The sequence below is a fragment of the Myotis daubentonii genome, chromosome 3 (genome assembly GCF_963259705.1).
Source record: "Myotis daubentonii chromosome 3, mMyoDau2.1, whole genome shotgun sequence".
NCBI classification, from domain to species: domain Eukaryota; kingdom Metazoa; phylum Chordata; class Mammalia; order Chiroptera; family Vespertilionidae; genus Myotis; species Myotis daubentonii.
The window spans coordinates 149809050-149953228 of NC_081842.1; the positions used below are offsets into that span (position 1 = coordinate 149809050).

The window sequence follows — 144179 nt, forward strand, 5'->3', positions numbered from 1 at the left end:
GCTTTGGTCTGGGTCTAATTGGAACACCCTGTCTGGCAGTCCCATTAGAATCAACATTCTTGGCTTTGGAAAACTGAAGATATTTTAAATTCATGTGGGCTGGAGCGGTCAATTTCTGCCTGAAAAACAAACAGGTTTTCTGAAATATAGATAACAAGTCTCTTCTGCCTCATCATTAAACATATTCCCACAACTGGAACTCAAGGAATTACTTTCTAACCAACTTATGTCATCAATTTTCTTGGTTACATAGAGAATTGCTACGCATTTCCCTAAAGAAAAATGTATCCTTTGATTTTCATTCAATCATCCATTTGCTATTTAAGCATCTACTAAATACATTGGACTCTTCCACACAGAATTGTGCATAACTCGTTAAATTTTTCTTTCCTCCCAAGAATCCCACAATACCAGATTTAGATTTCTTTTTCCCCCTCTTCTTTCCTTTCCTTCCCTCAGACATTAATTCTACAATTTTCAGAATTGATCTTACCTTTCTTTTTCTTTTTTTAAATTTTATCTTTCCCCCAAGTCTGACAGCAATTACACAACACATTTCTGGCTGTCACATAGAGAGAAATTGTTCTGAAACTTCAACATTTCCTGGTCCCTGCTTATCTGGGGTCATCAGCACTAATTTTTCCATATTTATTCTTCCTGATCAGAGTTTAAAAGAAGGAGATTAGGAAGCAGAAAACATTGTGGCTATGTTGAAGTTATGAGCCAGAATCCGTGGCGTCAGTTGTATTAGCAGAAGCCTATCTTGCTCCTGTGTCATGAATACCTATTATACGTCTTGCAAGCTCGTCCGGTCTTTCTAGGAAGTACACACACACACACACACACACACACACACACACACACACACCCTTGACTTGAAATAAACACACCTTATTGGTCCACAAGGTACCCCAAATGGATCATAGATCTAAACTTAAGAGCTAAAACGGCAAAACTCTTAGAATAAAACATTGGAGAAAATCTTCACGATATTCAATTTGGCAATGATTCCATGGCTGTGACACCAAAAGCACAGGTGACAAAAGCAAAATAGGTCAATTAGACTTAATGAAAATTAAGAACTTTTGTGCCTCAAAGGATATACTATCAAGAAAGCAAAAAGGCCCTGGCTGGTGTGGCTCAGTTGGTTGAAGCATCATCCTGTATACAGAAAGGTTGTGTTACCCTTGTAATTAGCTAGCTAATATTACTAATAGAAAAGGAGCAACGTGGGGGGCAGGCACGGTAATCATGGTCATCGGGGCACTTCACCAGGAAGGGCAGCTTTACACTTCCCAGGGAGCCATCAGTCCCTTCCCTGTAAACCACTAGGCAGTGGTCGGCAAACTCATTAGTCAGCAGAGCCAAATATCAACAGGACAACGATTGAAATTTCTTTTGAGAGCCAATTTTTTAAACTTAAACTCTGTAGGTAGGTACATTGTTATTAACTTAATTAGGGTACTCCTAAGGCTTAGGAAGAGTCACACTCAAGGGGCCAAAGAGCCGCATGTGGCTCGCGAGCCGCAGTTTGCCGACCACGGCACTAGGGGAAGGGGCCCAATAAAGGGGAAGATGGGCTCATGCACAGTGAAGTTGGGGTGATGCAGGAAGGTGCTTGTCTGTCAGTCTAACCTGGGAACAAAACCATTGGCTAGAGGGGGTAGAGCCAGTGCAAGCATGGAAAATCCTGAAGGATTCATTGGATAAGCTTCCAGCTAAACTCCCCAGAGACAAAGAATTCTCCCTTCGCCCCCCTCTTGCTACCTGTGCTCCTGTTTGTCACTTGCTCCATGACCCGCACACACCGTGCCATGTGGCCCTAGAAGCCGCATGGCCCAGGGTCATCCAGGCCCTACACCCATGGACTGCAGCTAGGAACCCAGCCTAGGCTAGCCAGACACTGGACTGGCTTGTGCTTCAACACGGAATGGAAACTCTGGGCAGTGGCTTTAGTCCTACCTCTGCTGAGGACCAAAATAGGGCTTTTTCCACGGTGGAACAGAAGGAGATGGGACCTTGAAGGGGAACTCCTTTTATGTTATCTCATCAATAAAGCTTTCCGTGATACCTCATCCTCCTGTGGGAGGCCTTCAGGAAATTCTTGTTCCCATGGCATCCCAAGAGCTCCACTTTCACCAGCAATAGGCGGGGACACGGAGGACACCCCACTGATAAGAGTTGCGGGCTCAATTCCCAGTCAGGGCACATACCTATGTTGTGTGCTTGCTTTCCCAGTTGGGGCACATATGGAAGGCAATCACTTGATATTCTTTCTCACATCAATGCTTCTCTCTCTCTCCCCTTTCCACTCTCTCAAAAATAAATAAGCAAGTCCTTGGGTGAGGATTAAAAAAAAAAATAAAGAAAGCAAAAAGATAACATATCGAATAGCAGAAAATATTTTCAAATGATATATCTGACAAGTGATTAATATTGGAAATATTGAAAAACTACAGTTCAATAATAAAAAGATAAATAACACAAAATAATTGCAAAGGACTTGAACAGAGGAGATATTCAAATAGCCATTAAGAACATGAAAAGATGCTCAACATAATTAGTCACTCACTGTAAATTCCCTTCAGTCAAAATATGCTCAAATCAAAACCACAATGAGATACCACTTCACATCTACGAGGATGGCTATAATTTGTTTAAAAAAAAAGGAAGATAATAAGTGTTGACAAAAATGTAAAGAAATTGGAACCTCTCTGCTCTACTAGTGAGAATATAAAGTCATACAGTAGCTGTGGAAAACAAGTTCAGTGGTTTTTTTTCAGAAAATTAAACTTAGAGTTAACCATATGACTCAGCAATTCTCTTAGGTATATAAGCACAGAATTGAAAGCAAGGCCTCCAGCAGAGCAGATGTTTGTGCACCAATGTTTATAGCAGCATTAGTCACAATAGCCAAAAGACTGGAAACAACACTAATGTCCATCCATAGGTGACTGGGCAAACAAAATGTGGTATATACATATATTGGTATATTCAGCTTTAAAAAAGGTATTCTGACACATGCTACAATATGGATGAACTTTGAAAACATTATGAAGCATCCATCTTATATAAAAACTGCTGTTTGAAATTTTAACCCTGCTATTTTGGGCTTCTGTAAATGCTTGCTTGCTTAAATAGCAAGGAAAATACGACTACTCCCATGTCAGAGAGGCCATTAAACCTTCCCCAGACGAAGTTATCAGTGCTGGCGCCAGGCCAAGCCTTTGGTTGAGGTCTCAAAGCCCCAGCACATAGGGCTCTTTAGGAACGTGCAAAGGGAACCGGGAAAACCCCATATTTGGGAGACAAAGAGGGCAAAACGGTATAAAGACAGGAAAGTTCCTGAGTGACTTTGCCCAGAATTCTAGAGACATTTTTCTCTGGGCTCGCGCATAAGAATAATAATAAATGTAACTCCATCTCTCTAAGCGTTGCTTGGTTCTTCTCTGGTTTTCTGTACCAATTAAACTAACTGAAATTAGCCAGGCACTGAGGGACAAAGGTACGACCCCCCCTAGTAGGTACCTAGGATCGGCAAACTGGTGGAGAGGGAAAGCAGGATAGAGGCATTACAGAACCCCAGGGGTTCGCCCTTGGGGTGCTCCGCTGGGGAGCCAGATGTGGTTGTCTGCAGCCGCAGTCGTCAGCTGGTGTGCTGCACGCATTGTTAAAACAGGCAATCCTTGACTGCTTAGTCAGGGGCACGGACCTCTTTTCCCTCGTAGATTGTCAAATAAAAATTAAAAAATGATGACAACACAATAGCTGTCCAGTGTGAATGAGTCAAAACTATACTTTTCTTTTTGTCAGATTGGCAAAAAATCACGTGCTGCAGATTTTTAGGAACTAGTTTGTGTGTCAAGAGATGAAAAAGGTTGAAAGTCCTGATAGTTTTATTTACTTGCAGCAAGTAAAAAAGAAGGGGGGTTCGCCTACAAAGCTCTATCTCCCGGGAGAGAGGCTTAGCCATTGCCTTTACACTACTTGGTTAATTACACGTTTATTTCTTCTTTGCAGTTGGCTACAGCGACCCTCCTGGGTGCAGGCTCTGGCCAAGCTCATCCCGTTACAGCTGCTCCACAAAATGCTGTGCTACATTTCAACGTTTAGCAAAAATGACATTTAATAAGAACCGTCCAGACCTTGAGACCCTTGTCCTAACAGAGGTTACCAGGGTTAAAAGCTTTATTTAATTTATACTGTAGCCTTATTTAACAGGCTGCCCTTATACTGCCAGCGCCATATTCAAGACTAATTATAAACTTCTGGAGTAAAAAAGAAGCGGTGGGAAGGGAGGGCTTGGGGAATCCCCAGGATCCACTGTTTGGAACTGGGTTTAGCCCGGCTGCGGGTCCTCATGGGCCGGGAACAGGGGCTCCTCTAGGAGCCCGGATGTCCCTGGAGTGGGGAACTGAGGGAGGGAGGAACTGAGGGAGGGGGGACTGAGGGAGGGGGTACCTGAGGGAGGGGGGACTGTGGGAGGGGGGACTGTGGGAGGGGGGAACTGAGGGAGGGGGGACTGAGGGAGGGGAGAACTGAGGGAGGGGGGACTTTGGGAGGGGGGACCTGAGGGAGGGGGGACTGAGGGAGGGGGGACCTGAGGGAGGGGGGACTGTGGGAGGGGGGAACTGAGGGAGGGGGGAACTGAGGGAGGGGGGAACTGAGGGAGGGAGAACTGAGGGAGGGGGGAACTGAGGGAGGGAGGAACTGAGGGAGGGGGGACTGTGGGAGGGGGGACTGTGGGAGGGGGGAACTGAGGGAGGGGGGACTGAGGGAGGGGAGAACTGAGGGAGGGGGGACTGTGGGAGGGGAGAACTGAGGGAGGGGGGACTGAGGGAGGGGGGACTGTGGGAGGGGGGAACTGAGAGAGAGGGGAACTGAGGGACGGGAGAACTGAGGGACGGGAGAACTGGGGCCCGGACATCTGGTGGGCAGGTCAGAACTGGACAACCGGACTCTTTGAAGCGGGCTCCTGGGCTGCAGCGGACGCGGAGGGGCGTTGTAGACGGCAGACTTCCGGCCCCTGGCCCCGCACTCCTGAGCCACGGTCCAGTCAGCAGGCCGCGACGTCTGGGCTTCAGTTCGCTTTCGCGTGGACTCTGGCCTCGCGCGCCCAGGAGCCGGCTGGGTGGCGGTTTTGGTGGCTCTCGGAGCCCCTCGTGTTTACCTTCAGGTGTGTTGCCCCAGAGCGAGAGCTGGTGGGGCCTGCGGGTGTGGGGTAGCCATTTTGTTTGACGCAGTGGGAACCGCGGCCCAGGGCGGAGGGCTCGCGCCATGCGCGTGTGTTGGACCGGGCCCAGAAGGCGCCCGCCGTGCGGCCGCGAGTCTGCAGGGGGCGTGCTCGGGAATGAGGTGTCCGCAGGCGTCCACAGGGCGGGGGTCGGCGTCAGGCCCTGACCCGGCTCCTGTGGGGCCCGGGGGAGGTGCTGGGCCCCGGGCCGGCTGTGTGGGTCTGTCCCTGCCCGCGACGTAGAGACCGTGGAAATGTGTTCCCAGGTTTCTTCTCTTCCTTTGCCACATTCCCAGCCATGAAATTCCCTTGTGATGGTTGGTTCTCCCGCGAATGTTGGTCTTGGCTTCTTCGGTGACTAACCGATTCCTGCAGATCGATATTTTATAAGAGGATGGTTGCACTCTTGAAATAAGGAGTATATTTCTGAGGGTAAAAACTGTGAAAGATAACTAATAGATCTGAACATTTTATTCAGTGAGGATTCTAAACTGGAAGAAAATTCCGAATTGTCACGAAGATAGCTAGGTAGGGTGCGGGTCCTCTCACCAGCCAACAAATGGTGTCGTCACAGGAAGAGTTTCAGTATTTTAAGAGCGACTAGAGGCAAAGCACACACAAAACCGTAAAATAATTGTTACCGTATAATTTTACACCACATGCCTGAATGAAAACTTTGTAAAAAATAATCCAAATGGAAACTTTCTCAGAAAATCTGACTCTAAACCGAACATTTTAATGAATTCAGAATCGAGGGTCTCCTACAATTACAAACTCTTAGAAATGTGCTAAGGTCCCTTGTAGGGCCCGTGTTTTCAAAAAATATTTATTTACATAACGAAAGTTTCAAATTCATGGTCTTTTATCATTTGATTACATAAATACTGAACTAGAAAAAAATTTAACCTTTTAAAACGGAACATTAAAGGTTTGGGGGTAGAATTTTTTAAGTTTCAGAGTTGATGGAAATTCTTTTTATTTAAAATTATTTTTATAAACCGATCGTTGCTAATGCACTTATTCCACACTAAATTCTTACGGACCACTTGCCTTGTGCCAGGCACTGTTCTGGGTTATTGAAATACACTGAGCAAAAAGTCCCTGCTCATTCTAGAGAAAGCAGAATAAACAATTGAACATGTAAGATCATCCCAGTGATCAGTGAGTGCCATGAAGAGAAGTAATGCACATCGTGGGGATGCAGAATTGTAGGTCAGGGGTGTTTTCTTCAATAGGGATCCATCGGAACTAAAATCATGCATCATGTTTTTATTCTGAACTCAAGCAAGTTCTCTTTTATGCCAGAACTAGAAATCAAATCAGAAGGTGGTGGTGGTTGTTGTTTTTAATATTTGCTGTGCATTTACGGGGGGGGGGGGGCAATTAGTTTATGAAGTAATTTTTTCCGAAACAAATATTTTTAATCTGTTGTTTCATCATTGTTCTGCACTTCCTTTTAGAATAATAAATTCAAACAGATATGGTAGGCTTAAGATTTCTTCTTAAATTCTGAGGTAGCAAAGCCTTATAAAAGTGGTCTGGTGAGTTTTAATTTTGCAACTTTTTTTGGTTATTTAATATTCTATGGTTCTCCTAAGACTAGAAAGGGAACATTTTTTAGGTTACTTTTTGGATAAAAAAGAAACATGATTAGCATTTTCATTTATACTTTATCAGGTAATTGTTTGCAAGTTCTGAAATTGTTTACTTAAATGAGGATGCTGACGACACTGTTAGCATATTTCTGCCTCCCTTCTGCCTCCCACTTTGTTATCCTAGGCTTCTGTTGTTCATCCAGTCAAAAATTGTTTTAGACACTTAACGGACCATACTAATTTGTTTCTCTTTTACTATTTGTTTTTGTTGGTGACTACCTGATGAATACACTGAGAAAAATGAAGAAGGCAATTAAGTTAAACAGATGGAAGGGCGAAAAACACAACAACTAAAACAGTGAAAAACCTCACAACATACACTGTACACAAATGTAGCCCTCTGTGTAGTGTGTTGTCACAAGGTGCATGTGTCTGCGTACTCCCACATGTGTCTCATCCCACATGAGGGAGGACTGAAAATTGGAGGGACGTGGTTTGGTAATAAGGATTTCTCCATGAGATGGCACTCATATAGTTTCTTTGATTTTAGCTTCTATCCTAAGCAAAGATTTGCAGTGTACATATTAATTATCACAGAATAAATAGAATTGTGATTTATGTTTTACGATTAGTGCCTCTGATTCATGTTTTGTTATATAGAATTTTCTATCATATTTAGAATTTAGAAAAATGGGATGTAGTGTTCATGTGCAGGGGTAAGAATGGCAATGTAAAGGAAGCAACATATGTGTGTAGAAATGGTTCTACTATTTCCTATCAAATTTGAGGCTTCTTTGTGCCCTATATTTTTATTCTATTCCCAGGAGCCAATGCTGAATGTTTTTAGCCTTTAGATAACATCTCTGAGTGTAAAAATTATATTTTAAAAAGGAATGTAAACATTTATATATGTTATGTAATAAGAATGTAAACTTAAATCTATATGTTAAACTTGTAATTTTTTTTATATTGGAAAAGTTCAAACGTACATACATAGGCAGAACAGAGCATTATAATGAACTCCACATACCTATTACATAGCTTTAGCAATTATCAAATAATTGCCAATCTTGTTTCATTAACACTGCTCTACCACTCCACCTATATTTTGAAGCAAGTCCCTGAATATGTACATAGTATTATTGTTAGAGACATACACATTCACAATAAAATGCACTATCCTAACTAAAAATAATGGTATAAACAAAGTATTATAAAAGCCCTAAAGGCGTGATTAATTCTGTTTTGGGTAAGTGGACAAATTTAGAGAAGCTGTTGAAGGATAAATGACATTTGACCTACACTGTGCCAGGTCGAGAATGAAAGAAAACACATTCTAAGCATTGGTACAGTATGAAGAGAGGCACAGTGTGAAATGCATGAAAGAGTGGAGAACAGAGAATGTATTTGAATATTGAAGCGCTTTGGAGGAAGTTGCAGGAGATGCAGCTGGGAAAGGTAGTCTGTGGTTTTTCTGAGAAATTTATGATTATAGTTTATGTAGCTAGGAATATTTTTCTACATTTTTGTAAGTAAAATATAAACTTCTTTTTCTGTATTTTTTAGATTTATGACAGAATCCAGTTTTTAACATGTCGAAATCAAATGACTCCTTGTTTTCTTTGGATAATTTGTTTTTTGGAAGACCAGATGAAGCTGAAAAGTAAGTCTGCCTTTAAGAATGATAGCACAGTATATTGCTTTAGGCTTTTTTGAGGAATTATCACACCTTAGGAATTCAAATGCAAATACAATGAAAAGAAAGTTTCATCTCATTTCTCTATCAGGGTAGATGTCTGTCAATAGAAGGTGGACGTCAATAAAAGGAGGGGCTTGCACAATCAATCTAGAAAGTCAGCAATCTATGAATAATCCAGAACCGAGTATTTATTTCCTCTGCCACACACCCTCCCACCCAGCCAGTGAGCAAGATAATTACTCTCAAGTCCAGCTGAGTGCCCCCCAGTCACAGTGGCCCAATGCTGACATACAAAGCATACAAATAATTCTCACTCTGGCATAAAAGTGACAACTTTCTTGGAAGAAAAGCAGATACTGTAAATTTCTCAAAGTCTTCCTGAAACATTTTTTAAAGTAATTTTTACTTCTTTAGAAAAAAATGCCATGGGAAACCATCTGTAATAAAATGCCCATTCTATAAAATAATTCATCTATACTAATAAAAGGGTAATATGCTAATTAGACTGGGAGACCTTCCAGACGTTCTTCTGGACAAAGCCATGGTGGCGGGGCCGAGGTAGAGGCGGTTAGAGGCCAAGAGGGGAGGGCAGTTGTGGGTGATCAGGCTGGTGGGGGGCAGGGCCATTGGGGGTAAGCAGACCAGCAGGGGGGCCAGTTGGGGACAAGCAGGCCATCAGTGGGGGTCAGTTGGAGGTGATCAGGACAGCAGGGGGGGGCAGTGTGGAGTGAGCAGGCCAGCAGGGGGACAGTTGGGGATGAGCAGGCCAGTGGGGAGGGAAGGTAGGAGCGAGCTGGCCAGCAGGGGGCGCAATTTGGGGTGATCAGGCTGGCGGGGGGCATTTGGGGGCAAGTAGGCCGGCAGCAGGGCGGGGGGGGGCAGTTGGGAGCAAGCAGACCAGCAGGCAGAGTGGTTAGAGGCAATCAGGCAGGCAGGCAGGTAGGTGAGTGGTTAGGAGCCAGCAGTCCTGGATTGTGAGAGGGATGTCCGACTGCCGGTTTAGGCCCGATCCCTGTAAACTGGCAGTAGGACATCCTTCGAGGGGTCCCAAATTGGAGAGGGTGCAGGCCAGGCTGAGGAACATACCCTCCCCCGTGCATGAATTTCGTGCACCGGGCCACTAGTCTATATGTATAAAAACCTAAACGATGGTTACGACCGAATGACTGGAACAACTAGTCTATATATATAAAAGCCTAAACGACGGTTATGACTGAATGACTGGAACGACTAGTCACTATGACATGCACTGACCACCAGGGGGCAGACGCTCAATGCAGGAGCTTCCCGCTGGTGGTCACTGTGCTCCCACAGCCAACCTCCTGTGGCTGATGGCCGGCCAGCCAACCTCCCGCAGTCACTCACCCACCTCCCCCCCCCCCCGGGCTGGCCAACCTCCTGCAGCACACCTGGCCCGGCCCCGATGGGCCCAAATCACGGGCAGGGTCGGCCGGCCAACCTCCCGTGGTCCCTCCCCCTGGCTGGCCCCGCCGGGCTGGCCAGGCTGAGGGACCCCACCCATGCACAAATTCATGCACTGGACCTCTGATTAACTGATAAGAGTGGCTCACAGTGCATAAACTGTTTATACATTAAAAGAAAACATTAAAGCATTATCTGTTAATAGGATCACAGTTGAAAGATAAGGAGATTGTTAGTTATCAATGCTAACAGGGTGGCAATAATCTGGTCAATTGCTGTAGGTTTACAAAATGATTATTACTTTCAGCTGGCTTGGATTTTCTGTGTTTTTTGATGGTTCTGGACCAAGAATATTTGGGTTAGGACATTAATTTGTAATAATGCTTTAGGAATACTCTAGAATATCAGTAATTGTGTCATTTACACTGATGACCCATGATTAGTTATGAGGTGTGTCAAAAGTAATTTGTCACTTGTAACAGTTAAGGTACTAAAGTTTCAGAATGATTTACTACTTTTTAAAAAATATTGGAACATATTTAAGATTCCTGTCACAAGCATTGAATTGGAGAAAAGGAGATGGAGATATAGCTATCATTCAGGTAGCATATCTCACATAGCAATGTCATTAATGTTATGACATAAGGAAAAAAATATTGAGAACATTGCTATATAGGGATAAATCAAAGTTACTACAGACAGTTAATTTACAGGATGTATAAGAGTCTCTGATAGAGTAATGTTTATTGATAAATGCATAGTTTCTGATGTTATGTTCTATTAACATGTATATTTACATTTTTGTATTTTATATAGCTATCCAGGTAGTGGAAAATCATTGGATTGTTTTCTCCCACCTGCTCCATTGGTTTCAGAAATTCCAGATACTCAGGCATTGGAAGAAGAAATAGAAAGTCATAAACTGTTAGGTAAATTATCACATATCCTATCTAATAAAAGAGAAAAATGGTAATTGGCGTACGACGATACCCTTTTCATTGGCTAATCAGGGCTATATGCAAATTAACTGCCAACTAAGATTGACAGTTAACTGCCAACAAGATGGCGGTTAATTTGCATATGTAGGCACAATGCAGGGAGGCGAAAGGGAAAGCAGGAAGAAGCCCCCTGCCACTGACAGTGATCGGAAACCCAGGGGGGAGCTAAGAGCTGGGGGGCAGGGCAAAGGCGGCCCTGGGGCGGACCTGGCCCCCAGCCATGATCGGAGAATCAGGCGCCTTTGCCGCCCTGGCCAGTTATAGCAGGAAGTAGGGGTGGAGCCAGCAATGGGAGCTGGGCACGGTCGAAGCTGGCAGCCCCTCCCGGGAGCTAGGGGTCCCTTGCCTGGGCCTAAAGCGGAGCCCACGATCGCGAGGCCGCTGCAGCTGCGGGTCCCCGCTGCCCGAGCCGGATGCCTCAGCCAGAGGCGTTAGGCCTGGGCAGGGGCGGAGCCTGCAACCGCGGTGAGCTGGGGGTCCCCTGCCCAGGCCTGACACCTCTGCCGGAGGCCTCAGGCCTGGTCAAGGGGCCGATCTGGTGATTGGTGATCGGAGGGTGATGAGGGTCAACTCCTCTGGCCGAGGCATCAGGCCTGGGTGGGGGGCGGAGCCAGGGATTGGGGGGATATGATGGTCTCCTTGCCCAGGCCTGAAGCCTGGGTCAGAGGCATCAGGCTTGGGTGGGGGGTGGAGCAAGCAATCAGAGGGAGATGGGGGGTCCACTGCCCAGGCATGATTCCTGGGCCAGAGGCCTCAGGCCTGGGCGGGGGCCAGAGCCAGTGATCAGGGGGAGGTGGGAGTCCCCTGTCCAAGCCTGACACCTCTGGCGGAGGCGTCAGGCCTGGGCAAGGGGCCGATCCTGCGATTGGAGGGTGATGGGGGTCAACGCCTGAGGGCCCCCAGTATGTGAGAGGGGGCAGACTGGGCTGAGGGACACTCCCCCCCCCCCCACACACACCCAGTGCACGAATTTCGTGCACCGGGCCCCTAGTCTGTTATAAAGCCAAACCCATGCAGCTCATGTCAATGTAAGAACAATTTAGTAACACTTTAATTCCTTTTATTTTTAATGGAATAAAATGAAAGTTAGAGGCTTCTCTTATTCAGATCAGTGTTCTTATTCAAATCTAAAAATCTAAAATAGTGGTTCTCAACCTTCCTATTGCCGCGACCCTTTAATACAGCTCCTCATGTTGTGGTGACCCCCAACCATAAAATTATTTTCATTGCTACTTCATAACTGTAATTTTGCTACTGTTATGAATTGTAATATAAATATCTGGTATGCAAGATGTATTTTCATTGTTACAAATTGAACACAATTAAAGCATAGTGATTAATCACAAAAACAGTATGTAATTATATATGTGTTTTCCGATGGTCTTAGGCAACCCCTGTGAAAGGGTCGTTCGACCCCAAAGGGGTCGCGACCCACAGGTTGAGAACCGCTGATCTAAAACATTTTCCTTCTCTCTATATACTTATACTTACATATACATATCACATGCACACAATATACTATCACATATACGCATTCTGTTGTTCTGTGAATTTTGTTTCCTCTTACCATTGAAACTATCATGGCTATTTAGTTTTCACCTTGCCCTTTACTAAAAGTAGGATCCTCTGGCTTAAGGAAACAGATTTATTGAGTGAAAACAACAAGAGGCAGATGATCATATGTAGTTTGATACTATCATTTTGTAAAGCTAAAAACCAAGCACACTCAAATAGTGTATGTGATCTAATGTAATATTGTTGGCAAAATTTTCATTTTTAAATTGGGCGGTAGGTTCATGCATTTATATTTTATATATATTTATAAATGCAAACATATATGTACTATTGCATGTACCAAATAATATACAGACTATACAATATATATACCATAGTGCATATATATGTGGACATATATATTTGTGTGTGCGTATGTATGTATGTGTGTGTGTGTGTGTGTGTGTATATATATGTATATATATATATATATATATATATATATATATATAAATTCAAACCCTACTAAAGCCTCCAAACTCCTCCCAAACCTCCCAAAGATGCTTGTAAAGTCTCTGTAAAGAAACCTACAATTTTGTAACCCTAATGAAAGTATTCCTTTATCTTAATTTTTAGAGGCAACATTATAAACTTAAAAGCATTGTATCATGTATTTTATTACTGAATCATAGTAACATTTTATATGGTTGGTCATTATATTTCTGTGTGTAAATTGTTTATGTAAGTTTTAAATCTTTATAATTATATCATTTGAAGTAGATAAAATACTTAAATATTACAAATATGGTTATTTCTATGGGTCAGGGATTAAACCTATTTTATAATATTCTATAGATTTTGTATAAATTTCAAATTTAATTTATAGAATTCTTAATTTCTGTGGGCCCTTCAGTGATATGATATACCGTTAAGTGACAGTCACCTATATTTCAAAACCTCACATAATATTTCAGATTATCTTATTATTGTACTAATACTTCTTTTTGCTTTCATATTTACCTAGTAAACCCTTTTGAAAATTTTTATTAAATTTTTCATCATGCTTTTGAAATTTTATTTTCATGGAGAACATGTAATAATCAATACATTCCATTTTTGTAGGTGTGGAAAAGAGGCAAAAAATGTCAACATTAAATTTAAAGAAAACTAATGAAAACACAAATTATATTTCACCAATGCAAAAATTCCAATTTGCCTTTTTCTCTAATAAGTCTGAAGAAGATGATCTAAATTTAGGAGGGACAGGCAACAATGGCTTATTGCATGTTTCTGGCAAGCTGACATATGGTTCTCAGAAATTCAGAAATCACATTGGCACTGACATAGCACCTGAGAAAAATATTCCAGATGATACAAAATTAGTTAATTTTGCAGAAGAAAAAGGAGAGAGCACATCAGCCTTCAGAAAAAGGTAATTAAATGAAATAAATAATATTCAGTGATAAAGTTGAATAGTTATGTATATGTCCAAAAGTATGAAATATGGTAGAATTTGAATGAGAAAAACATCAACAACAATAGAGTCTATTATGTACCACACACTCCATTAACTGTGGGATTCTAGTGATAGGTTCTTGTCTTAGGAGAACTTACAACTTAATAGGGGAAAAGACTGATAGTAAATAACTAAATACATTAGTATGACAGCTATTTTTGCTGAAGTATATGGTTAAATTAGAGGTTCTCAAACTTTTTGTTCTTAGAACTCCTTTACACTTAAAAATTATTGAGGATTTTCAAAGAACTTTTGTTTATGTGGGTTATTTTTAATATTTAAGTATTAGTGTTTAACCATATTAGAAATTAAAACAAAAATTTGAAAAATATTTATTTACTAATACATTTAAAAATAATAAATATACTTGTTAAATTAAACAGTATATTTTTATTAAAAATAATATTTTCTGAAACAAAAAATAATTCCGTGAAGAAGAGTGATATTATTTTATGATTTTGCAAATGTTTTACATTTCTAACTCATAAAAGATACTTGGGTTCTCATATATGATTTTGCATTCAGTCTGTTGTAATATCACATGACTTGGAGCCCCTGGAAAACTCCATGTTAACTAGCAAGAATAAGAGAGAAAAAGGCAAATAATGCCTTAGTAGTATTATGAAAATAGTTTTGATTTTATGAACTCCTTGAAATAGTCTCCACCATCCTTTGAGAACTGCTGTTAGAGCATATAGAATGGGTCCTAATCTGCTCTGGACTGTCAGGGAAGGCTTTCCTGAAGAAATGGTATTTAAGTTTAACTTTAAGGAGGAATAGAATAAAACTAAGTGCAAATAAAGGAGAGTGTCCCACGCAGAAGGAATAGTATGTACAAAAGATCTAAGGTGGCATAGAGCTTGGCCTATTCTTAAAAAATTTCCTTAGTTTGCAGAGGTGGGAACATCTGGCCTGAAGGCCTTATAAGGTCCGGAAATCATTTGGTCTGGCCTGACCAAGGCATTAGGGGTGAGTTAATTAAATGTGTGACCAAATAGAGCAGGCTAGTTTTTAAATTGATAATTTTGTATGGCCCTCGAATGATGTTTTATTTATTTATTTAAAATATATTTTATTGATTTTTTTACAGAGAGGAAGGGAGAGGGATAGAGAGTTAGAAACATCGATGAGAGAGAAACATCAATCAGCCGCCTCCTGCACATCTCCCACTGGGGATGTGCCCGCAACCCAGGTACATGCCCTTGACCGGAATCGAACCTGGGACCCTTCAATCCGCAGGCTGATGCTCTATCCACTGATCCAAACCGGTCAGGGCCGAATGATGTTTTAAATATCCAAAAGGCGGAGCTCCAGTGGCGCAATCGGTTAGCGCACGGTACTTATAAATATCCAAAAGGCCTTGGCAGGAAAGGTTCCCCTCCCCTATTATAAAGAGAGAAAGCTGAGAGGTTAGATACAGAGAGGCCAAGTCATTCAGAGTCTTATAGGCCAGGGTAACATTTAATTCTTTTCCTTAAGGCAGTGTTTCTTAAATTGTGGCCTGTGGATCTATTGCATCAGAATCACCTGGAGTGCTCATTACAATTTGGATTCCTGGGTCGTAACTTGGACTTTCTGAATCACAGTCTATATGAACATGGGGATGACACCAACAAACCATTATTTTCAACTCATTTTCTAAATCATTGTTACACACAGTAAAATTTGAGAACCATTGTTCAAGATCCTGGGTTTTCAGCTGAGGAGTAAAGTTAGATTTCTCTTTTTATTTAAAGTCCATTTTGGCCCCAGTATGATGAATTAGAAGGGAGCTGGAATACATTCAGAAGGGCCATTTAGAAGGTTATTTTATCAGTCTAGGTAAGAGAATGGTAACCTGACCTAGGATTGTGGTAGCAGGAATGAGAGAGTTGACAGTTATTTAGAAGATAGAATCCCATAGGACTTAAATAATTATTGGACATGAGACCGAACTTCTAGGTTTCTGGCTTGAGCCAGAATGATTAAGGATGGTAGTGCCCTTTCGTGATATAGAAAACTATCAAGTAGGAACAGGTTTGGGGAAAGATGATGAGTGCAGATTTGGACATTTCATTTTAGGTACTTAAAAAATTGTCCAGATAGGATATGCGCATTTATGATTCAGAAGAGATCTAGTTGGGAGTTTTTGTTTTCTCTATGACATAAGTGATGAGGTCATCTGTAGAGTTTAAGGGGGAAAAGTAGAGGTATTGAACAAGTATGAGAAGGATGGAAAAATTATGGAGAATGGGAAAGCTCTAATTCGAATAATGGTAGCATTTTTGGACACTGTAAGTGGCCCAGTTGAGATTGGTGTCTATGAATATTTTGGAACAGCTCTATTAAGATCTAATTAACTTGAAGTGTACAACTCATGGTTTTTAGAATATTCAGAGTTGTGGACCATCACTACTATCTAATTTTAATACATTGTTTTTCCCCCAGGGGAAATCTATACTCATTAACAGTTACTCCCCATTCTTCTCCCTGACCCAGCCCCTGCAACCACTAATATACGTGTGTGTGGTTTATTTTCAAAGATGTTTTTATTGATTTCAAAGAGAAAGAGAGAGGGAGAGAGAGAGAGAAACATCAATGATGAGAGAGAATTATTGATTGGCTGCCTTCTGCATGCCCCCTACTGGGGATCAGGACAGCAACCCAAGTATATACCCTGGCCAGGAATCGAACCATGACCTCCTGGTTCATGGGTCGATGCGCAACCACTGAGCCAATATATGAGGGTTTCAGTTTCTCCACATCCTTGCTAGCCCTTGTTATTGTCTGTCTTTTTTATTATAGTGGGTGTGAAGAAGTGGTATCTCATTGTGGTTTTGATTTGTATTTCCCTAATGACTAATGATGTTGGGCATCTTTTTATGTGATTATTGGCTCTTGGTGTATCTTCTTGGGGCAATGTCTACTCAAATCCTTTGCCTGTTTTTTAATTGGGTTATTTGTCTTTTTATTTTTATATATTTATCTTTTTATCCTCACCTGAGGATGTGTGTGTGTGTGTTACTGATTTGTAAAAAGAGAGGGAGGGAGGGAGAGAGAAACATCAATGTGAGAGAGAAACATCGATCTTTTGCCTTCTGTACATACTCTAACTGGGGATTGAACCTGCAACCTAGGTATGTGCCCTGATCAGAAATCGAACCCACAGCCTTTTGGTGTATGGGATGACGCTCCAACCAACTGAGCCACCTGGCCAGGGTTATTTGTCTTTTTATTGTGTTTTCAGAGTTCTTTATATATTATGGATAAAAGTCCCTTATCAACTATATGATTTGCAAATATTTTCTCCCATTGTGAATGTTGTTTTTCACTTTTTTGATGGTGTCCTTAGCAGTACAAAAGTTTTAATTTTGATGAAACCCAATTTTTGTTGTTATTGCTTGGGCTTTTGGTGTCATATCTAAGAAACCATTGCCTAATCTAGGGTTGGGAAGAATTACTCCTACTTTTCTTCTCAGCATTTTATCTCTTACATTGAGGTTTCTGATCCAGTTTGAGTTAATTTTTTTAAAAGTATGGTGCAAGGTAAGAGTCCAACTTCATTTTTTTTTTTTTGCATGTAGATGTCCAGTTGTTCCAGCACCATTTGTTGAAAACAAACAAATAAACAAACAAACAAACACACACTAATTTTTCTCCTTTGAATGTAATGGCACCCTCATTGACAATCAATTGACTATGAATGTAAGATATGGAGGTTTCCTGACACCAGCGAATTCTCTGATTTGAATGGATAACCAATTATTCAGTTTTTACACTAACTCCCAGAGTCAGTGTCAGATTGCACAGGTTAATGGCTTAGTCCTACAAGACTGCCCCACTGCAGATCCCTGCCACAAATAGGGTGCCAGGTTACCCACAATTCTGCCTTGCAGACTACAAATTTGGTAGTTCCTATGACTGTACATTATGTTTGATAATTTGCTAGAATGATTCACAGAATTCAGGAAAACATTTTACTTACATTTATCAGTTCATTATAAAGGATCCAACTTAGGAACGGCCAAATGAAAGAGATGCAAGGTATGGAGAGGGAGGGCACACTCAGCCTCCATGCCCTTTCTAAGTGTGTTACCCTTTCAGTACCTAGATGTGTTCATCAATCCAGAAGCTCTCAGAACCCCCTGTTATTTAGGGGTATTTCAAATCATGGCAATTTCATTATTAAATCATTGGCCATTGGTGATCGAACTCAGTCTCCAGCCCCTTTCCCCTCCTTGAATGTCAGCAGTGGGGCTAAAAGTTTCAAACCTGTAATCAAGATTTTGTCTTTCTGGCATCATCCCCATCCTGAAACCATCTAGGGGCCCTAGAAGAGTCACTTCATTAGCATAAACTCAGATATGATTGAAAGGGCCTTCTTATAAATAATGAAAGATGCTTCTATCACTTCTACCACACAGGAAATTCCTCTGTGCCAGGAGCTAGGAAAAAAAAGACCAAATTTATATTTCCTATTATACCACAAAAAGGTTTATTTCTGAACTCTCAATTCTGTACCATTGATTAATATTTCTGTACTTATGCCTGACATAAGGATATATCTCATACTGGCATATCCCACATGTTTTAATTGCTGTAGCTTTGTAGTAAGGTTTTAAATTAGTAAGTGGTGAGTCCTCCAACTTTATTCCTTTTTTCAAGATTGTTTTTTGGCTATTCTTGGTTCTTTGCATTTTCATATGAATTTTAGGATAAATTTCTGCAAAGAAGCCCGCTGGGATTTTGATAGGTATTGTATTGAATCTGAAGATCAACTTGAGTAGTATTGCTATCTTAATAACAGTAAGTCTTCCAATCTATCAACATGGGATATCTTTCCATTTATTTAAATTTTTAAAATTTTTTCAATGATGTTTTATGGACAAGTCTTATACTTATTTTGTTAAATTTATTCCCAAGTATTTATTGTTTTTTATGCTTTTATAAATTTGGATTCCGTAGTACTCTACTAGTCCCATAGCTAGTCCTGATTTGAAATAGGAAACTACAGAAAGATGTGAATACCAGGAGACAAGGATCATTGGGGCTATCTCGGAGACTGGCTACCACAAATAGATTTATCTGAGTTTTAGGAAAGTGAAAATACATAATTCAGAGGTAAACTTAACAAATTATGTTTTAGGAGAATGATTAATTTTTGTCTTTGAATAAACCATAATTTACAGGTATTTTTAAAGGAACCAATTTTATGATAGTTTTTCACATGCACACGTTTTTTTCTTTTTTTGTTTTTTTGCAGATTATTTAAAATATCTGACAATATACATGGGAGTGCTTATTCTAGTGACAGTGGAAACTTGGATTCTCATGTTGGCTCAGGGAAAATTGCCCAAACAGAAATGAACAAAGGGAAACCCTGGAAATGTAGCAATAGTAAGCAGAAACCTCAATATTCAGATGTTAACATGTTTACAGCAAGTGATGCTTTTTCTGCTTCTGAAATCAGAGAAGTCATAATGAAAGCACCATCTTTTTCAGTTGCATCCCAGCCTCATGAAGCTCAAGGTAATTCCTTGCTTTTTCACTTGGTTTATAAAAGTACAAACTAGTCTGTATTTCTTAGCATAGGGAAGAATACAAAAATATAGTAAATTTGAATAGGGTAACACTCTTTGTGCAATTGCTGCATTTTCTAATTATATTGCATTATATTCTAAACTGTGATATAGTATTTTTAGCTGTGCTGTCAATAAAAGGTTATGCACATTTTATTGAAACAGTTTTTATGAGAAAGGTTAAAAAATATCTATATACACATGTAGGATTTTCTTTTTAGGGGTAACAGGAAATGATTTAGATTCCTTGAAGGCTGTCACAGAAATTCGTATCCTTTAACTTATTTTAGTACGGTAGCTTTTATTTGAAATCATAATTTTTAAACACTGTGTTTCATTGTGTCTCTGTTTATTTTGGTTGACAAAGAAAAAGAGGGAAAAGTGAATATTTTGGGTCATGTAAGAGACCCAGTGTGCGTGATAGTGCTATTCAAAGTGTGGTCTGCATTCTGATGCCAGTTTGTAAACTGCTTGTTACCAGTCTGGGACAAGATAAGTACAGAAATGAGTTTGTATTATTGGATGAACTCTGAGCATATTTACTTACAAATTGATATAATTTCTTATATTTTAGGAAGGAAAACATATTGGGATCAATATGGGAAGGAGAAAAATGAATGAGAATGGGGCATACAGTGGATTGGGCACATTTTTACAAATCTAGCATTTTTTGAAAGAACCTAATTAATGGTTTACACTTATAATCTGGTTTACATATTTAGAGTGTATATGTATGTTCTGGAGATAACATCTTTTTTTTTTTTTTTTTTTGCTTCTTTGATACCCTGTGTTATGTCTGTAAGAGTGTACTTACTCTATTTTATTATAATTTATTAGCTGTTTTTATGACTACTTCCCTATGATCTATGGACTCTATGAAGGCAAGGACCTTATTTATCTTCCTATCTCCAAATGTATACATACTTTGAGTAAATGTATACATACTTTGAATAAATATAAAGGCAGTGTTTATTAAAATACATTTCATTTTCAAAATTGAGTTATCAGCTGTTAAAGTATGTATACATTTTTTGGGGGCGGGGGGGGGGACACCCTATACTTGAAAGGCCGATTAAGTAACAAAGATGTTCTTGCAAAAGTGTATCCACAAGCAAGGATGGGTGAGGGTAAAAGTGTGGAATGTGTTTGGAAAGAACAAGCATTCCAGTTTGGCTGAAATGAAAGTTATGATTAAGTCAGTAGTAGGAAATAATGTTGGATAAGTATCTTTTAGGATCAGAACATTTACTGCCATGAATACCAAGGTCAAAAGTTTTTGTTTTTATTTTTAATAAATTTATTAAGCAATGAGGAGAAACCATGCAGAATTTTTGAGCAAGTTAAGCTATATATCATCAAAATTGTGCTTTAGGAGTACAGAATTAGTGACTCAAAAGCTGGGGAAAGGCACTTAAAATCCACAAAAAGTTATGATCTAATTGTCAAAACAGAAAGTAAATTCCAGATATTGGGAGGTTGAGCTAGAGAAATCTAGGGGAGAGTGATTCTAATCCTGGGTACTCTGAACATTGAGATAATTCTGAATTGTGGTTAGAAAATACTTGCCTGGCCCTACCCAGTTTTGCTCAGTGGATAGAGCATAGGCCCATGGACTGAAGATTCTCAGTTTGATTCCTGTCAAGAGCATACCTTGGTTATAGGCTCCATCCCTACTCTGTCAGGGCGCATACGGGAGGCAACCAGTCCATATGTCTCTCTCACAGTGATGTTTCTCTCTCTCTGTCTCTCCCTGTCCCTTCCATTCTCTAAAAATCAGTAGAAAAAAATATCCTCTGGTGAGGATTAACCAAAATTAAAAAATAAAATACTTGCCTAATCCCTTGTGAAAAGTTTCGTCCAATGCAGATAACTGAACTGTGTTAGAATGGAGGAGGGAACAATAAGAGGGTTACATATGATGATGTAATAACTTCAGACATAGCCAGCTTTTAGTGCTTCTGTTCAGCGTGTGGTCTCATTCCTGTTGTGCTTCCTTCTCTAAGGTGATCTAAATAGGGTGGGAACGTAGGAAAACAGGTTAGCATTAAACACTTGAAGTTGGTTTTATTGTCTGTATGATGGAAAATTCTTCCTATCCCTTACTGGAACTTGCCATAATATGACAATAACTTTTGGAGAATTTTAGAGATTTTTTTTTTGGGGAGAACTAATTTAATATTAATAGTCAGTGTTAAAATTTTGACATTTAATTGTTTTGTTGCCCTTATTTTTTCTAATAAATACAGTATTCTTTTTCTTCTTCTTTTTCATGTTATATTAGTACTAGAGGCCTGGTGCATGAAATTCATGCAGGGGGTGTCCCTCAGCCCAACCTGCACCCTCTCCAATCTGGGAGCCCTCAGGGGATGTCCTACTGATTGCTTAGGCCTGTTCCCTGTGGTTCTCTGCTGTCTGCGGGGCCCGCTTGGATGCTCCTGGGTCGCCGCAGGCAATGGCCAAGCAGGCCCTGATGTGCATTGTCTGCGGGGCCCGCTTGGCCGCTCCTGGGTCACCATGGCGATGGCCAAGCAGGCCCTGCTCTCAGCGGCTGCCTCTGGGACTGGAGGACTCCAGCAAGGCTGAGAGGACTGGGTGCCACCATCTTTGTGTTGGAGTGATGGTTAATTTACATATTACTCTTTTATTAGATAGTACTAGAGGCCCGGTGCACAAAAATTTGTGCACTCGGGGGGGGGGGGTCCCTCAGCCCGGCCTGTGCACTCTCACAGTCTGGGACCCCTCAGGAGATAAGGACCTGCTGGTTTAGGCCTGCTCCCGGGTGGCAGAGGGCAGGCCCAATCCCTAGGTGCAGTCCCTGGTCGGGCTCAGAGCAGGGCTGATTGGGGAGTTGGGGCGCCACCCCTGTCATGCACAGAGCAGGGCAGATCGGGAGGTTGCAATGCCACCCTCAGTCACGCTCAGGGTAGGGCCGATTGGGGGGTTGGGTCACCGCCCCCTGTCACACTCAAGGCAGGGTTGATGGGGAGGTTGCGGTGCCACCACCTGTCTTGCACAGAGCAGGGCCAATCAGGGGGTTGGGGCTCTGTACCCTGTCACGCACAGAGCAGGGCCCATCAGGGGGTTGGGGAGCTCCCCCCTGTCACACACAGAGCAGGGCCGATCAGGGGGTAGAGGAGCTCCCCCCGTCACTCACAGAGTAGGGCCGATAGGGGAGTTGGGGCACCGCCTCCTGTCACACACAGAGCAGGGCCAATCAGGGGGTTGGGGCGCCACACCCTGTCACACTCAGGGCAGGGCCTATGGGGAAGTTATGGCTCTACCCCGTCACACACAGAGCAGGGCCCGTGGCGGGTGGTTGGTGCGCCGCCCTCTATCACCCACAGAGCAGGGCCAATCAGGGGGTTGGGGCGCTGCCACTGTCACACTCAGGGCAGGGCCAATGAGGAGGTTATGGCTCTACCCCGTCACACACAGAGCAAGGCCCGTGGGGGGCGGGGGGGTTGTGGCGCCGCACCCTGTCACACACAGCCGCAGGGCGATCAGGGGGTTGGGGAGCTCCCTCCTATCAGGCACAGAGCAGGGCTGATCAGGGGGTTGAGGTGCCTTCCCCTGTCATGAACAGAGCCGGGCAGATAGGGACATTGTGGCGCTGCCCCCTGTCACACACAGAGCCGCAGGACGATCAGGGGGTTTGGGCGCTGCCCCCTATCACGCTGATCCCGGTGCGGGGAGGCCTTGTGGCTCCGCTGATCCCGGTGCTGGGAGGCATATTACCCTTTTACTATATAGGGTAGAGGCCTGGTGCACGGGCGGGGGCCAGCTGGTTTGCCCTGAAGGGTGTCCTGGATCAGGGTTGGGGTCCCCACTGGGGTGCCTGGCCAGCCTGGATGAGGGGATGATGGCTGTTTACAGCTGGTCACACATCCTTCAGTGTGGGGGTCCCCACTGGGGTACCTGGCCAGTCTGGTTGAGGGGCTGAGGGCTGTTTTCAGGCTGGCGGGTGACTGCAGCTCCAACCGCTCCCTTTTTTCTTTTTCTTTTTCTCTTTTATTATGGGCCAGCTTTAGCTCTGAGGCTTGGCTCCAGCTCTTAGGCCTCGGCTGCTGAAAACAGGTATCTGGTTTGTTTGGGTTCTATAATCGAAACACTGTTTCAACTCTAGCTCTGAGATGCCGGCTGGCTGAAAGCAGGTTTCTGGGGTTTTATTTAGCTTTTATATTTGTAAGAATGTTTCAAACTGCAAGCTCAGAGGCTGGCAGTGGCAGGCTGGGAACGTTGGAGTCCTCCGTCACTGAAGCAAGCAAGCCTCATGTTCGCTTCAAGCTGCCTGGCTGCTGGCCACCATCTTGGCTCACAGTTAATTTGCATATCACCCTGATTAGCCAATGGGAAGGGTAGCGGAGGTATGGCCAATTACCATGTTTCTCTTTTATTAGATAGGATAGCTGAAGTGATTCTATTGTTTAGGTCTCTGTTGATTAAGACTACTAACTACTATTGTGTCCATTGTATTGTTCAAAAAGTTCTTTTGCTGTCAAGCTCACTGAGTTGCTACACTTTATTGTTTCCAAGCATATCTATATATATAAAAGCCTAAGAGATAATATGACCTAATGACTGGAGCAACCAGAACGACCGCTTGACCAATCGCTAGACGCGCACTGACCAAATACTATAGGCGCACCAGGTCTATAGCATTTAAATTACAGTTGAGTCCAGCTGGTGTGGCTCAGTGGTTGAGTGTGGACCCATGAACCAGGAGGTCACAGTTCAATTCCCAGTCATGGCATACGCCCAGGTTGTAGGGGCATTCCCCAGTTGGGCAGAGGGGAGAGGGCATGCAGGAGGCAGACAATTGATGATTCTTTCTCATCATTAATGTTTCTATCTCTAGCTCTCCCTTCTCTCTGAAATCAATAACAAAAACATACTTTAAAAAATAAAGTTGAATACTGAATACTATTGATGATAATTTTAGAGTTTGGGAATACAACTTATGTTCTGCTTCTTTTCCAATATTTTACTGTATTTGAATTCTCAGAACAATAGAAGTTTGGTCAGATTGATGTTGCCACAGTAATCTTTTTTTTTTTTTAAATATATTTTTTTTTTATTGATTTTTTTACAGAGAGGAAGGGAGAGAGATAGAGAGTTAGAAACATCGATGAGAGAGAAACATCGATCAGCTGCCTCCTGCACATCTCCTACTGGGGATGTGCCCGCAACCCAGGTACATGCCCTTGACCGGAATCGAACCTGGGACCTTTCAGTCCGCAGGCCGACGCTCTATCCACTGAGCCAAACCGGTTTCGGCTGCCACAGTAATCTTGTCATTTTCAGTTCTGCAGACATTTTCCTACATGTAATGACATATAATGGCAGTGACACTGCTGAGAGTTTGTTGAATGAAAGGAAAAATTTGATACCAAGTGTTGATAATGATGATAAACAATGTTAGTAGCTGAGTTTTCCCATGAATAGAAAACTGATTCTATATCTACTTGGAATTAGAGATTCATTTTTGTGAACGTGGAACCACCTAATGAGAGAAAAACCAGCATGATGGCCCACATGTGGGCTTGTTACAAATAAATATTTTATAGGAAGAGACATCTTTTGAGGAAAAATGAGATTCCTTCAAAAGCTGATGGATTAACAAATTCAAAATTACATTTTGTTTTGGCACAAATATTCTGACACTCTGCAAAACTGAAAGTAAAATGAAAATTTGTAAATTATTTGCTTGACCTAATAAATGCAAATCGATATTAATTGGCTGCTTACTATGTGCCAGGCACCGTTCAGGTATTTGGGATATGTCAGTTAAGAAAACCAACAATGAATCATTGTCCTTAAGGACTTAACTTTCTTTGGAGAGAGGATAGATTTGAACAATTGTAAGTGTATAAATAAGTCATATAGTATTTTAGAAGGTGATGAGTAATAGGGAGAAAGGAAAAAGTGGAACAGAGTAAAGATGATTAACTTGGGAATGCTGGGATCAGGGATTCAGGATTATAATTAGACTAGAAGCCCAGTGCACAGATTCGTGCACCAGTGGAGCCCCTCAGCCTGGCCTGTGAGGATTGGCTGAAACTGGCAGTCCTACATCCCCCAAGGGATGTAGTAGTGCCCAAAGTGGCAGGCAGCCAGGGAGGAGCCCAAGCCTGGGCCAGGTGTGCCACTCCCGCTCACCCCAGCCTCCCTGCTCCAGCCTCTGCCACTGCTTGGTAGGCTCTCTGCCACTCCGCTGCGGTCTTCATGCGCCCGTCCTGGGTGATACCGGCACACCCATGATCAAGAAGCAGCTGCAGACTCGTGCCCAGTCAGTCCCAATGCCAGTCCCCATCCTGGTCCCAGTCTGGATGGGGGAGGGTCCTGCAGGGGGAGTGTCCGAGGGAGAGGCTCATACTGCCACCGCTGCACTTGCCAGCCATGAGCCTGGTGTCTGGTGCCGTTGGTCAGCTGAGCAGCGCTCCCACTGTGGGAGTGCACTGACCATCAGAGGGCAGCTCCTGCATTGAGCATCTGCCCCCTGGTGGTCAGTGTGTGTCATAGCTACTGGTCGACCAGTTGAGCGGTCGACCAGTCGCTTAGGCTTTTATATATATGTATATGTATATGTATATGTGTATGTGTATATATAGACTAGAGGCCCGGTGCATGAAATTCATGCACTCTGGGGGTCTCTCAGCTGGGCCTGCATCCTCTCGCAGTCTGGGAGCCCTAGGGGGATGTCCAACTGATGGCCAGCAGTCAGACATCCTTAGCACTGCCACGGAGGCAGGAGAGACTCCTGCCACCACAGCTGCACTCACCAGCCATGAGCCCGGCTTCTGGCTGAGCGGTGCTCCCCCTGTGGGATCAGGCCAAAACCATCTCTCTGACATTCCCCAAGGGGTCCCGGATTGCGAGAGGGTACAGACCAGGCCGAGGGACCACACCGGTGCATGATCAGGGCCGGGGAGTAAATCTGAAGAACTTAGCATAAATCTAATTAGTTCTGAATATGGTAAGTTCATTGAAGGAATGAAGACATGAATGTAAAGAATATGATATCATTTAAAAATTATTGCCTTTACGCTGTAACAAAACAATATATGTAAATGATATTATATAAAAATAATTGATTTAAGTAACGAATCAAAGGAACTTTTATGTATTTAGATAAGTAAATGATAGCATGGACTAGAATAACAAAATTAAATTTTTTATCTGTTCATTTATACACATTTTATTTTCTAAGATAGGTAAATATCAATTATTTTTGGAACTTTTTTATTTTTATGCTCATGAATAAATTTTCACTTTTAAACTTTTCTTCTTTGCATTTTTTATTCCTGGACTTATTAGACCTTTTAGTTCAAGAGGTATAAAAGTATAAGAGATATAAGAACAAATAAGTGATCTCATATATGGATTTATATTACTTAAACTAGAGGCCCAGTGCACAAAATTCATACACTTGTGGGGAAGGTGGTCCCTCAGCCTGGCCTGTGCTCTCTTGAAGTCTGGGAGCCCTCGGGGGATGTCTGACTGATGGCTTAGGCCCTCTCCCCTCTGGGAGAGCAGGCCTAAGTCGTCAGTCAGACATCCTTAGCACTGCTATGGAGGTTGGAGAGATTCCCGCCACCACCGCTGCGCTCACCAGCTGTGAGCCCGGCTTCTGGCTGAGCAGTGTTCCCCCTGTGGGAGTGCACTGACTAGCAGGGGGCAGCTCCTGCATTGAGCATCTGCCCCCTGGTGGTCAGTGCATGTCATAGTGACTGGCCGTTCTACTGTTGGGCCGAAACTAGCTCTCTGACATCCCCAGAGGGGTCTCGGATTGCGAGAGGGCACAGACCAGGCTGAGGGACTCCACTGGTGCACGATCAGGGCTGGGGAGGGATGCAGGAGGTTAGCCAGCCGGGAAGGGACCATGAGAGGGCTCTAGGGTGTGTCCGCCTGTCTCGCTCAGTCCCGATCAGCTGGACCCCAGCAGCAAACTAACCTACCGGTCAGAGCGTCTGCTCCCTGGTGGTCAGTGCACATCATAGCAAGTAGTTGAGAGGTCTTAGCATATCATTAGCATATTACACTTTGATTGGTTGAACTGCCAACCGGTCAACCAGACACTTAGTATATTAGGCTTTTATTATATAGGATAGATATAGTAATTAGGGTAGGTCTTTCTGAGAAGGTGAGATGTAAGCAATAGAAGGAAGTGAAAGAGCCAAGGAAATATGAAAGAAAGAACAGTCTGGACAATAGACTGGCTAATGTTTTTGAGGACCAGAAAAGAATTCAATATACGTAGAGGAGATTAGTCAAGCAGGACATGAGGTCAGAAACACAAAGGTGGAGGTGAGGAGGCAAGATTATGTAGGGCTTTGTAGCCATACAGTTTGAAAGAAAGGGGGGAATTTGAGCAGAGAAGTAATATGCTCTTATTTAACTTTTAACAGGAACACATCACAATCCAGCAGTTTTTGTATGTCTTCATAAAAACATAATTGCTTAAATAACAATGTATTTGCGTTATGATTAGAAGCTAGAACCTCAGGCAGCAGCTGAGAAAGTATGCAATTATATTCCTTCCAGGGAGAAACTGAAGATGAGCTTGTCCCTTCTGTATTGAGCTTGGATGTGTACCTGTGTGTGTTTGAGTGTGTGGGGGAGGGGACAGTGTTCCTGTGCCCATTTAAAAAGTACTTCTTTGCTATGGTCCTGTGGAACTGGTGAATGCAAGCTCTATTGGCTCACAGCGATGGGTGTTTCGGGGCCTGTCCTTCAGGTGGGAGTCTTAAAAATTGGTCACTAGATGTATGTTTTAAACCCCTTGCTCTTAAGGGAAAAGGTGGGAGTTGGGGGTTCTTTCCCACTTGTATGGTGCTGTGCTAGGGGTAGGATTTGTGGTGAGAGTTGTCTCAGCCTTTCCTTTCTATTTCAATTCATGTTTTCTCATTTGTCCAATGTATAGGAATCACTCAACTTGAAGTTTCAGGATCTCTCTCAGAGGGAAATGTTCTGTGTGTAGGTGCAATCATACTTATTGCTTATAGGTGTGTATTTGGTGAATCTGTGGGAGGGGAAAATTCAGGAGCATTCTTTGTTGCCATCTTGGTCCCTTCCTCTATATATGTTAATTCCTTTTTTATGATGTCAAAATAGCAAGTATTAATGGCTCATCATTAAATATTGTCAGTCAATATTAATTCAACTTAATTTTTAAATGAAAAGTAACCAATTTTTAAAATTCCCAAATATTTCCTTAATGTTATTCTAAGCGGCAAAATTTAGAAATATTTTCAAAGAATTCCCATACTTCAACTATATACAGTCCAAAGCCTTTGATGATGTAAGTATTTTATTATAATTATTTACTTATCTGCTTGTTCTTACTAGATTGTTTGCCCACTAAGGGCAGGGACTAGATCACATTCATCTTTATGACCCCAGTGCCACATTCAGTGACATTAAAGGAACTCAAAAGATGTTTGTTAAATGAATGCATATGATTTTTATAGGAGGGTTGGTTTGTATTTATTAGGTTTATGAACTTTCTCTGGAAGCTAAAGAAATTATTTTCTTCTAGGTCTGGCATATTGCTTTGACAAATAAAACAAAATGGTAAATTTTTAATAGTTATTTTATGAGGGTGGTAACAATTTTAATAAATTTAAAGATGAAAATATTTGAGCTATTATTATTCCTTAGAGTCTTCCTATGGCATAGTTTCTAATAAATTGAGAATGGGAGTGAAAGATTCTATATATCCCATGATTGATCAAATTTTATATTTTAGCTTCTTTACACAGATAGGAATTTTGTGATTTGTGCTCCAACTGGTTCTGGGAAAACTGTAGTGTTTGAACTTGCAATAACAAGATTGTTAATGGAAGTACCATTGCCATGGTCAAACATTAAAATTGTTTACAGTAAGTATTTATAATTTTAAGAGTAATAATTATAATAATGAAAAACCAGTGAGGATAAAGTAAGAAATAAATTCAGATTCAACACATAGGCCTTAGTATTTGGTTTTCCATACTTTTCATAAAAACATTCCACATTTCTGTCATCTGTTACATTAAATTCAAAATACATTTTCTCAGTTATACATAAAAAGTAATATTTGAATTGAGAATTTGGCCTTACACGTTTATTTTTAAAATATTTATATATTTTTTATTTCAAAGGGGAAGTGAGAGGGAGAGAGAGATAGAAACATCAATGATGAGAGAGAATCATTGATCGGCTGCCTCTTGTACACCCCCTACTAAGGATCTAGCCTGCAACCCCGGCATGTGCCCAGACCAAGAATCGAAGTGTGACCTCCTGGTTCATGGGTCGATGACGCTCAACCACTAAGCCACTGCAGCCAGGCTACATGTTTATTTTTAAAAAGATAGGCAAGATGAAGAAATAAAATTAAACATTTTGTAATTCTAGAAACTTCCACATGAACAGTTCTTTCTTAAGTATATATATATATATATATATATATATATATATATATATATATAGTAAATTTTTCATCAAAGTAATTTATGCACATGGTTAAAAAAATCAATTATTACAAAAGGGATTTATAATGAAAAACAATAATCTCTTGTCCTGCCTCTCTTTACTCTTAGTTACAATTTCTTAAGCAGTCACTTCTTTTTCTATTTTCAATTTTGTTTGGTGATTATGTTTATCACTCTAACTGATATGCTTCTATTGTTAACTTTTAATTAATATGTATTAGATAGTGCCTAGATATGTTGTTTTTATCATAAATTTATTAACCAACATTTTTTGTGAAAATTTTAATGGCATTCAAAATAAATACCTTATATTGTTATAGTGGCACCAATAAAAGCACTGTGTAGTCAGCGTTTTGATGACTGGAAAGAAAAGTTTGGACCAATAGGATTGAATTGTAAAGAACTCACTGGTGATACATTAATGGATGACCTATTTGAGATTCAGCATGCCCATATTATTATGACAACTCCAGTAGGTGTTATTTATACTTTATTATTTCCTTGGTTTATTAGAAAATATCTATTTCTCTTCATCAAGAAAAAAGTTAAAAGAAAAATACAAAGTAGAAGGACAAATATATTTGCATTATAAAAACAAACAAACAAAAGATAATAGTATTCTGGGTATATAAGGGATATTTACAAATTAATAAGCAGAAGACAACCAACCAAATAGGAAAAACAGACAAAAGATATGAATAGGCAATTTGTTATTGTGGATAATTTGTAAACATACTTATTGCTTATATTCTTCTATTCAAGTATTATGTGATGCAGAGGGAGGATCTTGCTAGAGCTTAAAAGAGGTAATTAGACTATAATTTTGAGTATTTTTGGTTAAACTTAAAAATAAATGGGGTCCATTTTTTAAATACTTGTATAACTGTCAAAATCCTTACAAATTTTAAAAATATTTTTCAGGATACTTATAAGATGTTAACTAAAACATTGCCAATTATTTGTCACATGTCAGTTTAAAAATTTTATTGATAGATCTTAATAACATTCATTATAATCCCTTGCATTAAACCACTTGCATCTTATCTCTAGGAGAAATGGGATAGCATGACTAGAAAATGGAGAGACAACTCTTTGGTTCAACTGGTTCGACTGTTTCTCATTGATGAGGTAGTGAACACATTATTCATTTTCAGAGATAAACATAAAAAGATGACTAGAATAAATAGATAGAAGCAAGATATTTCAACCAAACTATATGTTTGTTTTATGCCTTCAATTGGAAAATGCTTATTTTCTTAAAGAAGAGTGTTAGTATTCTTTCACATTTTAATTGATTAGATTTCTATTTTTGTTGCTAATGATTTTTTCCTTGATTTCTTTCTTAGGTACATGTTGTAAAAGATGAAATTCGTGGGCCAACTCTTGAAGTTGTAGTCAGCAGAATGAAAACTGTGCAGTCTTTATCTCATACTTTAGAAAATACCAGCACTATTATTCCAATGAGATTTGTAGCTGTGTCTGCAACAATTCCAAATGCTGAGGATGTGAGTTAGAATTTTAGTTTGTAATATTTTTCATAACTAGTGAAATATTAAACATTTTAATCTTAGAAAAAAGTGAGGGTTTTTTTGTTTGTTAAGCACCTAACCAATTAAATAGGAAAGTATGTTGTAGAAAGTGATGATTAGATTTCATAGGGAAGGCAGTATTAAGGCCATAAAATTTGGATGATTCTTTTTAATACAACATTTTTGGTACAAGTCTGTTGTTTACTAGTATCTAAAAGTCTTAGTTTTATGAGTTTCAAAAACATGTAATAACTTGGCTAATAATATGTTATGGTTGTTATAACCAGTTGAATCCAGTTTTATAACAAAGTATGGTGGGGAATAAAAATAATTGGTTATTGCCGAAACCGGTTTGGCTCAGTGGATAGAGCGTCGGCCTGCAGACCGAAGGGTCCCGGGTTCGATTCCGGTCAAGGGCATGTACCTGGGTTGCGGGCACATCCCCAGTAGGAGATGTGCAGGAGGCAGCTGATCGATGTTTCTCTCTCATCGATGTTTCTAACTCTCTATCTCTCTCCCTTCTTCTCTGTAAAAAATCAATAAAATATATTAAAAAAAATAATTGGTTAGATCAGTGGTCAGCAAACTGCGACTCGCGAGCCACATGCGACTCTTTGGCCCCTTGAGTGTGGCTCTTCCACAAAATATCACGTGCGGGCGTGCACATACAGTGCGATTGAAACTTTGTGGCCCATGCACAGAAGTTAGTATTTTGTGGAAGAGCCACGGTCAAGGGGCCAAAGAGCCGCATGTGGCTCACAAGCCGCAGTTTGCTGACCACTGGGTTAGATGATTACCATCCGCCTCCCCCAATTCTGTGTGCCTAGCATTGTGGTAAGATAAGCACTAATGATAGATGCAAAAGTGAAAACATATAGACCCTGTCCTTGAGTATAATCTTATGGTTACTGGGGTATACAGACATGAAAATAAATAATTATATGCATTTTATACTTTCTATAATGTATATGTGGCCTATTTTTTCTTGATTTTTCTGCAAACTTGAAAAATAGTACAGTCTCACTGCTTTCTCACTCCTATTTACTTTTTAGCCCACTATAATGTGACTTTTTCCTCTTTCTACTTCTTAGAAATTGTTTTCACAAATAGCTGTTACAGTGCCTAATCCAATGGAAAATTTTAGCTTTAACTTGACACAATTAATCATTTTTGTTCTTAAAATGACAGCTTATTTTGTTCATATTCAAGAGAACGTGAACAAAATAAGCTGTTCATATAGAGAAAATTATATATGTTTGTCTTTCCAGATGTATAGATGGAATCATAATATACATATGCTTTTTGATTTACATGTCACATACAAATGTTTCCATGTCATTAGTTTTCTTTAATACAATTTTTGCAGTTTTATTATAATTTATCTAATGTTTTAATGTTGGAAGATTGTTTTCACGTTTTGCTATCATAAAAAGTGCTGAAATTAATGTATCTTTAAAAACATCATAAGTAAAATAACTAAGTTCAAGGATATATAAAACTGTAAGGACACAGTGCTTTCAATAAATGTTATACTCATTTACACTTCTACCTTCAGCCATTTCTCTGTAGTCTAACACTGGACAGTATAATAATGAAATTATTATTACTTTTGAATAGTTGTCAAATTTCTTATTTAAAATGGTACTTTATTGAAAATTTTGATTTCTACTTTAGTAAATATTTTTAATATATTCTCAACTACTTTAAGTTCTTTTTTTGCAATTTGCTAGATTATGTCCTTTACCTTTTTTTTTCACAGTGGGATACTAAATTTTCCTTCTTGATTTATAAGTTATTATTAAATATCAAAATCCTGTAATTTTTTTAAAAATACATTTTATTGATTTTTTACAGAGAGGAAGGGAGAGGGATAAAGAGTTAGAAACATCGATGAGAGAGAAACATCAATCAGCTGCCTCCTGCACACTCCCTACTGGGTATGTGCCCACAACCAAGGTACATGGCCTTGACCGGAATCGAACCTGGGACCCTGGAGTCCGCAGGCCGATGCTCTATCCACTGAGCCAAACCGGTTAGGGCAAAAATCCTGTAATTTTTAAAGAAAGTTTTTACAAGTTAATTTGAGACAAACTGATGATACATGGCAGGGAGTAAGATCATAAATGCTCCCAATATCATGTGGTTCTTTTTTAAAAATATATTTTTTATTTATTTCAGAGAGGAAGGGAGAGGGAGAGAAAGAAACATCAGTGATGAGAGAATTATTGATCAGCTGCCTCCTGCATGCCCCACACTGGGGATTGAGCCCACAACCTGGACATATGCTCTAATCAGGAATCAAACCGCGACTTCCTGGTTCATAACTCAACGCTCAACCACTGAGCCATGCCGGCTGGGCTATCCTGTTGATTCTTGAAACTCTTTCCTGTTGTGATAATCACTACTTCTGTGAAAGCTATTTCCCTGCCTCTCCTACAAGTCCTCTTTCTCAGTTTTCCCCTAAATTAAGGTCTTCAAAATTGGCCTTTTGCTGCTTTCAACTGTAAGTTCTTGTGTGATGTCATCCCTAACCACGATAGCCTTGAAAATATTTTAATAATTCCTTCCTATGCAACTAGAAACTCATTAATCCATCTTTCAGTCAAAACAATGGTCAGGTTCATACAGGGCATAAAGTCTGATTGCTAAGCAGGCTATATGAAGATAAGATTGCTTCACCATTGCTCACCACAGTTCCAGCTAGTGACTCTAGCATTTAGTCTGACATGCTTTTGGTCCTGCCATCTCTCAAGTATTTATTCTTTGTTTGGAACTTGTCAACCCTTACCAATCTAAGCCAACCATTACTTTGCTATTCTTTTTTTTTTTTAAATATTTTTTATTGATTTTAGAGAGGAAGGGAAAGGGAGAGAGAGATAGAAACATCAGTGATGAGAGACAATCATTGATTGGCTGCCTCCTGCACACCCCCCACTGGGGATGGAGCCCGCAACCCGGGCATGTGCCCTGACAGGGAATTGAACTGTGATCTCCTGGTTCATAGGTTGACGCTCAAACACTGAATCACTTTGCTATTCTTTAGCTAGTACTTAGGACAACACCAAAGTGTCAGCTGTATCTAGACATAGTTCTGAAAAAATAGCAAAGAAATTATAATGATAGTGAGAAATTCAATTTATCTTCTAAAATCAATTTAATTTTACTTTAGACTCATAAGAAGGAAAGTAAAATAAAATAATAATTAATTGGAAGTTTATCATGGTGAAAAGTGGATATAATCTTGAAATACTATGGATCATATTTACCAATATATTAATAGGATAGTGTCAATGAAATATGTAATATTGAAAAAAACTATTTGATTAGATATTTTTATACTTTGACTTTAAAGTAGTCTATAAATTGGGTTATATTTAGCCATAAAACTTCATTAGAAAAAACTCTTAATGTGTATATTTCTATTATTTAAAGATTGCAGAATGGCTTTCAAATGGTGAAAGACCTGCTATATGTCTGAAAATGGATGAGAGACATAGACCAGTGAAACTTCAGAAAGTGGTCCTTGGATTTCCCTGTTATAGTAACCAAACCGAATTTAAGTTTGATTTAACCCTCAACTACAAAATTGCCAGTGTTATACAAGAGTACTCTGATCAGAAACCTACACTTGTGGTATGGATTGTTGATTGCTTATTTTTTTAGTGTAATGCTCAGCTTTTAATATGATTAATACAAAAATTATTCATTCATTTTTAGTTTTGTGCAACAAGGAAAGGTGTGCAACAGGCTGCTTCTGTTCTTGTGAAAAATGCTAAATTTATTATGACTGTGGAACAGAAAGAGAGGTATATTTTTTCTTTTTTTTTCCTGGAGGTAGAAAGACTTTTAGGGATTATCTAGAAGAGATAAGAAAATTGGGTTCATTTTGTAAACTTTTCAAGTGACTTGATCTCTCCAAACTTCAGTTTCCTCATTTGTAAAATAAAGATAATAGTAATTTGGAGGATTAAGTGAGATAATGAATCTTTGTGCAGCTATGATTCTGTCTTTATTTCATAGCCAGATTTCTTGAAACATTATTTATAGTGCTGTTTTCATTTTTTTTTAAAAAATCCACATTCAATCCTACATCTATTGTAACCTCTCACCAAAAGATTCATCTCTCAAGAGTCTCTAACACATTTGAACCTTCCAGGTTCATCTATGTTGTTGAAAAAGGCAGAATTTCCTTCTTTTCTAAGGCTGAATAATATTTCATGAGATATCTATATCTCTATATATCTATATCTATATCTATATATCTATATCATCTATCTATATATCTATAGCTTCTTTATCTGTCAATGAACACTTAAAGTTGTTTCCATACTTGTCTATTGTGAAATAATGCTGCAGTGAACATGGGAGTACAGATACTTCTTTGAGATACTGATTTTGTATCCTTTGGCTATAATCCAGAAGTGGGACTGCTGGGTCTACTTTTAAGTTTTTAGGAAATTCCATAGTGGCTGTACCAGTTTATATTCCCATCAACAATGCACAGGGCTCCCCTGTCTCCATATCCTCTCCATCACTTACCTTGTCTTTTTGGTAATAGCGATTCTAATAGGTATGAGGTGTAATCTAATTGTAATTTTGATTTGCATTTCCCTGATGATTAGTGATATGGACCATCTTTTCATCTACTGTTGGCCATTTGTATGTCTTCTTTGGAAAAATTTCTATTTAGGTCCTTTGCCCATTTTTAAATTAGGTTATTTGACTTTTTTTGCTGAGTTGTAAAATTAGGGATTTTTGACTATGAAAGTTAGATGTTCTCTACTTTTTAAAAATGGTTTTCAAATAATGATATTGTGAAAATATTTTTATATCTGTAAGCCTCAAAATAAACTATATTAATGGAACTAACTCACAATAATTTTATGGTATTTTAAAATAGGTTACAGAAGCATGCGTATTCCATAAGAGATTCAAAGCTGAGAGGTAGGTTTAGAGGTATTTTTGAATAGTATTTCAGCTGTAGTTAAAAAGAGTCAATTACTGATTAAATATTAACAGTACATAACAGGTGATATATTTCTATTATAGATATCTTAATACACGGTGTTGCTTATCACCATGCTGGTATGGAGCTGTCAGATAGAAAAGTAGTTGAAGGAGCTTTTACTGTTGGAGATTTACCAGCTCTTTGTAAGTAAAGTATATTCTTGTGGGTATTATTAGATATTTTGGAAAATTATTTTTAAGACAATAAAATAAAAAGCTCAAGTATTCTGACTTATTTATGCTTTTTTTCTCAAGTCCAAAATTATGTAACTATTCATGTATTATACATGTTATAGCTAAACTTGTTACCAGTTTTTGTACTTTACCATGTTACTGCACATAGTGCAATTTGAAAAGTGAGAATTCAATAATTTTAAAAGATCTATTATTTTACATTATAGAGTTTTCTTCATTTTTAAATAAATTCTATCTATATGAGCCTATTTCATTTATAAAAATATACCTTTTATAAGAAAATACCTACCTGAGCATTAAAATTATCTGGCTTGAAAGTAATATTCCTTAATCTGATGCAGTTACTACCAGTACTTTAGCAATGGGAGTAAATTTGCCTGCTCACCTAGTAGTTATAAAATCTACAATGCATTATGTTGGAGGAATGTTTGAAGAGTACAGTGAAACAGATATTCTACAGATGATTGGAAGAGCTGGTCGACCTCAAGTAAGTGACAGCATTTTACTTTTTGTAATTTAGTTTAAAGACAAAGTAAATGGCAAAATCCTTTTTGTATATTTTTGTTAAACAAAAGATTAAGATTTCATATTTGGATTTTGGATTAGGTTTAAAAATAAATGTAACTTAGACAATCTACTTTAATGGAGGAGTAGAAGTAAAATAACTCTCACTAAAAAAGACATACTCCCTCCACTCCATATAGCATTGGTTGGTAAATGATTGGGTTTATGAATGTGTATGTTAAAGTTTCTTTTTTTGGTTTTTTACTCTAAATGGAGATACTATTGGCATTTTGTATGGGACAGTTTTTCATTGTGTAGGACTGTCATGCATTGCAGAACATGTAGCATTCCTGGATCCTAGCACACAATGCCAGTAATGGTCTCCAGGTATTGACAATTAAAAATCATCTCATACATATTACCAAACATGCCTTTGACAAATACTTGAATAAAGAAGTCATTCATATAGGTACTAACGGAATATTTAGGAAGAATATCTTTTCAAAGAATATCAAAATACTATGTTAAACAAATCTATAATTTTATAGGATAAATTAGATTATATATGAACACCAAATATTACAATTTATATACAGTTACCTAAGATTGTTTTAATTTCACCACTGCCAAAATTATGTTATATTGAAACCAAAGTGGTATTTTTATATCTATACTAGATGCCCGGTGCATGAAATTCATGCACAGGGGGTGTTCTCCTCAACCCAGCCTGCACCTTCTCCAATTCAGGACCCCTCGGGGGATGTCTGACTGCCGGTTTAGGCCCAATCTCCAGGATTGGGGGATCGGGCCTAAACCGGCAGTCGGACATCCGTCTCACAATCCTGGACCGCTGGCTCCTAACTGCTCACCTCCTGCCTGCCTAATTGCCCCTAAATGCCCCCCCCCCCCGCCAGCCTGATCACCCCTAACAGCCTCTGCCTGCCAGCCTGATCACCCCTAACTGCCCCCCCCCTGCTGGCTTGTTCACCCCCAACTGCTTCCCCCTGCTGGCCTGGTCACTCCCAACTGCCCCTCTGCCAGCCTGGTCACTCCCAACGGTCCCCCGTCCCCCCCGCTGGCCTGGTCTCCCCCAACTGCCACCCCCTGCCGGCCTGGTTGCCCCACACAGCCTGCTGTTCAGTCGTTTGGTCGTCCCTCACTAACCCCTTGCTGGCCTGGTCGCCCCATGCAGCCTGCTATTAAGTCATCCGTCCGGTTGTTTCGGTCGTGACGGCCCCTGGCTTTTTATATATTAGGATTCTTAGGAGATTTTGAATTAAAATTTCAGTTAACATTCAAATTCAGAAGTATTTTTAAGGCCTTTTTCACCTGTTTTTTAAGACAAGGGACTGTTAAATATAGAATCAAAGTCTTGAGTTATTGAAAAGGACTGATATCAACACGTGCTCATGTTTATTAAATTTCTGTGTGTGTGTGTGTGTGTGTGTGTGTTTTCTTTTTCCCCAGTTTGACACTACAGCTACTGCAGTTATTATGACTCGGTTAAGTACAAAAGAGAAGTATATTCAGATGTTAGCTTGTAGTGACACTATAGAAAGCAGGTAATAAAATATTCCAACAGGATATTGTTACTGTAGCCAATATTTTTAAGATATATTAAAGGGAAATTTGATTAGGCCATTTGTTTGAAACTTTTCAGTATCTTAACTAGAAAATTTATGTCCTTTTAAGAAATTTAATAGTTAAAAAATAATACAATATTTTTATTCATAGTGTTTCTTAGCATGCAGTATCATGTGTCCTTGTTATAAAAGTCCAAATTAGTCATATGAAGAGGAATATAATTTTCACTTCTCTTTACATATTTAAAATTTGTTTTATGATAGAGAGATAAGCAAGCTGAGTCCTTTTAGTGAAGTATCTATACTAATAAAGAGCTAATATGCTAATGGTCGATATTCGTAACAGGTAATGACCAGGTCATTAGCATATTAGCTGGGGTGTTGCTCCAGAAGTTGGGAGGCACCCGGAGAAGGTGGGACCATCCTGTGCTGGGGAGGGCATGGGTGAGAGCCCATAACGCCCCCCTCACCAGTTCTTCACCACCCACTGCTCGCACTGAGTGCCGCATAGCCCACCTGCCAGGGAAAGGAGCACAGCGCAGCAGGCGGGAGACTTCCATGCTCTCCTCCAGAACCATGATGGGGCGGAGCCGCAGCATTGCTCCAGAGACCGGGTGGAAGTGGGGAGGCACCCAGAGAAGGCGGGACCAGCCCAAGGTGACTAGAGGGACTGAGGGCGGGGCTTGAAGCGGCTAGAGAAGGCCAGAGGGTTTGGGGGCTGGGCCAGGTGCGCTGGAGCTCTGCGTGGACAGGTTCAGGTGTCAAAGCAGGGCTGCTGGAGGGTTGGCCGGGCTGTGCCGTGTGCTCGCTGGGCTCCTAGTTTGATTATAATCCTCTTGGAGGGAATAGAATATAATTCACACCCTAGCTTTTTTTGACATTTTATTTATTTATTTTAATTTATTGATTCTAGAGGAAGAGAAAGGGTTGAGAGAGAGAAACATCTATTTATTTTTCCACTTATTTATGCATTCATTGGTTGATTCTTATATGTGCCCTGACCAATTGAACCCACAACCTTGGGGTATCAGAATGATGCTCTAAGCAACTGACCTATCCAGCCAGAACAGATTTTATTCATTTTTTAATTATAGTTGCCATGTGACATACAATATTGTGTTAGTTTGAGGTGTACAACAGTGATTCAACATTTATATACCTTACAAAGTGATCAACACAGTAAATTTAATAACTGTCACCATACATAGTTACTGCCATATTTTCAACTCTATTCCCTATTGCTGTACATTACATCCCTGTGACTTATTTTATAACTGGAAGTTTGTACTTCTTAATCCTCTTCCCTTTTCTGCTCAACTCCCCAACCTCCTCCCCTCTGGCAACCATCAGTTTATTCTCTGTATCTTTGAGTTTTTGTTTCATTTTCTTTTTTAGATTCCACATACAGGTATAAGTAAAATAATGTATTTGTTTTTCTCTGTCTGACTTACTTTACTTAATGTAATTTTCTAGGTCTATATTGTCACATATGGCAAGATTTCATTCTTTTTTCTGGTTGAGTAATGTCCCATTGTATATATGTACCACGTTTTCTTTATCCATTCCTCTATCGATGGACACCTAGGTTGCTTCCATATCTTGGCTATTGTAAACATAAGGGTGCATATATCTTTTCAAATTAGTGATTTTTGCTTTCTTTAGATAAATACTCAGAAGTGGAATTGCTAGGTCATATGGTAGTTCTATTTTTGTTTTTTTGAGGACTCTCCATACTGCTTTCCGTAGTGGCTGCACTAGTTTACAGTCCCACCAACAGTGCACAAAAGGTTCACTTTTCTCCACATCCTTATTAACACTTGTTATTTGCTGTCATTCCCTACTTCTTTTTAGAATAATGTCTTCTAGAACTATGGAATAGAGAGAAATCTATAATATTTCTAAAAGTTGAACTGACATAATGGTTTTCTCTTATATTTTTGAAAATTAAGTTATCTTAATGAATTATTAAAGTAGTAATAAGTATATTATTCAGTTATGTTATTTAATTATTCAAAATATTATTGAAGTTTAAAACAGCAAGAGCTATGGCATTGAAATACCTATTACTAATGCAAAAATTCTTTTTCCAATTAGTTTGCACAGACATCTTATTGAACATTTGAATGCAGAGATAGTATTGCATACCATCACAGATGTAAATATTGCTTTGGAATGGATACGATCAACTTTGCTTTATATCAGAGCCTTGAAAAATCCATCTCATTATGGTTTGTTACTTTTACTTGGAAAAGTAGTAATTTTTTCAAACCAGTTGGAACTATATTTATTTTAATAGGTCACAAAATAGATTAAAGAAACTGACAGGTAGCAGAAACAGAAGTAACAAGAGTCATAAATACATTTAGAGGCAAGAATAGACAACTGTGAAAATCTTTATTATTTCATCTCTAGTCTTTCAGTAAGGTTTGAAATCAGACATTTTAGGAAAAAAATTAACTCAAATAAAAATAACAAAAATGCCTAAAATTATTTAAAATAAAGTAAAAAAGTGTCTTGAATTTTATTTGAACTGGCGTTCAAATCAAAGTATATAGTACTGCCATTGCTGCTGGAATTTTCATTCTGCTTCTAAAGGTAACACACATCTGGTTATGTTGCTTCTAGAGGGTTCTTTCATGTGTTACAGGTTATAAAATACTTGAGATTGTTGAATATCAAATTAAAACCTGACTTGTTGCAATACCATTCTAAGGGATACAGGTTCAAAACATTCAGATCTCTAAGGAAAAATAATATATAGAGTATTCCCCGTCACTGTTATACAGTCAAATAAGCAAAAGATAAGCCATTTGATATTGAAAGAATTTCAACACTAGTTATTGTTATAGATGTAAGCCTTGTTTAAAATCATAGCTATTTTTTAATTTAATATTTAATTGGACTATACTTTTCTAGTTAAGTAGGGTATAAACTCAGCCTATAAAGATGAATTCAGTCCATTCTACTTTATTTTTCACACATTTTTATAATTTATACAGGTTTTGCATCTGGTTTGAACAAAGATGGAATTGAAGCAAAATTACAAGGTTAGATGTATTTCCTCCAAAAAATTATATTCTATAAACTTTAATAAAAAAGGTCAGTTATTGTGAAAGTAAGAATACTCTTTGGGAATTATTTTTTTTAAAAGTAACCTACTGTTTGAAGAGAAGAAACAAGAGTTATTTCTTTTCACACCAAAATAAAGTTCAGCACATACACATTTTCTTAATTAATCTACGTGTTGATTCCATCAGAATATCTTCCTTTCTATAATATGTTAACCTGGTTATTTTTTTATTTTTTAAATGACTCTGGTCTTTGAAAATGTTGCATATAGACACAACTCTTTATTTTTCTTTTCTAGTTTAATTTTGATTGAAAATTAAAAGCCTAGCTTGATAATGGGCTTCTTATTCTAAACTGTGCTAATGATGTGTTCCTATCAAACCCCAGCTTTATTTTTCAGTCACTTAGTATTTCATTAACTGTCTTTTAAAATATCAGATGATTGTTGAGCATTTTTAGGATTAGAAATACCTACCTCTTCATTGTATTGTAACTTTTTCAGTGAAAGAAAAACAATGTTAAATCCACTAAAAATATTTAGCCAATTTTAATTTATTCTATACTTGGGTGTACATATATGGTAAATAAGAATACAGAGAAGATTTAAAGATGAAACAGTAAAATTGTATTCCTTAAGGAATAAATATATTATTGAAAGATGGTTGATAAGCAATAATATGTATTTATAACACTGTTAAGAAACAGATCTATAGTAATATTATCCTTTATTTGTTGACCAATTTTGTAATGGAGTTTTTAAAGCATATATCGTGATCATAGTGATCAAATATACACAAGAAATCAGATAGTCCAAGAAATATCTTGCTATATTCCAATAACTGTAATGATTTAACTTTAGTTAAATTGGCAGTATATTTGTCTTATCTTCAGTCATTATAAAGGTAGCTAAGTTTTGTCTATATTTGAACTGAATATAATGTTTTGGTATCCTTGGAGGTCTGCCTTAATTGTCTTAAGAAGGGTCCTTAGCATATAATGTGCTGTTTCTAAATTTGGTTATACTTTCTTGCTCAATTTCTTCTAGTAGCTCCCCATCACTCTTAGAATCAAATACATGCTTTCACCAGAGCCCACAACGTCCTACTTGATATCTTGCTGCCTATTTCTCTAACTTCATCTCTTGTCATTTCCTCTTTTATTCTACTCTCTTTCCCAGTTGGCTCCCTTGCTGTTCCTTAAACACATCAAGCTTGTTTCCACTTCAGGTTTTTTACTATCTGTTCCTTATTCTTGGAATACTTCTCACATATTTTACATGGCCTGCACCTTCCTTTTATTTAGGCCTTTGTCCAAATAATCTGCTGCTCAAAGAGGTTCTCCTGGACTACTTTAGTTAAACCTACCTTACAGAGAGGAAGGAAAAATGATTTCCATGTTGTTACTGCTATTTTTGTGTTCTTAGGAAAGTTGACATGTTTATGTATGTTGAAAATTAGGATGAGTATGTCCTTACTTTACATCAGAAATTATGTAACTTTATATCAGAAATACACATAAGCTTTAGTTAAAAGTTAAAATCTATAATTCGCTATGTCCTTTCTAAGCTTTATTTTCCTTCATAGTGTCTTTCAATACCTGAAACTGTATTATTTATTATTTGTTATTGATTGTTTCTTCATTAAAAAGTTCTATGGAGAAGGAACCTTGTCTTGCCCACTGCTATAAACCTAAACCTTGGAATAGTGCTCAGCATTAGTAAGCATTCTTCTTTAGCTGATTAATTTTCTGAAGGTTAAATTAATAGTGGGTAATTAAGAAAATTAGCAAAACTTTCAAAAGCCTTACTTAAAACAATTAAAATGATCAAGCTGCCTAAGCAATGTTCTTAAATTAAAATATTTCCCAAAGAACCTTGCCTTCGAAGGGCTGTATTTTTGTGAGCTGTCAGTCTACTTAAGCTTGAACAGATTGTGGCAATCCCAGGCTCTGCTCTGAACAGTTTCCACTCTCCTGGGCCTTCATAGCACAGGACAGAGAGAGCACTCTAAGCAGCAGCCTACTACTCTGATCCCCATCCATCAGTGAGAGTGACTTGCATTGCTTCCTGTCAGAGGTTCCTTCCAAGTAGCGATAGTGCCATATTCAGATAAATACCAAAAGCATCAGTTAAAATAATCGTAAGTGGTTGCCTTAAGAGTGGCAAACTCAGAGGAGGGACAAGACTGGTGTTTTTTGGAACAATATTTTAGAACTATTTTATTCTTTATCTTTTAGAACTATTTGACTCTATACTTTGTGTGTCTATATCTTTGATAAAAGTTAAAAAAGGAAACCACTGCCTTATTTAAAGTCATATGACAAAGTGATTACTTAGACCTACAGCAAGTTACTTAGCCTATTTTTTAGTTTCCTAACTTGTACAGGAAATAATATTAATACACCTACCTTATTATGTTATTTTGAGGATTAAATGAGATAATACAAACATTATTTTAAAGCTCCAAGTTGTAAATGCTATTTTATCACTTGTTATTTGTATTATTGTTACTATTAGAAAATATTTTTTGCATATTATCAACTCTTTTATTTAAATGAGCTTTTTATTACCACTTAAGTAGGGATTACAATTCTTCCCAGAACAATTGCACAGAAACATAACTTTAGCATATGTAATAATAAATTTTATTTTGTGCTGCTTCCTTATTTTGCTAAAATAAAAATGTTTTCTACACTTGAACAGATTTATGTTTGAAGAATCTGAATGATTTATCATCTCTGGACTTGATAACGATGGATGAAGGTGTTAATTTCAAACCAACTGGTAACTTTTCCATCATTGCTAATAAATGTAACAACTGCTTGCCCTGACCAGTTTGGCTCAGTGGATAGAGCACTGGCCCGCAGACTGATGGTTCGTGGGTTTGATTCCTGTCAAAGGCACCTACCTCAATTTTAGGCTCAATCCTACCCCCAGTTGTGTGTGGGAGGCAACCAAATCAGTATGTCTCACATGGATGTTTCTCTTTCTCTCTGTCTCTCCCCATCCATTCTACTCTCCCCCCCCCCCACCACCAATAAAAAAAAATCAAAAAAAAAATCCAGTGGATAAAGTTCCTCGGGTGAGGATTAACAACACATACACACACACACACACACACACACACACACACACACACACACACACACACAAAACACAAAAAAACAAGAAAAACACAATTGCTTGCTTAAGACTAAATATGAAATTTGTTCTTCTAAACTTAGGTGATGGTAAAATTAAATTGTGATCTCAACACGGTATCATCATTAACATGATAAATTTATACAAGAATCCTATTTATAAAATTATAGAGCTTCTTTTTGACCAGCATAGAATTTGTCTTCACTGATTCTGGTAACTTCTGGCAGAGGAATGAAATGCTCAAATCTTTGGTTTGTTTCAAACCTGCTATAACTTGTAGATATCCTTTTCCCTGTTCTAAATTATTCAAACATTGATTACTTATGCTCTCACTTTCATTCTATTTAGAGTATAATAGACGAGAGAACGAATGTTTTATAATTTTAGCACTCATGATTAGCAGTTTCTTGGGATGTAATATTGACTTCATTATTCCATCAGTTTAATATAAAATATGCAAATCTAGCTAAATGTACCTGAATTCTCAGAGGAATACATTACTGTACATGATGCCTATTTACCTGATCCTCCTCTGGGCCAGGTTAGCCATGTATTTTGCCTTGAAAATATCTATTATGCAATGCCCAATCTTTGGACATTTTGTCCTTTGTGTTTATAAATCAGCAGCCTCTTGTTACACCCTCTATCATCAAGCTACTTAAAAAACAACAACACACAAAATGTTATATGTATGTATGTACAATTTTATGAGGAATTTAACATGTCTTTTCAACTGTGGTAGTATTTTTATTAGGATTATTATTTAGGTTAGTGTTCTTGTTACAAGATTGCATGTATTCTTTAGTTGTTTGCTTCAATACTTTTTCCATAAACCCTGTTCTATTTAGTATAGATTTCTACAGAATGCAAGAATTTATAGGAATGCATATGTTGTATATTTTCAGGAAATAAATATGTATGTAAGTATTCAAGAATACTATATATTTATTAGCACCACGCTCTAACCAACTGAGCTAACCGGCCAGCTGCAAGAATACTATATATTTATTTAAGGCCAATAATTTGTATTAGCTTTGATTTGTAGTATTTTTATTATTAATCAGTTTGTTATATTTTCATATTTCCATTATGATTTCTTTTTTGACCTATGGATTATTTGCAACTATAGTTCTTAATTTCTGTACATTTTTTTAAGTTACCTTTCTTTTCTAACAAGCTTTTTGTTGTTGTTTTTATTATGGTTGCTTTGTGATCAGATAACATTTTCTGTATGATTATGATCTTTTGAAATTTGTTGCAACTTGGTTTATGGCCTAGTATGTGATCAGTTTTTGTAAATATTTTGTGTACTTATCCTTTTGGTTTTAAGCCCTCTTCTAGATAAATATCATATTAGTTCTTTGATAAAAAATACTTCTTATATTTCATTTAGCTATTTTAGTTGCCTTCAGCAGGAAGGTTGATTCATACTTAGCCTGCCATTAATGTAGATGGACATTCTTATATAGTATTTCTAATAAATTCTTTTTTGTGACTTCTTGTTCCTACATATTACTAATATTTTCTTTTACCTTTTTCAGTATTTACTTTTTAAAAATATTTTTTTATTGATTTCAGAGAGAAAGGGACAGGGAGAGAGAGATAGAAACATCAATGATGAGAGAGAACCATTGATCAGCTGCCTCATGGGAATCAAGCCTACAACCCAGGCATGTGTTGACTGGAATTGAACCTGGGACCCTTCAGTCCACAAGCCAGCACTCTATACACTGAGTCAAACCAGCTAGGGCAGTATTTATTTTTTGTATTTAAATTCTTAGCCTCTGTGTTTTAATTCTGCTTCATACAGTTTTTTATTTTTAAATCTGTCATCATAGTACTGAAATATCTAGGTATTTTCATTGGTATGCTTATGTTTTTGTTGAGCTTTTTAGTTATTCTACCTGGTAATGTGTAAAAGAGAAGGGCTCAAAAGGCCAAGTCTTAGTTTGTGTGAATTTAAGAAGGGTTTATCCTTCTTAAAATGGTGTGTAACTGCAAGAGGCTTGAAAAGTTAATGAACTGGGTTGCATCTTGAACCTCTGTAGGAGGGAGGGTGAGAAGGACGGAAAGAAAGATGGAAAATTTGCAGTCCTAAAACTATTTGGCAAAGCTGATGGGGAATCTTCAAGTCAAAATTGCCCATCAGAGGAGTCCCTTGTCTTATAGGCCTACCTTAATATTCCTGCCATGCTCAGTCATTGGTTTGGAGCATCTTTGAGAAGTGTGATCTCAGTATGAACAAGGTGATGGATTCAGAACATAGTAGCTGGGGCCATCTCCAGTAGGAGATGTGAGAGGTGCAGTCTTATGGCCTCTACCTCCACCCCAACACCCAACTGTATAACTTTTATTTTGAATTATCCTGAATTTGCTACTATGAGAATATTAATCACTTAGCTATATTGATAGCAAAGTTGCCTCCTTACTTCTTTTCTTCACTTGCATATCTTTTTTAATTCTATCTATTTCTTCTACCTTGAGTCACTTTCTTCATGGCTTCCTTTCTATGTTATTTTTAAAAAAACAAAAACAAAAACAATTCAACATATTTTATTGTCATCTGGTAGTAACATAAGGGTATGGTAAGCCAATATGAATAAGTGTGTAAGAACTATTCTCCCAACAAAGGACACCTGAAAAACACAAACTGTATTGCTTCTCAATAATTTCTCACTTCATTAAGTCATTTCTAGGTGGAGACACTTTGATGCAGAGTGATATTATCTCCTTTTAGCATGATCCGCTCTCGTTGTTTTTTTTTTGTTGTTTTAGATTGAATCTCTTCTGCATCACCTACTATGAGATTCATATATTCATCAAAACCAATGATACAGGCTTCTATCCACATATTCACTTGCTCATAAAGTCACACCTAAATCTGAAATCTATTTTACAAATATCTGAAGATGAGGTTGATGGGCTGCACCAACCCCTTTCTGCACTTTTTGAACCTGGCCATGGTACTGCATGGTGGACGCTAACAAAACCACACTAAGCCACATGTTCCCTCAGAGAGCCACTTCTGGAATCTTTGTATGTTGTTTTTATACTTTACTTAGGAAACCTTCCTCCTTACTAAAAACCCAGCAAGTATCAAGTCTTTTACCAAAACCTTTAATTTTCTCTAACAGGGAGATAGCCTATATCAGTGATGGTGAACCTTTTGAGCTCGGCATGTCAGCATTTTGAAAAACCCTAACTTAACTCTGGTACCGTGTCACATATAGAAATTTTTTGATATTTGCAACCATAGTAAAACAAAGACTTACATTTGTGATATTTATTTTATATATTTAAATGCCATTTAACAAAGAAAAATCAACCAAAAAATGAGTTCACGTGTCATAGATTCGCCATCACTGGCCTATATTAATTTATAGACACTTAGGATAAGAGCAGCAGCTTTAAATATGCCCTAGTTATATTTAGTTTCCTTGATAACCATATTCTTGATATCTCACACACTGCTCTCAGAAGCTCCATTTTCTGAACCATTGAATTACTCACATTTTTGCTGAATATATTCACTAGACTCCTAATTGAGAAAGCAGCTTTTAAGCTGCCCTTGTTATTTCTCTGTTCCTTTTTTATCTTCTGTACCATGGAGTATCTAAGTCTAATGGAATGTAATTTTTTCCCCTTCTTCAGCAAAACCTGTAGTACATACATAAATGTTAATCCTTTTCTTGAAAAGCAGTATGCCGTTTTCCTGTTTCCAGCCATTTTCTGTTTCACAAGGTTTGAAATTATTCGTAATGTTTTTGACAGATTATAATTGAAACCAGTAGCTTTTAAAACAAATTCCATTTCATCAATTATTTACCCTCACTCAAATCCCCCTACTCCAGTCAACCCAATGTTGTATTTCTAAAACAATTTATATTCAAACTCCAATTTAATTAAATTTTGCTCAAAAATTTTAAGTGGTACTCTTATTTTACAAATCAAATCCAAAATCTAAACTCTTTTAATAGCATTTCAAGGCTCTTTCAGGGCCTCTGTAAATCTATCATTCATCATGTTTTGATAATGAAAGTGGGCAACATTTAATGTTAGACCCTATGCTAAGTTCTTTACATGGATTATTGCATTTAATCTTTACAATAAACATATGAAATATTCTATTATTCCTACATTATGTAAAATAACCTGCATATGACCAAGCCATATGTTTATCAAGCCATACATCTCTCATAACAGTATTCTAATGATAAACTTTACTTTTTTTTATTAGCAAATCTTGATTTTTCCTGAGGTCATAATGGTTTTATTTCCTTTCTGCCAAGGCATATTAGTTACTTTTAAATCCTGCTCAAGACCCATTATCTCTACTAGGCCACCCCACATTGACCATTCTCTTAAGTTTAATTTCCTCTGTATTTAAGTTTGTATATGTAAATGTTATCATTAACTGGACTTTGTTCTCTAGTCCAGTTATTTTCATCTGGTTATCTCCCTAGCCAACCTATAAGTTCAGAGACTACATCTTCTAGATTTGTTGGTGTGTCTTTTTTTTCTTGATGTCATTACAGGCACGGAATAGATGTTAAAGAAATGTTTATTAAACTCATGAAAAAGCAAGTTGTTTCAGCTGATGGAGTAAATGTTTATTTTTCCATCTTTTACCACAGAGACAGGAAGGTTGATGGCTTGGTATTATATTACATTTGAAACAGTGAAGAAATTTTGTACAATTAGTGGAAAAGAAACTTTACTGGATCTGGTAAATTGATTTTCATTAGAAAATTAATACAAACTAATACAGTATAAAATAATTTTGTATATCATGTAATTGTATAAAAATAATTAGTATATCATGTAATTTAAGAATGAATGAGCAGAAAAGAAAGCATTTCTAACAGTGCTTATGTCTCTTCCATCCTTAAGTACATTTGATCATGAGATATTCAATATTAGGTCTTAGAATGTATTTTCAGTTGTATCTATGTATCAGGGCTAAGAAAATTTATATACATACTCAGAGTAGGGCTGGCAGTTACCCTTCAACTTACACGAGAATGCCAATTACATTGGTAGTGGCTTCTAGGTGCAGTATGTTGAGAAAGACCCCAAATCATGTGGCATGACATATTAGGAAAGTCTGCCATTAGTGAGGGACAATGAGGGACACATGTGCCGCATATATGCAACTCTTCCCTAAACCTTTTGCAACAGAATAACAGTAACAGTAGAAATAGAATAGGATTGATGATAGACCAAAAAAAGAGAGAACTGATTGTAGGGAAATGTGAGTAAAAACAGGTATACTAAGATATCAACAGTGGTGGCAACTTTGCAGCTATAGCAGTGAAGAGAACGATAATCATGTTGGTAACTGGTAACTGTATTGGTGCTTTCTCCCTTTACTGGGGACATGACTATAAAACAAGGTATTTATATTTATTTTTAAATTTAAGCCATTCATTTTAATTTAAAATATCTAAGTTGACTATTTTAATAGGATTATACTAAAAATAGCACAAAAATTGGTGAAAAGTAGGCTTTATTTACATGTAAAATTATTTTTAAGAAGAAATCAAGAGTAGAAAATTCTTAATGTTAACATTAATTCATCTGATTTTTAGTTCAGTACATGTGTAAGAGAATTAGAATAGGTATTAGTTTTGTTTTACAGATGCAAGAAACCAAAGCAGAGAGAGTGCTTTGCTCAAAGTCATGTGGCATAACTATGATATCTAAAGCAGTCTTTTCATTACAAAGTTAGCCTCAATAGAGATAATGGTTTGCAAACTATAGAAGGGGGAGTAATAATATAATAGTAGTAATAGTATTAAGAGCAACATTTACTGAAGGCTTACTATGTGGTAAGATTATTTTGTTAATCTTTAACATCTTAGTCCCAGTGTCTAGCAGAATGTCTGACATATAACAAGTGTTTGTAAACTTTTGTTAATAAATGAATGAGTGGGTGAATCCTTAAAGAAGCAAAATGTATAAAGCAAATTTTTAGCTCTATTATGCCCAATGATAAACTGTGGTGTCCCAAGGCAACATGAGAAATAAGTATAGAGAAAGTGGATGACAGGAAAGAATGGACATAATTAAATGGACAAATGCTGAAATTTTATAGGTCAAAATGATAGCCAGCTGCAAGGAATTTCTAGATGTACAATTAAGGATAAATGAGAAGAAAACTTTGAATACTTTGAACAGAAGTCCAAATCGAATAACTATCAGGTACAGAAGTTAAAATATTTTAAATAATCTTAAAAGGTTTTATTTTGTTAAAATAAGTAATAATAAAAATTTTGCCTTGTTTTTATTTACAGATTTCCAATGGAAGGAAAAATTAAAACAAGAGAAATGAAAGTAAATTGGTAAAGATAATTCATTGTTGAATGCCTTAAAATACTGACTACCTGTTCATGATTCATATTTATACATTTTTTATAGTTTTAAAATTTATTTCACATTTTTCCTGAGTATAAAAAAGAACATATTTACATAAAAATGAGTCAGAATGTAGGTGTGAAATTAATTTCTAAAAATTCAGACTTCAATTTAAACAGATGATTTGTGAAATTTTTTAATCAACAAATATTTATTGAGGGTGTGTTCTGTTCAGGCAAGGTAGATGATAGAAAGAAGATATGCTTATCATCAAGAGCATTCAAGTTAGCTTGAATGAGAACCATACATACAAAAATAATGGACAGTATGAAAACACATGTAATAAATGTCTGTTGAATGACAGTGGCATTCTGAGAGAGCAAAAGCATGGGTAAAGGAATGCATATATGACAGTGAGATGAATATTCTGCCAAGGATGAAAAGTTTATAATGAGGAGTTGTAAGTGGAAGAGTAGACAGGTTACATTCTAAATTGTAGTGACTTTTACCCAGTTTGCAATCATAAATGCAGTGATGTCCTATGCCAAGTGCTTGGTTTTCTGATTATTTAGATCTTAGTGTTAAACCTTTTGATTTCGAGTATACAATTTCAGGTAAAAATGATTTTTGTATGTTCTCAATTAAACCAGTTAGCTAAAGAAATTTTTCCCCTCCTTAGCTAGAGGAGGTCACTCCTTCCATGGGATATTTCATGATACCACGTTGAATTTTATCTCCCAAATACCTTGATGTCTCAGAAACAAAATTCTCCCCATTCTAAACAATTTATCAGGCCGATCTATAGCTTAGACAACAGAAGTTTTTGTTCTGCTTCTTAGCTGTATTTCTGTAGAAATTCTAATTCCTTAGAGATCATCAAGGAATGAAGTAAGTGATGCCTAGAGAAGTTGTGACTTGCCCAAGGTTATGTTGCTATACTGGGGACTGAACTAGAACTAGAATCTAGATCTCTTGATTCAGTGTTTAGTTTTTTTCTGATATACTCTGTAGCATCAACTGGTGAGTCAAATCAAGGTGTTTTTCCACAAGCATCTTCTTGAGAACCCCCTATTTGCAATTTTAAAGCTTTTATTTATCTTGCCTTAAATTGGGTCATACATTCTTTTGATTAATTTAAAACTTAAATTTGATGACTTTATAATTGTTTTTATGCGTATAACAATTTTGTTTCCCATTATTGTTTCCCTCCTTTATGCATCTACTTGAGTTTGGCCAAGGAGAGAGAGGGCCTTTCTTAATCCAGAATGTACAGTCTTTTGGTGGGTGATGATGGCTAATAGTTACCACTTTTATGTCTCCCTCTTTTCCCTGATGTTAATCCTCTTAACTTAAAATTTTTATCCTTCAAGTTTCTGCCCTTTATTCTAATGTTGTTGTTTTTATTTTTCATAACTTTAATTTCCAGGTTTTTCACCTTCAGCCCTAGCTGTTTTCTTAAATGACATTTTCCAGTGAACTCAGTATATATTTCCAAATCAGTGATTTCTCATTAATTTGTTTCTTGTTACTATATTTTGAAAATAAGACATGGATTTATTTGTAAAGAGTCAGAAGTAAAATTTATAAAGCAAAGACTAAGTTCACCCTTGACTACCTCCCCATCTCCCTTCCCCAGTAGTATGATGTAAATTTTTCTATTTATTTCCTTTCTATTTATTTCATACATATTGGTGTGCTAATAAACATTTGTAATGTCTATATATAAACAAGCTCATGCTATAATTATTGCCCTAGTAATGTCATATTCTTTCTATATCAGTATGTACACATATCAACTTCATTTATTATAATAGCAATATGTATTTTAATAGCAATGCATCCTATAGTATGAATATATTATAATTTTAACCACTTCTTGATGAATAGTTATATAGTTTATAAATATTTGCTAGTATAATTGGTGCTGAAATGAACTTATACCATATTTTTCAAGGATTTCTGGGTAAAAGGGTTCATACATGAAAAGATTTCATGTATAATGCCAGATTGCCTTTGAAAAGGATTTTCTGACAGTTCCCATCCACAATGTAAAAAGAGTGACTATTTTCATAAATTTTCTCAATAGTGGTTTTGCATATTTGAACTTTTTCCAATCTAAAGAGTAAAAAGTTATATTTTAAAATTAGGAGGGCATATACATAATTGGTTTTATGCAAGAGGAAATATGATTTTTATTCAGTTTGCAATCACAAATGCTATGATATGCTATGCCATGTGCTTGGTTTAGGATATAGAAGGGAATATTATTATTAGGAGGGAGTAATTATTAGGGAATATACATGTTATTTAAACTGCTATAAAATCATTTTAGGAAGATCCTTTATATCTTGTATTTCTTAGAATAGCCTCAGCTACAGTCAGACAGCAATAAAATGAATAAAAATAGCTTAAACAAGATAGGCTACTTTTTTATCACAGAATAGATAACTCAAAGTAGAGAGTCTGAGGTAGCTTCATGACTTATTTCAAGGTCACCTCATTGTCCAAAAAGAATGCTAGAGCTGTAGCCATTACATTTGAGTATCCTCTCTTGGTTCATTAGACTTCTTGGAAGTCCCAACTCACTTTTGCACCTAGTTCCATGGCTTTACCTACATGCAAAGGAGACTGGGAAGTGTCTTTAATCTAGGCATGTGTCTAGAATAAAACTAGGATTTTGCTTTTAAAAAAGAAAGTGAGAATAAATGTTGGTAGGAAAGCAGTCTCTGCCCTGCATTCTAAAATCATAGGACTTTCCCTATCATTTCTTCTAATACTTTAAAATCATTTTATTTTTACTTGTAGGCTTTTCATAAGGCATTTGGAGTTAATTTTTATGTATGGTATGAGTTAAGAATTAATTATATTTTGTCTTCCAAAGATAGTCAGGAGTATTTGATAAATATTTACTGTTAGTCTATTTATTTTGTTGCTGTGACAATACCACATTGTTTAATTTACTCTTCTTTTATTGCATGTTTTGTTATCTGATAAGGCAAGTCCCTCCTTATTGATCTGTAAAAGATGTTTTGAGCTATTGCTGCAGTTTTCTCCCTATGATCATTATGAACTTATGATTCCTATGGACTTTATTTTTATTATTTTTATTTTAATCCTCACTGGAGGATATGTTTTTCATTGATTCTGGAGAGAGAAGAAGGGAGAAGGAGAGATAAAGACATCATCTGTTGGCTACCTCCTGCACCCCAGCCCTTACTGAGGATTGAACCTGCAACCTGGGTATGTGCCCTGATTGGGAATTGAACCCACTAGCCTTCACTGCACAGGATGATGCTCCAACCAACTGAGTCACACTTGCCAGGGCTAGATCCCTATGAACTTTAGAGTCAGTTCATCAAGGTCTATAAAAAGTCCTGTTGAAATTGGCTTTATAGATTAGTTTGGGGAAGAATTCTTCTTACAGTTTTGAAATCTATTTAGGTATATGGTCTCTCTTCATCCATTCAGATCTTTATGTCTTTCTGTGGTATTTTATATTTAACTAGAGGCCTGCTGCACAAAGAGATTCATGCAGTAGGCCTTCCTTTTCCCTGGCTGCTGGCACCGGTTTTCCTCCGGCACCCGGGACCCAGGCCTTCGCTCTGGCCGGGCTCTGGCCGTCACTGCTCTAAGGTCGTGAGGCTTCGCTGCTCCAGCCGTCGCTGCTCCGGGGCCCTCAGGCTTCGCTCCACCGCTTGGAGCCTATGTATGCAAATTAACCGCCATCTTTGTTAGGTTAATTTGCATACTATCCTGGTTGATTAGTTAGTGTAGCTAAGGTATGGTCAATTTACATGTTTGTCTATAATTAGGTAAGACTAGAGGCCCGGTGCACAAAAATTTGTGCACTCGTGGGGGAGGGGAGATCCCTCAGCCCACCCAGTGCCTTCTCGCAGTCCGGGACCCCTTGGGAGATAATGACCTGCTGGCTTAGGCCTGCTTCCGGGTGGCAGAGGGCAGGCCCAATCCCTAGGTGCAGCCCCTGGTCGGGCTCAGAGCAGGGCCGATTGGGGAGTTGGGGCGCCGCCCCTTGTCATGCACAGAGCAGGGCGGATCGGGAGGTTGCGAAGCCACCCCTAGTCACGCTCAGGGTAGGGCTGATTGGGGGGTTGGGGCACCGGCCTGTCACACTCGAGGCAGGGTTGATAGGGAGGTTGCGGCGCCACCCCCTATCACGCACAGAGCAGGGCCGATCAGGGGGTTGCGGAGCACCCCCCTTTCACGCACAGAGCAGGGCCGATCAAGGGGTTGAGGAGCTCCCCCTGTCACTCAACAGAGTAGGGCCGATAGGGGAGTTGGGGCACCACCCCCTGTCACACACACAGCAGGGTGGATCAGGGTTTGGGGCACCACCACTGTCACACACAGAGCAGGGCTGATCAGGGGGTTGGGGCGCCGCCACTCTCACACTCAGGGCAGGGCCGATGGGGAGGTTATGGCTCTACCTCGTCACACACAGGGCAGGGCCTGTGGGGGTTGGGGGGGTTGGGGCACCGCACCCTATCACACACAGAGCAGGGCCGATCAGGAGGTTGGGGTGCCGCAACCTGTCACACACAGAGCCGCAGGGCGATCAGGGGGTTGGGGAGCTCCCTCCTATTAGGCACAGAGCAGGGCTGATCAGGGGGTTGAGGCGCCTTCCCCTGTCACGAACAGAGCAGGGCAGATAGGGAGGTTGTGGCCCCGCCCCCTGTCACACACAGAACCGCAGGGCGATCAGGGGGTTTGGTCGCTGCTCCCTGTCATGCTGATCCTGGTGCCGGGAGGCCTCGCGGCTCTGCTGATCCCAGTGCTGGGAGGCATATTGCCCTTTTACTATATAGGATAGAGGCCTGATGAACAGGTGGGGGCCAGCTGGTTTGTCCTGAAGGGTGTCCTGGATCAGGGTGGGGGTCCCCACTGGGGTGCCTGGCCAGCCTGGATGAGAGGATGATGGCTGTTTGCAGCTGGTCACACACCCTTCAGGGTGGGGGTCCCCACTGGGGTGCCTGGCCAGCCTGGATGAGGGGATGATGGCTTTTGCAGCTGGTCACACCCCTTCAGGGTGGGGTCCCCACTGGGGTGCCTGGCCAGTCTGGGTGAGGGGCTGAGGGCTGTTTTCAGGCTGGCGGGTGACTGAAGCTTCCAACCTGTCCTTTTTTAATTTATTTTTTTATTCTGGGTCAGCTTTAGCTCTGAGGCTTGGCTCCAGCTCTGAGGCCTCGGCTGCTGAAAGCAGGTACCTGGTTTGTTTGGGTTCTATAATTGTAACACTGTTGTGGTCCTGCTCACTCCAGCTCTGAGATCCTGGCTGGCTGAAAGCAGGGATCTGCGTTTGTTCTATAATTGAAACAATGTTGCGGTCCCGCTGGCTGAAGCCCTGCTGGCCGAAAGCAGGTTTCTGGGGTTTTGTTTAGCTTCTATATTTGTAACAATGTTTTTTAAACTGCAAGCTCAGAGGCCTGCAGCAGCAGGCGGGAAACCTTGGCTTCCTCCATCACTGAAACAAGCAAGCCTCCTGTTCGTTTCAAGTTGCCTGGCTGCCGGCTGCCATCTTGGTTGGCAGTTAATTTGCATATCGCCCTGATTAGCCAATGGGAAGGGTAGCAGAGGTACGGCTAATTCCCATGTTTCTCTATTATTAGATAGGATTATTTAGGATTTATATCTCTTGTTAGGTTTATTTCTTGGCATTTTACATAGTTTGATAGTGTGAACAGAGTTTTAAAAAAATATGTTTTCTTTAATTGATTTCAGAGAAAAGAAGGGAGAGGGAGAGAGGGATAGAAACATCAATGATGAACCCTGGCCAGCATTGCTCAGTGGTTAGAGCATTGGCCTACAGATTCTATTCCTGGTCAAGGGCACATGCCTAAGTTGCACGTTTGATCCCTAATCCAGGTTGGGGTGTGTTCAGGAGGCAACCAATAAACATGTGTCTCTCACATTGATGTTTCTCTCTCTCTCCCCCCCTCCCTTCCATTTTCTCTAGAAATCAATGGGAAAAAATATCCTCACTCTTTGGGTGAGGATTAAAAAAAACACACGAAACATCAATGATGAGAGAGAATCCTTGATTGGCTGTCTCCTGCATGTCCCCCACTGGCGATTGAGCCTGCAACCCAGGCATGTTCCCTGACCAGGAATCAAACCATGACCTCCTGGTTCATGGGTCAACGCTCAACCACTGAACAACACTGTCCAGGCCAGCATCCTTTTTTCCATTGAATAACATAACGTTGCATTTTATAAATCATTCATTGATGATATATAGGAAGTACTAATAGTTCTTAAGTTGGTTTGCTGGAAGTTCCTAGGTAGACAATCATCCTAATATAATAAAGAGGTAATATGCAAATTAACCCTCACACTGTCACAAGATGGCTGCGCCCACAGCAGAGGTGAGGTTCCCATAACACAAGATGGCTGCGCCCACAACAGAGGCAAGGTTCCCATAAGGAGCCATAACGAGCGATCATCAGTGACCAGAGGCTGTGTGGTGCCGGATTGGGGCAGGGGACCTGAGGCTGTGCCCCCACCTGGTGGGGCCTGACAGGGGACCTCAGGCCATGCCCTCCCCCCCCGCGCTGGGCCGGGGGACCTCAAGGCATGCCCCCTGCCCCATTGCCAGTCTGGGGGACCTCAGGCCACACCCTCCACCCCAGTCTGGGCCGAGAGACCTCAGGCCATGCCCTCCGCCCCAGCCCGGGCCAGGGGACCTCAGGCCACGACCCCACCTGGTGGGGCTTGACGGGTGACCTCAGGACGTGCCCCCGCCCTGGCACTGGGCTGGGGGACCTAAAACTGTGCCCCCCTCTTGGCACCAGGCTGGAGGACCTGAGGCTGCGCCCCCCACCCGGCGCAGAGCCAGGGGACCTGAGGGTGCACCCCCCACCCAGCGGGGCTTGACGGGGGTGGGGCCAGCCGGGTCTGGATCTTGCCCAATGGGGGTGGGGCCAGCTGGGTCTAGGTCTCGTGTGATTTTGAGGCACACGTGGGTGGGCAGGGACTTGACTCTGGGTCCTGCGGTGCGCCCCAGACTCTGACAGGAGGAAGATTTTCATATATATTTTACTAATTTTCTTTCATCTTTGACACTTCTATTATAGAGAAAGAGCAAATAGCAATATTAAAATATTTCCTCTAATTCCCTTTTAATGTGCACAAAGTTCGTGCACCAGGCCACTAGTTTTATCTATAAAGAGTGATTTCTAATAGTTATTTCCTTGATTTCTAGTGGTTTTTTTTAAATTCTGTTTTCCTTAACTTGTAGATGAAAACTTGTCTTCTTACTGTTTTTAGTGGTCAAGTTTCCAGTGTTTCACCACCAAGGGATTTTTCACATTTTTTGGATTAGATTCTGGGATCCATCAAACTCCTTCTCACTTATTTGTAAAAACAGGTTTGGGTTCAGGGTAGAGAAGTAGCAACCCCTTTTAGTTCACCACAGTTACTGGATCTGAAAGTTGGGTTTCTCTAAAAAAAATTTTTATGTTCTTTGTTTTTTACAGGGTTTCTAACTTTTATTGAGTCAATTTCTATTAATTTATATGTTTCTGAGATATCATTCATTTCATCTACCTTGCTAGTTTTTATGGCATAAAGTTTTGTTCTCTAATAAGTTAAAATGTTCCTCTAAATATATAATGTCTCCTTTCTAGTTTCTAATAGTATTTGTGTCCTTTTCTTTTTCATAATCAGATATGCAAGAGGTTTCTCTATTGTAATCTTTTTTAAAAATATATATATTTTTATTGATTTCAGAGAGGAAGGGAGAGGGAGAGAGAAATAGAAACATCAATGATGAGAGAGAATCATTGATTGGCTGCCTCTTGCACATCCCACACTGGGGATTGAGCCTCCAACCCAGGCTTGTGACCTGATCAGGAATTGGACCCTGACCTCTGGTTCATAGATCAATGCTCAACCACTGAGCCACCTCACTGGGCTATATTGTAATCTTTTTAAGTCATTTATTTTTAGGTATTGACTATATTTAATAGTTCTATTCACTTTAGTTCTTTTTTTATCTTTTGCTTTCTATTATTTTCTATTTCACTAATTTCTGGTTTTGTCTTTATTTTCTTCCTTCTGTCTTTTTCTTTTTAATTGTACATTTGCTCCATTTATTTTGATTTTCTTATTTTCTATAAAATATTTGACTACAAATTTTCTAGAAAATACCCCCTAAGAGAGAATACAAGAGAGTCTAATGATTTTAATTACATCCATAGAGTTATTGTGTATCAATTTCTGGTTAGATAAGTAAACAGTAGAAATAAGTAGCAAAGAACCTGGGATAATAGCACAGTGGCTGGTAGCTCCTTTTTTCCTCTTTTACTACATAGCTCTCAAATTTTGAAGCCAAGCAGCTGCTGATTTCTAATAATTAACTAATATGATACTGACCTTCATATGTTGAACAGAGTCATCAGCAACTAACATTATGCTTGTTACTCATAGGCATTTAATACATATTTGTTGATTATACAGTTTGTATTGTTTTTCTATAATGCTTATATATAATAAAATCCAAAGACAGAACTGTATTGAAGGAGAATATGACAAATAGTTTAGATTTGTTGAGGTTAAACAGTCTAAGTGACTGTGCCCTGTAAGTATTAGAAGTTTATCAATCTAGAGATAATGAAAGTCTTGAGAAGAAATGAGATTTTTGAGAGAAAGAGAGGTGAATAAAGAAGAGAAGGGAAGTGAGAACTGAACTTTTGGATATTGGGAAAAAGAAGTAAAAAATACTTGCAACAATAATGATATAAAATATAGATCATGTATTGTCAAAGAAATCAAGGCAGAGAGGAATTTTAAGAAGAGATATTTCAGTCAATGATGTCAAATACTGTGAGATAATTTTTAAAAGTAAATAATGAATTTTTTTTCTCCCCAGTCTTATTCAGGCTCAGTTAGGATGCATTCCCATACAGGACTTCGCTTTGACACAAGATACCTCAAAGATTTTCAGAAGTGGCTCACGAATTACAAGATGTATGTTACGGGATTCTTGTATTTTCAATATTTTTTCAGTTAACTAGTGTACTAGATTTAATATTGGAAACTTTTTTTTAGGGTTGTCAGAGTTTGTGGCTCTTCAAGAAAAGAACTTTGCTGTACTATTGAACAGTTTGATTTTAGCTAAATGTTTTCGATGTAAACTTTGGGAAAATTCTCTGCATGTATCCAAACAGCTGGAAAAAATTGGTAGGTACTGAATACAGGCAGGCAGTTTGTCAATGTTTGCAATTTATTTTGCTGTTAGGAAAATTATTCTATGATGATTATAGACCAGTGATGGCGAACCTATGACACGCGTGTCAGAGGTGACACGCGAACTCATTTTTTTGGTTGATTTTCCTTTGTTAAATGGCATTTAAATATGTAAAATAAATATCAGAAATATAAATCTTTGTTTACTATGGTTGCAAATATCAAAAAATTTCTATATGTGACACGGCACCAGAGTTAAGTTAGGGTTTTTCAAATGCTGACACACCGAGCTCAAAATGTTCGCCATCACTGTTATAGACCTATAAAGGAAAACTATGTAGGCCTAAAAGAGGTACTGTACTTTACTTGTCTTGAAAGTCTGATTTTTATTTACTCTGGCTTAAAGGATGCCATTTTAAATTAATTAGGAAACCCAATAAAAACTATTGCTCTTTTAAATTTGTTTTTAAATCAAAAGTGAAATTTTGTTTTAGTAAGTAGGTAACTATGAGTTGCTCTCTCTTCCACTTTTATGACTATTTTGTTTTGATCTCAGTGACAAGGTACAGAACTAGCAGTCTTGGCATTCCTAATTCATTATAGAAAATTATACCACTTATATCTCAACTTTATTTTGTTCAATAACAGCATAATATTAGTACTAATCTTTTTAAGATGCTGCAGACAAAAGATTATGCCTATTTCCTGTCTGTTGGGATCTAGTTCAGGGTGTGAACTGAAAGACTCTAGAGGGGGACATTTACAAAGACCGGGATATGACTAAAACACTCTGGAGTTTTCCAGTTTGCTGCCATTGGCTTTGTGACCCTCCTCCTTCTTAGGTAGAACTCTAAAAAGAGAGTTGTTAGCCCATGACTGACAGTCTAGTTAGCTTTACAATTTTACTAGAGGCCCAGTGCACGAATTTGTACACGGTGAGGTCCCTCGACCTGGCCAGCGATTGGGGCCAATTGGGACCATCTCACACAGTCCAGATTGGGGCTGATGGAGGCCTGCCTGCCGGGGAGGGACTGCAGGAGGGCTGCAGGGTGTGTCCAGCCCTCTCGCCCAGTCCCGATCGGCTGGACCCCAGCAGCAAGCTAACCTACCAGTCAGAGTGTCTGCCCCCTGGTGGTCAGTGCACATCATAGCAACTGGTCAAGCGGTCTACCGAATGGTTGACCAGTTGGTCCGACACTTAGCATATTATGCTTTTATTATATAGGATATGCATCTTGGGACATGAAAAAATCATGTAAGGGATCATTAGGGATTGTGTTATTATTCCTTAGAACAAAGATCTCCTACTTTTTTATTTCCTTGAAATTTGAAATTAGTTGGTAGCAGAGAGCTGACTAGTTCTGGGAGCTGGGGTGAAGGTGGGGATTGGCTGGTGAAAGTCAGGTCCAATTCGAGGAGAGATTCCTGATGAAAAGGGTCACCTTCCTACAGAAGTCCGGGCAGACCAAATGCCACACTCATCCCACGAAGACAAGAGTTCTGAATTGTGAAGGAGGTTCCATATAACAGTTAGGAAATAGCAATTTACAGAAAAAGTTGAAATTAGATTAAATGGTTACTAATAAAAGTTTCATTGTACTTGAAAAAGCCAGTCTTTCTGACCTTAGAATATTGTCAGTCTGAGTGTTGGTTGAATTCTGTATCTCCCTAATTGTTGAACTCTAACATTTTTCTACATTTAATCATAGAAAAGTGAATCAAGCAAAAAAGCAAATCTAAGCACTTATAAGAGCATCAGGAAAGAAATAAAGAATACACATTGATTTTCAACAATGTTTATAAACTGAAAAATTAAAATTCAGGAGAAGTTTTGAGGGAAAATGAAAATGAAAATTAAGGAATTATGAATAGTAGTTGTGTCTTAAGTATAAGAAAAATTCCCATGAAAGAATAAAGATGTAAGGAAATAGGAGTGTCATACCATCATCAGTAATATATGTGCATACACAGAGTGGTAATATTTTGGAATTTTATACTTCTAACAATATCTTCTATTTGGGAATTTGGTTAAATTCATTCATGAGTATAATAATTTAAAATTTTAGTTTCTTAAAGCAAAAAGAAAAGGTCCAAAGATGGAAGTTAACTTGATATATTTAAGGAACAAAATATATATTGTGGCTGGACAATATTCAGCAAGAGGAGAATGGTAGACAATTAGATGGGAGAGGTAGGCTGTGGTCAAGGCATTTAGGTAAGGGAGTTTGGCTATAGTAAGGAAATTGTAATTTTATTCCAAATGCAATGGTAAGGTATTGGAAATTTTAAGCAGAAGAGTAAAATTATCTTATTTAGGTACAGACAAGAGAGAACTCTAAGACAGAAATTCTCAGAATACCATAGTTTCATAAAGCAATATTCTCATCCCTGAATCACGTTGCCTTTTTCAAACACGAATATAATAATAGGTGTCTCTTGGTACTTGCTTTATGGATGACATATGATAAAACTAAGGGCTGAGCAATCATGTGAACCAAAGAATTCCTCTTTCTTTTGTATAGTAAGCAAATGCATGTTTATTTCAGTTTGAAAAAAAGATATAAACAACTGAATAATGTCACTTCCCAACTAATTTAACTGAAAACATTTTTAAAAAACTTTAAAAAATTAGCCCCAGCCAGTTTGGCACAGTGGATAGAGTATCGACCTGAAGACTGAAGGGTCCCAAATTCGATACCAGTCAAGGGCACATGCCCGACTTGCAGGCTTGATCCCCAGTAGGCGTTGTGCAGGATGCAGCCGATCAATGATTCTCTCTCCCTCTCCTTTCCTCTCTGAAATCAATAAAAATATACATCAGTTATTAGTCTGAATCTAACTTTTTTACTAATGTAGTTAAATATTTAAATATATATTTTGTTTAAAATAGATTGTTTAAAAACTGCTATTTGATTAATTTTCCACAGGGATAACATTGTCAAATGCAATGGTTAACGCAGGTTTGACTTCCTTTAAAAAAATAGAAGAAACAGATGCAAGGGAACTTGAACTGGTATTTAACATTCACTTATTCCTAATATTACCTCTATTCTTAATGTGAGTTCTAAAGCTTAACTTTTATATATTTATTTCTAGTAAAATGATTTTTCTTCTTATAGTCATAAGTATTTTAATTTCAGGTTTTAAGAAATAAGCATTACTAAAACTATTGACTAGCCCTGGCCGTTGTGCTCATTGGTTAGAGTGTTGGCCCGGGCACCTAAGGGTTGAGGGTTTGATTCCCAGTCAGGGACAATGTGCCTGGGTTGCAGGTTTGATTCCAATCTCTCTCACATCGATGTTTCTTTCTCTCTTTTCCTCTCTCTCTCTCTCCCTCATCCTCTTCCTCCCCACCCCCCCTCCACTGTCTCCAAAATCAATGGGAAAAATATCCTCAGGTGAGGATTAACAACAATAACAACAAAAACCTATTTGTTATATAAAGTATTTTACTAAAATAATTTTTAGTGTGCTCATAATATAATGATATAAATGTTTTTAGATTTTAAATAGACATCCCCCTTTTGGAACTCAGATAAAAGAAACAGTGATGTATCTTCCAAAATATGAACTCGAAGTCGAACAGGTAAATATTTTGTTTTCTAGATATTTTGATTGTCTTATCAGGAATAATGCTACTCATAGCTGACTTGGAGCTGAGTATGAGTAGTAAGGCTATTTTTAATATTTTTTATGCCTATCCTCTTTTAAAGATTGCAAGATATAGTGACATGATGGCGGAAATATTAGTGACCATTACATTAAGAAACTTTGAACAGCTACAAACTAAAAGAACAGCACCAGATTTTCACTATGTTACCTTAATCATAGGTGATACAGATAATCAACTGGTTTTTAAGCACAAAATTATGTAAGTGTAAAAATTTCTATTTCATTTTATTTCTAAGTCTGTAGTATAAAAGAAAAAAAAATCCACTGAGTAGAAAAAGTAATACAATCATTGTAGGATTAATTAATTTACATGTTTCTGATGCTATAATGGGGTAGTTTCTCTGTTTGTCTTTTAAAGAAGATATTAACATTGAGTCTGTTGTTTTAGATTATTATATTTGGTACTATAATGAACAAAGTTGGAAACAAGTGAACAGATAACCTTTAGGAGTATCTATAGTCCACTGTTGCTGAACTTTCTTATTTGTTGCTTTTCTTCAGTCATTCATGACCTTACTACTCACTTCAAAATATATCTTTTATTTCAACATTTAAATCTAACAAACTACTATAGCTCCATTATAGGATACAGCCAACCAGATCATATATATAAAGGAGGTACTTCCCTTATACCTAGTTCTTTAGCATGCCATTCTGTAATTTTCACTTGAGTTGGTTTTTCTAATACTGCTCTTTTTTCCAAGATGTCATAAACAAACTCTAAGGATATCAATTATAGCTATAGCTAATATTTTAGAGCAATCAGTAGGTTCCAGGTATTTAATTTTTTAATCTTTGTAGGGGACAAATGCTACTATTAATTACATTTTGTAGAAGAAATTGAGACCAAAGGAATTTAATCAGTTTGTTCAAGGACATATAGGTTCTTTAAAGTCTAGATTTGAACCCAAGCATTCTGACTCCAGAGCCTATGCTCCTAATCATATTATTGTATGTACTTATAAATTCAGGAATGGCAGTGACTCTGAAGTCTCTTAATTGTTGCCAGTGTATAGAGCAGTGGTTCTCAACCTTCTGGCCCTTTAAATACAGTTCCTCATGTTGTGACCCAACCATAAAATTATTTTCATTGCTACTTCATAACTGTAATGTTGCTACTGTTATGAAACATAATGTAAATATCTGATATGCAGGATGGTCTTAGGCAAACCCTGTGAAAGGGTCGTTTGACTGCCAAAGGGGTCGCAACCCACAGGTTGAGAACTGCTGGTATAGAGAATACCTTCCTAAAATGTCCCATGCAAGGTTCCTAAAGAAACTGCAGTGACTGATAGGATATCCCTTTCACTGATAATTATGCTCCTGCAACTAGCCATGGCACACTTATAGAGAATATCCTATATAATAAAATGCTAATATGCAAATCGACCGAATGGCAGAACGACCAGTTGCTATGATGTGCACTGACCACCAAGGGGCAGATGCTCAGTGCAGGAGCTGCCCCCTGGTGGTCAGTGCACTCCCACGGGGGGGTGCCGCTCAGTCAGAGGCCGGGCTCACAGCAGCTGTGGTGGTGGGAGCCTCTCCCACCTCTGTGGCAGCGCTAAGGATGTCTGGCTGGCAGCTTAGGCCCACTCCCCACCTAAGCCATCAGTCGGACATCCCCCGAGGGCTCCTGAACTGCTAGAGGGCACAGGCCTGGCTTAGGGGAACCCCTCCCTGAGTGCATGAATTTTGTGCACCAGGCCTCTAGTATCATTATACAAATCTTTATTCTCTCTGACAACAAAATCTAATGACAACCTTAATTATATGAGACTAAAATAAGTTCAGTCACAAAATTGGTTGTTGATTTGTTTGTGGTGTTATTAAATACGAACTATTTTAGATCAATCTTATACTATTGAAGTTCTCATAAAGTCATGTAATTTATGTATAGCTATTTTTACAGTGAGTCATTAAGGGATAAGCTCATGGGTTATTGATAGCAACTATATATCAGGTGGCCTGAAGTGAGTCAATGCAACTTGGAATCAGCTTTTGGGTTAATGTGTAGTTAAGAAAATTATGGTAATGGTAGTTCCACTGACATTCCAGTTCCTTTTCCAAGAATCTGGGGAAAGTAACTTTCAATACTGACTTCAGTTTACTACCAGATAGGACATATCTTCGGATCAATCAGCTCTTGAAGATTAACATATTATTTTATTTAGTGTTCAGATTATTAATTAAGTGATACATTAAAGTACTCTTTTTCAGGGATTCTGTTTTGCTAAAAGCTGGAAATTGGACTAAAAAGATTGATGTGAAGAGAGCTCTTAAATCTGCAGAACTTAGCATAAATCTAATTAGTTCTGAATATGGTAAGTTCATTGAAGGAATGGAGACACTGCTGCTGCACTCACCAACCATGACCCCGGCTTCTGGTTGAGTGGCACTCCCCCTATGGGAGCACACTGACCGCCAGGGGGCAGCTCCTGCATTGAGCGTCTGTCTCCTGGTGGTCAGTGCGCGTTATAGCGACTGGTTGTTCTGTTGTAGGGCCAAAACTGGCTCTCTGACATCTCCCGAGGGGCCCCAGATTGTGAGAGGGCACAGGCCAGGCCAAGGGACCCCACCGGTGCACAATCGGGGCTGGGGAGGGACACGGGAGGTTAGCCATCTGGGAAGGGACTGCGGGAGGGCTCCAGAGCGTGTCAGCCTGTCTCGCTCAGTCATGATTGGCTGGACCCCAGCAGCAAACTAACCTACCGGTCAGAGCATCTACCCCTTGTTGGTCAGTGCACATCATAACAACTGGTCGACCAGTCAACTGTCTGCCCCCTGGTGGTCAGTGCACATCATAGTGAGCGGTTGAGTGGCCTTAGTATATTTTTAGCATATTACGCTTTCATTGGTTGAACGGATGACCGGACACTTAGCATATTAGGCTTTTATTATCTACATACATGTAAAAGCCTAAGCAACCGTTGCAACTGAACAAACAACTGAACAGGCTGCGTGGGGCGACCAGACCGGCAGGGGGTTAGTGTTGGACGACTAAATGACTGAGCAGCAGGCTGCAAAGATGGCAGTGCCCACAGCCCATAAGGAGGGAGAATGCTAATTGACTTCCAGGCTCTCAAAGATGACAGCACCCATAGCCACAAGATGGTGATGCCCAGTCTCCTCAGCCCTGCCAGGGCACTTGCCTCCAGAGTCCCCCAGTCCCCTCAGCCCTCCAGCCACCCAGGGCCGGCCTGAGGCACAGGCAAGCTTTGGATGGCGGCTGCCCAGCCGCCCAGGGCCACCCGAGGCTCAGGTAACCAGGGCCGACTGAGGCTTGTGCTGCAGGCAGTGGCAGCAGCAGAGGTGTGATGAGTGTGTCACCTTCCCCTGATCTCCAGGTCACCTCCCGCCCCTGAGGGATCCCGGACTGTGAGAGGGGGCAGGCGGGCTGAGTTACCCCCACTCCAGTGCATGAATTTTCATGCACCGGGCCTCTAGTATAGGATAATCACTTATATGCTTTTTTCCTTTTTCCAGTTGGACTTGATATTCAGCGAAAATTTACAGTCTTTTACTTAGGACCCAGGAGGCTTGGAAATCAAATAATTATACGAAAAAAATCAGTAACAGAGATTTCCCATTTTAAACATTCAGATAGGTCTACTGTAGCAGAACCCAATAAAGGTAAGTAGCTATATATATTCCTGTTTTGCATTAAAGCAAAGATATGGCTGCAGAGGAATATATGTGTAGATTAGTGATTGAGGGAGCAGGAATAGGAAAAAATGAGGAGCCACTACTAATAGTATGTGATTTCTTTTTGTGGTGATGACAATGTTTTGGAATTAAAGTAAGGTGGTAGTTGCACAACCTTGGGAATATATTAAAACAGACTGAATTGTATACTTATAGGAATGGGTTTTATGGTGTGAATTATATTTTAATTTAAAAATCAATTGCATTATTATATACCAGTCGAATAAAAGAGATGGAAATAATTTTAAAACTACCATTAAAAATTAAATCAGAAATCTCAAATAGATAGTAATACAGTAGTAAAAGATATTCAATATCACCACATGAAAACTAAAAATCATTACTATAAGAAAATTAAGGAAAATATAATTAATTGAGTGATATACCACTTTAAGGATTAAAAGATTCAATATTATAAAGATGTCAGTTGTCTCCAAATTAATTTTTAGATTCAATGGAATCCCAGTACCAGAAGTGGGGTTTTTTTGAAACGTCACACTGATTATAAAATTCATGAAAAAATTCAAAAGAGTAGGAATAATCAAGATAAACTTGAAGAAGAAAATATAACTGCACAATTTAATTTACTAGATAACAGGACCTGTTATTAAACAGTAGATATTGAGAGTAACAATATAGGCATAGGGTAGATACATTAATCAGTGGAATAGATTAAAGTCCAGAAATGGACCTACAGATGTAAAGTTACTGATTTATGACAAAATCAGTGTCTTGACCCTGATCTCAGACTCTACACAAAAGTTATTTACAAATATATAGTTGATTTAAAGTGAAAGGAAAACAATAAAACCTTTAGAAATAAAAATAGATCTTCAAGACTTGGAGTAGGTTGATTACTTAAATAGGACACAAAAAGTGCTAATTTAAAAACATTTGATGAATTTGACCATGTTAAAATTAAGAACAAGACACTATCAAGAGAGGGAAAGGCAACCTCAGAGTGTCAGAAAAAATTGCACTACATATATCTTGTTGTTATGGACTGAATTGTGTCCTCCAAAAATTTGTATGTTGACGTTCTAATCTCCAGTACCTCAGAATTTGACTTCCTTTGAATATGGAGTCTGTAAAGAAGTAAGTTAAAATGAGGTAATTAGTTGGGCCCTAATCTAATATGACTGGTATCCTTTAAGAAGAGGAAATTAGGATACAAACATACACAGGGAAGACCATGTGAAGACATGGTTTTAAAATGGTTGGTGCACTCTGCTAGGGCTAAAAAATACTAAACCCTTTTTTTTGTTGTTGTTGTTGTTAATCCTCATCCAAGGATATTTTTCCCATTGATTTTTAAAGAGTGGAAAGGAGGGAGGGGGTGAGGTAGAGAAAGAAACATCAATGTGAGAGGGACACATTGATAGATTGCCTCCTGCATGTGCCCAACCAGGACTGGGGATCAAACCTGCAATCCAGATACTTGCCCTTGATGAGGAATCAAATCTACAACCCTTAGGTCCGAGATCTGTTGCTCTAACCACTGAGCACACTAGCCAGGGCTGCTTTTCTTCCTTCCTTCCTTTCTTTCTTTCTTTCTTTCTTTCTTTCTTTCTTTCTTTCTTTCTTTCTTTCTTTCTTTCTTTCTTTCTTTCTTTCCCTTCCTTCCTTCCTTCCTTCCTTCCTTCCTTCCTTCCTTCCTTCCTTCCTTCCTTCCTTCCTTTTTAAATTCTTTATTAGTTAAGGTATTACAAATGTGTCCTCATCCCCCCCATTAATCTCCATCCCCCCTCCCCCCACTCATGCTCTCATCCCCCTGTTGTCCATGTCCATTGGTTTGGCTTATATGCGTGCATACAAGTCCTTTGGTTAATCTCTTCCCCTTACCCCCTCCTTCCCCTACTTTCCTTCTGGGGATTGATAGTCTGATCGCTGTTTCTCTGTCTTTGGATCTGTCCCTGTTCATCAGTCTATGTTGTTCTCTATAATCCACAAATGAGTGAGATCATGTGGTATTTATCTTTCTCTGACCGGCTTATTTCACATAGCATAATGCTCTCCAGTTCCATCCATGCAGTTGCAAAAGGCAAGAGTTCCTTCTTTTTTACCGCAGCATAGTATTCCATTGTGTAGATGTACCACAGTTTTTTAATCCACTCATCTGCTGATGGGCGCTTAGGCTGTTTCCAGATCTTAGCTATGGTGAATTGTGCTGCTATGAACATAGGGGTGCATATATCCTTTCTGATTGGTGTTTCTGGTTTCTTGGGATATATTCCTAGTAGTGGGATCACAGGGTCAAATGGGAGTTCCATTTGTAGTTTTTTGAGGAAGCTCCATTCTGTTCTCCACAATGGCTGCACCAGTCTGCATTCCCACCAGCAGTGCAGTAGGGTTCCTTTTTCTCCACATCCTCTCCAACACTTGTTGTTTGTTGATTTGTTGATGATAGCCATTCTGACAGGTGTGAGATGATACCGTATTGTCGTTTTGATTTGCATCTCTCGTATAATTAGTGACTTTGAGCATGTTTTCATTTGTCTTTTGGCCTTCTGTATGTCCTCTTTCGAAAAGTGTCTATCTAGGTCCGTTGCCCATTTTTTTTATTGGATTGTTTATCTTCCTATTGTTAAGTTTCATGAGTTCCCTGTAAATGTTGGAGATTAAACCCTTATCGGTGATATCATTGGCAAATATGTTCTCCCATGTAGTGTCTCTTCTTGTTGTTTTGTTGATGGTTTCCTTTGCTGTGCAAACGCTTTTTATTTTGATGTAGTCCCATTTGTTTATTTTCTCTTTAGTTGCCATTGCCCTAGGAGCATTATCAGAGAAGAAATTCCTTAGGCATATGTTTGCAATTTTGCTGCCTGTGGATTCCTCTAGTATTTTTATGGTTTCCCGTCTTACGTTTAAGTCTTTTATCCATTCTGAGTTTATTTTTGTGTATGGTGTGAGGTGGTGGTCTAGTTTCATCTTTTTGCATGTATCTGTCCAGTTTTTCCCAACACCATTTATTGAAGAGACTGTCTTGACTCCATTGTATGCTCTTGCCTCCTTTGTCGAATATTAATTGGGCATAGTGGTTTGGGTCGATTTCTGGGTTCTCTATTCTATTCCATTGATCTATATGTCTGTTCTTGTGCCAGTACCAAGCTGTTTTAAGAACAGTGGCTTTGTAATACAGTTTGATATCTGGTATTGAGGTCCCACCTACTTTGTTCTTCTTACTCAGGATTGCTGCAGCTATTCGAGGTCTTTTTTTATTCCAGATGAATTTTTGGAACGTTCGTTCTAGATCTGTGAAATATGCCGTTGGTAATTTAATGGGGATTGCATTGAATCTATAGATTGCTTTGGGTAGTATGGACATTTTGATGATGTTGATTCTACCAATCCATGAACACGGTATGTTCTTCCATCTGTTTATGTCTTCCTCTATCTCTTTTTTCAACGTCCTGTAGTTTTTCGCATATAAGTCTTTTACCTTCTTGGTTAAGTTTATTCCTAGGTAGCTTAATTTTTTTGGTGTCATGGTAAATGGGATTGCCTTTTTAGTCTCACTTTCTGTAAGTTCACTATTGGTGTAAAGAAATGCCATAGATTTCTTGGCATTAATTTTGTATCCTGCTACATTGCCGAATTCATTTATTAAGTCTAATAATTTTCTGATGGAGTCTTTGGGGTTCTCTATGTACAGTATCATGTCATCTGCAAATAAGGACAGTTTTACTTCTTCTTTTCCAATTTGGATGCCTTTTATTTCTTCTTGTCTGATCGCAACGGCTACTACTTCCCAGTACTGTGTTGAACAGGAGTGGTGAGAGGGGGCATCCCTGTCTTGTTCCTGTTCTTAGGGGGAATGGTTTTAGTTTTTGCCCTTTAATTATGATGTTGGCTGTGGGTTTGTCATATATGGCTTTTATTATGTTGAGGTATGATCCTTCAATTCCTATCTTGCTGAGAGGTTTTATCAAGAAAGGGTGTTGGATTTTGTCAAATGCTTTTTCCTCATCAATTGATATGATTATGTGGTTTTTTTCTCTCAATTTGTTTATGTGATGTATCACGTTTATTGATTTGCGGATATTGTACCATCCTTGCATCCCTGGGATAAATCCTACTTGGTCATGGTTTATGATCTTTCTGATGTACTGCTGGATCCAATTTGCTAGGATTTTGTTGAGGATTTTGGCATCTATGTTCATGAGGGATATTGGCCTGTAATTCTCTTTCATTGTGTTGTCTTTATCTGGTTTTGGTATTAGGTTGATGCTGACTTCATAGAATGAGCTGGGAAGTGTTCCTTCCTCTTGAATTTTTTGGAATAGTCTGAGGATGATAGGTTTTAGTTCTTCCTTGAATGTTTGGTAAAACTCCCCTGTGAAGCCGTCTGGCCCCAGGCTTTTGTTTGCTGGAAGCTTTTTGATTACTGCTTCAATTTCCTCCATAGTTATTGGCCTATTGAGATTTTTAGATTCTTCCTGATTAAGTTTTGGAAGGTTGTATTTTTCTAGGAATATGTCCATTTCCTCCAGGTTGTCTAGTTTGTTGGAGTAGAGTTGTTCATAGTATTTTCTAACAATCCTTTGTATTTCGGTGGGGTCTGTTGTTATTTCTCCTCTTTCATTTCTGATTTTGTTTATTTGGGTCCTCTCTCTTTGTTTCTTGGTAAGCCTGGCTAGAGGTTCGCCAGTCAATCTTGTTTATCCTTTCAAAGAACCAGCTCTTGGTTTTGTTGATCTTTTGTATTGTTTTTTTGGTCTCTATGTCATTTATCCCCGCTCTGATCTTTATTATTTCCTTCCTTCTGCTTACACTGGGTTTTTCTTGTTGCTCTCTTTCTAACTCTTTGAGTTGTAGGGTTAGGTAATTTATTTTCATTGTTTCTTGTTTCTTGCAGTAGGCTTGTAGAGCTATGAACTTCCCTCTCAAGACTGCTCTCGCTGTGTCCCGTAGGTTTTGGATTGTTGTGTTTTCATTGTCATTTGTTGCCATGATGTTTTTTATTTCTTCTTTGATCTCTCTGGTAACCCAGTCATTGTTTAACACATTTCATACCGCTCAGGAGTTTTCTCGAGTTTCTCGCGCCATCTGTTAAGGACCACTCATGAATGTTCTCATTTTTCACGCCCATGGAAAAAGGAGCAAATCTAGATACTTATATAAATTTTGTTTGGTCCCTCTTCATAGAGGAAAATGTTTTATGCAGTACCATATGTTAAAAAAGTACTAGGAACTTTAATTGTTTAATTGTTTTTGTAAATAAAAATGTGATAATTATTGAAAAACAAAACCTAAAGTGCATTATGATGATTTAAATAACGTGCAGTTTATCCAAAAACGTGTGGTTCCTGGCGTATGTCTTAGAGATTTCTATGCGGTACGCAATATGTTAATAGTGTGCTATTTAGTCTCCATGTGTTTCATTTTTTTAGATTGTTTTTATTGTAGTTGATTTCTAGTTTTATGCCATTGTGATCTGAGAAGATGCTTGATATGATTTCAATCTTCTTGAATTTGAAGAGACTTTGCCTGTGACCCAACATATGGTCTATCTTTGAAAATGACCTATGTGCACTTGAGAAGAATGTATATTCTGTGGGTTTGGGGTGAAATGTTCTGAAGAGGTCAATTAATTCCATCTGATCTAGTGAGTCATTTAGGATTGATATTTCTTTGCTGATTTTTTGTTTAGTGGATTTGTCGAATGGTGATAATGGGGTGTTAAAGTCCCCTACTATGATTGTATTGCTGTCAATCTCTCCCTTGATCTCCTCCAGAAGATTTCTTATGTATTTGGGTGCTCCTATATTGGGTGCGTATATGTTTACCAGAGTTATTTCTTCTTGTTGGATTGCTCCCTTTAGTATTATGAAGTGACCTTCCTTATCTCTTTTTATGTCCTTCACTTTGAGATCTAATTTGTCAGATATAAGTATTGCTACCCTGGCTTTTTTTCCGCTTCCATTTGCCTGAAAAACCTTTTTCCATCCCTTCATCATCAGTCTGTGTGCGTCTTTTTTTCTGAGGTGGGTTTCCTGTAGACAGCAGATATATGGGTCATGTTTTCTTATCCACTCAGTTACCGTATGTCTTTTGATTGGGGCATTTAATCCATTTACATTTAAAGTTATTATTGATAGATACTTGTTAGTCACTATTTTTATTCTTTACCCCTGTGTTCCTTCTTTGTTTCCTAATTTTTCTTTTTACAGCAGACCCTTTAGCATTTCTTGCATTGCTGGTTTGGTGGTAATAAACTCCCGTAGACCTTTTTTGTCTATGAAACTCCTGATTTCACCCTCAATTTTGATTAATAGCCTTGCTGGGTACAGTATTCTTGGATTCAGACCCTTCCTTTGCATGACTTTGTATATTTCATTCCATTCCCTTCTTGCCTGATGTGTTTCTGTTGAGAAATCAGTCGCTAGTCTGATGGGGGATCCTTTGTAGGTAACTTTCTGTCTCTCTCTGGCTGCTTTTAAGATTCTTGCTTTGTCGTTGGTGTTTGCCAATTTAATTATAATGTGCCTTGGCGTCAGTCTTCTGGGGTTCATTTTGTTTGGGACTCCGTGAGCTTCTTGGATTTGTGTGAGTTTTTTCTTCCCTATATCAGGGAAGTTTTCTGTCAGTATTTTTTTAAACAGGTTTTCTATTCCTTGCTCAGTTTCCTCTCCTTCTGGCACCCCTATTATTCAGATATTTTTTCGTTTCGTGTTATCCCAGAGTTCTCTTAGGCTCTCCTCCTGCTTTTTAATTTTTTTTTTCTAGAAGCTGCTCTGCTTGGGTATTTTTTCCTACCTTGTCTTCTAGCTCACTGATGCGGTCCTCTGCTTCTTCTAGTCTACTGTTGATGCTTTCTATTGAGTTCTTTATAGCAGTGATGTCATTTTTCACTTCTTGGTTTTTCTTCATTTCCTCTTGGTTCTTAAACATATTGTTGAATTTGTGTTGCATTCTTTTCATCCACCTTATGGCCATTTCTCTGAATTCTTTCTCTGACAGGTTGCTTGCCTCCATTGCCTCTATTTCATTTACTTCCTCTTCTGGTGATGCCTGTTTTTCTTTCATATGCGGGCTGGTTCTTTGTCTCACCATGATCTCTCTTCTCCAGGCGTTTGGTTATGTAGTTCTCTCTCTGCTTTCCATGAGGAGAAGCAGGGTTCCTCTAAGTCCACGTAGTCGTGCTGCTTGAGATCCGTTGTTTCCAAGTTAGTAGCCGATCTCTGGATGCTGTGGATGCCGGGTCTTTGGATGTATACACTTCCAATAATAGCCACTCAAGGTGGCGCAGTCTCTGCATCTGAGCTGGCGCTCCGGGAGAGATTTCAGCCACAGTCTCCAACCGTCCCTTCTCCGGGAGTCCTCTGTCTTTCCCAGCTGCAAACTGTCTCTCAGCTGAATATCTTCTGCTTATTTGGGCTGTATGTTACCCATTTCAGCTGCTCACCCTTAGCTGCTCCAGGACAAAGCACAGGACACGTCCGTCTATACCTCCGCCATTTTCTTCCTCCCTCAAATGGAAACCTCTTTCTAGCTGTTCTCTTGGGTTAAGTATGGTTCTCTCCGAAGAAAAGTTCCAACTCAGGGCTGCTTTTCTTTATACTCTTTGGTGTATATGAGCAAAATCAAGAACTTCAATTCAGCAATATCTTTTCCTTAATAAATAAATAACAAAATTATAGTATACTATTTGACAAAAAAAATTGAAAAATGTTCTCATCCTCTATAATAAAAGGCTAATATGCAAATCAACTGAATGACGGAACGACTGGTTGCTGTGACACACACTGACCACCAGGGGGCAGATGATCAATTCAGGAGCTGCCCCCTGGTGGTCAGTTTGCTCCTACAGGGGGAGCGCTGCTCAGCCTGAAGCCAGGCTCATGGCTGGCAAGCGCAGCTGTGGTGGTGGGAGCCTCTTCCTCCTCCGTAGCAGTCAGACATCCCCAGAGGGCTCCTGGACTGCGAGAGGGCGCAGGCCGAGCTGAGGGACCGCCCCCCTCCAGTGCACAAATCTCGTTCACCAGGCCTCTAGTTTATAAATAAAATCACTCTGTGTATAAATCTATGATTAACATAAATCAGAAACTGCAAAAGTCTAAGTAATACTTTTAGCAATATTAACTCCAGTAGCTTATATATAGACCAAATTATTTGAATTTAAAATTAGGATGTGAGGCTAAGTTTGTCATGTGTGCCACTATTTCAATTTCTTTCTCTGAATTTTTTTTAAGCAACTGACCCTTGCTCCAGCAACCATAATGGCCCTATTAAAATAATTTTAAGTATTTTCCTTAAATACATTTCTAGTTGACATTAATAAATTTATTTTACTTTAAGTACTTGGAACTGAGGGCTTTAAAAACATACATTAATTATATGTAATTTAACATAATATGTGACAAAACTATAAAAATATGAATTTCAGATTATGATAGTGATGAAATATGCAATCTCTTTACAGTATACATGAGAGTACAGCTTAACTTAGGTTAGTTATCTCTTTGAAACTTACTTTTCGAGTTATCAATCTCTGTAAGCTTTTATTTGTTAAGACAAATTCAGACAATTTGCAGGATATAGGGCAGTGATGGTGAACCTTTTGAGCTCGGCATGTCAGCATTTTGAAAAACCCTAACTTAACTCTGGTGCCGTGTCACATATAGAAATTTTTTGATATTTGCAACCATAGTAAAACAAAGACTTACATTTTTGATATTTATTTTATATCTTTAAATGCCATTTAACAAAGAAAAATCAACCAAAAAAATGAGTTCACGTGTCATCTCTGACATGCGTGTCATAAGTTCGCCATCACTGATATAGGGAGTGGAGTGGAGGCAGGGGAGCACTTATATTTCCTAAGTGTCATTTCTAATAGAAATATAGTAAAAAGTTTTTGTCACTTAGGTGATATCCATATACTATAATTCTATAAAAACACTTGTATACAGTCTTAATTCCAGACAAGACTTGCTAACTCTGCCTTGAAACTTTGGGGAGTCCCAGAATCTCTAATTAGACTCTCAGATCCTACTTAGTTTTCACTAAGATGTGTGTAGTCATTGTGCACCATCTTGTGGTAATATTTAGAAATGCATTTATTAAAAGTCCTTGGGTTAAGGGGCGAAGCATTCTCTATTCCTTATTGTGAAACAGCTATTTCCTCCTAGTCTTCTCACCCCCAAAACAGTAGATTCTTTTCCTAAATAAAGTAAATGCATTTTTTGTGGAGAACTAGGCAGCAGAATAATTAAGAAGGCAGGGTAATTGAGTGATCAGGCTCTGGAATTAGACTACCAGAATTAGAATCTGAAATTTGCTATTTATTATCTGCATAGTCCTGAATGTGTTACTTAACCTCTGTATGAATTAATTTTCTTATATGTGAAATGGAGCTAGAATAGGACTGCCTTATAGACAGATAGCCAAGGATGAAGAGATATTTGAGGAAAATCTGGAACATATGAAAGAAAGCCCAAAATAAAACAGAAATTGGATGAAAAAGCAACAGGATATTTCAGGAATGTAATAAAATGTAACATAAACTAATTAGTAACCTCAGAGAAATTAAATATTAAATTGAAATCATAAAACAGAATAGGATGCCATGAGAAAAGCTATTAATAAGAGTTAGTACAAGGAAATAAAAACTATGATTGAAAAAAAAATAGCCTAGCTGGAGGACCAAAAGATAAAGTCAGTACAAACAAAATGAAAGCAAAAAGACAAGGAGACAAAAAATAAAAGACAAAGGGGTAACCGAGGAGTCTGATAGCTGACTAATAAGTTTACCATAAAGAGAGAAGAGACAAATCAGAAGACATAATTTATGAAAATTTTGTACACTTGAAATGAAACAGATCTGCACATCAAAAAGACTTAGTGCTAGTTAGAGTGAATGAAGGAAGATATATACAAAGGAGGCTTAATTGTAACATTTCAGAACATCACAAATAGAAAATCATAAATGCTTCCAAGGAACAAAAATTAAAGTTGTGTTAATCTTTTTATTAGCATCACTGGATGCTGGAAGACAGTAGACTTAAAAATCCTGTGTCCTATACCCAGCCAAACTTTTAATTAAGTTTGAAAGTAAAATAAAGATACTTTTTAATGCATTCAAGGATTCAGAAAGTTTAACTGTCACACATCCTTTTTTGGGTAGTTTGGGGATAAGCACAAGAAAACAAAGCAGTTAACCAAGAAAGGAAAAGTCAAAGAATCTAGGAATAGTAGAGTCAGTCCAGGAGTTTAATGAAAGGAAGTTTTAGGGTGACAACTTTAGGAAAGGCCTACATTGCATTAGGAGGAAGGTGGAGGTCTCTAGAAAGGAAATATCTATGAAGAGGGAATAAATGGTGAAGTGTTTCCATGTATTTGTCTTTATCTTTGAAATATTAAATGAACTTAAACTTAAGGTAGATATTGCTGGACTAAAAGGAAGGCAATAAAACTTAAGGGACAACAATATGCTGCTCAAGAAAGAAAAGCACTCCACTTAATTCTCCATAAAATATATTTTTACCTTCTATATATCTCTCAAATCAATCCATTCTGTTTGTATTTCTCCCACCACCTAGACTGAATCACTTTCATTTTTTTGCTTAAATGACTGCAGTAACTTCTTAACTAGTTTTATTTATGTATTTATTATATTTTCAATTACAGTTTACATTCAGTATTATTCTTTATTAGTTTCAGATGTACTGTATAGTGGTTAGATAATTATATACTTTACAGAGTGGTCCCTCTGATATTTCAAATACCCACCTGACTATATACATAGTTATTACAATATTATTGGCTATATTCCCTATGCTGTAATTCACATCTTTGTGACTATTTTGTAACTACCAATTTGTACTTCTTAGTTCCTTCACCTTTTCACCCAGCCCCAAACCCTCCTCCCCTCTGTCAACCATCAGCCACTTCTCTATATCTATGAGTCTGTTTCAATTTTGTTTATTTTGTTCTTTGGATTCCACATGTAAGTTAGCTAGTTTTCTTGCATCCACTCTGTTCTCTCTCAAATCCATTCTCCTTATTATACTCCACAGATTGATTTTTTTTTTCAAAATGCAAATTCAATCATGTCCCTTCTTTGGTTAAAATACTTCAGTGGCTCCCCATAGCTTTTAGAATAGAAGATTCAAAACATTAACAAGTTCCATACTGTCAGGTAGTCAATCAGTCCTTAAGTAGCAGTGCGGGTGGCAGCTGCTTTGTAGACTTGCCTCGCCTCCATAGAATTGGCTATTTAAGGACACAAGAGACCCAAATAGATTTAGACAGTTTATTACTTACAGTAAAACAAGATAAGCAAGGTATCACCTGCTTGCTAGGAGGGGCCAGGTGATGAGAATGGTAGGCTGCTTTGTTTTTGAAGAGTCAACCCTAGGTTGCAGCTAAATGGTTTTATAGCCTGCAGCTGTACCTGAAGGGGGTGAGGTTAAAAGTCCTATGCCTGTAACCAGATGAAAACTGCCTCTAGGCAGGTGCATGCAAGATAGCCTCCTTCAAGCTAAGGAGGCAGATGAAAAATGACCTTTAACTTCTCCTCACAAGACTGCCTATGTTGACATGGCCCGAGTAGAATCAGAGGGCATTCTGTAAGTAGTTGAGCCTGGCCTATATGGCCTGTGTGCAATTGCCAGGGTGCCATGGTGGAGCTGTTTCCCTACAAACACAGGTTGACCTTTCTACTACAGTTTCATCTCTTACACTCTCTCTCTCTCTTACCTGCTGAGCTCAGCCACACTGACCTTCTTTCAGTTTCTCGGTGCTTTCCCTTGTCATAGAGCTTCTGCACCTGTTATTCCTTCTGCCTGGAATAGTCTTTCTCCTCTCTTTTGCCTTGTCAACTCCCACTTTTACTCCTCAGCCCAACTGTCACTTCCTTAGGGACCTGACCAGGACAGATCCCCCTGTTAACAAATAGCATGTACCCCTCTACTTTATGGCATTCAGATCCATTTTAATTTTATAATCACTATATAATCTTTAATTAATGTAATAGTAGTGATAACATATACACTAATATATTTATCCCTTGATTTGTAAAGTGTTCTCACATATTTGATTTTATCTTTTCTGTGAGGTAAACAGAATAGGTATTATTTTTAATCTCTATTTTTAACAGATAAGAGCCCATATTAGAACTCATGTTCTCTTACTCTAGTTTAGGGTGCCCTTTACTTTTCCACCATGTTTTTTTTAATGTAAATACATTAAATATAAGGCAGCATATAGTAAGCAGAGAGGGACAAAGAAAATGCCATAGGCGCTCAAAAGAAAAAGAAATCAGATAGGGTGATTAGGATAGAGCTCCATGATATAGGTGCGGTTTGAATTGGCGTTGTGAGAGATGAGATCAAGAAGTAGGGCAAAACTTTTCAAGCCATAGCCTTCCTTGTAGAGTATAATGTCAAAACCTGTAAACCAAAGATTGCTGGGAGCACACCTGTGTTGAAGAGTACAGCAGTGGCAGAACTGTGAGTCATCTCGGGGAGTTGAGGAGCTTGTTTGAGTATTTCCACTTGTGCTAGGTGTTTCTTAGAAGGGTTTAGAGAACGCAGGAGTCAGAAAGTGGGTGCTCTCAGAAAGTGGAGTGTTGGATATTTTGGTATTTTTTTATCTTGGAAATGAAAGGATTAAAGAAATAGTAGTCATTTGTGTCAGCCAGAAGAGGGGGATGTTTAGTTATTTTTGTGGTTCTTGAGGGTCCTTACTAGTATCTCCAGTTTTAGAAATAATTGCACTGTAGTCTTATCTCTGTCTTCTATAGTCAGTGTGGCCTTATTTGAGTATTGTTTATATTCTTCCAAAGTTGTTTATGTTCAGTTGGGAACAATATTGTTTAGCTTCCAGTTGCCAGGGATGTTTTATTACTTAATCGGTACCCAGTACATTGATTTGCTTAGCCCTCAAGGTATCTGGCCAGTTGCCTCATGTAGTGGTGAGCAGGTTATTCATTTACCCTAGGGCACTATATGTACACAATATTATCATTGAAAAAAGGCTGATGGAGCAAACACTAAAAACGAAGAGTAAAAGGTTGTAAAGGTTTCAAAGCTCTTTACTATCTACATTTTTAGTTCACTTACAATCTATGCTCTAGCAAAAGTAAACTGATTTTGTTTTTACCATTTGTAGTTTGCTCCTTTGGATAACATGTCCTTCCCCTAGGACATCTCTCCTTGTTCCCCTTCTCAAGTCTAGATCCTTTCTGTCCTTCAAGGACCAGTTCAAATGTTTCTCCCTTCCGCCTTTTTACTAGTGAGAGTTAAGATCAACAAAAAGCCTATTTAAAATACAATAAGTGAATAAATTACATATTCAAATATATTAATTCTATTTGGGGGATCAGGTTAGAAGCAATCTCTCCTTTCTATGAATTTATATAGCAAATTTCTCGTACCCCGAAAGCACTTATTTCTTTTTTTAAAAAATTGTTTTATTGCTTAAAGTATTACAAAGAGTATTACATATGTCTCCTTTTTCCCCCCGCCCTTAACAATTCCCTGGGCTCCCCTACCCCCCAGTGTCTTATGTCCATTGGTTATGCTTATATGCATGCATACAAGTCCTTCGGTTGATCTCTTACCAACCTCCCCCCCCACACACCCTCCCGCCCCTCAACCCTCCCCGGCTTTCCCGCTGTAGTTTGACAGTCTGTTTGAGGCAGCTCTGCTTCTGTATCTATTTTTGTTCATAAGTTTATAATGGTCTTTATTATTCATGAGTGAGTGAGATCATGTGGTGTTTTTCCTTCATTGACTGGCTTATTTCACTTAGCATAATGCTCTCCAGTTCCATCCATGCCATTGCAAATGGTAAGAGTTCCTTCTTTTTACAGCAGCATAGTATTCCATCGTGTAGATGTAACACAGTTTTCTAATCCATTCATCTACTGATGGGCACTTAGGCTGTTTCCAGATCTTAGCTATGGTGAATTGTGCTGCTATGAACATAGGGGTGCATATATCCTTTCTGATTGGTGTTTCTGGTTTCTTGGGATATATTCCTATAAGTGGGATCACAGGGTCAAATGGGAGTTCCATTTGTAGTTTTTTGAGGAAACTCCATACTGTCTTCCATAGTGGCTGCACCAGTCTGCATTCCCACCAGCAGTGCAGTAGGGTTCCTTTTTCTCCACATCCTCTCCAGCACTTGTTGTTTGTGGATTTGTTGATGATAGACATTCTTACAGGTGTGAGATGGTACCTCATTGTTGTTTTGATTTGCATCTCTCGGATGATTAGTGACTTTGAGCAAGTTTTCATATGTCTCTTGGCTTTCTGAATGTCCTCTTTTGAAAGGTGTCTATTTAGGTCCTTTGCCCATTTTTTGATTGGATTGTTTATCTTCCTTTTGTTAAGTTGTATCAGTTCCCTATAATTTTGGAGATTAGGCCCTTATCAGATATAACATTGGCAAATACGTTTTCCCATGCAGTGGGCTTTCTTGTTGTTTTATTGATGGTTTCTTTTGCTGTGCAGAAGCTTTTTATTTTGATGTAGTCCCATTTGTTTATTTTCTCTTTAGTTTCCAATGCCCTAGGAGCTGTATCAGTGAAGAAATTGCTTCGGCATATGTCTGAGATCTTGTTGCCTTTGGATTCTTCTAGTATTTTTATGGTTTCCCGTCATACATTTAGGTCCTTTATCCATTTTAAATTTATTTTTGTGTATGGTGTAAGTTGGTGGTCTGGTTTCATTTTTTTGCATGTATCTGTCCAATTTTCCCAACACCATTTATTGAAGAGACTATCTTGACTCCATTGTATATTCTTGCCTCCTTTGTCAAATATTAATTGAGCATACTGGTTCGGGCTGATTTCTGGGCTCTCTATTCTATTCCATTGATCTATATGTCTGTTCTTGTGCCAATACCAGGGAGTTTTGAGAACAGTGGCTTTGTAATACAGCTTGATATCTGGTATTGAGATCCCACCTACTTTGTTCTTTCTCAGGATCGCTGCAGCTATTCGGGGTCTTTTTTTTATTATAGATGCATTTTTGGAGAGTTTGTTCTAGGCCTGTGAAATATGCCGTTGGTATTTTAATGGGAAGTGTGTTGAATTTATAGATTGCTTTGGGTAGTATGGATATTTTAATGATGTTGATTCTACCAATCCAAGAACATGGTATGTTCTTCCATCTGTGTATGTCTTCCTCTATCTCTTTTTTCAACGTACTGTAGTTTTCTGAGTAGAGGTCTTTTACCTCCTTAGTTAAGTTTATTCCTAGGTCGCTTAATTTTTTTGGTGCGATGGTAAATTCACTATTGCTAAATAGAAATGCCATAGATTTCTTGGCGTTGATTTTGTATCCTGCTACATTGCCAAATTCATTTATTAAGTCTAATAGTTTTTTGATGGAGTCTTTAGGGTTTTTTATGTATAATATCATGTCATCTGCAAATAAGGACAGTTTTACTTCTTCTCTTCCAATTTGGATGCCTTTTATTTCTTCTTCTTGTCTAATTGCAATGGCTAATACTTCCAGTACTATATCGAACAGGAGTGGTGAGAGTGGGCATCCCTGTCTTGTTCCTGTTCTTAGGGGAAATGGTGTTAGTTTTTGTCCATTGAGTATGATGTTGGCTGTGGGTTTGTCATATGTGGCTTTTATTATGTTGAGGTATGATCCTTCTATTCCCACCTTGCTGAGAGTTTTTATCAAAAATGGGTGTTGGATGTTGTCAAATGCTTTTTCTGCATCAATTGATATGACTATGTGGTTTTTTTCTTTCAATTTGTTTATGTGGTGTATCACGTTTATTGATTTTTGGATATTGTACCATCCTTGCATCCCTGAGATAAATCCTACTTGGTCATGGTGTATGATCTTTCTGATGTACTGCTGGGTCCGATTTGCTAAGATTTTGGTGAGGATTTTGGCATCTATGTTCATGAGGGATATTGGCCTGTAATTCTCTTTCATTGTGTTGTCTTTACCTGGTTTGGTATTAGGTTGATGCTGACTTCATAGAATGAGCTTGGAAGTGTTCCTTCCTCTTGGATTTTTTGTAGTAGTCTGAGGAGGATAGGTTTTAGTTCTTCCTTGAATGTTTGGTAAAACTCCCCTGTGAAGCCGTCTGGTCCTGGGCTTTTATTTGCTGGAAGCTTTTTGATGACTGTTTCAATTCCTTCCATAGTTATTGGCCTGTTGACATTTTTAGATTCTTCCTGATTGAGTTTTGGATTGTTGTATTTTTCTAGGAATATGTCCATTTCCTCCAGATTGTCTAATTTGTTGGAGTAGAGGTGTCCATAGTATTGTTTAACAATCATTTGTATTTCTGTGGGGTCTGTTGTTATTTCGCCTCTATCGTTTCTGATTTTGTTTATTTGGGTCCTCTCTCTTTGCTTCTTGGTGAGCCTGGCTAGAAGTTCATCAACCTTGTTTATCCTTTCAAAGAACCAGCTCTTGGTTTCATTGATTTTATGTATTGTTTTTTGGTCTCTAGGTCATTTATTTCTGCTCTAATCTTTATTATCTCTTTCCTTCTGCTCACTCTGGGCTTTGCTTGTTGCTCTCTTTCTAATTCTTTGAGTTGTAGAGTTAGATGATTTACTATCATTTTTTCTTGTTTTTTGAGGTAGGCCTTTGAGAGCTATAAACTTCCCTCTCCGGATTGCTTTCATTGTGTCCCATAGGTTTTGGATTGTTGTGTTTTCATTGTCATTAGTTTCCAGGATGTTTTTAATTTCTTCTTTGATCTCATTGGTAACTCAATCAATATTTAATAACATGCTATTCAGCTTCCAAGTGTTTGAGTATTTTGGGTTGTTTTTATTGTAGTTTATTTCTAATATTATGCCATTGTGGTCTGAGAAGATGCTTGGTATGATTTCAATCTTCTTGAATTTGGGGAGACTTTGTTTGTGACCCAATATGTGGTCTATTTTTTAATATGTCCCATGAGCCCTTGAGAAGAATGTATATTCCGTGGCTTTGGGGTGAAGTGTTCTGAAGATGTCAATTAAGTCCATCTGATCTAGTGAGTCATTTAGGATTGCTGTTTCTTTGCTGATTGTTTTTCTAGAGGATTTATCTAGTGATTTCAGTGGTGTATTAAAGTCCCCTACTATGATTGTATTATTGTCGATCTCTCCTTTGATATCTTCCAGGAGTTTTTTTATGTATTTGGGTGCTCCTGCATTGGGTGCATATATGTTTATCAGGGTTATATTTTCTTGTTGAATTGATCCCTTTAATATTATGAAGTGGCCTTCCTTATCTCTTGTTATGGCCTTCACTTTGAGGTCTATTTTGTCCGATATAAGTATTGCTACCCCAGCTTTCTTTTCCTTTCCATTTGCCTGAAAGATATTTTTCCATCCCTTCACTTTCAGTCTGTGTGAGTCCCTTCTTCTGAGGTGGGTCTCTTGTAGACAGCAGATGTATGGGTCATGTTTTTTTTATCCATTCAGCCACTCGATGTCTTTTGGTTGGAGCATTTAGTCCGTTTATGTTTAAAGTTATTATTGAAAGGTACTTGTTTGTAGCCATTTCTTTTTGTGCGGCTGTTTTCTTTCTGAGCTTTTTATTTCTTCTTTTTACACCAGTCCCTTTAGCATTTCTTGCATTTCTGGCTTGGTGATGATAAACTCCCTTAGCCTTTTTTTGTCTGTGAAGCTTCTTATTTCCCCTTCAATTTTGAATGATAGCCTTGCTGGGTAGAGTATTCTTGGATTCAGTCCTTTGCTTTGCATCACTTTGTAAATTTCTGTCCATTCTTTTCTGGCCTGATGTGTTTCTGTTGAGAAATCATTTGGTAATCTAATGGGAGATCCCTTGAATGTAACTTTTTGTCCCTCTCTTGCAGCCTTTAAGATTCTCTCTTTGTCCTGAACATTTGCCATGGTAATTATGATGTGTCTTGGTGTGGGTCTTTTCGGATTCACCTTGTTTGGGACTCTGTGCTTGTGTGATTTTTTTCTTCCCCACCTCTGGGAAGTTTTCCGATATTATTTCTTCAAATAGGTTTTCTAACCCTTGTTCCTCTTTCTGTTGTTCTGGCACCCCTATTATTCGTATGTTGTTTCGTTTCATGTTGTCCCATAGCTCCCTTAGGCTCTCCTCCTGTCTTTTAATTTTTTTTCTCCAATTGCTGTTCAGTTTGGGTGTGTTTTGTTTCCCTGTCTTCTAATTCGCTAATTCAGTCCTCTGCTTCTCCTAGTCTACTGTTGAAACTTTCAATGGTGTTTTTTATTCCAACTATATCACTCTTCATTTTTTTCTTGGTTCTTAACATAATTTATTGATTTTTTTCATCTCTTTCTTCTTACTTCCTGCATAAGTTATTGATTTTTTCCTCCATCCAGTTTATGCACTCTAGGACCCTTAATCTGAATTCTTTTTCTGTCATGTTGCATGCCTCTGTATCACTTATCTGCTTTTCTGGCGAGTCCTCCTTTTCTTTCCTTTGGGGGTTTCTTTGTCTACCCATGTTTGATCATACCGCCATATCTAGATGTGGAGTCGTTCAGTGGCTGCTCCTTGGGTGGCAGTGGCTCCTCGGGCTGCGGTTGCTCCTCAGGCAGTTGTGGTAGCAGCTGCTCCTCAATTGGTAGCAGCTCCTCTGGTGGGTGCTGTTCACAGTTGTGGTGGCTCCTCTGGCTGGTGGGGGGAGACTTCACACACAGCTGCTCTTCCCCAGACAGAGGGTGTGGTGATCAGGAGGCTGCTGTTCCTTGGATGGGGCGGGCTACACAAGCAGCTGCTACTCCTTGGAATTGTTGCTTTTAATCTCTTAAGTGGCCTCAGGGCAAGGTGTTTTCCAATAGGGTGTGTCAAATGTCTATCCCCCCAGGCAAGGCAGATGTCTATCCCCCCAGGCAAGGCAGATGTCTATTTGGCTGTATGAGGGAACGACTGAGCCAAGGAGACTTGGGGTGTCTGCCTTCTGAGCTCTGTCCCCCGAGTCCCCAGTGCTGGCTTCTGCTCTCACAGCTCCAGTCCACTTCACCCTCCCTCTGCCAGAGCACAAGGTGGGTGGCTCCACAGGGAATGTTTGTGCCTTGGCCCTTTAAGAGGGTGCTTGAACTTTCAGCTGCCACTCCCTGGCAGACAGCACCCCACTGCTTTTCACAGCTTGATGTTATATGGATACCTTCCTCAGTTTGGTGCTCTCTGCTGGGGCGCCCAGCTCCGGGATTAGATCCCAGAATTCTCAGTGGCACCTCCCCCCACTTCACCACCGGCTGAGATATCTCTCTGGGACTTCAGTTCCCCTCTGTGGGTCACGTCTCTGCCCTTCCTACCAGTCTCTATGCCGGCTCCATCTTCGGTCCTTGGGTATCAGGGTTCTCTCCTGTGAGTTTTCCGTTGATTATTCAGGAAGCCTTCTCATATTTCAGTTGTAATTTCAGCTTGTTCCTGGGAGCATGACCATGCAGCATCCTCCTACTCTGCCACCATTTTTAATCCACTCAGCACTTATTTCTAACATCTGTTAAATATGTGTGGTGTCCTATCTTCTAGTAGCTATCAGTGATGCCATCAAAATGCCACGAGGTTTGCTTCTTTCCTAGTTCTTCAGGCTTACGTACAAAGCAACAAAAAAGTTTCACCCTTATTCTTACCTCATTCAGGACAAGAAGTGCTGAGTTACTCTATTAATTTCAGGAAAATTAACAAAAGCTTATAGATGGCTCAGTGTTGCTTGTGAAAAGTTGAGTTGCCACTAATAGTGGGACAGGGACTATTATCAGAACTATCTTTTTAAAAATTACATATTAAATGGGTTAATATTGGAGGAAATGTGAAAAATCATAGTCTTTTTGTATTGTTTGAAAGGAGAGACTGGTTATAACTTAATTATATTAAATTCATTATAATAGATGTAGTAAAAATGGGTTTGTTTATCTTATATTAATTTAGGAATGACTACCTGCAAAAAACCTGGGAACCGAGAATGTAATCATCACTGTAAAAATAAACAGACTTGTGGACATGACTGCTGTGAGTTCCATAACACAAGTTTATTTCAGGTTTTAAAAATTGAAAGGTTTTTGATAAATAGTAATTATATCCTTGCCGGGAGCCGGTCCATGCTTGCTGTTTCAAGGGACCTGGCATATATGGCATACGGTTCTTAATATGTTTGCTCACCTTCTTGGTGCTGTGTTTTAACCAAGGTCACCTCTCCGAGAAAGGTTGTTTCCCCAGGTAGGGATTTTCCCCTGAAGTTAGGGAGGGAATAAAACCCCTCAACTAAGTGCCAGGCGGGTAATTAATCACTTTAACTATGAACAATCATGCTTAAGCTACATAATCTTTACTCCCTGGAATGGAGATAAGAAACACCCTAACCTTTGGAATAGAGATTGATAGGATTGGAATCAACTGGTATAAATACAGATGCAACAAGACAACAACAGACAGAATTCAGAAGACAGAAAGACACAAAACTTAGAACACAGAACCAAGAGAGACAGAACCTAGGCACAGAACCTACACAGAACGTTCTCTAGAGAGAGAAGACATCGCTGGAGAGAACATGGCAAAAGATCCTGGACAGAAACTAGCCTCAGAATCTAGAGACAGAACCTAGCGAGAGAACATGGCAAAAGATCCTGGACTGAACCTGACTACAGAAATTGGCAAGAGAACCTGACTAGAACATGGTGACTGAACCGGGCTGGAGAACCTGGACAGAACTTGGCTGGAGAACCTAGCGAGGGAACATGGCTACAGAATCTGGCTGGAGAACCTAGCAAGAGAACATGGACACAGAACCTGGCTGGAGATCCTAACCAGAACTTCGCTGGAGATCCAGACCAGAACCTCTCTGGAGATCCAGACCAGAACTTGGCTGGAGATCCTGGCTGGAGATCCTGGCTAGGCTGCTGATCAACTGAACGCTGTCTCCGTGTCATTCCTTCTTCACCGACTCCGTCCACGCCTTTGGGGACCCCTGGACCTGCTGGGGTTGGGCCCCGGCATATCCTAATTATTTATGTGTGATATTTACATTATGCATTTTGTAACAAATAGTTTTCTTTCTCTTGTGGGCAACATGAAAAAGTAAATATTAGATTAGAAATTTTAAAGAAATTTGGCTTTCTATGAACAATACCTGAAGTTTAATCTAAAGAATCTTTAATTTCTTTCCATAGGTAAAACTGGAGTTGCACAGAAGTCAGAAATGAAAGAGTCAGCAATTTCTTCATATTTATCTGATTTAAGAAACAGAAATGCTTTTTCATCTCTTCCTCCAGTTAAACGTCTCAAGGTTATTTTTCATAGCATTTATCCCTTATTCTGTAATTAAATGTATATGAATATTCCTTTACTGAGTATCAATTAAGTAGGTAGCCACAGTGTACTTGAGGGCCTGACTAGGAATATGACCATTATTCATAACACTGTTTTTAAAGGTAAAGGTATTATAGTTCTTAATAATCAATCTGTAAGTACACTTTTGGGACATATTTACTGACTCTTCCCTCATTAGTTTTTTGGGTTTGTTTAGTTTTGTTTTGAGAAAGGAGGGATATGTAGCTTGGCTTGCTTCAATAATTAAGACTAGACACTCTTGCCCTTTCCTGGCTCAGTCTTTGCTGTACTGGGCTGGGAAGTGTGAGTTGATTTTGATTTATGCACCTAGATGAGTACTGAGCAAGAGCCTCCCTTCCAAATAATGAAGAAATGGGAGTTCCTACTGTTGGATGGGCTAGTCACTAGCACACTTATTCTAAGCCTAAGTCATCATAGCCAGGGCAAAATAATGGGTCAGGCCACAAAATAACCACATCAAGAAGATGGCAGAGTGGCTATTTCTTTTCTAGAGCTTGTATAAGAATGAAGATCCTAAATCCTGAGGGTAAATCAAGGGGAATAGTGGGAAATAGGGAGAGGCATGCAGTTTGAAATGACTACCATCTGAGAGAATTTTTTAGCTGTTCAAGTTTTTCCTTTCTTTCATATTTATTCCATATTAGTTTTTTTTTCCTTTCCATAGCCATTGAGCACCAAAAATATGCCAAGCACTATAATAGGTGCTAAGATACAGTGGTGAATAAGACAGTTTTAGCCCTAGTTCTCATAGAGCTTACAGTTGAGTGAAGGAGATAGCTAAGTAAATAGGCTTTTCCAGTATAGTATGATAGGTGATTCTGTGGCAGAAGTGTAGGATAACTTGCACTTAGATAGAAAGTGTATTCACTTCACACTTGATAGGTCAGGAAAAGATTCCTAAGAATCATGATTGAGACCTAAAGGATATATTGGCATAAGCCAAGTATGAAGAGATGGGCACCAGGATGGTGGTAGAGAGGGACAGAAAAATATTCTAGACGTAGAGAATATGCAGTGTTTCAGAGTTGAGAAAGAGATAGAGATCTCTTCAGTTAGAAAATTGAAGTAATACAATATGTCTGGACTTCAATTATAAGTGGTGGGGGGAGTGGAGAGAGATGAAGCTGGAAAAGTAAGTAGAAGCTAGATCATAAACATCTGTTTGCTATTTTAAGGATTTGGACGTTATCCTGAAAGTACTGGGTAGTCACTGAAGGACTTTAATCAGTGACATGATCAGAATTGCATTTGGTAAAGTTTATTATGTATGCAATGTAGAGAATGGATTAGTGAATGATACAAAAGGAATGTAAGGACTCATTAGGTGGGTTTTACAATAATGCAAGCAAGATGATTGCCTAGTCTAATGTAGTGGCAAGTAGCAACACAGAGAAGTATAAAATATTTTCCATAGATAGAATCAACTAGCTTGGTACTTAAATGGTTATGAGGGGTGACAGAGGAGTAGTTAAAGATAATGACCAACTTTCTGGCTCGAGCAACTGGGAAAAAATGTAGGGCCTCATTGGGGTAGGAACTCTGAAGGAAAAGCAAGCTTGGAGGTGTAGAGACACTATAAGTTCAATTTGGGAAATAGTGAATTTAGAGGCCTGCAATATGTCTAGCTAAAGTTGTTTTACAGACAGCCAGACAAAACTGTTTGAAAATTAGGAGAGAGCTAAGCTAAAAATATATATTTGAGAGTCATTCACATGTAGTTAATCACTAAAGCTACAGGAGTAGATGAAATCTTTGATTGAGAATGTGTAGAGTGAGAATAATGTCTAGTAAAGAACCTTGAAGAATATCTACATTTAAGAAGGGCCTAAGAAGGAAATATGATTTGAGAACTAGCCTGAGTTTCATAATTCATTGGTTTTTGGTCTTTATGTACCAGCAGGAATTTTACTATTTGGCTCATTTGTTAAAAGGTATTGATGTGAAATTGGTAGCCAAACTTTTTTTTTCATTAATAGATGCAAATGAATAAATCTCAAAGTGTGGACCTTAAGGAGTTTGGTTTTACTCCAAAAGCTTCTCTTCCTAGTATATCAAGGTAAAATATTCATCATAAACTCTGTGTTCCTCAAAGTATTCATTTACCCAGAGAAGGGTGGTCACTAGCTACTTTCACATCATGGTAATAATTTGGTTACATAAGGTAATGACATCATAAGAGTTACATTATCTTTCAGACCCTAAACTTACTTAGAACTCTACTGTTAAAGAATACTTTAACATTCATTGAATAATCTCTTCCCTCGGAAACTACCCATCCTATATGTCATTCTATCAGGCTCTCTCTGCCTTCTAAATTTAACAGGTGACAAGAGTATAGTTTAAAAATAGGATTCATGTTTGTGTACAAAGTCTAACCTTTTCCATTTGCAGGTCCACTGTATACTAATAATACCTCAGATTTATAATAAAATACTTTATAATTAAAAAATTTACTTTTATATATTATGTCTTTTGCCCTTAACATAGGTATTTTTATTCCATTGTATAGGTGAAATAACTGAAGCTCATATTCCTAGTTAATAAGTCAGCATCCTTTACCTATGTTTTGATGCCTAGATAGCAATACTATACGTCATTTCCCATTCGGATAAGGGAATTTTATATGCAGGGATGATATTTAATATACTTAACTCATGCAGAACAGGTGCCAACACTACTTCAAGAGATCCTGTCTTTTTTATCTAACAGAAAGTAGCATTAGCAACAGATTTTTAAGGCTATACATAGATAGCAGATAATCTACATATTTGGGGCATATAAAGATGACTAAGTATCTTTTGATTCTATTAAAACCTGTTTTTTACCCTTTACTATCCAGGCTGCTACAGTTTATCATAGAAATGTTGAGTGAATGAACCATCCCTTTTTTTTCATTTATATGAATAAGTATTTTTCAGAGTCAGATTAATTTCATTATTTTCTTTAGAATTTTTAGTTTTATTTATCTTTATAAAGGTCAGAATATTTAAACACACCTGAATTATCTGTACTGGAGCAGAGGGATCAGCATGAAATCTGTGCAAATGTTCAACAAGAACCATCTGATTATCGAGATAAAGGTAAATTACCATTGATATTGACTTGAGAGAGAATATGATTTATCATTATTTTGGATTAAAAAATAATGTTATTGAAAAATCAACATCTGAAATCATTATGATTATAAATTTGGCAACATTTTTCTCTTGGGTTATTGAACCAATTTTAAATTCTTTGGATCTGTTATTTCAGATGGACTTACTATATCTGTCTTAGAATTTAAAAAAAAAATTTCCCTATATAGTGTTGACTATTTTTATTTAAAGATACTATGAGGGAAAGCGGAGGAAATAAGGGATCTTTGAGTACAGAAGGTATTAAAATGCTGAACTATTACTTTTACATATCTTTAGAATTATTTAAAATAATGTTTATAAAATTAGTCCAATTTTACAAAATGACCATGTGACCTTGGGAAAATTATTTCTTTGGGCCTTACCTTTAAAATTAAGAGATTAAATTAGGTGACCTTTAATATCTCTAAAACCTATGACTCTTACAATTTCTGTGATATATCTATATATATAAAAGCCTAAGCAGCCAACCAGTATCTATGACACACACTGACCACCAGAGAACAGACACTCAACACAGGAGCTGCCAAGCTGCAGTGACTTGGCAGCTGCGGTTCTTGGGTAACACACCCAGAATCAGAGAGGAAGGAGCCCGATTCTGGGGTGTGCCACCCAAGAACCACCCTCTCGCAACCTGGGACCCCTCAGAGGATGTCAGAGAGCCAGTTTCAGCCTATCCCCACAGGCCAGGCCAAGGGACCCCACAGGTGCACAGATTTGTGCACCCGGCCTCTAGTAAGAATATAATCTAATTTATAGGATATAGCTGGTATGTAATCTAGGTTTGCCTTTTATCTGTGTTTGTCATTCAATTAATGAGATAATACATATACATTTTTTTTAATATTGTGATTAGCTCATCATTAGTCTGGATCCTGCCATTAAGAGCATCATATTGGGTCATATTTAATAACAAGTCTGTTAAAATGTGTGAGAAATAATCCTGGCCATAGAGTTGTTTTTTCAGCAGCTATATGTAGAAATGATAAGCGTGGGGTTTTCTGAAAATAATTTCATGTGTGTATCTATTGAACCATACCAAAAGGACTTGGTATCTATTGCCTCACTTTTCTTTAATCTGTCATTATGCTTCTTCTAGCCCTAATTTAAGATCTTAAGTAAGCAAGGGTTAGAGTACCCACAACTTCGTATGACACCATGATAGCCATTAGGCCCAATATAAGATTAAGAAGAATCCCCTGATCTCACCTAGAGGATCAGAGCATTTTTCCAATTGTTCAAAGCCTGAATGTCACCACAACATGCTTAGAAGGTATAAGATTTTCAAACCTCTTATTTTTATCTCCCTTCAACCTATAGCCCTAGTACTGCATAGAAGAGTTTATCCTTCCCTGTACTTACTTTTACTAGTATGTTGTTTTCAGAGTTTTTCTACTTTTATTTCTTTTCTACCCACTATTCCAAATCCAATTTATATCAACACTAATAAAAGAGAAAAATGGTAATTGGTGTACGACGATACCCTTTTCATTGGCTAATCAGGGCTATATGCAAATTAACTGCCAACTAAGATTGGCAGTTAACTGCCAACAAGATGGCGGTTAATTTGCATATGTAGGCACAATGCAGGGAGGTGAAAGGGAAAGCAGGAAGAAGCCCCCTGCCACTGACAGTGATCAGAAACCCAGGGGGGAGCTAAGAGCTGGGGGGCAGGGCAAAGGCGGCCCTGGGGCTGCCTTTGCCCTGCCCCCCAGCCATGATCGGAGAATCAGGTGCCTTTTCCGCCCTGGCCAGTGATAGCAGGAAGTAGGGGTGGAGCCAGCGATGGGAGCTGGACACAGTCGAAGCTGGCAGTCCCGGGAGCTAGGGGTCCCTTGCCTGGGCCTAAAGCGATGACCACGATCGTGGGGCCGCTGCAGCTGCGGGTCCCCGCTGTCCGGGCCGGATGCCTCAGCCAGAGGCGTCAGGCCTGGGCACGGGGCCGATCCTGCGATTGGAGGGTGATGGGGGTCAACGCCTGAGGGCTCCCAATATGTGAGAGGGGGCAGGCTGGGCTGAGGGACACTCCCCCCCACATACACACACCCAGTGCACGAATTTCGTGCACCGGGCCCCTAGTATGATATAAAAGTCTCATCATGATACTTTAACCTCCAATGAAAACTGTGTTGCTTAATGCTACCCCCCTTTTTTGGATTTTAAAATTTATTTTAAAAAATAAACTTTAAAAACAAGAGAGCAGAAAACATCAGTGGTTGCCTGGGAATAAGGAAAAGGGTATGTGGAAATACTTGGGGTGATGGAACTGCTTGCTTACACAACCAACAGATTGAACATTAAGGATCCTTTTACTGGGTGTAAATAACTCAATTTTAAAAAAAAAGATTAAAAGGATAAGAGCCAAAAATTTACCCAATGTGAAAAAATACAGAGCTTATGGTTTTCTCTTGTGGATAATAAAAAGTTATCGTGGGCGTAAAGAAAGGAACAGTAAATGAGATATCTTCAATATACAAAAGATTCTAAAATGTTTAAGAAGAATACGCTTATGCAGAGGTAAAAATTTCTTTTTAGATTTATGATTTGACTTCAAATTTTTCTCTAGGGATAAAAATGCTAGAAATGCTTATTTTTAAATTTCACAAAGGTGTCACAGGTAATAAGGAAGGCATTAGAATAATAGAGGGTTCTAAAATTTGATCTACAGAGCATTTACTGCAAAAATACATACAACTTTTGAGGTCCCTCCCTCCGAAAGTGCAGACATTTCCATTTGGGCTTGGTGGTTGCGGCTCAGGAGCTCCCACCTGGGACAATGGTGTGCATTCCTTGTATCATCATTCCAGTTCTGCTCTGGATCTACAAAAAGTTCCTGGAGCCATACATATACCCTCTGACTTCCCCCTTTGTTAGTCGCATATGGCCTAGAAAAGCTGTGCAAGAATCCAATGACACAACAAAGGCAAAATAGACTATAAGGGTGCAGACATAAATGGATTACCAATATCAGGATCGACAGAAATCTCTGATAAAAAGAAAGACAAAAGGCATTAACCCAAGAACCTCCTTGTTTTCAAAATGGACCTAATAATGTGAAGCACCTTCTTTATAATTGTCTCTGACCTTTTTTTTCTTAGAACTCGGGGTGGATGGTTTAGATGTTTGCCTGATACTGATCAGGAAACACATGGTATTTATATTTAGAATGTATTTGGTTATAGTTAATGATCTCATTCCCGAGTTCCTTTTTCATTAACATAGCTTTAATAGTATGAATGAATAGGAGGTTTGTGCCAGTAGACATTGTTACTAAAGCAGTACCTAAATATTCTTGGGCTTCTAGCTCCTGTTCAGGCTCTTTGAATTTGAGTGGAGTGTGTTTTCACTATGAAACAGTACAGTGAGACTGTGCAGTGAAATAAATTAACGGGAGTGTTTGGAGGTGATAATGACTTGAAACATAAAGTTATAATTACTGCCCAACACAATGGAGCCCTTTATCTGCTAGAGTAGAAATTACAGGTTTTTGCTCCGAAGAAAATAGCAAAGACAAGAAATTGAGGAAATTTCTTTGGGAAAAATGGAACAGTTTTTACATAAATGTCTAATGTATATTATAAAATTCTAATCTTTGTTGCATTCCTTATATTCCTACAGAATGTATTAAATGTTCAATTTAGCTTGTGGTTGGGGTTTGGCTTTTCTTTTTCTTTTTTTTTAAGTTTAAATATTTCTTAAAAGGGACATTTTTCACTGTATCAGAAAGCAGAATTATAATAGCGTGCTGGCATCTGGACAGTTCTGAGACAACAATGTATTATTTTTTAAAGTATATTGTATTAGTTATTGTTGCATAACAGGATACTCTAAAACTTAGTGGTTTTCAACAACAGTGACATGACTGGACAGTTCTTTGCTGGTCTGGGCTTCTATATGGTCTTTCACTCCTGGGCTGCTTCACTTTAGGGACTTATAAATGTTCAGAGGTGATGAACCATATCTTTATATTATATTTACTTATTCTCTCTGAGGCAGGAAATGGTTGGAAGAGACTTCTGTCTTTGAGTCCCCAATGAAGTCCTGGGTCCTAACCAAGGCTCTGTCAAACTCTGTGTGAGCAAGTCTTCATTTGATAGAAATCAGTAGGTTTCAAGTGTTCTGCCCCAACCCACCTGAGGGATAAGATAAATTCCCTTTAGCAACTAAATTCAGTTGATTAGTTTGTTGTTTAAAGTATAAAAACTATATTACAAAAATAGCAGATGTTCACAGTAAAACAGTGCAATGTAAAGTTAAAAAATATATAACCTTTAATAAAAAAAACTTTTAAGTTCAAAATGCAGTATTTAGACAAATATTCAAATTTTCTTAAAATACAAAAATGTAAATGTAACATACTACATACAATGTAACAAAATGTAACATAAACTACATTGAGCTAAAACTGAATGTAGTTGCTTTTACATAACTGGTATTTATTTATTTATTTATTTATTTATTTTTTAATATATTTTATTGATTTTTTACAAAGAGGAAGGGAGAGAGATAGAGAGTTAGAAACATCGATGAGAGAGAAACATCGATCAGCTGCCTCCTGCACATCTCCTACTGGGGATATGCCCGCAACCCAGGTACATGCCCTTGACCGGAATCGAACCTGGGACCCTTCAGTCCGCAGGCCGACGCTCTATCCACTGAGCCAAACCGGTTTCGGCCATAACTGGTATTTAGAAGCTCTTTGAATTCTATCCCTAAATGAAAGTTAAGCAGAATTGTCTTTGGCTGTACAGACAGCTCTCTCTTCGTGCCCTCCAACTACATTATGGGCTTGACAACTTTCCTTCTAGACATTTATGGTGTAGGTGCATCTGGCCCTGCATCCCAGGAAGGAGCACAGTGTCTTCGAAGCCTCTGAAAGGTGAGGAGACTGAAGGCTGGGCTAATCCAGGATCCTCCTCACTAGGTGGACTTGAAAAGAGTTTTGATTTGGGTGTAGGATTCTGCTTCATCATCACTTTCATCAACATTGTTATTCCCCTCCTCCTCTTCTTCTCTCTTCTACTTAAATATTTTTAGATATATACTGGCTGGTATCTTCTTTGGTAATATGTCTGCAAGAAACTGGAAAGTTTCTGATTCTTCTGCAGTATTTAATAAATCATTGTGCTTTCTTTTCTTTTCCACTGCCATGTCTGTAGGAATAGGTGGCTAGATATTGAACAAAGAGTTCCATAGCGTTAGCCATGCGCATGAGTGCTTCCTGTTTGATTCTGGACACCTCATGCGAGCTCTTCATGATGACCCAGATGCAGGACAAGGGCAGTGACAGGAGGCACTTCTCCTGTCACTTGTCTCTGCCCATGACCACATCCGCCATCTTTCTGCCCCTCTCCTGCAGTGACTACCCCCTCTTTTGAAAGAAGGATCTATATAGTATACTAGAGGCCCGGTGCATGAAATTTGTGCATGGGGAGAGGGAGGTGTCCCTCAGCCCAGCCTGTACCCTTTCCAATCTGGGACATCCCTCTCACAATCCAGGACTGCTGGCTCCCAATCACTCACCTGCCTGCCTGCCTGATTGCCCCTAACCGCTTCTTCCTGCCAGCCTGATCACCCCTAACCACTCCCCTACCAGCATGATCGATGCCTAACTGCTCCCCTGCCGGCCCGATTGTCCCTAACTGCCCTCTCCTACAGGCCTGGTTGCCCCCAACTGCCCTCCCCTGCAGGCCTGGTCTCCCCAACTGCCCTGCCCTGGCGGCCATATTGTGTGTTGGAGTGATGGTCAATTTGCATATTACTCTTTTATTAGATAGGATTCTAGCTCTGCCATTTAGTAGTTGTGTAATCTTTCATACTATACTTACCCATTTTTCTTGATACCCTCATCTGGTTATATTTTAGCATTAAATGAGATAATGTATATAAAACTCTTACCATAGTATTTGGTACTATTATTACTAGTAATAGTGTAAATTATACTTTTCACACATTAGCCTTTGGTGACAAAACATACTGTAAATCTATTCCAATATTGCTCTTAAAAATGTTTTTAGAAAAACATAGCAAGTTTTATTATCTGTATTCCAATTTCCAAAAGGGAAGAAGAAAAATGCCAGAAATTTTATGAGAAAGCATGTTGAATTATAAAATTTTAATTTCTCATTTTACCATGAAAGAAGCCAAGAACTTTGAGAGTTTAAATGACTTGTCCAAAATCACATCTAATTAATGGCAGAACCAGAAATAGAATCTATATCTTTTGATTCCCAGTTCAGTGCCATTTCTATAAATTGAAATTGACTTTTAGTTATCAGTGAGAATTAAAAATTGAGCCAATAATATATGAACTCTTTCAACTTTCCACCCCACAACTCTATATTTCTTTGTCTCTGCACCCATCATTAACTTTCTATTTGTCTTAAAAAAGAATGACCTTTTCTTCTATTCAAGGTTTATCTTTCCACTGGCAGTCTTAATCTTTCCAATCCTGTCTTACTTGGGACTTAAAGACCATTTATGCCTCTCCTTTACCCCACATTTTTACAAGCTCTCTTCCCTATTGTCTCTTTCTTTTTAGCATATAAACATGCTCAAATCTCTTTTCTCTTCTGCTCCATGTCCCCAACTAACTAGTTATGGCCTTTTTGACTTCTAGAAATTCTATTCAAAAAAAGGAAACCAATTATCGCATGTAAGCTAAGTCCAGACAGGTTATCTGGCTTTAATCTTGCTAGATCCAGGCATTCAAATGATCCCATCATGCCTCTGGTTTTCACTCATTTATTTAGATATCCTGGTTATTAATGGGCTTTATTTTTTAAACGGGATTTCTCACATGGTAATATGCCCCCAACTCACATTTTCCCAGTTTAACAGCTTCAGTAGAAAAATGCAGTGTTCCCTATTAGCTTTGGCAGACCAGAGTTTATCCCGACTGGCCTCATTTGAGTGTTGTTTTCATTCTTTAAGCCAGGAGTAGGGAACCTTTTTTTTTTTTTTGCCAAGGGCCATTGGGATATTTTTAACATCATTTGAGGGCCATACAAAATTATCAACTTACAAATTAGCCTACTATATTTGGTCAAATGTTTAATTAACTCACCCCTAACCCCTTGGCAGGGCCAGACCAAATTTCTCAGGCCTTATTTGGTCCTCAGGCTGGACGTTCCCCACCCCTGCTTTAAACATTCCCTGTACCCTGAAGACTGGGCCATGTGTTCCACCCACTGTGGCGCTGGGGAAGCCATAGTGCAATGAATGACATCCTCACCAGCATCACATGGAATGTTGGAGGCAGTTTCCTCAAAGGACAAGAAAGATACTCCTACTAAAAGAAAGAAAAGCATGCCAGGCAGATTAAAAACAGAATCAATAGTCTTTATACTCTTTATCTCTTTCTTTCCCATTGAAACAAAAATTCTTGAAAGAGCAATTTATACTCACTGTGCTCACTTCTTTACCTCCTTATCACTCTTCATTCACTAAAATTTGAGTTCTCCATCACTCCTTTGAAACTGCTTTTTCGCAGACAATTTAGTGACCTCCTACAACATGCTGAATTCAATGAACTCCTTTCAACTTTCATTTTCTTTGAGCTTTGTAGTATTTGACACTCTGTCTTATCCTTCCGTTTGGAAATCTCTCCTTTGGTGTTGATTAAACCACTCAAAATTGGGTCTCCTGCTACTTCTTCAACTGCTTGGGCTTTTCTTTCTGTTGTTGTTGCAAAAGGATCCTTTTTGTTTGTTTGTTTGTTTCTTCTCACTTTATAAACCTTTCTTAGGCAATGTCACCTAAGCCCATGTCTTCAATTACTACCTATATTTGGATGATTTCTAAATCTATACTCCCATCTAGATCTTTCTGTCTAGCCCCTGACCCATTTACGTATCACCTTTCTAGACATATCCACCTAAAAGTTAACATGTCAGCATCTGAACTCTTTTCTTTCTGTTTTCTCTCTACCTCACTCTGCTCCTTTTCATTTTTCCTTAGCTGAGTGAAAGAACTCTTATTTTCCAAGCTGCTAAAAGGCAGAAAAGAGTCAGCCTAAATATCTTACCTCACATGTAATTGATCACCAATTCCTATGTATTTTACCACCTAAACATCTCTATATCTATTTTTTCCTCTCTGTTTCTTCTGCTGATACTCTAGTTTAAATATTCATTGTCTTTCACTTATTGCAGTGGCTTTCTTAACTTTTTTTCTTTGCTTCCAATCTCATCCTCTAATTCATACTATTCCAAGTGATCTAATAGGCATATCTGATCATGTAAGCTTCTTGCTAAAATATTTTTAATATTCATTGCCTATAAGAAAAATAAAGTAAATTTCTTAACATGTCAAACAAGCTTCAACACAATCTCACACTTAACTGCCTATGCAATCTCAGTGGGCCCTGCTTTCTCCTTCTACTTTGTGTCCCATAAAATCTGAAAACACAGTTTTCCAAGCATTCTCTTGTCTCTCATACTGATATGCTTTTCACATGCTGTTCTCCCTTCATGGAATATCTTGACTTTCCTTCTTGCCTTGCTCTATCATAGTCACAAAATTCTGTCAAGTTCAAATTACAATGTTACCATCTTACCATGTTACTATCTGAAAGGTGGTTACTCTGACTGCCGTTGTAAGTTTAGGTCCTATTCCCTATGCACTTTGTACCTAGTTCTATTTTTAGGACATATTATATTGTGAATGTGTACCAATGTACAAAATAATGTGAACTGTAGTTGTAGGTGAAGTTTAAGAACAAAGAATAATGTGAACTGTAGTTGTAGGTGCAGTTGAAGGACAAAATAGGATTTGGAAAGGTGAAGAAGAAGATAGAGGATTGGAGCAAGCTTATACTGGCTTGTGAGAGATTATTATTAAAATTTTAGGAATCTTTCAACTATTATTAAAAGTTTAATTATATATAAACTTTCAATTAAATAAAATATTTTTAAAAAGGCTATAAATACTCAAAACTAATCAGATCCTATTTATTCTACTGTTTTATTATCTGTGTTCTTGAGATTCTTTACATCTATATTTGTATCTATATAGTGAAAATATTATACAATAGGGTGCTATTAGCCTTTCTTTTCAACTTTGCATTCAGTGCTGTTATGTTGATACCTTAAAATCAACCATAGTGGAAGTATTTATACCATGGAAATCAGCAAACACACAAATCAAGACTTGGTTTATTGTTTTGTTTGTTGTTTAGACTTAAAAAGGTGATGTAGAAAATGTTAATAGTACAAATTAAATTTAGAAGTGTATTGTGTCTGTAGCCATTACATTGTGAATAGTACAAAAAAACTTAGGGAGTATTCATCTAGTATTTGAAAAATATAATCCAATTCAGCAAAGAAGTTGCTTGAGTCAGTGGATGAATGGGTAAAGTCCCAACATATGTCTTTGTTATTTAACTTTTATCGTATTTGTTAATGTCAACAAAAATACCAAACAACATTCATGTGAGAATTACATTCACTTGTCAATTGCAACCATAGATGTAAAAGTTTGGCAAAATTCAATGAAAACATTCAGTGAGAATCAATTAGATATATGGAACTTATAATAAAGCATGCTGTATACTTTATTATTTGCAAATTGTGTGCTGCATATCCTTTGCTTATAATAAATATATATAATACATAAAACAAACAATATGTATGTATATTCATACTTTTTAGAGAAGCAGTCATTAAACAATTATTAGCACACTGGCATGGAAAACTGCACAAGAGAAGTCGTTTAGTCCCCATAACAATCTTGTAGATATTATTATCATTCCACGGAGGAGAAAACTAGGCTCAGCGGGTTTAGGTTTCTTGTCTAAGATCATACAACTAGTAAATGAGGAAGGTGGAATTTTCACCCAGGTAGTCTGGCTGTAAGCCCAGTCTTCAAACAATGTATAACACTAAATATTTTTTAGCAGGAGAAAAATTAAGATATATTTTGGATAAATATATTTCATAAAAATACTCAAAATTAACTTGTAGGGAGAAGAGTTGAAGGGAGGAAGACCATTTTCCAATAATAACTCTAGTTTGGAGTGGGGTTATTCTCATATAGGAATTAAGATGGAAATTTTATTCAATCTACAAGAATCCATTAAAAATTAAAGTTAGCTCAACTATCAGTGTGTGTAATTGAGTGAATAGAATTGGTTAAACACAGTATTCAATAATGCTTGACCCAATGCTTTTGAAAACTACTATTCAAGACCTCTGTTTTAACTTAAAAGATATGTTTGATAGATCAGTAGATAATATGCTTATGGTTTAAAAAGTACCTATACTCTTTTATCCATATGCATGGCAGATTTATCTAGTTGGATCTATTCTACAACTTTAAATGAGAAAGCCCCTCAAGCAGTGCTGTTTAACAGAAATCTTAATGCATCTGGAAACCAGAATTTGATAGATGTGGATAAAAACAACTCTCCATTTTCAGAAGTTTTGAATGTGAACTTCGAATTGGAAAATGAAGTTTGGGATGATTTTGATGATGAAAACTTAATGGAAGTTACTAGCTTTTCAGCTGATAAGAACACAAAAACATCAGGTAAAATTGTATGTTAGCATGAAATAATTTCTTGACATATTCTTTGAATGTTTTTCAGTTCAGCCTCTGGGACTAATTTTTTTTGTCTTTTTTTATTTGTTTGCTTAATTAGCTTTGGTTTGTTAAGATTGTAATTTTTAGCAGAACTGAAAATTTGACCCACAGATAGCATTTCCTCCTCCTGAGGACAAGGGTCAAGGTCATTCCATGAGGATAGTATACAAATAAGCTTTTTCTATTCTGTTTTTCCCCTATCTAGTTAAAGACCCTATTCAAATTCAGATTGCTTATTCAATTTTTTCTCATAAAACAAACTATCCAGCTCTCCATTCTAAGATCACACATGGTCTGCTAATATTTGGGACAAAAATATTTCCTTTCTAAAAGTATTCATCTGCTAGCCAAGAAAATAAAAGATAACTTTTATTTGTAGGAGAACTATTAACTTTATCAGGTATAAATAAATCGGAAAGGATTTGTTTCTTTGCATTAAATATTGTATTTAAGTCATATTCAATCCAAAAATAATGGGATTTAGTTCCTTGAGTTACTGGCAGACTTACTCCTGTTCACCAAAACAGTGAAGTGGAAATCTTGGTAAGTGTATGACATGACAGTGAGATGATGACAGTCTCTCCCATGATGGCTGCAAGAAGGGAAGTCATTTCCTCAGAATTATAGTTGACTCTTAATGTATCCACCCCAGTCCTATTTTTAAAAAGGCTTTCTTAAGGAAGCAAATAGAAGTTGAAATATTGTTTCAGGGTTCTAAGAATTACCTAAAGAGCTAATACTCCTTTCAGAAGGAATAGGATTTGACCACCTTCACAACGTAGACCAGAAAAATCTCCAGCATGGGATCAGTATGCACAATTTCCTATATTACAAGACAATTACTGGTCCCTACCTCAAAATTAAAAGCACTGTCTACTGCAAGTTAAGAAGCAATTTATACTGATCATTCGAGGTAGCCTAATCCTATGAGGCATAGCTTTGACACTGGGAAAATCAATTTCAATATGTTTCCCTGTGTATAGAAACATTTTAACTAACTTAATTACGTGTATACCATTGAAAATTTTGAATGAACTTTAATTTGATCATTTACATGAATTAAAAACCTATAATAATAAAAGCATAATATGCTAATTAGACCAGACAGCCAAACGACCTTCCAAACGTCCTTCTGGACGAAGTCAGGGCTGCGAGGGCTGAGAGGCAAGCTGCCATGGCTGTGAGGGCCAAGCCCCTTGTATGAATTTTGTGCATTGGGCCTCTAGTAAGTAAATAATAGTGACTTAGAGACCTTTTATTATAGTGACTAATAAGCTACCCTGCATATTTTGTGGTTTTACTCTCTTATTTTTGTTCCCTTATTTAGCTATGCAAATGAAATTTTATTGAGAAGAATTATGCATTCCTTCCTTAGCCAGGTTATATCTGTTGCATAAAGTGAGCCCTTTTAGATCTTGTGAAAAGCTCCATTCAGCTGTTTCCTGGCATTTTATTTCAAAATGTTATCTCTTTATATAGGATTTGGAAACACTTTGAGTTCAGCTACCAGGGAACGTGAACTATGCCTCCAAGAGTCAGAGAGCAAATTCCAAAGAGAAATGTCAAACAGGCAAGTTTTAGAACTTAGGTTTGGAATACAAGTTTGTACAACTTTTTACAATTTTATCTTCTCCTGACAAGTAATTGGAGATGGGCATCAAGTCTTAAGATGTCAGAGAAGCTGTAAAGTATTAGCCAAACTAAATCCTTTTAATCTTAGAGCTGTGTTTTCCAAAGTGCTGTTGTCAGACCACTTGCATCAGAATCACCTAGGGAAGCGGTTCTCAACCTGTGGGTCGCGACCCCTTTGGCGGTCGAATGACCCTTTCACAGGGGTCGCCTAAGACCATCCTGCATATCAGATATTTACATTATGATTCATAACAGTAGCAACATTACAGTTATGAAGTAGCAACAAAAATAATTTTATGGTTGGGTCACAACATGAGGAACTATTTAAAGGGCCAGAAGGTTGAGAACCACTGACCTAGGGGGTGATGTTTAAAATGCACACTCCTGGGCCCCAAACTAAACTTACTGAATCGTGGTCTCTGGGGCTAGAGCCCAGGAATCTTCATTTTTCACAAGACTTGAAAGCTGAATAGGAGTTCAATAAGGCATTGCAAGTAGAAGAGGCATGTGCAAGGGATAAGGTTTTAAAAGGCATCCTTATGCTCAAGGATCAATAAAGTGTGGTCTGACCATAGCATTAAGGCTGAGATTGCTGAGGTCTGATTGTGAAGAACCTTAAATGCCATATTAGGCACCATATTAGGAGTCTATAGGCATCTGGCAGGTTACAGACTCAACCTGACTTCAGGACTTGGTGAGTCAAAGCCAACTGTAGAGTATCCCATCTAAAGAGAGAAACCACTACTCGGCTCCAGCGAGTTGTTGCTATGCAGGAAATGAGTGTCTAGTATTGTCAAATATTCTAGTTTAAAAAAATAAAATGCTAGGCATCTAAAATGTTATGTGATATCTCCTGACTTGTAATTTTGACAACTAATTTTAAAAAATGTGATAATCTCTAGTGCCCTCCTCCAAAAGTAATAATTATAATGTCTGTAGTTTGGATGTAGCCTAGAGGCCTCGAGTTTTTTACCTCCATAGTAGGCAGTAAGGTTATCACCTAAGATTGTTAAGCACAGGATAAACAGTTTGATCACAAAAAAAAATCATCCTAGGAACTTGTAGAAAGATATGTATTTACTTATTGTCTGTTCCTCTACTAAACTGTAACTCCTTGAGGATTTCCTTACCACTTTATTCTCAGATCCTAGTACAATATCTGAGATATGGAAGCAAATAACAGGTGTTTTTTAATGAATGAATTGCATACAGAAGAATAAAGGTGAATTCTAGTATAAAGTTATACATAGGAAGATAACTAGAAATGTCTGTCCACACAGAGACCAGAATAAGGAAAGGAGGTTAAAAGGGAGACCTAGAAAAGATTTACAGACTGCTAGATGAAAGACAACTAAGCATGAGACCCAATTTTTTAAAGAAAATAGTTGAGTGATTATTTCTGTCGCTCTTTAAAATAGTATTCTTATCTAATCTGGAATATATAAGTTGTTGTTTTGTCCAAAGGAAAGGAGATACACCAAGTCTCCATGAGTCTAAGAAACAGGGCATCAATCTATGGTGAAAAATATGGTAAGCTTTAATCATATTCTCCAAAGAATTACCGATCTCTAAGTTGGAATGGTTTCTTTATCTTATTTGACATATTTTACAAATAATTAACTTTGATTTTTAGTTTTGTTTCATCGCAAGAGGAGCCAGATATTTATTTATTAAATTCTGCTACATCCAAGTTTGGCGCATCCTCCGTGACAACATTTCCTCAACAAGATGAAAATACAAATATTGTAAGAAGCACTTTTTGTTTTTGTTTTATTTATTTTATTTTTATTTGGGGCAAATACTTTTTTAAAGTGTTACATTGTGTGTGTTTTTAAAATTCTATTTGAATAGTTAAACTTTCAGTGATGGCTGTTTTATTTAAAACTCAAAATACAGGTCCATTTACAAAAAGGAAAACAACAAAGCCTGTCACCAGTGATTGAAAGGCTATACTTTCCTCACTCTGAAAAAAGATCAAATTCTTCAAGTTCTGTCAAGAAAGTGGATTTCTTTGTTAGAAACAGTGAATGTAAAAACAAAATTGATTTAAGGTAAGAGTCCTTTAAAGACATATCAAGAAATACCAATAACAATTTTTTACAGAGAAATTCAGCATTCTTTTTCCTTGATTATTTTATTTATTTAAAGACATTGAAATTTTAGATCCCTGGTGAGCTAACTCCTCATGGGGATGTAAAGTACAGCATAGGAAATATAGTCAATAATATTGTAGTAACTAACATAAACAAACAAACAAATAAATAAGAAATCCAAATGAGATCAGCTAATATTTCAAAAGTTCAAGCTATATTTTAGCCAACCAGTTCTTTCATAATTCTACATGTTCAATAGGGGAAAAAGCTACATTAAGTCTAATAAATGACCCACTGCTGCTCATTTTTATGAGTAACTCTGTAGCAGTTTCCCCCACCTTTTGAATAGTCACATTCATAGATGTATTGATTAAATGACATTATTTTCTAATATGTTTAAAGATATATCTAAGGAACTTATCTGACAGTTTATAAAGTTTAATTTTCCACCACAAGACTTCCCACAAGGTTATGCATATTGAAGTTCACTTGACATATTAAGCTTTCAGCAATCTTCAAGTTTATCCATTTTGTATTTATTACATTATTTATTGTGTATTTTAAAATAAATTGTGTTACAATAATAGTTATATTTACATTTGCTTTTTTCCCCCCAGTAGGTATCATCCTGATGATAAAGATGATGAAATGAAGTCTTATCTGGGAATATTTGATGGTATTTTCTAAAAACAAAAATAAGACAGTGCTCTTTATATTAATAAGACAAATTACAAAGATACCTAATTAGAAAGCATGCTTTTTTTATTTTTAAAAGTAGATAATAATTGTTCAGATTTATTTCTCTTGGATTTGATTAGTTTTGTTGAAATTTTCACAACAAAATATTTGGACTTATTTATTTTCCTATTATATTGTAACTTTAGGAAAAGTACTTTTACAGTGGCTTTGTTTCAGTAAACTGATAATTAAATTTTACTTAGAAATAATTATGTTATTAATTAGATATTTTGAATTATGACAAGAACCAGTTTAAAATTTTAGTTTTATATTTTTTTAAGAAGAAAGGTATTCTGTTAAAGCAAAATAATGCTAATTAGTGAATCTTCTAAATTATTCACCAAAGTTGTTTTGTCTTACTAAATTTTTTTAAGAATCCAGTAGCTATCGGAATCTGTTATTTAACTTCAAGCAATAAATGAAACATTAGTCAAATTAGATTATTGTCTTCTTTTAGCTTGTTTTTCAGTTAGTGAACTCATAAAACTTTATGTTGGTTTTTAGTATAACAAAAGGTATTTCCCATTATTTTCAATGAATTATATCTCAATTTTATGTATTGACTAGAGGCCCGGTGCACGAATTCGTGCATGGATGGGGCCCAGGGAGCCGATCGGGGCCGGGCCGGCGGGGTGGGGGGCACAGGAGGTTGTCCAGGGGGGACACCATGGGAGGTTGGCCAGCCGGCCCTGCCCCTGATGGGGGGGGGGGGCAATCAGGGGCAGGGCCAGCCAGAGGGAGGGGCCGTGGGAGGTTGGGGGTGCCAATTGGAGCCCCAGTTGAGCCAGTTGGCTGCTGCAGTGCATGTCATAGTGACCAGTCATTCTGGTTGTTCCATCGTTCCGGTTGCTTGGCTTTTATAGATAGATAGATAGATAGATAGATAGATAGATAGATAGATAGATAGATAGATAGAATATAGGCACACTACACAATAGTTATTATCTAATTTATTTATAGATACAACTAGAAGCCTGGTGCACAAAATTCATGCATGGTGGGGGGAGGTCCCCTCAGCCCAGCCTGCAACCTCTCCAATCAGGACCCCTCTGGGGATGTCCGACTGCCAATTTAGGCCTAATCGGGGATCAGGCCTAAACCGGCAGTCAGACGTTTTTCTCACAATCTAGGACCGCTGGCTCCTAACTGCTTACCTGCCTGCCTGCCTGCCTGATCACCCCTAACCACCTCTGCCTGCTGACCTCATCACCCCTAACTGACCCCCCCCGCTAGCCTGGTTGCCCCTAACTGCCCCCCCACCCCCCACCGGCCTGATCACCTCCAACAGTCCCCCTCTGCTGGCCTAGTCGCCCCTAACTGCCCCCCTGTCAGCCTGGTTGCCCCTTACTGCCGGCCTAGTCACCCCCAACTGGCCCTCTCTGCTGACCTGGTCGCCCCTAACTGCCCCCCCCCGGCTGGCCTAGTTGCCCCCAACTGCCCCCCTGACAACCTGGTTGCCCCCAATTGCACTGCCCTGCTGGCCTGGTCACCCCAACTGCCCCTTGCCAGCCTGGTTTCCCCTCACTGCCCCCCTCTGCTGGCCTGGTTGCCCCCACTGCCCCCCCCACTCGCCTAGTTGCCCCCAACTCCCCCCCCCATGCTGGATTGGTCACACCTCATAGCCCCCATGCTGGCCTGGTCACCCCTCACTGCCCCCCTCTGCCAGCCTGGTCACCCCTCACTGCCCCCCCTGCCAGCTTTGCCTCCCCATGCAGCCTACTGCTCAGTCATTTGGTCATCCCTCACTAACCCCCTGCTGGCCTGGTCGCCCCACACAGCCTGTTTGGTCATCTGTTTGGTTGTTTCGGACGTGACGGCCCCTGGTTCTTTATACATATAGATGTGAAGTTGAGGCCCAGGTAAGAAATTTTAGAAAAATTAGAAACTTTTCTTTATAGAGACAAGAGATTTAAAAAAAACTTCCAGATGAGATTGTTATAGTTATTATTAGTAAACATTTATGAGGCATCATATGCCATAAGCATAGAGAAAAACTTAAAACTAAGAGGTCTTGTTTCTGTGTTGAAAAACAAGGGCAACTAGTTCTTTTATTTTAGTTATCTTTACAATTGGTATGTTTCTGCATCTGAATCAATCATGATACAACCTTTAAAGGTTATTAAACACCATTAAAATGAAAATTTGATGCACTACAATCTGCTCATCTTGTATACATAGATTTTTGACATTAAAGAAATAGCAATTTAATTCAACCAGACTTATTGTAATCTGTAAGTGAAAACATTGTGCTTGGTACTGCAAAGGATGCAGATGATGAAAGCATTGTATTTGCTCTCATTGAGCTTACTTTACATTCTGGTAGAGAAAGTAGGCATATCATAAAGCAATAATTAAATACAGAGTACATTAGAGAAGTAGTTTTCAGGCTGCAGGGTGCATTGGAATCGTACAGGGCTTGTTTGAAAACAGACTGCTGGGCACCATACCCAGAGCTTCTGATTCAGTAGGTCTGGAGAGGGACCCAAAATTTGGCTTTCTAACAAGTCCCCAACTGATACTGATATTGATACTGCTGATTCAGGGATCACATTTTGGAAATCACTGCAATAGAGGTTTGAAGAGCTGTGGGAGTTCATAGGAGAGAGAACACAATCCTGGCCCTGTGGTCAGGAAAGCCCTTATAGAGAAGTTCAAATTTGAGTTGAGCCTTGAAAGATGAATAAGGGAGATCTGATGGACAAATATATGAGAGAAGGATATTCTAGGCAGAGGGAACAGCATGAGCAAAGCTCCAAGGGAGAAAAGTATCTATTTGACAACAGTGAATAAATAGATCATTTTAAACACAGGCAAATGTTGTAGGAGATGTTTGAAATGTACCTTAAGGCCAGACTATGGAGGACTTTAGATGCTAAGATGAAAAAGACAAACAAACAAACAAACAAAAAAACCTGAGCTTTACTCAGCAGACTGTTTCCCAAACTTGCCTGATCATAAGGAAACATATGGATAAAATATTAACTATATAAATTCCTAGATCTCACCTCAGAGCTACTGATTGAGAAATTTCAAGTAGAGAGGACTGGCAATTCTATAATCTTCCAGGTCATTATGATCAGGCTGATTTTGGATACACTTGGGAAGATATTAGTTTTACTTCCTAAGTAATCAAAATAAATGAAATATTGACAGTGTTATAATAGACATACCTTACTTTGTGCACATGTCTACCTGGGACGTTATATGTATGTTAAATATATGTAACTCAGAACCCTGCTTCCTATACTGATGACTTAAAGGAATATTCTCTTGGTGAGGTGAATAATAAGCCTAAAGTTTCCTATTTTGTAAGTTAAGTTTTAAATATAGTGGCTTTACTTATTCATATAAAACAAACCACACAAGAGAGCTTTTAACAAAAATCTTGTTTGGGTTAAAATTTTTCAAAAGCCTTTTTCAATTAAAAAGGTCCTTAAAAACCAAGATGATGGCATAGGTAAACACAGTACTCACTGCTTCCCACAACCACATCAAAATTACAATTAAAATACAGAACAACCATCATTCAGAACCACCTGAAATCTAGCTGAATGGAAGTCATACAGCTAGAAAAGTAAATAAGAAAGTAAGTTGAGACTGGTAGGAGGGGTAGAGGCATGGAACAGGTTGCTCTAACACCCACATGTGGCATGGTTTTAATTGGGAGGCGTATCTTGGCTATAGAGCCCTCCTGTGAGGAGCAAGGGGTCCCAGACAACCAGCCCAGTGCTGGAAAGAGAAGTCCCCTAACTTCAGGCTGTAAAAACCAGTGGGGACTGTGGCTGAGTGACACGGTGGCTGCTGGAGTCCCAGCAGTTCCTCTTAAAGGACCAGTGCACAGATTTACTCAGACAGGCTCCCTCTGTGCTCCCATGCTGGGCAGAGGCTTGGGGGATCCAAGGGTATATGGAGAAGAACTGCATTGTCTGGCACCCAGGCAATAACTCAGGGGCAGCTTTCTCCCAGATAGGTGTGCTCACAGAATTCATTGTTCCTATGCTGAGACCTTCCCCATCACAGAGCTGACTAGCAGGCACCATATCTGAGTCTCCATCAACCTGGCTCACACTGTTCGATCCACCCTGATGATTCCCTGAGACCCCACCCCATCCAATTTTCAGCCCCACCCAAGCTGTTTGCAGCAGCTTTTCCATATGAATGCCCTGTCCTGGCTCAGGCTTCAGACTCTCCTAAAATCTCTCAAGCAGCAGTTGGTTTCAATATGTCCCATGCCATTTAATAAGAGGCGCAAGGCCTGGCACTAGCAGCAGCCTGCCTTACTTCACAGCTTGGCCTTGCCTGGGCTAACACTTCCAAGGCTAACACAAGTAACAGCCATCCACAGATAGCTCTGTAGCTCCTGACAGGTAGCCCCAAGCAGTGGCTGACTTTGCACCTCTCCGGATGCCCCAGAGCCAGTGCACCCAATGGACAGCTTTAGACCATACCAGATTACAACACTACACATCCACGAGTGATACACTCAAGAGGCAGACTTAGTAATCACCAAATCCCCACTGAAGCAAGTCCTATTCCATAGGGGTATCTCCTGTACTGCAGCTCTTCCACTGTAGTCACAGCTGGTCCTCACAGACAATTGGCCTGGAGGTCAATTTCTCCCAGTGACATCAACAGCAATCAAGGCTCAACTACAATAAGACTGTGCACACAGCCCACACAGGGGTGCACCTAGAGTGTCCACCTCAGGTGACTGGAGAAGCTGAACCATTGGGCCCTATAAGACACCAACTACACAAGACCACTCTACCAAATCCAGGAGACATAGCAGCTCTACCTAATACATAGAAATAAGCACAGGAAAACAGCCAAAATGCGGAGACAAAGAAACATGTCACAAATGAAAGAACAGAAGAAATCTTCAGAAAAAGAACTAAATAAAATGGAAGCAAACAAACTAGTAGATACAGAGTTCAAAACAATGGTTATACGGATGCTCTAGGATCTTAATGAGAGCTTCAAGAGGCTTAATGAGAATTTCAAGAATCTTAGAACATCAAAGACACGAAAAGGACCTGTCAGAAATTATGCATATACTAACAAATAAAGAATAATTTAAAAGAATTCAACAGTAGAGGATACTGAGAATCAAATCAGCAATTTGGAATATGAGAAAGCAAAAAACACCTAATCAGAAGAGCAAAAAAGAAAAAAGAATCCAAAAATATGAAAATAGTATAAGGAGCCTCTGGGACAACTTCAAGCATACCTACATTCACGTTATGGGGGTGCCAGGAGAAGAGAGAGAAAAATATTGAAAACCTATTTGAAGAAATAATGACAGAAAACTTCCCCTACCTGGTAAAAGAAATAGACTTACAAGTCCAGGAAGCACAGAGAGAACCAAACAAGAGGAACCCAAAAAGGCCCACACAAGACACATCATAATTAAAATGCAAAAGATTAAAGACAAAGAGAGAATCATAAAAGCAGTTACCTACAAGGGAGCGCTCAAAAAACTGTCAGCTGATTTCTCAACAGAAACTTTGCAGGCCAGAAGGGAGTGGCAAGAAATATTCAAGTGATGAATAACAAAGACCTACAACCAAGATTACTCTACCCAGCAAAGCTATCATTTAGAATTGAAGGTCAGATAAAGAGCTTCACAGACAAGAAAAAGCTTGAGAAGTTCATCACCACCAAACCAGTATTACATGAAATGTTGAAGGATATTCTTTATGAAGAGAAAATAGTAGAAGGAAAAAAAAGATTAAAAGTATGAACAATAAAATGGCAATAAATGAATATCTATCAACAATTGTATCTAAAAATCAAAATAAATGGATAAGGAATCTAATAAACAAAAATAAACTGATGAATAAAATAGAGTCAGTGGCATGGAAACATGGAACAGACTGACAAATCTCAGAGGAAAGAGAGGAGAGGGCGCCCTGATCGGTTTGGCTCAGTGGATAGAGCGTCAGCCTGTGGACGGAGGGGTCCCGGGTTCAATTCTGGTCAAGGGCATGTACCTTGATTGTGGGCATATCCCCAGTGAGGGGTGTGCAGGCGGCAGCTGATCGATGTTTCTCTCTCATCGATGTTTCTAACTCTCTCTCCCTTCCACTCTGTAAAAAATCAATAAAAATATATTTTTTTAAAAAAAAGAGGGGAGTGGGACTGGAAAGAGATTAACCAAAGAACTTAGAAACATATATGCATTACCTATGGACACAGACAATAGGATGTTGAAGGCCTGGGGTGGGGCAGGAACCAGGTAGAAGGGAACAAGGTAGGGGGAAAAGAGGACATCTGTAAATACTCTCAATAACAAAGTTGGTTGTTTGGTGTGTTGTTATTTTTTGGTTTTGTTTTGTTTTTAAGATCCTTAATAGGCTGTATTTTTCTCACCTGTAATGTTGGCATAATGGCATCTATGTCACACGTATGGAGGGAGAATTTAATAAGCCACTGCATAGGAAGCCCTTAGTTTAGGGACTGATGCTCAATAAATGGTGGTAGTTTGTAATTTTTTTAAAAGTGTCCTTAACAGCACTTTAAATAAGCCATTAGTGGTAAAATAATACAATATTTATTTGTCATGTTTGAATTGCACTAAGTTTCATAGGACTTGACAAATGAACTATTGACTATCATCCATGGGAAAAATTTTATCCTAGACTTCTCTCTCCTACATATACTTCCTCCTGCTTCCAGATGGATACCCTCATCCCCGTCCCCTCCTCACTAACATTCTTAGTTGGTTTATGGTTAGAGCATACAAATCTATTTTAATATTGCCTTAAATAAAATGTAATTAGAAAATAAATCCTCTGCATATTCTATTGTAATTTAAAGCCAAATAGAAATGACTGCTGAATTACTCACTCAGGTTTTGGCAAAATTTACTCCATAGTAGCGTCAGGTAAAGGGTCTCTTTATCATGACCCCATCGCTAAGAAACACCCCCATTAGGGACAGTAGGGAACCACTCTTTGAGGACCTCAGTTGTACAGATTACATGGGTAACATTTACCCACGGCATCCTAGATAAATGGTGTCTGTATGTAAGAACCTTCGCTTTTGTGGGACAGAGAATGCACCAGTGAAGAGGAAGTCAGGGCAAAGAGGAGTCAACTAAGCTAAGCTTAGAATTAAGCTAAGTAAGTAAGCTAAGAATTTCAGTGTGGGTTTTGGTTAGTTAGTGGGACAAACAAACAGGAAAACCCTGACACTTCTTGCCCTTCGGCATTTCAACTGCTGGCTCCTTGCTAATCAAGTCTGATTCAAATACCTGTAACACGGAAAACTCCCGGGAACTGGTTAGGTCTCAGGACCTTCTGTGTCATAACCTACATTTTAATAAGATTCCAGGTGATTATGTGCACATTCAAGTGTGAGAAGCCTTGTTTACAGTGGAAACAAAAGGAGGCAATATCAGAATTTTAAGAGCATCCATTCCAGAAGACAAGTATAAGAGTAATGATGATTGCTTGATTTTCTGCACATATATTTCCTATGTTAAATGTAACATGGTGATATAGCTCTTGTTTAATTGCCTTTCAGTAGAGGTTGTTTTCTTCACCAACTGCAAATTATCTTTATAATTCTCATGCATCAACTGGGTGTTAGTTTGTTTTTTATGTAGCTTGAGAGGCACTTAGACAACTTATAGAGTTTTATTTTAATTAACATAATAAAAGCAGATGATTCAAAAGAGCAGTCTTTGTCTTGCTTTTTTTCACATTTCAATTTGGAAACCATTCCCCAAACTAACATATGCCTTAAAAATCCCTACATACTTCATCAAAACAAAATAAAACAAAACAAAAGCCAAACCCCATAGTATTCTGAGAGATTTAGATAAGTGTGCATAAACCAGCACTCACACATTATATATTGTAGCTATAAATGTTTTTATTAAAAAAGGAATTAACATTCAGCTTTGTCTGAAGTACTTCCTTATGACAGTAGATGGCTTTAATCCTTTAGAAACTACACAAACAATAAAATCATTCTTTTCTTTCTTTTTTTCCATATTGATCAGTTTGAAAATTTAAACATTTTACCATTTAGAATTTTAATAAATTTTTTAAAGCAAAAAAGAATTTTACTGCAGTATTTTTCTCATTTCAAGTTTATTAAAATTTTAGCAATATAAATTATTCAAGTTGCATACTATCAAAAGATCAACTCAGTGAAGGCCACATTAAAAAAAAAAAATGGACAAACAAAACAATACCCCAAAATGAAAAGAGAACAAAAGGTAGATGCTAAAATGCTAAACACAGCTCCTTTTCAAAAAAAAAGTCTTACCATAACAGCTACCAGGGCTAGCCAACATTACTGACTACTACTATGTGCTTAATCTTGTCCTAAGCCCTATAGGTGGCATATTTAGTTTAATCCTTCTGATAGCCCTATGAGAGAAATTCTTTTGTTGTGTACATATCTTATACATGAGTAAGCTAACTAGGTTGCCAAAGGGCACAAAGCTTGAACTTTGTGTGATTTGAGAATCCTTTGCATAACCTCCCTAGAAATGGATGAAAAACTGACTACATCTAATCATCAACGTTCATGCTTTTTTTAATCTTGAGAGTTTTTCTCTTGAAGAATTTAAGGCAAATTCCAGAGAGTTCTTCACCAGGACACATCCTATAACTCAGTCTCCAGTTTCACTCTAATTTCTAAAGAAGCAAGACTGCTGTGACCGTCTCCCTAGATTATCTGCTCATTGTGCTAGGCCTTTCAACCTATAACCGTAGTAGACATCTTTCCATTTGGCCATGAACTCTCTGATCACTGTTTGTTTGTTCATGCATAAGCTTTTATATTTTCTGAAGACTATTTGTTTATTTTTCCTAGGTCAATGACTTTAACTCAGTATTTTGGAGAGAAAGAGAGAGAAGGAGGCTGTTTTCAACAAAACACTCTTAGTAAAGGCAACGTGGCTTTGTGGGGCAGCCTGTGTCATGGAGCTTCTCTGCTGCTATCAGTGAAGTTGGCCTGAGTAAGAGACAGAGGAAACGCAGCTCCCTCTGACTTTTTGGGGGGCCATGATACTTCAGTAACATCTGCTGTCAGATGCCTCTCATCTTCCCATTTTTTTGCCCATAATATATAGTTATATGTGGTCTTTTTCATACTTCTCATCAAGGAATATATTGTTTTGAAGAAAAGTTTGAAAGTTGAATACAAATCATTACTTCTATCTTATAAAAATATGACTGAACAAAGTTACTCTTGAAATTCTATTTTTATCTTAAATTAAAGTTTAAAGAAAGGAAGGGGATTAGCAGTTATTATTAGATTTTATGTTAAAAATTATTAACTTTCAATATATAAATTTCAGGTTTCCCCAATAGGCTTTATTACTTCTTCTGATTGTCTTTTCATTTTCCTGTGCTGTCCATCAACCGTTTTCTATCCTTTTGGGATTTTCCTCAATTTCTGTTTGCATTACAATGCCATATTTCTTTTGTTTTAAATGATTTTAATTTCATTTTTAATATATAGTGAGAACATACTGTAATAAGTTCATTTCACTACTTTTCACTTTCAAAATAACTTCGTCTTTTGAAATGTTCGCCTCCTAAAATAAGTCAAGCATTTTAGGGTCTTCATAAAAAGATATTTCTCTTTTCCCTTTGAATTTTTTGTATCTATAGAAAAGAGTTTCATGTGTCCACTTTTTTAAAGTAGAGGTGTAATACTTATTTCTACATTTGATAGTATTTCCATTGAGAAAATTATGTAAAATAATTTTGGCTTTTTATGCTCTTTTGATAGAAGAAATATTGTTTTCTTTTTTTCTAATAAAAATGTTTATTAGATTTTTTCTAATTATGAAAATAGCATATGTTTATAATTCCTATATGATAAAAATAACTTCATCAGTTATATGCAATAGACTAGTACTCATAGCAACATAGACCTAAAAAACGTAATACTAAGTGAAACATGTAAGAAACAGGATGTGATACTAAGTAAATTTAAAATACCTGTACAAAAACAAAAAAGAAGTTTTATAGGAATACATACAAACTGAAAGATGGATATCAAGTGCCTTAGAACAGTTGTGTGTGGGGGTAGGGGGCTGGGGAGGGGTTGGAATGATCTAAGTGGAAAATGGGAATAAAAGAGAATAAAAGAAGAACTTTCAGATAATACAGAATTGTGCAGAGAAGTTAAAATCACCCTGAATCCCGCTATTTGTGGGGCAGTGCTGTGGTATGGAGCTTCACAGTTAGCATATTTTGGAACATACCCATTCAGATACACACACACACGCACTTATAGTGGGATTATAATCTGTTTTTAATCTTTATTTTAATTTAACAATACAATATAAACATGTTGACATACATAATCATTTTTATGTAGCACATGCATGGATGTACATACTTATTTAATGACTACCATAATGATGTATATTGAAATAATATCCGGTTTATAACTAATGTTACCATGAGCATTCTTATACATACATCTTTACCTATATGCCTTATCTTACATATACATATTTAAATTATTGAAACAAATTGTTCAATTGCCCTCCAGAAATACAATTTTTACATTTCCCATATGAAACTTTCTGATTCCTACAAGGTTCTAAAATGTAAAACACTTGTAAAACCAACCTACCAACAAAAGTATCTTTAATTTCAGACACCCAAGTGTCCAGATCTCAACAATAGAGTAACTTTAGTTCAGAATCCACTCTATTTAGTGAGAGATTGAAGACTAGCAAATATGTGATAGCAATGGTGCACAGGGACTGAGTGAACTGCAGCAAAGAAAGCAGAAAAGACGGCACCCGGCACCTCTCTTTCCAGTTACACATACTCACTTAAATAGTATATCAACTTCTTTTGTGCTTGTATATGCATTAGAACCCTGAAGTTAAAAAAAAAACAATTAAAGCCTTTAATTACTAATGGTGGGACCTGTGTCCTAAGTAATTTTTGAATTTTCTACTTTTCAACGTCATTCCTAAAGTGCCTTTTAAGTTTTCTTGAAGGTTCTGACTTCATTGGCAACCTTATGCTCCAAACAGTCAAAAGAGTTTGAAACGTAGCTACCAAATCAGACAGCAGGTCCAATACCACAGCTCTGGTGGGTGTGCCCAGCCGAGGTGTGCAGCCAGGTAGACCCGGGGTTTGTCCCAAAGCCTTGGGCTGGTCACTGAACTCCTCCGTCTCAATTTCCTCAACTATTACAGGTAGATGAAGATACCCACTTGGCTGTTTCTCAGTATCAAGGTAACAACTAGGAATAATGAATGTGAAATGTCAGGGACCTAGCAAATACTCATTAAGTGATAGCTATTGCAATGTTAAGATAAAATGTGGGATTGTGGTTGAAGGAGAGAAGCAGAGAGCAAAAAAAAATCACATAATCCTGATGGCAGGTGAGAGTCTGAGCATAGGTGCTGGGGCCAGTGTGAGTCTAAAAATGCGGGAATAGTGACAGGTTAGAAGAGAGGGAGCTGCTCTGAATTAGGCTCAGCCTTCGGGATTGCCAACAGCCTCTCTGAATGGAAAATACCCTTGTGGCTTTTAACAATGTGTGAATGTGAATAATCAACTCATCAAGGAAAAGTCCTTAAGCTTTTTCTACCCAATATCATTGCTATACCCAAGGCCACACTGAAGAAAGAATTGCTAAATGCATGTTTTCCTAATGCTACTATGTGGCAGGAATTTAAGTTGATAATCTCTTTCCAAGGCACATCTTTATTAAAAGGGACTTACTCAAAGCCATCTGAGCAGTAATTACTATATAAAGGCTAATTGACCTAATTAATCTAAGGAGGGCCAGCGGCTCTCTAGGACCCAAAGAAGAACATTCTCAAATGAGAAAAAAAGATAAAGAAACTCCAAAAGGAATTTCTTTAAGTGAACATCCTTAAATTTAGTGAGTCTGATTTATTTCTTCCAGACAGATATTATATAGCTGCATATTGTATTGCTGGAGTGGCTGAGCTGGGATAAAAAGAGATAGACTAATTCTCCAAGGATACTGAAGAATATTCTGTTCATTACTCAGGGGAAGGCACTATATAAATTACATTATAACAATACTGCCTTTCTGATAAGGTAGCACTGAAAGAAGAATTCAACATGACAAGAAGTCAAATTTACTATCATACTGTTTTGATTCTCTTGGTGATGTGATAAAGTGCATGCTGATACCTGCTTTTTATTTTATTAACTTCAGCTTCTATGAATGCCAAATTGTCCCATTTGAAGTATTGACTGCAAAATATAAACTGGGACTGAAAATATTTAGGCCCTGTGACCAAGGAAATAAAGTATACTTCACATCTGTGGTAGACAAAATAAGACCCCCCCAAAGATGTCCACATGTTAACCCCCAAATTTGTGAATATGTCATGTTATAGACTTTCCAGATATAAAGTTAGGGATCCTGAAGTAGGGAGGTTATACTGGGTTCTCCAGGTGGCCCCCATGTACTCACAAGCATCCTGATAAGTGAGGAAGGAAGCAGGAAAGTCAGAGAAAGAGATGTGAGGATAGAAGCAAATATCAGAGAAAGAGAGAGAAAGAGAGAGGGAGACAGATTTGAAGGCACCGCACTGCTGGCTTTGAATATGGAGGAAGGGGCCACAAGTCAAGAAGTGCAGGCAACCTCTGGGAGTTAGAAAGAGCGAGGCCATAGATTGCCCACTCGACCTCCAGAGGGACTAGAGCCCAGGATTTGAAAATCAAGCATCCTGGAATTTAGCTCAGTGACACTGGTCTCTAGACTTATGACCTCCAGAACTCTAAGATAATAAAGTGGTGGTGTTTTAAGATACTAAATTTGTGGTCATTTGTTATGGCAGCAACAGAAACTAATGCACCATCTTTGGGCTCACAGCACAGAGCTACACTCATGTCCTTTTGTTACCATTGTAATTAACTAGTTATCTACACTAATAAAAGAGAAAAATGGTAATTGGCGTACGATGATACCCTTTTCATTGGCTAATCAGGGCTATATGCAAATTAACTGCCAACTATGATTGGCAGTTAACTGCCAACAAGATGGCAGTTAATTTGCATATGTAGGCACAATGCAGGGAGGCGAAAGGGAAAGCAGGAAGAAGCCCCCTACCACTGACAGTGATCAGAAACCCAGGGGGGAGCTAAGAGCTAGGGGGCAGGGCAAAGGCGGCCCTGGGGCCGCCTTTGCCCTGCCCCCTAGCCATGATCGGAGAATCAGGCGCCTTTGCCACCCTGGCCAGTGATAGCAGGAAGTAGGGGTGGAGCCAGCGATGGGAGCTGGACACGGTCGAAGCTGGCAGTCCCGGGAGCTAGGGGTCCGTTGCCTGGGCCTAAAGCGGAGCCCACGATCGCGGGGCCGCTGCAGCTGCAGGTCCCCGCTGCCCGAGCCGGACGCCTCAGCCAGAGGCGTTAGGCCTGGGCAGGGGCGGAGCCTGCAACCGCGGGGAGCTGGGGGTCCCCTGCCCAGGCCTGACACCTCTGCCGGAGGCCTCAGGCCTGGTCAAGGGGCCGATCCGGTGATTGGTGATCGGAGGGTGATGAGGGTCAACTCCTCTGGCCGAGGCATCAGGCCTGGGCGGGGGGCTGAGCCGGGGATTGGGGGGATATGATGGTCCCCTTGCCCAGGCCTGAAGCCTGGGTCAGAGGCGTCAGGCTTGGGCGGGGGGTGGAGCAAGCAATCAGAGGGAGATGGGTGTCCCCTGCCCAGGCATGATTCCTGGGCCAGAGGCATCAGGCCTGGGCTGGGGGCAGAACCAGTGATGGGGGGAAATGAAGGTCCCCTGCCCAGGCCTGACACCTCTGTCAGAGGTGTCAGGCCTGGGCAAGGGGCCGATCCTGCGATTGGAGGGTGATGGGGGTCAACGCCTGAGGGCTCCCAGTATGTGAGAGGGGGCAGGCTGGGCTGAGGGACACTCCCCCCCCCACACACACCCAGTGCACGAATTTCGTGCACTGGGCCCCTAGTAACTATTAATGATGGAAAGGGAATAAAGGGGAGGCCAGACATTGTAAACATGGTCATTTGGGCAGCTGCACCAGGAAGCTGCAGTTTCACATTCCCCAGGGAACCACTGGTCCATTCCCTGCAAATCACGGGGGGTGGGGGGGGGGGGGGAGGGGGGAAGGTCCAACAAAGGGAGAAATGGATGCATACCCAGTGAAGTTTGGGTGATGTAGCAAAGATGCTTACCTGTCAGTCTAACCTGGGCACAAAGATAATTGACCAGAGGGATGGAGCCAATGCAACACTATAAAAATTTGGGAATAAAAAATCCCCAAAGGAATTTTCTCTCTCTTGCCACTTGTGCTACTGTTTCTTGTTTGTTCCATGATCTGTGACAGTGCCGACCCACCTTATGGCTCTAGAAGCTGCATTGCCCATGGCCAAGCGGACCCCACATGCAATGCACTGCAACTGGGACCACAAGCTAACCTACCCAGATGTTGGACTGGACTGTGCAAGTATGGAGTGGAAACTCTGGGCAGTGGCTTTAATCCTAGTTCTGCTGAAGACAAAATGGGGCTTTTCCCATGGTGAGACAGGGGGAGATGGGACATTGGAAACTCAGGCGTTAAATGCCACAAAAATAAAGCTTTCCACAACACCTCATCTCCCGTGGGGGCTTCAGTACTTGTTCCCGTGGCATCCCAAGAACCCACCTCTGCCAGCAGCAGGTGGGGACACAGAGAGCGCCCCACCAATAGCAATTAGGGTTGGATTGAAATGAGTTCCCCAAACTGTACCTATAATCCAAGACCAAGCTGTGGCCATGAACCAGAACGCACTGAAGCAGAAGATCTGGCTTTGCCTATTATTAGTCAGAAACTCACTTTGCTGTTTCTTTTCAGGTCTTTTAAGAAATGGAGTGTGAGGGTTCCTAAGTATGGGAAGACACCACTCCTTTCATGAGTGAATTCCCCTCTCCCAGGTTTTTAAAACCCAAAGACATTTTCTTAAAAGATATTTATAAACAAAGTCTTTTAATCAATTTGGCCTCTGTTCTGTGCTCAAAATTAAACAAGAGGGAGCTTGGAGGATGACAAGAATGTTCACAAAATCTTTAGAAGGTGGTAATTGTCTTCACAGGGAGTCACAAGCTCTGGGTATGCCTTCGGGCTAATGAGGCAGGCTGGGAAGGAGCTCTGGGCAATGGATCCAAACCTCACAGGAAGGAGACATATGTACTACTCTTTGTAATACTTTAAGCAATAAAACAAAATGTAATAATAATGAATAAATAAATAAATAAATAAAACCTCACAGGAGCCAAGGAGTTGAATAATAATATTAGCAGCCACTGTGCTAAGGAGCACTTACATCACATTAAGGAACATATGCGTAATCCTATTATCCCATTCTTACTACCCCTATTTTCAATTGAGAAATTAAAGCTTAAGGAGTGGCACTATCCTCACCATCCCCTAAATCAACACACTTGACTCACTCCAAGCTGGAGCTGTTACCCACTGCCTATGTCCGTTCTCTGAGTCCCATAGAGCTGTAACTGGGAGGGTTTGACAAGGTTGTGGCAGATTTGCTATTTTCTTGATGTTCCAATTGTAGTGCCCCAGCAAAGTCCTGAGAATATAGGAAGGGCTACTTGAGGAAGCATATATATCACATATGAACACCAAGCAAAATCTTTTTTTAAATTAATTATTTTTAAAAAAATTTCAATTACAGTTTACATTCAATGTTATACCAAGCAAAATCCTATTGCCAAATGCAGCGGGAGAATGGGCAGACTGTGCACCGCAAGGTCGGCTTTCTCTGAAGCACACTCTTCTCACGGGTCCAGTGGGAAAGCTTCCTAACTGATGGAAGTGACTGTTAGAAGTAAGGCAGACAATGCAAATGAGTAAGTGCATGTGTTGAATCTGACCATTGCAATGAGGAGGAAAAGCTGGTGGAGCCCAATTAGGACAGATAGCAAGCTTTTTGATGAGCATGGATGAAAGGTGAACAGGAGGACACATACCCAAGGTCTTGAGGAAGACTAATACTCAGAACCTGGTAAAAATGTTAAAGAAAATGATAAATTCGGAGTGGAAGAAAGAGTTCTGAGAAGGGAAAGGCCCCCAGCTTGAAAATAATGATGCTAGGTTGGCATGTAAGAGCAATGAGGAAGCAGATCTTCTCCACTCCTGCTTTACAACCTTTCTTTTTCTGGGTAAGAAGAGTGCTAATCAGAATTGACTGAAAGGGTGGAATGAATATTGATCAGAAGGAACTGGGCCTCCAACTCATCTAAGATTCCACATCTGAATCCAAGGGAAGGTAACATATTGATTGAGAAAACGAGCTTTGAAGTCAGATAGACTCTAGAGCAGGGGTGGGCAAACTTTTTGACTCGAGGGCCACAATGGGTTCTTAAACTGGACCGGAGGGCCGGAACAAAGCATGGATGGAGGGTTTGTGTGAACTAATATAAATTCAAAGTAAACATCATTCCATAAAAGGGTACGGTCTTTTTTTTTTAGTTTTATTCATTTCAAACCGGCCGGATCCCTAGAGGCTACTTTGTCTCCTAGCAGATTACAAATTTCTATTTTTCCCTCTAAAATTGGAATAGTATATACCTGTTAGGGTTAGGGTGACAAGTCAAAGTAAAGCACTTTAACACAGCCTCTGGCCCATAATAAATAAAGCACAGTAGCTATTCAGTTTATTATTTTTATAGACTACATGGTTTGAATGACACCAGAAATCTTTAAGAATGTGAAGAATAGCCCTGACCGGTTTGGCTCAGTGGATAGAGCGTCGGCCTGCAGACTGAAGGGTCCCAGGTTCGATTCCGGTCAAGGGCATGTACCTTGGTTGCGGGCACATCCCCAGTGGGGAGTGTGCAGGAGGCAGCTGATCGATGTTTCTCTCTCATCGATGTTTCTAACTCTCTATCCCTCTCCCTTCCTCTCTGTAAAAAACTCAATAAAATATATTTTAAAAAAGAATGTGAAGAATATATATTGTAAATAGTCAACAAAACTAGAACTAATTACATTAAGCATAGTTTTACTACTTTCCAAAGTAAATAGTGATCTCTAGAAATAGTGCAGTTTCAGTAAGAATAAGTCATGCCAATCAAAATGCATTCTCCTTTTTCTAGAGAGCTATAGGATGGGAATCAGGAATTTTGCAAACAACAAGTGTTGTGATTTTAGCATGACTGAGAATCTCATGCTATCCCAGTGAAAGAACTGTGGGCTGGTTTTACAAATAAGAGGATTGTTAACTTGTTGAATCCAAAAAGTGCTAGTTAAGAAATATTATAAATCCAGAGGAAGTTTTCCAGGAGGAATTACTTACATGTTGGCCTCTCCGCCCTAAATTGTTCAACATTGTCACTAATGACATTTATGCTAACATCTCTGGCATGGCGATCAATGAAAGAATGCTGAGTCACAAAATTAGGTTTCAAAAAAATTCCCATCTGGCTGAAACAACAAGCCAAATCAAACGACACAAAATTTATCCACAAAAATTCTAGTCTTCTTTTTTTTTTTTTTACCTTAGTCCAATACCAAACTCTATAAGCAGGTATGAGGTACATGTCTTAGCAGCGTGTGTGTGTGTGTGTGTGTGTGTGTGTGTGTGTGTGTGTGTGTGTGTACGGTTTTATTCAAGAGCAAGGTCAGTGTAAATCAATTGTGTGGCTCTGCTTCCAACCCTGGAGGTGTTTAAGCAGAGAAGACAGACACTAGACAGGATGTCATTGAAGGGATTCCACTGTGGATGGCCGTCTGTGCTAGATGACCACTAAGATTTTAGGACCCCTCATTCATTAGAGCCTGATGTGTAGTCATGGAACTAAAACACGTCCTGAGGATCTGAGAGGTGGTTCAGCAGATTCACTAAGGCGAAGGTGAGGGAAAGGCTGCATACCAGCGAGGCCAACAGGCTAGAAGCGGGACCTTCCATTTTGCTGATCAGAAATGGGAGAATTGGCACCTGCAGACAGCTCAGCCATAACTCCCGGTATCGGTATTGTCCTCCTGCTGCTTGGACTGGGGTTGGGGCAAGTGGACACAGCCACACCCAGGCAGCTGGCAGGCAGGTGGAGTGCGGCTGCCTGGGGTGTGGCTTGAGGAGAGGCTGATGCAGCACCAGCAGCAGTGATGGCAGGAGGGAAGGAGCAGGCAGGGCTACCTGGACACCTGCCATCCAACTTGAACTGCTATCCACTTGCAACAGGGTTGAGATGAACTTTCTCTTTTGTTGACTATTTTAAGTGGAGACTGGTTCATATTACAGTGTGAACTGTATTTGAAAAGGCTTCGTGTGTGGTTGATGGTGAACAACTCTCCATCTCACGGAGGAGCCCTTCTTAAACTATAATTGTGCATCTGCATTACCTGGGGATCTTGTGAAAATGGATTCTGCCAGGCTCAGTAGGTCTGGGGTGGAGCCTGAGAGTCTGCATTTCTAAACTCTTAGGTGATGATGATGATGACCCCAAACCCACAGTTAGAAAAGCAAGGAAGGAAGTGACAGATTTTTGTTGTTGTTGCTGTTAATCCTCACCTGAGGATATTTTTCTCATTGATTTTTAGAGAGAGTGGAAGGGAGGGGGAGAAACAAAGAAAGGGAACCATTGATGTAAGAGAGACACATCCATTGGTTGCCTCCTGCACATGCCCGAACCAGGGCCAACCCTGCAACCAAGGTAGGAGCCCTTGACTGGAATTGAACCCGAAACCCTTCTGTCTGAGGGCCGATGCTCTATCCACTGAGCCAAACTGGCTAAGGCAGAAGTAACAGATTTTAAATTGCAATGGAATGGATATAGATAGGTCAGCAGTGGTTCACCATACTGGTTGCTCACTGGAATCACCAAAATACTGACATCTGGGCCTCTATACCTGAGTAGGTTTATAATTGATGTATACAATGTAAATTCTAAAACTTCTTAGGTATCATTAGTCATGTATGAATTATTATATGTGTACAAGTAATTAAATGTATAAATAATTTGAGGGGACAAGTTTTCTGTATATGTAAAATCTAGTGTCAGAGAAGCTTCTAAATCACTCTCTATAGCTATAAATACACTTGGTAAATTAGTATCTAATCTATGGTTTAAAAAATAAGTCATTCCAGATGTGAAAACTTTCATCATATTAGACAGTGGTTCTTATATATCACTTATCAAAAAATAAATCAATTATACTACCTTATACCCATTAGGATGACTACCACCAAAAGAAACAGAAAATAAGCGTTGGTGAGAGTGTGGTGAAATTAGGACCCTTGTGCACTATGGTGGGGAATAGATTGGTGCAGCCACTAAAAAAACCCAGTATTGTTGTTCCTCAAAAATTAAAAAAAGAACTATCATATGGTATAGCAATTGCACTTCTTGGTATATACCCAAAAGAATTCAAAACAGGATCTCAAAGAGATATTTGTTTACCCATGTTCATCGCAGTATTATTCACAATAGCCCAAAGGTAGAAGCAATCTGGGTATCTATCAATGAATGAATGAATAAAAAAAAAAAGGCACACACACACACACACAAACTTATTCAGTCTTAAAAAGAAAGGAAATTATTACACATGCTGCAACATGGATGAACCTTTAGGGCATTATGCTAAGTGAAATAAGCCAGTCACCAAAGAACAAATACTATATGATTCCACTTATATGAGGTACCGAGAATAGTCAAATTCATAGAGACAGAAGGTAGAATGATGGTTGCAGGTGGGGGACAGGAGTAAGGAATAATTGTTTAATGGATAATGTAAGATGGAAAGAGTTATGTGGATGAAGGATGGATGACTGTACCCTTAAAAATGATTAAAATGGTAAATTTTATGTTATATGCCTTTTAGCACAATTTTTAAAAGTAAACCAATGTAAAAAGAAAAGTAAACCAATGTAAAATTTTAAATATACAAGAGCAACTTTGTACAACAAGATGGAATCTATTATTAGATAACTTTGTATTTAGCATGTTGTAAATTTTTGATACTCATATTGTGAGATGGACAGTACCGATATTACCTCCATTTTTAGAATTAAAGAAACTGAGGCTCAGAAAAATGAGACTAGATTCCAGGACTCCTGACTCAAGAGCCAGGTATCGCTCCATTGGGACTTCTCCCTGGCCACACTTTGGGCCTCATGACTGGATTTTGAGGTGAATGTGTGTGTGTGTGTGTGTGTGTGTGTGTGTGTGATTTCCGTTATCTACATTAATATTATGCTTTGATATTTTGCAGTTATAAACCTCTCTGATAGGGTGATGTGGTGGGGATGTTTCTCTCTTTGCCAAGCTGGTGACAATTTAATGATAGTATTGTCAACCAGTGTCTTTGATGATTATACACATTTATCAGACAGTGCAATCATCTCTACTCTGCCAGTCGCTCACACACCAGAAGCGGAGCTCCAGGAACAGTCTATTACTCTGACAAGGATAATAGGTCATTATTGCCAAATCAGCGGCTCAGTGCTTTAAAAATAAACGACCTGCTGCCTGTCATTATTTTTCATAAGTGCCTCAGGTTTGTCTTAGTGTCTAACAGCAGGAGACAATTATCTCATAATATTCTTCTATTTTTTTTTTAAGCAGGTCTTAAGTGGTCTTAAATGGTAAATGGAATGTTTCTGTTGACCCCAAAGTACAAAAAGTCTGGGTGGTTTTATAGGAACCGTCATAGAAAATGGGTAGAATTCATGCTACGTGCACACCAAATGCACATAATCTTGTCCCTTCCCATCTAATTACGTTGAAAAAGAACGACCAGCTAGGAAGATGGGAGTGCGAGGGGAAAGGAGAAGTACTCTGTGCTTATCACGAATTAGGGTGAGTTTTTAATGTTCTCTTCATGCTGTCTGATTGGGCCATCAACGCGCACAGCTCCCAAATGTGTCCTCTGCCTGTGGGGAGTGTTTGTTAAGGGGAAACTCCACTCATAAAGGAGAAAGTCTTCTGCGCCTGCCCGGGGCGTCCCCCTGCCCCTCTCCCCCTCCTCAGCCAGGACAACTCAGGGGGCCGCGGGTCTTCCCGGAGCCCCACCGGCTCTTACCAGGGGGCCAGAGGCTCTGCTCAGAGCAGCGCTCCGCGGGCTGGAGGCTGACAGCGCCCCCCGCGGCGAGGGGAGGAAGCACCGTGGGGACGGACGGACGGAGGTCTGTTTCTCAGGAGGGCAGGGGAGAGCTGGCTGCGGGTGAGGAACTGTGTTTCTCCCGCAGCTGAGAACCGTCCTGTTAGAGGTGGCTGCTCGCTTTCTAAACAACAAGCAGCTTGTGACTGCAAAAGGCGACCCACGGATTCCTGCTCCCCCACCCGTTTAGAGGCAAAACCTATTTATGGGGCTTTATTAAGTGCAAATAAGTCCCCGGGCTGCATCGGAGAAGCAGCAGCTGCTGAAGATGTGGTCATTTGCATATAAATGACATGATTTCAGCTGGGAGAAGAATATTGAAAAATATACACGTCGACAATGGAATCTGATAGATTCACACATATTAAGGTCAGATAGTGTAATTTTAAGGCGGCTGCCTGCTGATGACTGCATCATATCACACATTCAATTCTGTTTGGGTTCTATAAGTTTTATCTCCTATGAAATGAAGGATTTCTTATTGTGAATTAATTAAGTTTCTTCCCCCCCCCCCCCCTTCTCCCAAACACGAGAACATTTAGGTCAATAAGCTAAATGCGCTACAAATGCACAGGCTCCGTGACAGCCAGAGTTGCCAACTTACTTTTCTATCCGCTAACAAAGAGGGATGTGTCCCCCGAGGAGCCTCCTGGGGACAAGGCCTGGACACTCTCAGTTTCAGTCTGTCCACTGCGGGCCAGCCTTCTCTGAAAGGGCCCCGGGAAGCTCCAGTTTCCACCTTCTAAGAAGTTCTCTAACCGTCCGGGTAAAAGATGAGGGGAAATGACTGCAGCTCAGACATCCTCACGGGTTTGCCAAGTGCCCGGCTTACGCGGTGGCCTGCGGCGTGCACGTCTCAGCTGGCGGGAGACAGCCCCTGGCAGCCTGCGCACGCCCCTGGCTGGCGTCCCTCCCCACCTGCAGGGCGCAGGCGGCTCCCTCTGAAATCTGCCCGAATGTGGGCCCTGCATCGGAGTACTCTTGGTTCTTTCCCAAAATAGAAACTGCTTGCTGTATTTGGCTGCGGAAAGGCCTAGAAGTACATAGCACTACCTTCACCTTGCCAAGCAGCCTTCAGACCCCTCAGGGGGAGATTTTCCTGTAAGTGATGGTCACTTACATGGTAACTTTAGGTTTTCTTGTGCAAAAATAGTACCTTGTGTTCCTTTAAGTAACAGGCTTTATTCAGCATTAGATCCTTGAATTATTCCAATAAGTCAGGTATCTAATTCTCAACATATTTTTAAACCCTACACATGAACATTTACCGGATGAATAGTCCTTGGTACCTACCCACTTTTTAAAAAGAGATAATTAAAGATGACTAATAAATAACTAAATAGCTGGCAGGAAAAAAAGGAAAATTTAGAAATTCACCAGAAATATACATGTTTCATAGAGAATTTAAGAGCCTTTAGAGAACTTGTAAAAAGAATCTTGATGTCTACTTGCTGATATATTCAGTATGTTACATATGATACTTAAGGTTTAGTAAAGATTTTAAAACTATACATTCTAAAAGCTTAATCCTGGTAATTGATCAAATTATACACGTAGAAGAGGATTATACTATCCAAAGTTTGGAACCCCAGGATTAGAGAAGGATGACTAAACTGCCCAGGGGTGGACCCAGGTGTTGTGAGGCCTGAAGCACATACAATTTGGAGGGTTCCCTTTAAGAAAAAGAATACAAAATTGCGGTACAAAACTGCGGACAAAGTGACTATTTATTTAGATTGAGAAAAAAATCCCAATACATTATCATTTTTTAAAAAGAAATCACAAGCAATTACAAACCTCAAAAAAAACACACCAAACTAATATACGTCGATTAACTGGCTCCACACCTCTGTAACACCTTTCTCTACAACTGACTGCCTCTGCAGTCTGTCCTTTGCTGTGGTTGATAAAAGTTTGGTTTTTATTAATGACAGCTTTAAGAAATGTACCTCATCTCCACAACTTGCTACAGGTAATGCCACGTAAAGTTCTAGGGCTGCTGTCAACTCGAGGAAGGCCTCTATTTCTTTCACACATGCGCTGTGAAATTTCAGGGACTGTCAAGTGTTCTTGTGGAGTGGCCCAACGTAAACACTCCCACCCGTTCCTAGTCCCCGGGGTCACGGGGGCATAGGATTCCAGTGCAATGCGCTCTCAAGCTCTGTACTCCTGTGTCCTTGGAAATAGGGTTTATGGGAGCTGTCCCTGCATCGGGACGTTAGCAATGTCTTTACTGTAGACAGAACCGACTGCCAAACATTTAATTAAATGTATTCCCAACTCAATTTTGACATAGATGAAGGGGGAAAGAGTCTTATTAGAATGAGGTCTGCAGAACAATTTCTGGCCCTCTCTGCCTTGGGACAGTCTGTTGTTGCTGATTTTCAGGGCGCGGTGTCTGGGATGAGGGAAAAAGGATGGAGGCAGCAGAGGACAGCGGAACAGAGTTTCCCTCTGGCAGCACAAACCCCTCAAATGAAATCTTAAAAAAATAAAAAGCTGATCTCTAACTTCATGAAAACAACGCTCTCCAGACTCCCTCCGACCAGCATTCTCTCTGCAGACCCGTTCAGTTCGGCCAGAGTAAGATTAAAACCAGAAAATGCCACAAGAAATTGAAAAATAAGAGCCCCCGGTGGATGCCAGTCTCTCCAGGGGGTGATTGACTGAACACAGCCAATTCTCTGGTGGATCAATGGCCATCGTCTTCTGGAAGAGCTTTGCTAAGAGCAGCGCATCCGGGAGCTGCCAGAGACGAAGCGGACACTGTCCTAGGAAGAAGATGAAGTCGGTAGTTTAGATCGCTGGAAAACAGTTTGCGGTAAGCTTGCAGTTCCGTAGAAATTAATCCGTGCCTCTAGATAGCACGTAAGCCTATTGGAAAGCTTCTTCAATTCAAGCAGTTAATAATATATCAAGTCTTGTAGCTTAAGGGATACAATTTTCAAAATTATTGTGCTGAGGGAATCATAAATTCCACCAAGAGGAAGGTTGCAGTCCAGATATTTTATTTTCGATTTCCATCTAGGGTGCATTATGACACTCCACATGAAAGTCAAATCGTCCATGTAAAATGGTTTCCAGGTGATAAGTTTACCCCAAGGGGTCCAGTAAAGCAATACATTCAGAGTTATATCTGACTCTCACAATCTATAAAGACTAGTTATCAATTTTTTGAAAGATTTGATAAGCAGGAACAAAAAAATAGCTCGTGGATGCTGACATTTGTCTCATTAATGGGAGCAGCATAAGAAGTACAAGCTCCTTCCGGATTTGGCTGTAAATACACCGCTGACATACAGTTTGGAAGGTTGCTGTTTTGTGCTGGTGGGAATGGATTCGTCTAACCTTGCACTGACTATAATAGACATAAGGAAGCTGTGAGATTACTGTCAGCCACATTCAGCTTTTTAAAACAGGGGCACCCACTCTGCCAATATCTGTCAGATTCCAGGCCACTGCATACTAAAAATTATGTTCCGTCAACACTGTCTGGCCTAGTGGAAATTTTATTAGGAAATAATTCTCCCTGTTGTGTTTGGGGAAGGGAAGAAAAAAGTCCCACTTCACCCAATCGGATTCAAAGGAATAATTAATGTTTCTTCCAGCCTCAGAATAGGAATGCTATCAGCTTCTCTGGTGTTTCATGGGGAGTACCAGAACCCCACCTTGCAAGGGCAAAACTAATAAACATATTAAGAACAGGCAGGAGGCCCAGGACTAATTAATCACCAGTCTGCGTGTTGCCTATCATTGCATCATTATATGTATTGTAAGGCAGTATTTTAATAAGTTTTTCCCTTGTTACCAGGGGGAAAGAATAGATATTTTTTTCAGGATGATAAGATTGGTGAGTTTGCTGAAGGCGCTTATTAAAACACTAAGAGTAATAACAGAGTGGGTACATTTGCTTGACTTTGGGTAAATTTTCTAGTTGACAGTGTATTCCTGGGAGGATGCTGGCTGCCCAGGCTGCAGAAGGCATGCGTTGAGCTGCCTGCCTCCATCAGAGCTAGAATTCATGGGGTGAAATAAGGAATGGCTACACTCTTCATCTGTCCAGAATTTAACACTAAACCCATTCTTCAAAAAACTCACCATGCACTTGAACAAAGTATACAGCAGTAATGCCTTATTTATCTAGCTAAACCAATTGTGAATTGTTTTCCAGAAAATCAATTGTTATCGGCAAATAAATTGTTTTCCATAAAAGCAAATAAATGACATTTTATGTTTACCCATCTAATGTAACTATATTGCATTTTAGCCCTTTTAATATTTGCATAAATCCCTACCTTTTGGATTTGAGTGAACATATGCTAACTTTTTCTTTGTGGAAATGAATTCTTGTTACCAGTTACCACCCTGCAGTGGCTGGTGGAGCTACTGAGCAGCATAGGGCTCTGGCTGTGGCTTCCGGGCCCCTCCTGGCTTTAGTACTTCCTCCTGCTCAGCGTGTGCTCACTGCAAATCCCGCTCACCGCTTCTAATCGGAGCGGGCAGGCTTTTGCAGGTGAGGGCCGGGGTTTTGGAGTCCAACACCTGGGGTAAAACCCAGCTCCACCACTTACTACCTGTGTGAACTGGAACAATTAATGTCCACAGTGTTCTCACTGATAACATGGAGAAGAAATGCCTGCTCTCGGGTTACTGCGAAAGGAAGGAACGCTAGCCCAGAATCTGACACAGTTCGTCAGGCTCCTACAGAGCACACCTCAAAGGGGCTCGGTGACACCTCATTGTGTGGTAGGCAGTTAGATAGACAGACATGAGCAGAGTGAGGACGATGGGCCAGGTACCGAAGGTCACCAGGGCTGAGAGGGGGCCCTGGGTACCTAACAATAGACAATTGTAGGATGGGCCCTTGACCCCAGGGTGACCTTTCCTCCCTAGCATACCCCTGGTCATAAAGTTAGGACCCTCTCCTGACCTTTTCTCCCTTGGCAGGCTGCTAGTTATGCGGGTTCAACCCCCTCGGAGGGGGAATGAACAAGGGAGCCTGAGAATAGCCCTTAAGCATTAATCCCAGGACAGTGCGGTTCTGACCTGCATCAAACACATCTAGGCCTCAGTTGTGTTTCAGCTCAAGGCCCAGAAATGCAGCTAAACCAGACAAGCAACACCACGGCTGACCTCAGGACCAGCCGCGTGGACCAAAGGCCCCGTGCCCTGGCACCAGTCAATCTGTGGAGACCAGGACCTGCACAGGACACACCTGGAAAGCTGGTGAATATGCTGTTGGGACCCTCCCCTGAGACCTACACATAAATACTCTCAAGACTGAGGACCGAGTGCAGCTCTCTAGGGAGCGGGCCCCACCTCTCTCTTTCTCCTAACCTCCGAGGGCCCTTCCTTTGCCTCTGTCACTTGTTCCCTGAGCCCATTTCCTCTGCAGCTCAGTTCTTCTACCTCTGTGATTTTCTAAATAGACTTCCTCACGTAGCTTGAGTCTTGGCTCTGAATTCTTTCTTAGCCAGAACTCAAGTACTGAGGTTGCTGAACGAAGGTCGGGTCTGACCTCAGCAGTAAATAATACACACCCAGAGCCATCCTTGCCATCAACAACTGAGCTGTTCAGGGGCCTCTTTTACTGTGTCTATTTCTGGCTACTAGCGGGCTGACCTTGCCAGCACTTAGCCCCTGAAGATGTGGGCAGACCACTGCTGTGCCTCGCGATTTAAGGCAACAGCATCCTCTCTGTGCCTTTTTTTTTTGTTCATTTATCTCTATAAATATAATTGTTCATTTTTTATTTTTTATTACATGGAAATGATTGAGCAAATTTCACCAGATTTGGAGGCCTGGCATTGTATATAGCCATACAGAATACCCAAGGTTAACTTCAGGAAGGCCTGGGGGGGCAGGGAGGGGTGTCCACAGGTGCTTCTCAGACTTGAGGCTGCGTCAGCATCACCTGAAAGTCTTGTGAAAACACAGGTTCCTGAGCCCCATCCCAGAGTTGCTGATTCGGTAGGCTTGGGTGGGACGGAACAATTCTCAGGTCTGACAGGTTCCCTGGTGACGCTGACGCTGATGCCCACGTTTCGGGTCTGAGGAACACCCTCTGAGAACCACTGCCTCAGGCAATCCAAAGCGGGATGGGTGTTGTGGGTTTGCAGGCGGCCAGCCGCGCACGTGTGCTGCTCCGTGGGCTCCTGAGCCTCCAGAGGCAGGCTGGGAGGCCAGCTAGTTCCACTCAACCTGAGCCTGCTTTTAGGAGCAAGTGGTTATGTGCGACTTGATGCCTGAAAAGAGTATCCCAAGGTGAGGTGTCAGGCAGATTTTCTGTAGCCTTAATTCCTTCCCACACACCACTGCTTCGTAATGCAAATAGCTGGAGCACCCCTCCACCCCCCAACCCCACCCCCAATGCCTGGCCTCTTATTTCCTCTCCTAAATCACAGTGGCTGATTAACTTAGGGTTTGAGTGGGGCTGGTGGTCTGAATGATTAGCTCTTGGGTAAAGTGAGGCCCATTGAAGTTGATCTTAATTTCCCACAACACATTTAGGTTGAGAAGGAAGCAATTTTGTAACTATTTGCAAGCCGGAAATTGTGTTCATAAAACATTTGAGATAATTCCAAACCATGTTTCTAAAATCTAAATCACACATAGTTCACTGAAATGGGCAGCAGCGTCTGAGGCCGAGTCTCAATCCCCTTCCCCCCGCCTCCACCCCCCCCCCCCGCTCCCCCCTATCCAATCACTGCAGGTGACTCTTCAGGGAACCCTCTGCCAGCCCCCGGGAGGCGAGCGACCGCTGTGGGCCACCTGTGTGTAGCCTGAGGAGAAAAGTGGGGCAGTGAGACGTCCCGGGGCACTGGGGAGCTAAAGGACAATTTTAAACTTAATTGTTTGATGTGTTGTATAGACATATAGCCCCTAATTTTAGGATGAGCCTGCTGCAGACACTGCTCTGCATTATTAGGGTGTTGGGGGGGGGGTTGTGGTCTCCCCAGATGAGAGAGGGGAGCAGCCCAAGATGATTCGGACACATATCTAACGGAGACTTCGCAGGCCTGGGAAGTGAGTGAGAGGGAACTCAGAGAGCACAGGCCCCGGGATTTGCTGAGATCCCTGGTGAGGTCACTAGACATCCCATAGCTTTTGGCCCATGAGACTTGAGGTGTTTTGATTTAAATAGCAAAGAAAAAAGTAACCTAGCAAGTGGACAGCCCATTGACAGACTTGGGATGATCTGAGGTGACAGGAGGATTTTGAAATAGGAAAATCAGATTGGTTTTGCCTTAACCCTTTTTCAGATTTCTCCAGTCTGAAGAAAGTGTGTTCATTAGTCCAGTGCATTTCCGAGTGGCTGCTGGAGGCGTGGCTGTGTGCCAGATGCTGAGGAAGTTTGATGACGATAAGGCAGACTCTGTTCCAAAGGAGCTTGTTTTCCTCCCACATCTTCTCTTCCTCCAAAGCCCAGTTCCATCACATCTGCATTCCCATCCCACTTCCTTCCTCTGTGCTCTCACCAACAAGCCACTCCCAGAGCCTGCAGTATTCACCTATTTATTAAACGGCTGTGTGCCAGGCACTGTTTGGGGCAGTGGGGACTCAGTAGTAAACAGCAGAGACAAAAGTCTATGCCTTCTTGGAGTAGAAGGAAGCAAACAACAAACAGGATAAAATAAAGCAACCACAGTGTATAAAAGATCAGTATGTTGGGCAGTGATGAAAACAGGAAAAGGGGAATGGGGGAGTCTGGAATGGGGCTTAGAGGGGCTGGCCAGGGCAGGGCCCCTTTGAGATGGTCTGAACATCTGAACATAGGAAGGAATGGCAAGTGCAAAACCCTGAGGTGGAATCCCATTCCTGGTACCTTGAGGAAGAGCTCAGAGGCTGCGATGGCTGGAGCAGGGTGCAGGAGGAAGAGCAGGAGATGAGGTCAGAGACTTAGCTGGAACACAGACCAGGTAAGTCTTGTAGGGCTTAGATAGGACTTGGCCTTTCTCTGTGTGATGTCCTAGGAAGGTTTCGAGCTGAGGGGTGACCTGGTGAGTCTTAGTTTTAGCAGGGTCACTCTGGCTGCTGTGCAGGGAATGGGCTGAAGGAGAGCAATAAAGAATAATTAGGAGGCTACTGCAGAATCCAGGTAAGAGATGATGGTGGCCGAACCAGGATGGGAAGGTGAAATGTGGTCAAACACAGGATAAAGTTTTAAAGTAGAGCCAACGGGATTTGTTGACAGTTGTGAGATCTGAAAGAAAGAAAAGACCTAAAGAACTTCACTAGATATTTTTCCAAAGAAGATATACAAATGGACAACTGGTACATGAAAATGTGCTCAACATCACTAATCATCAGGAAAATGAAAATCAAAACCACAATGAGATATCACCTCACAAGTGTTAGAATAGTTATCATCAAGAAAGCAAGAGAGAAATGTACATAAGGATGTGGAGAAAAAGGAACCGTTGTGCACTATTGGTGGTAGGTAACTTGGTACAGCCACTATAAGAAACAGTATGGAGTTTCCTCAAGAAATTAAAAACAGAACTACCATATGATCCAGCAATCCCACTTCTGGGTATATATCTGAAGGAAATGAAATCACTACCTTGAAGAGATATCTGTACTCCCATGTTCATTGAAGCATTATTCACAACTAGAGGCCTGGTGCACGGATTCATGCACCACTGGGGTCTTTTGGCCTGGCCTGCGCCCTCTCACAATCTGGGACCCCTTGGGGGATGTCGGACAGCAGGTTTTGGCCTGATCCCTGCAGGCCAGGCTGAGGGACCCCACTAGTGCACAAATCTGTGCACCAGGCCTCAGTATGCATATAAGATCTTCAGTTAATCTCTTCCCACCCTCCCCACTTCCCTCTGAGCTTCATCAGTCCGTTTCATGTTTCCATGCCTGTGCATTGAGCATCTGCCTCCTGGTGGTCAGTATGCATCATTGCTACTGGTCGAATGGTTGAACAGTCACTTAGGCTTTTATATATACAGACTAGAGGCCCGGTGCACAAAAATTTGTGCACTCGGGGGGAGGGGGGGTCCCTCAGCCCAGCCTGTGCCCTCTCGCAGTCTTGGACCCCTCGGGAGATAACGACCTGCTGGCTTAGGCCTGCTCCCGGGTGGCAGAGGGCAGGCCCAATCCCTAGGTGCAGCCCCTGGTCGGGCTCAGAGCAGGGCCGATTGGGGAGTTGGGGTGCCGCCCCCTGTCATGCACAGAGCAGGGCGGATCGGGAGGTTGTGATGCCACCCACAGTCACACTCAAGGCAGGGTCAATGGGGAGGTTGCGGCGCCACTCCCTGTCACGCACAGAGCAGGGCCAATCAGGGGGTTGGGGCGCTGCCCCCTGTCACGCACAGAGCAGGGCCCATCAGGGGGGTTGGGGCTCCATACCCTGTCACGCACAGAGCAGGGCCAATCAGGGGGTTGGGGCACTGCCTCCTGTCACGCACAGAGCAGGGCCCATCAGGGGGTTGGGGCACTGCCTCCTGTCACGCACAGAGCAGGGCCCATCAGGGGGTTGGGGCCCTGCCACTCTCACACTCAGGGCAGGACCAATGGGGAGGTTATGGCTCTACCACATCACACACAGAGCAGGGCCCGTGGGGGTCGGGGGGTTGGGGCGCCGCACCCTGTCACACACAGAGCCACAGGGCGATCAGGGGGTTGGGGAGCTCCCCCCATCAGGCACAGAGCAGGGCTGATCAGGGGGTTGAAGCGCCTTCCCCTGTCACGAACAGAGCAGGGCAGATAGGGAGGTTGTGGCCCCGCCACCTGTCACACACAGAGCCACAAGGCGATCAGGGGGTTTGGGCGGTGCCCCCTGTCACACTTATCCCGGTGCCAGGAGGCCTCTCAGCTCTGCTGATCCCGGTGCTGGGAGGCATATTACCCTTTTACTATATAGGATAGAGGCCTGGTGCACAGGTGGGGGCCGGCTGGTTTGCCCTGAAGGGTGTCCTGGATCAGGGTGGGGGTCCCCACTGGGGTGCCTGGCCAGCCTGGGTGAGGGGATGATGGCTGTTTGCAGCTGGTCACACACCCTTCAGGGTGGGGGTCCCCACTGGGGTGCCTGGCCAGTCTGGGTGAGGGGCTGAGAGCTGTTTTCAGGCTCACGGGTGACTGAAGATCCCAACTGCTCCTTTTTTTCTTTTTCTTTTTATTCTGGGCCTGCTTTAGCTCTGGCTCCAGCTCTGAGGCCTCTGCTGCTGAAAGCAGGTATCTGGTTTGTTTCAGTTCTATAATCGAAACACTGTATCAACTCCAGCTCTGAGATCCCAGAGGGCTGAAAGCAGGTTTCTGGGGTTTTGTTTAGCTTCTATATTTGTAACAATGTTTCAAACTGCAAGCTCAGAGGCCGGCAAAGCAGGCGGGGAATGTTGATTTCCTCTGTCACTGAAGCAAGCAAGCCTCATGTTAGTTTCAAGCTGCCTGGCTGCCGGCCGCCATCTTGGCTGGCAGTTAATTTGCATATCTCGCTGATTAGCCAATGGGAAGGGTAGCAGACGTACGCTAATTACCATGTTTCTCTTTTATTAGATAGGATAGCCAAGGCATGGAAATAACCTAAGTGTCCATGGACAGATGAGAATATTAAAAAAAATTGTATTTTTTTTATACACAATGAGATTTTATTCAGCCATGAGAAAGAAAGAAATCCTGCCATTTGCAACAACATGGATGGAACTTGAGGACATTATGCTATGTGAAGTTAAGTAAGACAAATACTATATGACCTCACTTGTATATGGAATATTAAAAAACAAAACAAAAAACATACACACACACACACACACACACACACACCCATAGAAACAGCTGGTTAGGCTGGTGGTTGCCAGGTGAGACTTGGGGGAAATGGAGGGAGGCAGTCAAAGGATACAAACTTCTAGTTATAAGATGAATTAAATTCTGGAAACCTAATGTACAGCATGGTGACTATGGTAACCACACTGTGTTTACTGTACACTAGAATGTTGCTAAGAGAGTAAATATTAAAAATTCTCATCACACAAAAAAATGGTATCTCTGCGAGGTGATAGATGTGTTAACTAACATTATGGTGGCAATCATTTCACAATATATACATGCAGCAAATCATCAGCCTGCACAGCCTTAACACACACAATGTTATATCGCACTTCCTAGTATATCTCCAATAAACTGCAATACTGAGGGGTGAGGAAAGACCTAAAGACGCAACAAGTGTTTTGACCTGAGCAATTAGAAGAAAGGGCCACCATTTACTAACACAGAGGAGACTGCAGGATGGGAAAGATCATAAACTCGATCTTGGACCAGTTAGAGTCTGAGAAGCCTATCAGACATCCAGGTGGCGATGTCAAGTGGGCAACTGACTCTAGCTCAGAAGAGAAGTCCGGGCTTGAGATGTAAATTTGGAAGTAATGATAATGATTGACTATGAACTTAAGTTGGGAAAATAGGATCTGAGGGGTAGACAGACAGGGAAAGGGGGGATGGATCAATGGATTGGGGTAGGGAGGGTGTGGGCACTACTCTAAGAGCCACAGGAGAAGCACTGTCCTCAGAAAAGAAAGTTTGAACAAGAAGAAGGGAGCGTTCAGAGGACAGGAGACGGGTACAGGGATTTTGTTGATGGCTGATCATGATTCCAGGCAGCACAGAGGGAGAGTTTCAGGAGAAAAGGGAAGGTGGGAAATGGGATCCGAAATGTGATAGACTGAACTGAATTGCATGAAGTGTGCAGGGATGAAGAATGATCTTTGAGCTCAGAAAAAGACATAAACTGGGATAAGTGGCATGAGATGACCGGCTGGATGTGTTGGTCCCCAAGCCTCAGGCCCCAGTCACCAGAGTGGCTGTGAATGTGCGTGACTGTGCGCATGCATGGAGGGCAAGGCAGGGAACTTCCCCCACCAGGACCCAGGGCCCCTCTCCTTTTTTCAGCCTCAGGCGCTAGCTAGCTAGGCTGTGCAGGTTTTCTTTTATTTTCTTTTTAAAAATATATGTTATTGATTTTTTACAGAGAGGAAGAGAGAGGGATAGAGAGGTAGAAACATCAATCAGCTGCCTCCTGCACACCCCCTGCTAGGAATGTGCCCGCAACCAAGGTACATGCCCTTGACCGGAATCGAACCTGGGGCCTTTCAGTCCGCAGGACGAGGCTCTATCCACTGAGCTAAACTGGTTAAGGCTGTGCAGGTTTTCTTTATTCCATGTCCGCCTCCTGTCCGGGCTGTTTCCCGGCTGGACCGGTTTGAGGTTGACAGCGGGATCCCCACACGCTCTGTTCTGAGCTGGGGCCCCTCTCTCACTTGCGCAATGCCCAGGGGGGTCCTTCACGCAGCCACTGCGCTCAGCCTTCTTTCAATCCCTGAGAGCACAGCCGTGTTTAGGATTGAAGGGACAACCCAATGTGTGCCTGGACGCAGCTCAGCTTCCAGAAACCATCACATCTCCCCAGCGTCTTTGTTTCTGCTTCCTTCCCCTTGTATCCGCCCCTTACCCAGTCATACCTGAAGCCGGGCTTCTACAAGCCAGTGTGTTAGTGTGGTGGGTACAGAGGGGAAGGGCGGGGGCGAGGCTGAACAGGGTCAAGGGGGTCAAATACGAGGTGATGGAAGGAGACTTGACTTTGGGTGGTGAATACACGATGCAGTATGCAGACGATGTGGTATGGAATTGACACTTGAAACATGATCCTATTAAGCAGTGTCACCCCAATACATTTAATAAAACAAAATAAAAGAATATATTCAAAAAATTTAAAAAACCACGGTTTTGCATGCCTTCTTTTGTATTTTTAAAAAGAATCTGCCAGCTGCCTTTCTTCTTTGTAGGCTGTTTTAAAAGAAACCCTCCTTTAGCTCTAAGATTGGCAGCCTTCTGTGATAAAAGGATTCTCTGTCCTCTCCTAGGCCTCGGGAGCATTTATTTTCCAACACTGATTTCCTGGGGACCTTCTACCTGGGAACGGTGGTCTCTCCACAGCCTTTCTCCAGCCCGGGGCTCGTCTGGGCTCCTCTTCCTGACCGGCTTGGCACTGGCTCTCCAGAACCCCGCCTGCCTCTGAGCAATAAATACCAAATGCAAAAAATCCCCCGGCAGAAGAGAGAAAAGGGGAAAGGGTGTTTGATTTACTCCCCGCCCACGAATGAGCAGGCACCGAAGGCTCATTGCACAGGGCGCTGTCAGATAAAAATACAAGGGCGATTGGGACAGAGAGAAGAAACCCCTGGCGTGGTCTGGTTATTCTCTCCAGAGATGCAGTCTTTTCTAGTTGTTGGTTGCAGCGCTGCCAACAGTTTTCCTGCCAGAGGTTCCAGGGCAGAATGAAATTAATCGCCATTAAATGTTCATGAGCAGCTGCCATCGAGTTGGATGAAAGCGAGCGATTGCTGGGTTCTGGATTTTTAAATTTTCTTCCAACATGAGCGCACAGAATTTGGTCGTCCTCACCAGCAGGCAATTGGGCCTACACCCCGCTTCTTCTGGGCTCTTCAGAGCACGTTTTTTTTAAAGATCCGGGAGGACTACAGCTCCCATGATGCACCGCGCATTAACTGCTTCAGTGTTTTCTCATGTGAAATAGGCCCCTTTCTTAATGATTATGACAATCCAACGCTTGAGGCACTTTGGAAAGTCACCTATCTGCCTCTGTGTGTGTGTGCACATGTGGGGTGTGTGAGTGTGTGTGTGTGTGTGTGTGTGTGTGTGCGTGTGTGTGTGTGTTCCAGAAAAGAAAAATCATCATTTGCCGTTCAAATCATTATGCTGTTCCTTTAAGAAAATAACCTGGGGAATAGGCATGAGAGCAGGTTAAAATTACAGGTTTTTAAATATATAAAAAGAAAATGGATATTGAAAAGGTTAACAAAATAGAGATAAACACAGTTTAAATTGTTTTAACCAACATTTATTGTCTTCTAAATGTTGCAGGCATTTTATATACAAGCGCTTTTTAAATCTCCATAATAGCCCCCATTAGGTAGCCACTATTAAGCCCATTTTGTATTTAAGTCAGACAACTGGCTGAAGAATATGCAGTTAATAAGAGACAAAATAGAGGTTTAAACCCAACTCTGTCTTACTCTAAAGTCCATATTTACGCCCTTCCATCCCAGTGACTTTTAAAGAGATCATATGGCACATCTATAAGGTGAAAATGTCCTTTGCCTCTCAACCAACCCACAAGAGATTATTAAGTACTGAATGGGATAGAAGTTAATTCTCCTGAGTGACAGCTGAGTAACAGCTGGGAAGGTTGCTATGCCAAGCTTGCTTCTCAGGTAGCAAGAGATGAGACTGCTGATGTTTTTCTGAAGGAGGCAGAAAAGAACTGGGCATGTCCTACACAAGGGTCGAGCAGGCTGGGGCTGCGCCGCTGCTCTGACACAGTGTCCTCTTACCCGGGACTGCGTTTCGGGCTCCACTCAGAGGGCAATGCTAGTTAAGCTGGATTCTGGCGGGGACACACACAAACTCTTCACACTTCACCTGCCCCTCACCCCTGCAAGTCAGCAGCAGGCAGCAAAGCCTTCCGAGGGCAACCCTGCCCGGGGTCTGATTATCTGTTCCCGTCTTCTCCCTGGCAGTGTGACAGAGCCACTGCCACGCTGGCCAAAGCATCTAGCTTTTCCCAGAGGGATCTTTCTTAGAATATTTTCTTTCTTGCAGACTCTACTAGATTTAAAATACCCTCAAAACCAAACTATATATATAGATACAAATATAGGTATAAATAGATATAGTTATATATTATGTAATATATAAATATGAGTAATTATTACTAATAATTATTAATGACAATATATTATATAGTAATATAATATATTACATTATATATTATGTTATAACTACATATTCTGTATAATTATCTATATAACTATAGGTAGATATAGAGAGAAATATATAGATATAGGTATAGGTATATTATATATATAACTTTATCTATATAGCCTCACTCCTTCATTATTTTCAATACTATAATTTAATGTGGAAATACTTCTCATGTAGGACACATCTATATAACTGTGCCATACCTATAACTCTGTCTCCGTATCCATGCCTATATCTGCATATCCTCTCCCAAGGGGCAATAGTCTCCTCCCCTGCTGGGCCTCACTGACAAACACTTTGTCTTTATGCATTAGGGACATCGTTGTTCTTGCTGGGCCCAGACAAGGCTGTGGGGAACCCGAGCTATTCGGCTGTGCCGGGTGCCTTGCCAAGGCCACTCCCACTGAACGTCTTTGGGCAGCAACCCCAAATCCTATCCTGGTCCAAACAACAAGCCAAAGGCAGGGTGGTAACTCAGAGGCAGAGAAAACATACACCAAGATCCTAGAATTTCCCTGCTATTAACCGTATTTTCCCAAAAGAAGCCACCAGAGCAACTAAAAATCAAACAAAAGAGAGGCCATGTACACAGAGACACCCCCACCTGAAGGTTCTGGAAAGGAGACCCCAAGAGGAAAATAAAATTTAGGAGGTTGTTGAACCCACTGTAGAGCTGATCCAGAATTTAAATTGATTCCATAATTTATTGCATTTTAATTAGCAATCACAAGAGACCAAGTATTGTTTACTCTCTTGTTAGGAGCTCAGGCTGGAAACAAATACTGGAGAGTCTTAATAAGGATGAGTTATATTTACTGTTTTCCATTTTACAGTCTTGTTATAATCATCACAAGAAGAGATTCATTTAGTGCTCATCTGTTCTTGGTATGACATTTGTTGACCACCAGGGTGACATAAAATCAGAA

The 144179-nt window shown here is 39.6% G+C and overlaps 1 protein-coding gene and 3 pseudogenes across 1 annotated transcript; 2 read left to right on the forward strand and 2 right to left on the reverse strand.

The window, feature by feature from the left end:
• Positions 1 to 8420: 8420 nt before the first annotated feature.
• HFM1 (helicase for meiosis 1) lies at positions 8421 to 107452 on the forward strand. Its single transcript, XM_059688824.1, has 38 exons — positions 8421 to 8491; positions 10766 to 10878; positions 13564 to 13873; positions 19200 to 19465; positions 19737 to 19784; positions 28743 to 28813; positions 29261 to 29393; positions 30305 to 30456; positions 31035 to 31112; positions 31331 to 31489; positions 34946 to 35146; positions 35231 to 35319; positions 36414 to 36457; positions 36563 to 36664; positions 37057 to 37202; positions 38687 to 38781; positions 40897 to 41030; positions 41802 to 41849; positions 44573 to 44653; positions 49645 to 49736; positions 51105 to 51211; positions 51304 to 51351; positions 60249 to 60346; positions 60428 to 60559; positions 63493 to 63578; positions 64068 to 64151; positions 64279 to 64436; positions 66458 to 66561; positions 67724 to 67870; positions 87793 to 87873; positions 89031 to 89146; positions 91188 to 91267; positions 92188 to 92291; positions 102762 to 102872; positions 104406 to 104496; positions 106192 to 106303; positions 106455 to 106609; positions 107269 to 107452. Exons 1-38 carry the CDS (start codon positions 8421 to 8423, stop codon positions 107336 to 107338), a joined length of 4317 nt encoding a protein of 1438 aa, XP_059544807.1. The 3' UTR covers positions 107339 to 107452.
• Positions 47577 to 47982, reverse strand: LOC132229440 (small nuclear ribonucleoprotein E-like; annotated as a pseudogene).
• On the forward strand, positions 95052 to 96138 carry LOC132230796 (UPF0729 protein C18orf32 homolog; annotated as a pseudogene).
• On the reverse strand, positions 97266 to 97683 carry LOC132231910 (chromatin accessibility complex protein 1-like; annotated as a pseudogene).
• Positions 107453 to 144179: the final 36727 nt, after the last annotated feature.

Bases quoted from the DNA above. Each gene is read 5' to 3' on its own strand.
- HFM1 (XM_059688824.1), top strand. From the start codon at position 8,421: ATGTCGAAATCAAATGACTCCTTGTTTTCTTTGGATAATTTGTTTTTT. The intron at 13,874-19,199 runs GTAATTAAATGA...GTTTTTTTGCAG, and splicing joins ACATCAGCCTTCAGAAAAAG to ATTATTTAAAATATCTGACA. The intron at 19,466-19,736 runs GTAATTCCTTGC...TTTTCTTTTTAG, and splicing joins CCAGCCTCATGAAGCTCAAG to GGGTAACAGGAAATGATTTA.